This window comes from Hyperolius riggenbachi, chromosome 10 (genome assembly GCF_040937935.1).
Source record: "Hyperolius riggenbachi isolate aHypRig1 chromosome 10, aHypRig1.pri, whole genome shotgun sequence".
Taxonomy (NCBI): Eukaryota; Metazoa; Chordata; class Amphibia; order Anura; family Hyperoliidae; genus Hyperolius; species Hyperolius riggenbachi.
Genome location: NC_090655.1, coordinates 148,630,907 through 148,756,872, shown reverse-complemented (window position 1 = coordinate 148,756,872; position 125,966 = coordinate 148,630,907). Strand labels below are relative to the sequence as shown.

Genomic DNA, 125,966 nt, shown 5'->3' with positions numbered 1-125,966 from the left:
GGCCAGCTTTTACACATCAGTCTGTCTCCTGGGGCTGAGGTGACAGTTGATTACCAGCTCACATTTGAGCAGTATTAGAGGTGAAATATTATTCCGCCTACTAACTTATTGCAGTGTGACTGTGGGTAAATGCTGTATGAAACAGGATCCTGGGTATCATTGTTTTTTATGTTCATTGCATAAATTGTACTTGTATGTATCTTTTTGAATTTTAAATATTAAATTATACTTTTACTCTATATTGGTCTAAACTAGTACCACTAGCGCATCCTATATTCATATTGTATAACTGTTCTATCCTGTTTGCTTTACAGTATGGCAGGTTAGCAGCTTAATTTACTTGGCGGCATGATATCAAATCTTTAGAGGTTCACAGCCCACCAGGGTTACAGCCGAATTCACTTCACAAAATATAGCAGGATTACAGTTCCATTCCTATCACAGCATAACAAGTTAGTGTCAGCAATTCACAGCACCACAAGTGGCACTGCTGAAAGCAATTGTTCCTTACACTTCATCATGCAGCAAGGTGACAGTATAATAAAGGCAATATATCAGAAATGGCATACAGTTCTTGAGTAGCGTTCATCATACCAACTCAGAGGCTCCAATACTTCTATTCTGACCTGTGCATCTCCTGCTTGTATCTCACTTGCATGCTGTTGATTTTTTCCCCTCAACGGCTTTGTCTGGATTTTATCACCTGTTCCAGCGGTCCAGGCCTTGCCACATGGATGGTGAAAGTCCCACCGCCTCTCCTCTCCACTTTGCGGTGTTATAGTATTTCCCTTGTCTGCCCCACTGCCCAGGGAACTCCGGGGATGCTTGCTGATTCATCTTCCCGCTGTGACCTCTCTCTCTGCCGCCGCCTCTGCTCTGCCTGAACACGTGACCAGGTCTTCGCTGCCGCTCGCAGCTAGTCTCCGCCGGTCCTCCACCCGCCACTCTTACTCTGCCCTCCTGCTCAGGACTCCCACACTATGTGCACCTATTCAATCTGGTCACATATTGGGGCACACTGGGACTCTTCTACACGGCGGTTCTCTCCACGCTGAGCTGGGAGCTGAGGATCATGCTCCCTCACTTTCGCATGGCAAGCTCCTCCCCCTTCCCTCTCATCACCCTGAAAAAGTTGTTTTAAATCAAAGGTGAAAAGATAAAATATGATTTCCTAGGAGAACACTCAAGAAAAAAGTTAATTGTGTATGGCCCAATGTGTGCGAAAAATGTTCCAGGCCTAAGAGTAAACTCTGTCTGGGTTGTCTTTCTCCTCCTTGTTCCCTTTACACTAACATGTGAAGAGAGAAGGACAGCTTTTACATCCAACATTCAAGGAGCATCAAATGAGGTGCTAAGACCAGAACTACCATCAGGGGTTACAAGCGGTACTCCAGCACTGGATCTAGCAATATAAGTCCCAGAGCTTCTTGGCCATACACTGCAGTTGAAAGATATTGATTTAAAATGATGATTGATTTAAAATTCACTGATGTCATTGTGATGTACTGAAGTACTGTAAGCAAAGGAAGACAAGAATCCCTATACTCCTCAGTATGGGGTTGATTCACTAAACCATGATAACTGATATCACGGTCGCGCTAGCGTTTTGCGCACTTTATAACACACTCGTTTTCACGCGAAAATTTGCGATGGTGCGCAAAAAAATTACGCGCGTTATAACGACTGTGGTATCAGTTATCATGGTTTAGTGAATCAAGCCCTATGAGTGATATGATTCAACTATGTACACACAATGGTATCGTACATAAATACAATATACATTGAATATATTATGCAATATGTATAGTAACATTGTTTTTGTTAATTAGTACTGTGTGTGATTTCATTCTGGATTAACTTTTTACAAAGGGTCTCATTGTAGGTTCGGCTTTGACACTTTGTAGGGTAGCCGTATTACCGGCTGTATTAACATACGCCACAAGATGTCACTATACCCATTTGTTATTTTGCACTTCAATAATGTACTAATTTCATAGGAAGAAGCATCCTATGCAGGCCAGAAGAAGGAGGTTAGTGAATGGCATCCAGAATTCTCTGGGAGAGGGGAGGTGGAGGAGGGGGACAAATAGGTGTGGGCACTGGCTGCCCAGTAGCTTGGGCTATATACTTTTTTTTTACAAACTATAATACGAAGGCAAACCATGATATGCATAAGTGCAGTGTGATTAATTACTCACAAGTCTTGTGGGTGCAGTTTGTCACACTGCAAATCCACTTTGAGGAAGACAAACTACTTAAAGCAGTAGGATCAGCCATACTATGCCAGGAAAAAAAACACATATATAAGTAGATAAACACTTGATCTACTTACATAACACATGTATTATACTGTCCACGTTTTGATTTCAGTGAATGTTATATAGTAAATGACGAGAATTCTGTTCCTGGTGGGGGCCATGTCTTTTGCCCACAGTTAAGGCTAACTCGTGATGTCATTTCTGCCCTTTACTTTTTTTCTTGTCTCCTCCAATCGCTGAGTTGCCTCAGCCTTGCTTGTAAACACAAGTGAGTAGGGGATTAGGTTTCAGACAAGCAGCTGGCAGGGAAATAGAGGGAAGAGGAGGAATAGATTATAGATAAAAAGAACCCCCAGCATGCAATTCTTTGGCACCGACTACTAAAGGGCCAGTGCTCCTTAAGTATGTGATAACTCCAAAGCATAACAGCAGAAAAAGTTTTGAAAGTTTTGAATGCAGGCTTAGCATCTTTATCACTTAATACACTCAGACTAGTTGCTGTTGAAATTTGATTTTTATGGTGACAATACCGCTTTAAAGGCTGTGAAACTAACAAGAAAGCAGAGCTCTGTAAGTTTACATGGTGTAGGTGTGGTTCTCTAAGAAAAATCCTTATTACGTCATAAACCTCTTTTCTCTCTGCATTGCCTGGTGATCTTCAAACAAGCTGAGGGGATCATACAGGAAAAAATAGATATTGTGGAGCACACACCATTATTGCAGGATATACTGTGCAAAAGTGTTGAAGAACATATTACAAAAGAGAGTGAGTGTGATATGAAAAAGGGAGAGACCCTTATCTTCCCCATCCAAGGTTGTGGCACTTTCTGGCTTAGTGCCAGGGGCATGTTGTTTAATGGCGGCATGTTATTATGAAAAGCATTAACTTTTTTACATGATGTATATGTACTAATAAAGGTCACCGGACCTACAGACAACTATGGCTTGCTGAGAAAATCAACCAGCTGAAGTATCTCTCCCAGGTATTCAAATGGTGCCGGCATAAAAACTTGCATATGCACTAGAGATGGCTGGAACCTCCGATTTTTGGTTCGTGCTAACTTTCGCAAACCACAATAGACTTCAATGGGGAGGCGAACTTTGAAAACTAGAAACATTTATGCTGGCCACAAAAGTGATGGATAAGATGTTTCAAGGGGTCTAACACCTGGAGGTGGGCATGGCGGTATGGGATACACGCCCAAAGTCCCGGGGAAAAATCCGGATTTGACGCACTGCAGTGTTTTAAAGGGACTCCGAGCAGTGCAGAAACTATGGAAAGATGCATATACAGAGCGACTTTTTCCTAAAGTCAGCAGCTCCATTCTGCTGAATGGAGCTGCTGACTTTGAGAAAAAGTCGCCCTGTGTGATACAATGTAACTATGGAAAGATGGATATCATTTTAAAGCTCTCTTTCTCCTCTTTCTGACGACACCTAAATCGTCCGCGGCCGCGGCCATTTCAATCGCGAAAATAGCGAAAACTAAAAGGCGTAGGCAGAGCCGGGACAAGGTCCTCCAGCACCCAAGGCTGAGACACCAAAGTGCGCCCTCCATCCCGTCCACCCCAGCTGTCACACACTGATTGCTATTAGACTAAGATGCGCCACAGGGACAACAACCTCCCCAACACCTTAATATCTAGTTATCTGGCTTGCAGTCACTGCCATATATCCCCTTTTCTTATTTCTTTCTGCTTCAAACACAATTAGGAATGACAGCTGAATGAATTCTGCGCCCCCTCCTACACTGCGCCCTGAGGCTGGAGCCTCTCCAGCCTATGCCTCGGCCCGGCCCTGGGCGTAGGGTGGCGGTTTATATATCATTGGAAAAAGGAGAAAGAGAGCTTTAAAATGATATGCATCTTTCCATCGTTTTTGCCCTGCTCGGAGTCCCTTTAAAGGGAAGGTCCAAGCAAAAAAAAAAAATGAGTTTCACTTACCTGGGGCTTCTACCAGCCCCATGTAGCCATCCTGAGCCCTCGTAGTCACTCACTGCTGCTCCAGTCCCCCGCTGGCAGCTTTCTGACCTCGGAGGTCAGGGCCGCATTGCATACATTTTTACGCATTCCAGCTAGTGCAGGAACACAAATGTATGCGTTGCACCACTAACGCGTAAAAATGTATATGTTAATGTTCCTGCACTAGCGGGAATGCGTAAAAATGTACGCAATGCGGCCCTGACCTCCGAGGTCAGAAAGCTGCCAGCGGGGGACTGGAGCAGCAGTGAGTGACTATGAGGGCACAGGATGGCTACATGGGGCTGGTAGAAGCCCCAGGTAAGTTAAACTCATTTTTTTTTTTTTTGCTTGGACCTTCCCTTTAAAGAGAATCTGTATTGTTAAAATCGCTCAAAAGTAAACATACCAGTGCGTTAGGGGACATCTCCTATTACCCTCTGTCACAATTTCGCCGCTCCTCGCCGCATTAAAAGTGGTTAAAAACAGTTTTAAAAAGTTTGTTTGTAAACAAACAAAATGGCCACCAAAACAGGAAGTAGGTTAATGTACAGTATGTCCACACATAGAAAAATACATCCATACATAAGCAGGCTGTATACAGCATTCCTTTTGAATCTCAAGAGATCATTTGTGTGTTTCTTTCCCCCATGCACTGAAGTTTCAGGCTGCTCTTTTCTTCCTGCAAACAGCTTTTCCCTTGTTTGTAATTCCTCAGTATGTGAAAGCCCAGCCAGCTCAGAGGACGATTTATCCAGCTTGTAAAAGATAAGAGAGAAGAGAGAAGCTGCTCTAATCTAAATAACACACAGGCAGTGTGCAGAGAGGGGCCTGGAAGGTAGAGTTCATAGCAGAACCACAACACTGAAGAACTTGGCAGCCTTCCAGACACAGGCCGACAAGTCTGACAGAAGAAAGATACATTGATTTATTACAGAGACAGTGATAGTATAAAGTGCTGCAGTAAGCCAGAACACATTAGAATAGCTTTTGGAACTTGTAGGATGATAAAAAACAGGATGCAATTTTTGTTACGGAGTCTCTTTAAGGGCAGAAATCACATTTCTAGCTAACATGGAGGCCTAAAGTGCTTTAAAACATCTTGCATGTGTATACATCAATCAGGTAGTGTAATTAGTGTACTGCTTCACACTGACAGACCAAACTCACTGTGTAACACACTGAAAACAGCTGTTTGTGTAGTGACCGCTGTGCTGGACTGGTGCAGGCGATAGCGGTTTTCAAGCCCATATGGTCGCCGGGCTGAGGTAGCTCAATGACTGAACAATAGTGACTGTCCAGCTGATCAAATTTGGTCTGTCCACAATGAAACAACGACCTTATTATTTTAGGTGTGCACCCCCCCCCCCGAGACACTCATATAGCCGGCGGTCATTGCGTCATTGTGATACGCAAGCCCCTTCACCGCGGCAAGGTAACGCTCACGAAGGGGAATTGACACATGTACATGCCTTTTGTTTTGTTGTTGCAGCTGCAGCCAGAAAAATTAGGCAGGCATGTACACACACCAGAAAAAAATGTTATTGGTTTTGCTAGCGTCTTAAAAATTCAGGAATCCGCCTGGAGTCCTGGACCCTGTTGGTAGTGGCGGAGAAGGCAGTCAAGCGGCCTGCAGGCAGAGATGCTGTGTGGGAAGCGACTTAGTTCTGGGGCAGGCAGTCACACGGCGTGCAGGCAGAGATGCTGTGTGTGGGGACTGACTTAGTCTTCAGGCGGCAGTAGCCCTCCGGAATCCATGCCTCATTTATTTTGATAAAGGTGAGGTACTGAACACTTTTGTGACCTAGGCGACTTCTCTTCTCAGTGACAATGCCTCCAGCTGCATTGAAGGTCCTTTCTGACAGGACGCTTGAGGCCGGGCAAGACAGAAGTTGGATGGCAAATTGTGACAGCTCTGGCCACAGGTCAAGCCTGCGCACCCAGTAGTCCAGGGGTTCATCACTGCTCATAGTGTCTACATCCAGACTTAAGGCCAGATAGTCGGCTACCTGCCGGCCCGGGCGTTGGTGGAGGGTGGATCCGGAAGGGCTAAGGCGAGGCGTTGGACTAAAGAATGTCTGCGTGTCCAACATCACCATGAGATCGCTGAGCATCCTGTCCTTGCCTGCGTGGACATGGGAGAAGGATTACTGGCAGTGGTACCTTTATTCCGTTGTGCTGTGACATCACCCTTAAACGCACTGTAAAGCATAGTTGCCAGCTTGTTCTGCAAGTGCTGCATCCTTTCTGCCTTCAGGTGAGTTGGTAACATCTCCGCCACTTTGTGTTTATACCGAGGGTCTAGTAGTGTGGCCACCCAGTACAGCTCATTCCCCTTGAGTTTTTTTGTACGGGGGTCCCTCAACAGGCTGGACAGCATGAAAGACGACATCTGCACAAATTTGGATGCAGACGTACTATCCATCTGCTCTTGCTCTTCCTCAGTGATGTCAGGTAAATTCTCCTCCTCCCCCCAGCCACAAAGAATACCACGGGAACGTTGAGCAGCACAAGCCCCCTGCGACGCCTGCTGCGGTTGTTCTTCTGCCTCCTCCTCCAAAAAAACACCTTCCTCATAATCTGACTCCTCTTCCCCAGATGACTCTTCCTCCTCCCCCTCCCCCCTCTGTGCTGCCACAGGTGTTGAGGAAACATCTGGTTTTGCTGAGAATTGATCCCACAACTCTTCCTCCAGTTTCTGTAACTGTTCCTGCTCACGCTCCTCCACAGCTTGATCCACCACTCTACGCACAGCACGCTCCAGGAAGACAGCATATTGGATCAAGTCGCTGATGGTGCCTTCACTCACTATGTTTGTCACCTCCTCAAACGGCCACATGAGCCTGCAGGCATTTCGCATGAGTGTCCAGTACTTCGGCCAGAACATCCCCATCTCCACAGAGCATGTCCTTTTACTGTAGTTGTAGAGATACTGGTTGATGGCTTTCTCCTGTTGTAGCAGGTGGTTAAACATCAGGAGCATTGAATTCCAGCGAGTCGGGCTATTGCAAATCTAACGCCTCACCGGCAAGTTGTTTCTCCGCTGAATGTCGGCAATGCATGCCATGGCCGTGTAAGACTGCCTGAAATGCCCACACACCTTCCTAGACTGCTTCAGGACGTCCTGTAAGCCTGGATACTTACACACAAATCTCTGAATTATTAGATTTAGCACATGTGCCATGCAGGGTACATGTGTAAACTTTCCCAAATTCAAAGCTAAAATGAGATTGCTGCTGTGGTCACACACCACGTTGCCGATCTCCAGTTGGTGCGGGGTCAGCCACTGATCCACCTGTTTGTTAAGAGCAACCAGGAGAGCTGCTCCAATGTGACTCTCCGCTTTGAGGCAAGACATGTCTAAGATGGTGTGACATCGTCGTACCTGGCATGAAGCATAGGCCCTGGGGAGCTGGGGCTGTGTAGCTGGAGAGGAGATCGCAGCACCAGTAGAGTAGCACTGCCACTCAGCCAAGGAGGAGGACAACAGCGAAGAGAATGTAGCAGGAGGAGTAGGAGGAGGAGAGGAGGAGGCCTGCCTGCAAGCCGTGGAAGTGTCACAACTAGGTCCGCTGCAGAGTCGCTTACTCCCTGCTTGCCAGCGGTCACCAGGTTGACCCAATGGGCTGTGTAAGTAATGTACCTGCCCTGACTGTGCTTGGCAGACCAGGCATCCGTGGTCAGATGGATCCTTGACCCAAAGGTGTGTGCCAGAGATGACACCACTTGACTTTCAACTTCACGGTACAGTTTGGGTATCGCCTTTTTTGAGAAATAATTGCGATTGGTGTCTTCCACTGCGGTGTCCCAATCGTCACAAATTTTCGGAAGGCCTCAGAGTCCACCAGCTGGTATGGTAACAGCTGGTGAGCTAACAGTTCCACCAAGCAAGCTGTCAGATGCCGGGCAAGGGGGTGACTGGCAGACATTGGCTTCTTCAGCTCAAAGACTTCCCTCATGGACACCTGGCTGCTGCTGTGGGCAGAGGAGCAGGAACCGCTCAAAGTGAGAGGCGGAGTGGAGGAGGGTGGCTGTGATTGTGAAGGTGCAGGGGAGAAAGCAGCTGAAGATGATGCACCTGAAGGAGGAAGAGGAGAAGGAGGGTGGCTTTGCTTTTGTGTGCTGCTTTTCCTCAGGTGGTCTTCCCATTGCAGTTTGTGCCTTTTCTCCATGTGGCTTCGTAAGGCAGTTGTCCCTACGCGGGTGTTGGCCTTTCCTTGGCTCAGTTTTTGGTGGCAGAGATTACAGATGGCATTGCTCTGATCTGAGGCAGACACACTAAAAAAATTCCACACCGCTGAGCCCAGGGGTTATGGCACTATGGTGGCGTCAGCAACTGACGTTGAAGGGCATGTTGGCTGACTGTCCATAGGTGGCGATACATGGCGTCCAGAAACTGCCACCAGCTGTTTCTGATGATGAGCCCCCCCTGCTTCTTTCAGGAACTCGTCTCCTCCTACTCCTCTCTGACTCCCCAACTGAACTGTCCCTGAACTGTCCCCCTGTTCATCTCCTCTATTGGGAACCCATGTGAGATCCGTATCATCATAATCCTCATCATCATAATCATCCTCCCCAGCTTTGCTTGCATCAGACACCTCCAAAACTGCACCAACAGCAGGTACTTCATCATCCTTCTCACACCTTACGTCCATAGGGTCACCTAACTCAGACATATAAAGTGGTGTAACTTGCTTAGCGCCTTCATCTTGTTGTAACAATAATGGCTGTGAATCAGTGAATTCCCCACCAAATAACTCCTGCGAAGTGTCAAATGCAGCGGATGTAGTGCTTGTAGTAGTGGTGGCTGCGGAAGATGAGGTGTTCTGTGTTAAATAGTCAACCACGTCCTGACAATCTTGGGAGTTGATAGGATGTGCCTTCTTCTGAGCACTGTACGTTGGTCCAGAGCCGCACGAAATCACATCAGCACGACCTCGAACAGACCTGCCGGGTGGCCTGCCTCTGGGTCTGCCTTTGCCTCTGCCTGTTGTTTTGTCCATATCGGGGGGATGAAGTGAAAGGTATGCACTGACTTGACTAATACAATGTTCAGTCACACAGGTGCAGTGAAAGGTATGCAGTGACTGGTATTTGTAATGAACACTGGAGAGGCAGCTGCGGGGAATAGCGCTACTACCACAGCTGCCTCCAGCCCCCTGTTTAGCAGCATGTCTGGGCCTCAGGCGTCTAGCATGCCGAGGACGGAACTGTCAGTTGCACATAGGGTTGCCTTGTCGCGCACGCGTATAGACGGGACCCTTATGCGGGGAGGAGGCTTGTCAGCTGACCGGCTGGTCGGCTGACGTCAGAGGAGACGCTCGCCGCTCCTCATTGGATGATCGCTGGGGGCGTGCCTGGAGGGTCTCCTCTGCTTCTTAAGCCGTACTGTGTCACTCGCAACTTGTCTGCTGTTGAGAATACTTCGTGTTAGCGCTCAGACCCTTAGATAGTTCCGGTGTGCTTTGATCCGGGAGGAAATCTGGGATTTCACACAAGATAGGAATTGTTTGATAGCCTTAATCATAACCTTACTGTATATTATTTGTGTATGACTGGCTTGTTCTGAGCTCTCTCTTTCTAAGTGATTCTGTACCTCTGCTCATCTGATCCTGTTGCCAAACCCTGCCTGGTTACACTGTATATCTTTCTGACTCTGCCTTCCGATTCTGTACTGCATCTGTCTGTCTGTTGCCGAACCCGATCTGTCTGACTACTCTACTCTCACCAGAGGGCCCTTGTGTCTGGTGAGAGGCATTATACTGATTGTACCCACCAGCCTATCTGGTGAGGTGTTGCTCTTATACCTCCTGAATTTGTTGTCACATCAGCTTCTGATATACCAGTATTATAGGTGATTCTGCAGATCACCTTATAATCAGGTATATATCTGCATTATAGGTGATACTGAAGATCACCTCATAATCAGAATTCTGTCGCTTGCTGACACAAATCGTTACAGAACAGCAGACCAAAATGTCTATGGACGCACTGGGTAAACAGGTTGAGGCCTTGACCGTGTCGGTAAATGACTTAACCATGGTGGTCAATACCCAACAGACTCAGATCACCCAGCTATCTGGAGTGGTTTGCACCCTCCAGACTGCAATTGTACCAGTGCAGTCCCCTTCAGTTGTAGAACCCAGAATGCCCATGCCAGGAAAATTTTCTGGGCATACATCTGATTTTCAGAATTTCAGACATCATTGTTTGTCATACTTTGAGATGAGACCTATTTCTTCAGGGACAAAGTCAGAAGATCACCTTTATTAAAACTTTGTTATTAGGGGATTCACAGACATGGGCTTACAGTCTTCCTAGTGGGCATGAGGCATTATCATCAGTTCAGAATTTTTTCAAATCTATGGCTATCATATATGATGATCCAGATATCGCAATCACTGCGGAATGGAAACTTAAAAATCTCAGGCAAGGGCAGAACACCGCTGAGACCTATGCTGCTGAGTTTAGACGGTGGGCGGTATCAGCTAAGTGGGGTCAATTCGCCTTATTAGACTGTTTCTTATCTGGGCTATCTGATCCCATTGTGGATGTAATGTTAAGCCATCCTGAACCTAAGACGGTAGACGATGCAATCTCACTTGCAGTAAGAATAGATCGCCGTATCCGTTATCAAAAACAAACACGTGGTAAACACTCTGTGAGGTCAGTTCCCGTCACCTCTCCTTCCTCTTCTCCTCCTCAGGATGAGCCGATGCAGATCGGACATTCTGAGTTGTCAGAGGTCGAGAAAAATCGGAGACGGTCAGAGGTGCTCTGTCTATATTGTGCGGAAAAAGGCCATATAGTACAAAACTGTCCTAAAAAGGCGGAAAACTGCCGCCTAGGAGTAGCTAGAGGTACTACTCTAGGCGAGCCAGTGTTACCTCTACTTGATAACCAATTATTGCTCCCTTGTTTTATTTCCTGGGAGAATCAAGTCCAGTCTACCCAGGCATTTATAGACTCGGGTTCAGCCGCCAATTTTATAGATTATGATTTTGTTAAGAAATTGGGGATTCCATTCATTCCCCTAGACAGACAGATTGTTCTCACTGCAGTGGATGATTCTCCACTTCAAGGGAGTCGTCCTCTGTCTCAAACCCCAAATCTGTTGTGTCATGTGGGGGTATTGCACCGAAAACAAATACAATTTTTTGTACTTAAAATGGCAACTTCTACTGTGATTCTGGGGATGCCGAGGTTTCAAAAGCATTCTCCTCAGATAGATTGGAGTTCCGGTCAGTTGCTTAGCTGGTCCTCCTTCTGCCATCATCATTGTATGGAGAAAGTTGCTATTTGCACCACCAAAATTCAAGTAGAAGGGTTACCTGCACAATACGCAGAATTTGCTGATGTCTTTTGTCCCAAGTCGGCTGATAAACTTCCTCCACACAGAAGTTTTGACTGCCCCATTGAGCTACGCTCTGGTTGTATGCCCCCTAGAGGTCACTTGTATAATCTATCTGCTCCTGAAAAACTTGCCATGCAGAATTACATTAAAGAAAACCTTGCCAAAGAGTTTATCCGTCCCTCTAGGTCTCCGGCTGGAGCAGATTTCTTTTTTGTTCAGAAAAAAGATGGTGGGCTTCGCCCCTGCATAGATTATCGAGAACTGAATAAAATTACTGTAAAGAATCGTTACCCACTCCCTCTAATTGATGATTTGTTCTCCCAGGTGACTAATGCTAGTATTTTCTCAAAACTCGATTTGAGAGGGGCATACAACCTGGTACGCATAAGGGAGGGTGATGAATGGAAGACGGCGTTTAACACGCCCGACGGGCACTACGAAAACCTGGTCATGCCCTTCGGGTTGTGTAACGCTCCAGCCGTTTTCCAGGAGTTAGTCAATGAGATCTTTCGAGAGGTTTTGGGACGATTTGTATTGGTATATCTGGACGATATCCTGATTTTTTCACCCAACTTAGCTAAACACAGGGAGCATGTGAAGTTCGTTCTGGAAAAACTGAGACAGAACTCCCTATATGCAAAGATTGAGAAATGTCTTTTTGTAGTGTCGGAGGCTCCTTTCTTGGGGTATATCATTTTGACCTCAGGACTCTCCATGGACCCCAAGAAAGTTATTGCCGTTCTGGAGTGGCCACAGCCCATGGGGCTGAAGGCACTCCGAAGATTTCTTGGCTTTGCCAATTATTATAGAAAATTTATCAAGGGATTTTCTTCAGTAGTGTCACCTGTTACGAATCTCACTAAAAAGGGAGCTGACACCTATAATTGGTCACCAGAAGCACACTCTGCCTTTTCATCTCTGAAAAGTTTGTTTTGCTCCGCCCCTATTTTGCGACATGTTGATGTCATCTGTCCTTTCATAGTCGAGGTGGATGCATCAGAAATTGGGGTCGGGGCTGTACTGTCTCAACACTCAGGGTTCCAGGGCAGATTGCATCCATGTGCCTATTTCTCACGTAAATTCTCCCCCGCAGAGAGAAATTACGATATCGGTAACCGAGAGCTGTTGGCCATTAAACTCGCATTTGAGGAATGGCGTCATTGGCTCGAGGGGGCAGATCACATGGGGCCTGATTCACAAAGCGGTGCTAACAGTTAGCACGCTAGTGAAAAGCCCTTTATCGCGCCTAAACTCTGTTTAGGCATGGTAAGTTTAGGTGTGATAAGTTTAGGTGTGATAAGTTTAGGCATGATAAGTTTAGGTGTGATAAGTTTTTAGGCGTGATAAGTTTAAGCACCAACTGGGTTAGCACCGCAGTGCACAGCTGATCAAAAGTTTTGCGCTAGCAAAGTCTGGTGAACTTTGCATAGAGTTTAATGGCGCTGCTTTGCATGCGGGACTTTGCGCGCGATCTAAACTTATCTAAACTTATCATGCCTAAACTTATCATGCCTAAACTGAGTTTAGGCATGATAAAAATGGTTATCACGCCTAAAGTCTTTAACTGGGTTATCACCGCTTTGTGAATCGAGCCCATGATTACAGTCTATACTGACCACAATAACTTGGAATATATTGAAGAGGCCAAGAGGCTTAGCCCTCGACAGGCCCGCTGGGCTTTATTCTTTTCAAAATTCAGATTTATCATCACGTATAAGCCAGGAAGCAAAAATGTCAAAGCAGATGCCCTGTCTAGATGTTTTGAGCCCGAGACAGTGCCACCACCCACTCCCGAGAACATTCTCCCCAAAAAAGTTATTGTGGCAGCCACCGAGACCTGGGAGGACTGGTCACATACTTTAGGGTCTTACCAACAGGATGTTCCTGAAGGAAAGCCTGATTGAGTTCTTTTTGTGCCACTTCACTTCCGGTTGCAGATTCTACAGTTGTTTCATGCACACAAAAATGTGGGACACCCTGGGGTGGCTAGAATGCAGGATTTACTGTCTATGTGTGTGTGGTGGCCATCTCTGGTCCTTGATTGTAAGGAGTTTGTCAGAAACTGTTCAGTTTGTGCCAGGAATAAGTCATCCAGACAGGCTCCTGTGGGTATCCTTCAGCCTTTGCCAGTGCCTGAGGAACCATGGACGCACTTGTCCATGGACTTTGTGGGTGAACTCCCCAGGTCAGAGGGGAAAACTGTCATATGGGTGGTAGTCGACAGGTTCAACAAAATGGCTCATTTTATTCCACTGGACAGACTCCCCTTGGCCCAGGACCTGGCGGATCTCTTCATTCAACACATTTTTCGTTTACATGGTATACCGGAAAATGTGGTGTCAGATAGGGGAGTCCAGTTTGTGTCCAAATTCTGGAGAGCCTTTTGTCATCATCTTGGAATGAACCTGTCATTTTCCTCCGGCTAACACCGACAGACCAATGGGCAAACTGAGAGGGTGAATCAGTCTTTGGAACAGTTCCTTAGATGTTATGTGGCTGATGCACAGTTTGAATGGGCAAAATTCTTACCATTTGCCAAATTTGCGCATAGCAACCTGAAAAGTTCCTCTTCAGGTTTTTCTCCCTTTCAGGTGGTCACTGGGAGATCACCCAAGTTCTCTCCACTGCCAGTTGTGTCTTCTCCTTTCCCTGCTTTGGAAGAGTGGCAGGGAGCTTTTAAGGAGATTTGGACCATGGTCAAAAGAAACTTGGAGAAGGCCTTCCAGACCCAAAAGAAACAGGCTGATAAAAAGCGGTCTGTAGAGTGGGATTTTGTACCCGGAGATATGGTATGGGTTTCAACACGACACTTGGCGTTGAAACAGCCCTCAGCTAAATTGGGTCCCAGATTTATAGGCCCATACCCGGTGTCCAAAATGATCAATAAAGTCACTTATGTAATTTCACTACCACCCAGTATGAGAGGTGTTAAGTCGTTCCATGTGTCATTATTGAAACCAGCTGTGCATGTGGATTCCTCTCCCCCCCCCCTGAAATAATTGATGGGGAACCTGAGTATGAGGTTGAGAAGATTTTGGACTCGCGGCGGGTGCATAACTCGGTACAGTACCTTTTCATTGGAAGGGGTATGGGCCTGAGGAAAGGTCTTGGGTACCGTCTCATCGCATGCATGCGGAGGAACTTAGAAAAAAGTTTCATGAGTTACATCCTGGAAAACCATGCAGGACGTGTCCGGAGTCCACGCCTCAAGGGGGGGGGGGGGGGGGGTACTGTAATTAACGCTGTAGAGGCAACTGCAGGGAATAGCGCTACTATCACAGCTGCCTCCAGCGCCCTGTTTAGCAGCATGTCTGGGCCTCAGGCGTCTAGCACGCCGAGGACGGAACTGTCAGTTGCACATAGGGTTGCCTTGTCATGCATTCCCCAAAAAAGTTATTGTGGCAGCCACCGAGACCTGGGAGGACTGGTCACATACTTTAGGGTCTTACCAACAGGATGTTCCTGAAGGAAAGCCTGATTGAGTTCTTTTTGTGCCACTTCACTTCCGGTTGCAGATTCTACAGTTGTTTCATGCACACAAAAATGTGGGACACCCTGGGGTGGCTAGAATGCAGGATTTACTGTCTATGTGTGTGTGGTGGCCATCTCTGGTCCTTGATTGTAAGGAGTTTGTCAGAAACTGTTCAGTTTGTGCCAGGAATAAGTCATCCAGACAGGCTCCTGTGGGTATCCTTCAGCCTTTGCCAGTGCCTGAGGAACCATGGACGCACTTGTCCATGGACTTTGTGGGCGAACTCCCCAGGTCAGAGGGGAAAACTGTCATATGGGTGGTAGTCGACAGGTTCAACAAAATGGCTCATTTTATTCCACTGGACAGACTCCCCTTGGCCCAGGACCTGGCGGATCTCTTCATTCAACACATTTTTCGTTTACATGGTATACCGGAAAATGTGGTGTCAGATAGGGGAGTCCAGTTTGTGTCCAAATTCTGGAGAGCCTTTTGTCATCATCTTGGAATGAACCTGTCATTTTCCTCCGGCTAACACCGACAGACCAATGGGCAAACTGAGAGGGTGAATCAGTCTTTGGAACAGTTCCTTAGATGTTATGTGGCTGATGCACAGTTTGAATGGGCAAAATTCTTACCATTTGCCAAATTTGCGCATAGCAACCTGAAAAGTTCCTCTTCAGGTTTTTCTCCCTTTCAGGTGGTCACTGGGAGATCACCCAAGTTCTCTCCACTGCCAGTTGTGTCTTCTCCTTTCCCTGCTTTGGAAGAGTGGCAGGGAGCTTTTAAGGAGATTTGGACCATGGTCAAAAGAAACTTGGAGAAGGCCTTCCAGACCCAAAAGAAACAGGCTGATAAAAAGCGGTCTGTAGAGTGGGATTTTGTACCCGGAGATATGGTATGGGTTTCAACACGACACTTGGCGTTGAAACAGCCCTCAGCTAAATTGGGTCCCAGATTTATAGGCCCATACCCGGTGTCCAAAATGATCAATAAAGTCACTTATGTAATTTCACTACCACCCAGTATGAGAGGTGTTAAGTCGTTCCATGTGTCATTATTGAAACCAGCTGTGCATGTGGATTCCTCTCCCCCCCCCTGAAATAATTGATGGGGAACCTGAGTATGAGGTTGAGAAGATTTTGGACTCGCGGCGGGTGCATAACTCGGTACAGTACCTTTTCATTGGAAGGGGTATGGGCCTGAGGAAAGGTCTTGGGTACCGTCTCATCGCATGCATGCGGAGGAACTTAGAAAAAAGTTTCATGAGTTACATCCTGGAAAACCATGCAGGACGTGTCCGGAGTCCACGCCTCAATTAAGTCCACGCCTGTAATTAACGCTGGAGAGGCAACTGCAGGGAATAGCGCTACTATCACAGCTGCCTCCAGCGCCCTGTTTAGCAGCATGTCTGGGCCTCAGGCGTCTAGCACGCCGAGGACGGAACTGTCAGTTGCACATAGGGTTGCCTTGTCATGCGCGCGCGCGCGCATAGACAGGGCCTTTATGCGGAGAGGAGGCGCGTCGGCTGGTCGGCTGACGTCAGAGGAGACGCTCGCCGCTCCTCATTGGATTATCGCTGGGGGCGTGCCTGGAGGGTCTCCTCTGCTTCATAAGCTGTACTGTGTCACTCGCAACTTGTCTGCTGTTGCGAATACTTCGTGTTAGCGCTCAGACCCTTAGATAGTTCCGGTGTGCTTTGATCCGGGAGGAAACCGGGGATTTCACACAAGATAGGAATTGTTTGATAGCCTTAATCATAACCTTACTGTAAATTATTTGTGTATGACTCTGGCTTGTTCTGACCTCTCTCTTTCTAAGTGATTCTGTACCTCTGCTCATCTGATCCTGTTGCCAAACCCTGCCTGGTTATATCTTTCTGACTCTGCCTTCCGATTCTGTACTGCATCTGTCTGTCTGTTGCCGAACCCGATCTGTCTGACTACTCTACTCTCACCAGAGGGCCCTTGTCTCTGGTGAGAGGCATTATACTGATTGTACCCACCAGCCTATCTGGTGAGGTGTTGCTTTTATCAGTATTAATGTTGCACCAAACACCTCCTGTATTTGTTGTCACATCAGCTTCTGATATACCAGTATTATAGGTGATCCTGCAGATCACCTTATAATCAGGTATATATCTGCATTATAGGTGATACTGCAGATCACCTCATAATTAGAATTCTGTCGCTTGCTGACACAAATCGTTACAGTATTACAATACAATGTGCAGCTGTCACACAGGTGCAGTTAACAGGTATGCATGGACTGGTATATCAAACAGTGTGCGGTCACACAGGTACTGTGAACAATTATGCAATGACTAGTATTACAAATGTGCAGCTGTCTCACACACACAGGTACCGTGAACAGGTGCAGTGACTGGTATATAACACTGCGTGCGATCATGTAGGTAGGCCCACTTAACAGGTATGCAGGGATTGGTATTACAAATGTGCAGCGGTCTCACACACACAGGTACCGTGAACAGGTAGTCACTGCTGGGCCTGGCAGTGGCACAGTAGGATTTACCAAGGGGCCAAGGGCCAGCTGCGACTGACTGACAGGGCTGTATATGCAAGTGTCAGTGGGACACAAAAAAAAAAATAGATCACAAGAACAACATTAGCTCTCAAAAGAGCTGTTGAGGGGTGCTCTTTAGCAATAAGTATCAGCAAGCAGCAAGCGAACAAGCCTAACAAGAGCCTAACTAAGCTTTCCCTAATGTCTCTGCAGCAAGCTCTCCCTTCTCTAATTACTGCAGCCACACAAGTGAGTGAAATGGCCAACGCTGCCTGCCTTTTATAAAGGGGGGGGGGGGGCTCCAGGAGGGAGTGTAGCCTGCTTGGCTACCATGTGTCTGCTGACTGTGATGTAGAGGGTCAAAGTTGACCTTAATGATGTAGTATAGGGGCGGGTCGAACTCGCATATAGTTTGCGGTTCACCGCGAACACAAACCACCAAAGTTTGCTCGAATCGGTTTTGCCGGCGAATTGTTCGAGCCATCTCTAATGAGCACTTCTCCTATCTTATCTCCTCACAGTCTCACAATCCCAAACATGCATTATGCATAGAATAAAAACACAGCATTCTACTGTGTTTTCATCGTACTGTGGGGCTGTGTGGCCAGTGCAGGGACTGGGAATCTTGTCAAATTTGAGGAACACATGGATTCCACTCAGTATCAGCAGATTCTGGAGACCAATGTCCCAGAATCAGTGACAAGCTGAAGCTGCACCGGGGCTGGATCTTTCAAAAAGACAACGACCACAAACACTGCTCAAAATTCACAAAGGCATTTATGCAGAGGAACAAGTATGATGTTCTGGAATGGCCATCTCAGTCCCCAGGCCTGTATATAATTGAAAATCTGTGGTGTGAGTTAAAGAGAGCTGTCCATGCTCGGAAGCCATTAAACCTGAATGAACTAGAGATGTTTTATAAAGAGAAATGGTCCAAAATACCTTCAACCAGAATCCAGACGCTCATTGGAACCTACAGGAAGCATTTAGAGCAGGGGTCTCAAACTCGCGGCCCGCGGGCCATTTGCGGCCCTCGATACAATATTTTGTGGCCCTCGTCAGCAAAAGCTTACTTATAGTTTGCTTCAGTGCTCCCAAGTAATCTGCCGCATCCCCCCCCCCCCGCTAAACGAGGGCTGCAGAGCCCCCAAATCGCCCGGGGGGGCAATCCGTCTGCATTTCCTGGAAGGGGCAGAGCTTTCAGCTTCAGCTCTGCCCCTCCTGACGTCAATCCCGGCGCATCGCCGCCTCTGCCCGCCCCTCTCTGTGAAGGAAGAGTGAGAGGGGTGGGCAGAGGCGGCGATGCCGCTGAATCAGCACGGGAGCTGCTGATTGATTGATTCCCTTATGCGGCCCAGCCTCATCCTGAGTTTGCCTCCTGCAGCCCCCAGGTAAATTGAGTTTGAGACCCCTGATTTAGAGGCTGTAATTTCTGCAAAAGGAGGATCTACTAAATATTGATTTCATTTCTTTATTGTGCTGCTCAAATTTATGCACCTGCCTAATTTAGTTTAAACAATTATTGCACACTTTCTGTAAATCCAATAAACTTCATTTCACTTCTCAACTATCACTGTGTGTGTCTCCTACATGATATATTTAACTGTCATTTTTTTTATCATAGCAATCAACAATTTATACAGGAAAATCATGACGATTAACAAGGTTGCCCACTGTAATTCCACAAGATGAGACATTGGTTGAACCAATGCAGACATCAAACCAACAAATTCCTGTGATACCTTTAATGATTAATTACCATGTACAGTTAGTCATTGAAGGTATTACCGGAATCAATGTTTGTTGGTTAGATGTCTGCATTTCTGCAGACTTGGACCAAGTGACAAGTTGAATCAAGTGGCTGAATGCTCATTGGGAGCTTTTGCCAGACCAGTTGAATGACAGAAGGTGTTTATCTGACCCCCTGGTTCCAGCAATGCTTTTGTACACCAGGACACCCCATCTTCTTTTCCGCTTTCACTCTCAATAAAAAGGTGCATGTCATTTAGCATGAGACAGATCTACGATATTAGTCAGATTGTGCTTTGCAGGACTGAATCCTGCACTGAGAGTCTGTGCACAGCTTTATAGTTACTAACAAATCATTAAATACACTCTTATTTATTCAACAAGCTTGATTCCACTTAGTGTATATGAAGAACAAAGACAAAATGTGCGTAAGCCAATTTTTATTTGTGTTGTATTTGTTTCATCTATACTTCAGAAGTAACACTAGAGATAGGTCTACATCCAACAGGGTTCTTGAGAAGTATTCAATGTTTTCAGCATTGCTGCTTTGACTGCTGCTGGCAAGGTTTAGGACAAGGTTTGCAGGGATCTGAAGAGTGGTAAAAAGACAAAGTTCAGTATAACGGACAGCTAGTGGTGATCACAGTACAATGTGTCCTTGTCCCTAGAGATAACTAACTAGCAGTCTGTATAATTGAGATAACCTCTACATGTTGTTCTGAAATTGAATTATAAAGGTAGAAGCCACAGACATAATAACCCCTTAGCTCCATATGGCTCTTGGGCAATCTGCCATATGATAATTGGAAACACCCAGCATGAGAGCCATACTGGGCTATACGGATGCACATTAGACTGTGGTGTGAAAAGAGAATAGCAAATTATGTGACCCAGGGCTGGAAGCAGGTAATGTGTGGTGTTTCTGTGATACTCTTCTATCTGAACTACAAAAAGATTACTCAATTCTAATGGGAGGGGCGGAGAGGGTGCAGATGCAGGAGAAGATGGCCTGAAAGACAAGCTAATACTAGTGGCTTACTGGGGGAGGGGTGGGGCCTGGCTGTCACACATTATGCTGGGAGGATGATAAGTTCTAGTTATGCTCCTGATGGAAGTAGTTGTCCAAAGAAAGCCTCATGTTGTTTTTTTTTTGTTTTTTACTTTAAAAAAAAAAAAAATACTACTCGCCCTGGTTTCATGTATTACTGATTTTCATCTGCAATGAGAATGAAGATCAGGAATTGTTCTGACTTAATTATTAATTTATTTGAAAAAGATACTCCCCCCCCCCCTTGCTATGGTTTCCTTAAACAAAAATGTGTGGTCCATACATTTAATGAGTAATGTCAGTTAAACAGATTAACCCCAGCCATGATTCCTGAATGATCTGGCCAATCAAATTACTTGTATGTATTGAAATGTTGCATTGTGATATGGGTGGACTAGTTTATTTTTCTTACATTAGGAATCTAACCTAGTAAGACACTTTAGGCCTTAAAGGCAATTGCGCAAGGACATATGATATACCCGACCGGTGGCGTAGCTAAGGAGCTGTGGGCCCCGATGCAAGTTTTATAATGGGGCCCCTAAGCACTCTATACATAACAATTGATACGGCGCACCAAAACCTGCCAATGGCAACTACAGTGTCAGAGGTGCAAGAAGGGGATGGGGAACAGTTTGATAATGATTACCACTATTCAAAGTATCTATAGAAGTGATTGTTATGAGCACAGGACCAATAGTGAGCTAATACTGTAGTTGATGGAGGACCCTCTGGGGCCCCTCTGGCCCAAGGGCCCTGATGCGGTCGCTACCTCTGCAACCCCTATTGCTACGCCCCTGTACCCGACTATAAATCTACAAGATTAGGTCTGACTTGTTAAAGTAAATCATAGGGGCAACTTAAACATGGGTCAGACCTAAATTTCTCACATTTAGCCCTGTAAATGCAAGTTCTAAGGTTCTGCTGTGAGAAATTGCACTACTAAACCCTATCCCCATATAATAGTAAAACTTTTAATAATGCTGGTTTAACAGACCTCATATTTTTTTGATTCACACTTGTGCAACCCTTTCCCCCTTTTTATACATACAGTATTATGAGGCAATGTTTTGCTGCTACTTGCTGTGTTAATGGCTGCACTTGGGGGCCAGTGGGTAATGTGGCTGTATTTGAGGACTTAAGCCCTTAATGACACACTTTACTGACTTAAACTTGAGTCATCAAAAACATTTCAGCTTAAGAGGGTCAAATATTTGGGTCAACTTATATCTAAATATATATGGTATTCACTGACTAAGAACTTGAAGATCTGAATTGAGGCTTTGGCACCACCAGACCACAAAGAACCTAAATGGAAGTATTGCCTGACTGCTTCGGTCTAACATTTAAATCGCACAGTATATTCTTGTTATTGAGCTGAAACAGATTTTCTTTTTACAGGTTGTTGTTTTTTTTTTTTGGGGGGGGGGGGGGGGGGGGGAGAAGGATAAAGGTATGATAAACATCTGTCTTTTTTTCCCCCCTACAGAATTAAGTAAACTTAATTTAAAGACCATTACCACTACTGTCAAACCTGATATTGGAAAAGTGTAATATATGTTAATCTTATTTCATGTTAATTGATACCTTTCTGCTGGCTTGGGCATTTCTGGACAGGCTTGCATTCTAAAAGAAAACAGAGGTACATATATTTTAGAATTTTTATATTTTACTATAGATACATTCCATATGTTACATTTACAGAATTATAGTGCACCCATAGTGAGAAGGATATAGAGGCCGATATGTGTGTATATATATATATATATATATATATATATATATATATATATATATATATATATATATAAAATTTGTGAAAAGCGAAAGAAAAAACTGAAAAAAAAATTTTGCTGTGAAAATGGCATTTCGGTGGCATTTTGACTCGAAAATAGAACTTAACATTTGCAAAAATGAGTGTGAAAAAAATATTAGCATTTTCACTCATCAGTCACTGATATATAACAATTGCTGATGTTTGCTGTCCTTCAGATCCTGAGTCTCTAATATTTTAACCACTTAACTCCACAGGCTATTGTCACCAACCTTGAACAAGACAAGACGCAGAACATTTATATCACGCGGACTCCCCGAGCTGCAGTCGCTAGAGTGTGCTCTATAGTCAGTAGCAGTGTTAGGGAGTCTTTCCCAATGCCTCCTCACTGAATAGGGGCAGGCTTACTTAACAGGAAGAGCTGGGTATTGAACCCTGGTCTCCTGTGTCAGAGCCCTTAACAGAGCCCTAGTACACTATCCAGCCAGTGCCAGTTAAAAATGGCAGCTACTACAACAAGGTCACTTTAAATCTTTATATGTTTGACATCTCTGCCTTTCACACAGCTCCTGTGTTACCCTTACTAGTCTCCTGAGTAAAAGCCAACATTGCTTGGATCAAAGCATTTTTAAAGAACTTCAATACAGTATATTTCACAGTTTCATAACTTTTGATCTATACATTGATCTACATAAAAATTGGCAGAGATAAAATATGAGATAATACAAATTAGAAGAGATAAATCATGAGTTAAGAGAGTGAAGGCTCAGATACACTAAAATCAGTTTTCTGATCGCTTTATAGTCATCAGCTCTTTCTGAGAGCTTTTTAAAAAAAACGCTCCCATTGACCTACATTAAAATTACGATTGCTATAAAATAGTGCAATTTTACCCCAATCAGGATTTTCCTGCGATTTTAATGTAAGTTAATGAGAGCGTTTTTAAAAAGCTCTCAGTGCTGATGGCTAAAAAGCATGCAGAAAAGCGCTTATAGTGTATCTGAGCCCTAAGGAGACATAATCATGATATAAACAGACACAGGCCTTAATTCAATATCCTTTTTCACCTAAGCTTTCTCCTAGGAGATAATGTTTCATTTTCTATTTAAAATAACTTTTCAGCACTCTGCCATTAAAAAATAAAATGCCAAAAAGTAGGTGAAAGTGTACTGTCAAAATTAGTGTTTATTTTCTTGCTTGCTGGTGGAATTTAATTGATAAGGTGTAAAAATATCACCTAGGAGAAAAATGTATTTGAATAGGGACCACACAATTTTGTTAATCAGCCCCAGTGCCATAATTGTATTTAATGAAGCACTGCAGAAAATATTCGGACTATATAAAATTATAATAATAATAATAATAACAACAAAAATGTATTATTATCATGATGATGCAAAATATGATATGGACTGGAATTATTTGTAAACACCTGTGCCAGTTGACCCCATTACCATTGAATATAGATATTAACTCAAAGTTTGGACTGCTGGTTGCCTCTGAGCAATGTAAACTGAATGTGCACTGGTGCAAAATCTGTTTAGAAATTACAAATAATATTTTTAATATTCTGCTTGCTGTAAGAAAATGATAGCAAGCAATCAATCTTCTTCTTCTTCCATTCTCTGGATAAATTAAATTCTGTTTCTGTTTTGGTTCTTTACTCTATGGTTTTTCTTACTGAAAACTGCCATTCATTTATTAGAGAAAAATATAAAAAATGCAAACTGGAAAGTTCAATATAAGTAGTATGAGTTTTTATAATAGTGCAAGAAAAAAAACCAAATGAGCTTGGGTGTTAAATGCATCTTTACAGTCATTGTCAAGGACTAGGATACAAACATGAATATCCATTACAAGAGAACTTTATTTTGATATTTTAAAAAAGTCACAGACAAAATAAACATATAAAAATAGCAACTGTTAAAGTCAGTAAGGGCTTGTTTTCACTATAGCGAATCCGCATGCGGGCACTGCATGCGGATTCGCATAGTCAATGTAAGTGGATGGGGCTGTTTCCACTTGTGCGGCGGCGGGAGCGTTTTTTTGGTGCGGCAGAAATCTGCACGGCAGAGCCGTCAGATTTCGCACGAATCGCCGCTAATGCATTTAATAGGGAAATCGCATGCGGCTTTGTCATGCGGATTTTCCCGCAATTTCGCGTGCGATTTCGCATGGTTTGCAATGGAATTTTACTCCTTGCCATGCGAAATCGCATGCGAAATCGCGGCTAAATCCGCATGTGGAAACGCAGCCGCATGCGATTTCTTCTGTGGTGGAATCCAGGCGATTCCGCACCGCAACAGTGGAAACGAGCCCTAACACCAAAAGTTATGTAAAACGATACCCTAAGGCCTCGTTCACATTGGGTGCAACCTGTAAAAGCACATGATAAAAAAAGCATGTGGTTGTGTGCGCTTTAGTTTGTGTTTCAGTGCATTGCGTGTGCTTTTTTAGGCATGTTTGCTTATTGTAGCTGTATCAGTTGTCAATAAAGCTTTGTTTTCATATGAAAACGTATTGTTTTTTTCAGTTGGGGTAAAAACGCATGCGCTTCTATATGCTTGTATGCGCTTCTATGCGCTAAAAAAAGGGCACCCATTCACTTGCATTGATGTGCGCTTTACAGCTCAATGCACAGAAATGCATGCAGCTCAGCGCAGGGCATTGATGTGAACCAGGAACATTTAACTACATTGGAAAATCAATACCTTGCAGAACAGAACGCACAGTGCATTGCGTTGTGAAAAGCGCACAGAAACGGCCCTGATGTGAACGAGGCCTAAAACGTGGACCATACAGCATTTGTAGTGCCCTTCACCATTCCAATGCAGTGGAGAGTAGAACAATGATATAGCATCCTTATGGAAATATCAGTGGTGGTGTCGATAGCATTCTCGACTGCCAGTGAAAACGAATGTTTAATCAATATAAATGATACAAGACATATAAGTAATGGTAAAGAACCAATATACACTATGAAAATGTAGACATACAGTAGTCATAATGACCTCAAACAGTAACTTACGATCTTGGCAGGGGTTTTGCTTTTGGCATGGGTCTTGGCAGGCGCTCTGCTTCTGGCAGGGGTCCTTGCACTGGGGTTTGCATTGTCCTCCTTTAACTCCAGACATGACTGGTGTGTATGGCTTTTGTCCTTTACTTTGGAATAGGGAAGTTTCAGAATGGTTTGTCGGGATGACTTCCACAGGCTCCTTTTAAATAAAACTGCCAGCCTCTAATTTTTAGGACTTGAGTAACACATTCCAATTTTTTTAACAAGACCAAAAAAACAGGATATTCATGATAAAAAGTTTATTTGACTATAAATTGCTTCCTTTAAGTTGGGAAACTCCCAGAGAACAGCATAAGTCACGTAAATACTAAATATGAATATGCTGTGCTTTTACGGCTAATAATTTTGAAAGAACCTGTCATATAATATCATGAAATAAAGATTATATACAGTTTCAGGTGAGTAACAAACACAAGGAAGAACCTAAATAAATAATACGGTATGAACTCCCTTGTGCTGACACATAAAGGGATCTCCATTCTGAGCTCTTTACAAGAATAAAGTTCATTTAGGGAGGTTTGATAGCTAGCAATTTAGCAATGACATAGTATCTTTCTCTAAATTATACCACAGTTTTCTTGAATGATACTGACTAGTGACTGGAATAGAGTTAAACTGCTCCATTAGTTGTTAGACTTAAGGTGCGTACACACATGCGACTATAGTCGTTTGTAACGATCGTTCCCCGATCTTTACCAACGACGATCGTTACAAAAAACGAACCACCGACTATTAAGGCCAACGACGAACGAGCCAAATCGCTACAAAAGAAAGTTCTGTCTCGGCGGATTTCAACCAACGACGATCGTTTGCAAAAGTAGTACATCGTTGGAAACGGTCGTTCGTACTAGGCTTGACATGCGCATTTCACTATTTCTCTGTGAAACTTCTCATTTTTATGCGCAGGCGCAATAGTTGCTTTACGTGATGTAACGTTCGTTCTAACGATCAGATCGTTACACACCTTTTAAAACTATCTTTACTTAGGTCGTTCTTTCATCAATTAAAAGTTCGTTCGTCGTTCTCAACGAACGATCGTTGTCGCATGTGTGTACGTAGCATAAGATTCTGGATAAAAAAAAAATATTCACTAGAAACTTCGCAGTATTGTTTATACAAATAATATAAAGTAAATCCACCAAATGGAAGAAAGCCCCAGAGCTGTCAGTTGGCTCTTAAGGGGTCCCATTGGGATACTTATTGCAGACTTTTGATATATTATCCCTGTCACATATTCTTAACAGGGGCACTTTATTAAAACGTTTATTTATAAAACAAAGTAGTGAGCCACTTCTGCCCTGTCAAAAACTAGACAGAAAGGTTTGACTAAACGTAATTTACTTTTACAACTCCCTCTGCTCACAAATATTTAACTTGCAAACTAGCATTTATAGCCTTGAGATCAAAGTATATGTCTTGACGTGAATAAAGTGTAGTTCAGGTTATCCAAGGTATGTTACATTTATTGGTAATTTAACCATTTGTGCCACAAGGACATGAGACAGTTGGGCAAGGATATGATCCTCATGACTGTGTACTTTCATGGCCACTATGCACAGTTGTGCAAGTGCTCTTGTGGGCATTCCTGCATGCACTCTTGTATGTGCAATCTATTCTTTACAGCTGCGTTCCCATCCACGTACGAGTATGGCTGTACTGTGCAAGCGCAAGTGTTACCTGCGCCTGTGCAATAGCAAAAAACTGCTCATGCATGGAGGAAAAAGCTGTGCATGACGCAAACTGATGCAAATGCAGCATGGGCAATACTTGCACTTGTGCAGTATGGCCACTCTTGTACACAGATGGGAACACGGCCACCAGAGCATTTTCGACAAGCTTTTTCCCTGCACAGGAACAGCATGGTCGAGGAGGATGGGGGAAGCCTGTGAACTATCCAGATACTTTCCATTACAGGGGTAAGTATCTAATTTTAACTTCCATCTTTAACTTCAGATCTTCAAAAAAACATTTTTTCTTTGTTTGTTCAGGTTTGCTGTAAAGTGCAAACCTTACTCATTAACATTAGTAGCAAAGAAACGTCTCATTGCTTTCCAGTTGAAAAACAAAAAACTATATAACAGAAAATAAAAATACCAGACTTTTCTTTGCTACTCATTAACCTTAGTAGCAAAGAAACGTCTTTGTTTTCCAGTTAAAGGAAAACCTACGGTAAGTGCAAACCTGAGCAAACAAAGAAAAAAAAGATTTTTACTTACCGGGGCTTCCTCCAGCCCTCCATAGTCTAAGTGGCTTCTCAGTATCTTCTTTATCTGACCCAGGTGGGTTGTAGCTACGGTGCTTGCTCTGTTCCATCCAAGCACCTCCTCTTACTTGCTTGCATGGCAGTCATGGCCAGGAGCATTCTACACATGCACGGTTACAATTCCTTACAACCCATGCAAGCACAGAATGCTGCTGGCCTTGGGAGCATAATCAAGGATGTGCACAGGTGGGACAGAGCATGTACCAACACTGCAAAAATGGACCTCGTTGAAGCTTCAAAAAGAGGCAATAGCAGCACAATGGAGGGGATACAAAAGAAACAGGGGCCAGAAGCATTATGAGGGACTGGGAGAAGCTGTAGGTAAGAAAAAAAATGTTTTGTTTAAATGGTTCAGGCTTGCTTTAAAGGACAACTGAAGAGAGAGGGATATGGAGGCTGAGATATTTATTTCTTTTTAACCACCCTGGCGTTCTATTAAGATCGCCAGGGCAGCTGCATGAGGGTTTTTTTTAAATAAAAAAAAAATATTTCATGCAGCCAACTGAAAGTTGGCTGCATGAAAGCCCACTAGATGGCGCTCCGGAGGCGTTCTTCTGATCGCCTCCGGCGCCCGGAATAAACAAGGAAGGCCGCAATGAGCGGCCTTCCTTGTTTTGCTTAGATCGTCGCCATAGCGACGAGCGGAGTGACGTCATGGACGTCAGCCGACGTCCTGACGTCTGCCGCCTCCGATCCAGCCCTTAGCGCTGGCCGGAACTATTTGTTCCGGCTGCGCAGGGCTCAGGCGGCTGGGGGGACCCTCTTTCGCCGCTGCTCGCGGCGGATCGCCGCAGAGCGGCGGCGATCGGGCAGCACACGCGGCTGGCAAAGTGCCGGCTGCGTGTGCTGCTCTTTATTTCATGTAAATCGGCCCAGCAGGGCCTGAGCGGCACCCTCTGGCGGTAATGGACGAGCTGAGCTCGTCCATACCGCTAAGGTGGTTAAGCAATATCAGTTGCTTGGCTGTCCTGCTGATCCTCTGCCTCTTATACTTTTAGCCATAGACCCTGAACAAGCATGCAGCAGATCAGATGTTTCTGACATTATTGTCAGCAGCAATGAAAAAAAAACATGATATAAACAATACCGTTTCAAAAAAGTTACAATACAATAGTTACAGCAAACACATACACATAAAACCAACACATATACAATAATCATAATAAACAATAAATCAAAGTACACAACAGTGTACTGTTATATGCACTTGATTGGCCTTGTAGCCTCCAGTCTGCTCATCCTCAAGGCACAAAAGTGGTAAGCTACATACACACGGGGGACAATTGTCCCCCGTTGCATGCGTGCATGTGAACAGGGAGCGACAGCTCCCTGCCAGAGACAGCTGTCCACACGTCTCGCCAGAAAGGCAGAGACGCAGCGGAAGCTGTTTGTGAATGGAGCATCCCCCGGCCGGATGCTCCATTCACTTGCGTAGGTCTCCTGTCGCTAGCCCGCGCACTCACGCGGGACTAGCGACAGTTCCGGCGAAGTTGCGGTGACAGCTGTAGCCGGCGATTGAACATGTCAATCGCCTGGCGACAGCTCCGACGGGCGATGGTTCGGGGAGCGCGCGTCATACACACGGGCGACCTGTCACTGCAACACGCGCGTGCCACGTGGTTGCGACGACGGCCGTACCCCGTGTGTATGAGCCTATAGAAAAGATGTTTCAAGGGGTCTAACACCTGGAGGGGGGCATGGATGAGTGGGATAGATGCCAAAAGTCCCGGGGCAAAATCTGGATTTGGCGCAAAGCAGCGTTTTAAGAGCAGAAATCAGATTGCTTAATCTAAAGCTTCTTCAAGAATAAACTTCAATGATTCGGGACATCACTATAGTCACTCCACTGTAGTTATACTGTCCAAACACTTTCCTTGACACAGGCTGACTTATTACAATAATAACAACTATATTTCATACATGTCAGCTTTGATGATTCTTTTCCATAACCTCTGTGTCACCAGATACTTTCCATCCATCTTACTGTGTCCTATGCATCTGCCAAAATCTCTCTCCGCTTCCTCCCTTTCTGCCAGCTCTGATTGACTGATGGCTGCATGTGGAGGATTGAAGAATCATTTCTGTGCATCCATTTTTATGGAGTGCTCGCGACAATAGTAACGCGTGCACTCACTCCTTCTCCCCTCCGCAGCCATCAGTCCCTGCCTGCCCACATCCCCTGCCGCATCCTACTACAGCGGCCATCACGAATGTGGGCAACACACCCTTCTCCGCAAACCTGTGTCAGCAGCACCCCACACACCAGCTGCTGACCAGGCCCAGCCCCCGAAACACTCATATAGCCGTCGGTCATTGCTTCATTGTGATACGCAAGCCCCTTCACCGTGGCAAGGTAACGATCATGAAGGGGAATTGACACATGTACATGCTGTAACGATTGGTGTCAGCTAAACTTTTTTCTGATTAATGGTGATCTGCAGTATCACCAACAATACAGACGCTATACCTGATTATGTGGTGATCTGCAGAATCACCAATAATGCTAGTATAGCCAGACACAGGACTACCAATGTGAGATAGTGTTTGGTGCAACAGTAATGAGGAATAGGAAGTCTCCCGAGGAGCGGGTGCTTCAGACAATACTGCAGCCTATGACCACCTGAGGAGCAGGCGAGTCAGGCTGTACTGTAGTTGGTGGCCACCTGTGGAGCAGGTATCACCAACTGAGCTACAGAGAATGATCACCTGAGGAGCGGGTGATTAAGACTATAATGCAGCCAGTGGACACCTGAGGAGCAGGTGTTACAGACAGTGCTGCAAAGGATATTCACCTGAGGAGCAGGTGTTTAAGACTACACTGCAGCCAAAGTACACCTGAGGAACAGGTGATTAAGACTACACTGCAGCCAAAGGACACCTGAGGAGCAGGTGTTACCAACTGTGTTGTAAAGGATATTTACCTGAGGAGCAGGTGAATAAGACTATACTGCAGCCAAGGGACACCTGAGGAGCAGGTGTTACAGACAGTGCTGCAGTTGGGCTTCACCTGAGGAGCAGGTGAAATGCCCCAGATCCCTCGCCAGTGGCTAGACCCACTGGTGAGGTAAGAAAGGTCAGACAAGCAGAGTAGGCAACGTACGGACAGATAAGGTACCAAGACAGAAGACTGATTCAGTGTTAGATACAGGCAGGGTCGACAACATGAATCAGATGGGCAGAGGTACAGAGTCAGTAAGCAGAATAGTCAATGGAAGCAGAAGGTCATAACAGATAATACAATGAATTAGTACTTTAAGCTATCAACAGAATCTGGCTAAGTGTGAATTCCCAGCTCCGGCTGGTTCTAACACACTTTGGGATCTGACTAGGTCTGAGCGCTCACACGTTAGCATTCACAACAGTAGACACGGAGCAACTGACAGACTACCACTATATATACACAGATGCTCCGCAGCGCCGCCCCAGTCACTCAGCCAATCCGAAGTAGTGTCTGGAGTCAGCTGACCAGGCAGATCAGCTGACTCCCCTTCTATTCGCATAAAGGTTCTGTCGCCTGGCGCACGCGCGCGCGTAGACCTCAATCTATGTGCAATAGAAGGACCAGGCAGAGCACCAGCATGTAACTGCGTGGCCGAAGCCGCCGGCTGACACGCCGAGATAGCCGCCATGCCGCTTGTCTCTGCGACAGCATCTCGGCTATCCTTTACACATGCCTTTTGTTTTGTTGTTGCAGCTGGAGTGCAGCCAGAAAAATTAGGCAGGCATGTACACGCACCAGAAAAATTATTAAAGCGGCCGCTGCTAGCAAAATTCAGGAATCCGCCTGGTGTCCTGGACCCTGTTGGTGGTGGCAGAGAAGGCAGTCAAGCAGTCTACAGGCAGAGATGCTGTGTGGGGAGCGACTTAGTCATGGGGCAGGCAGTCACACGGCGTGCAGGCAGAGATGCTGTGTGCGGGGACTGACTTAGTCTTCGGGCGGGCAGTAGCCCTCCGAGATTCATGCCTCATTCATTTTGATAAAGGTGAGGTACTGAACACTTTTGTGACTTAGGCGACTTCTCTTCTCAGTGACAATGCCTCCAGTTGCGCTGAAGGTCCTTTCTGACAGGACGCTTGAGGCAGGGCAAAACAGAAGTTGGATGGCAAATTGTGACAGCTCTGGCCACAGGTCAAGCCTGCGCACCCAGTAGTCCAAGGGTTCATCGCTGCTCACAGTGTCTACATCCACACTTAAGGCCAGGTAGTCGGCAACCTTGCCGGTCCGGGCGTTGGTGGAGGGTGGATCCGGAAGCGCTAAGGTGAGGCATTGGACTAAAGAATGTCCACATGTCTGCCATCACCATGAGATCGCTGGAGCGTCCTGTCCTTGCCTGCGTGGATATGGGAGAAGGATTACTGGCAGTGGTACCTTTATTGCGTTGTGCTGGGACATCACCCTTTAATGCATTGTAAAGCATAGTTACCAGCTTGTTCTGCAAGTGCTGCATCCTTTCTGCCTTCATGTGATTTGGAAACATCTCCACCACTTTGTGCCTACACCGAGGGTCTAGTAATGTGGCCACCCAGTACAGCTCATTCCCCTTGAGGTTTTTTTATACTGGGGTCCCTCAACAGGCTGGACAGCATGAAAGTTACCATCTGCACAAATTTGGATGCAGACGTATTATCCATCTCCTCTTGCTCTTCCTCAGTGACGTCAGGTAAGTTCTCCTCCTCCCCCCAGCCACGAACAATACCACGGTAACGTTGAGCAGCACAAGCCCCCTGTGACGCCTGCTGCGGTTGTTCTCCTGCCTCCTCCTCAAAAAAAACACCTTCCTCATCATCCGTGTCTGACTCCTCTTCCCCACATGACTCTTCCTTCTCCTCCCCCCCCCCCCCCCTCTGTGCTGCCGCAGGTGTTGAGGAAACATCTTGTTCTGATGAGAATTGATCCCACAACTCTTCCTCCTGTTCCTGTTCACACTCCTCCACAGCTTTATCCACCACTCTACGCATGGCACGCTCCAGGAAGAAAGCATACGAAATCAAGTCGCTGATGGTGCCTTCACTGCGACTCACCAGGTTGGTCACCTCCTCAAAAGGCTGCATGAGCCTGCGGGCATTTTGCATGAGTGTCCAGTTCTTGGGCCAGAACATCCCCATCTCCCCAGAGTGTGTCCTTCTACTGTATTTGTAGAGATACTGGGTGATGGCTTTCTCCTGTTGTAGCAGGCGAGAGAACATAAGGAGGGTCGATTTCCAGCGAGTCGGGCTATCGCAAGTCAGGCGTCTCACCAACAAGTTGTTTCTGTGCTGATTATTGGCAAAGCGTGCCATGGCCGTGTAGGACCGCCTGAAATGCCCACACAACTTCCTGGCCTGCTTCAGGATGTCCTGTAAGCCTGGGTACTTACACACAAATCTCTGAATTATGAGATTCAGCACATGTGCCATGCAGAGTACATGTGTCAGCTCTCCCAAATTCAAAGCGGAAATTAGATTGCTGCCATTGTCACACACCACGTTGCCGATCTCCAGTTGGTGCGGGGTCAGCCACTAATCCACCTGTTTGTTAAGCGCAACCAGGAGAGCTGCTCCAGTGTGACTCTCCGCTTTGAGGCAAGACATGTCTAAGATGGCGTGACACCGTCGTACCTGGCATGTAGCATAGGCCCTCGAGATCTGGGGCTGTGTAGCTAGAGAGGAGATCGCAGCACCAGTAGAGTTGAACTGCCACTCAGCCAAGGAGGAGGAGGATGATGACAGCGAAGAGGATGTAGCAGGAGGAGAGGATGTGGCAGGAGGCCTGCCTGCAAGCCGTGGAGGTGTCACAAGTTGGTCCGCTGCACAGCCACGTGCTCCCTGCTTGTCAACGGTCACCAGGTTGACCCAATGGGCTGTGTACAAAATGTACCTGCCCTGACCGTACTTGGCAGACCAGGCATCCATGGTTAGATAGACCCTTGACACAACGCTGTGTGCCAGAGATGACACCACTGCCTCTCAACTTCATGGTACAGTTTGGGTATCGCCTTTTTAGAGAAATAATTGCAGCCTGGCATTTTCCACTGTGGTGTCCCAATGGCCACAAACTTACGGAAGGACTCAGAGTCCACCAGCTGGTATGGTAACAGCTGGCGAGCTAACCATTCCACCAAGCCAGCTGTCAGACGCCGGGCAAGAGGGTGACTGGCAGAAATTGGCTTCTTCCGCTCAAAGATTTCCCTCACGGACACCTGACTGCTGCTGTGGGCAGAGGAGCGGGAACCGCTCAAGGTGACAGGCGGAGTGGATGGTGGCTGTGATTGTGAAGGTGCAGGGAAGAAAGAGGCTGAAGATGATGCACCTGAAGGAGGAAGAGGGGAAGGAGGGTGGCTTTTCTTTTGTGTGCTGCTTTTCCTCTGGTGCTCTTCCCATTGCTGTTTGTGCCTTTTCTCCATGTGCCTTCGTAAGGCAGTTGTCCCTACGTGGCTGTTGGCCTTTCCACAGCTCAATTTTTGGAGGCAGAGAGAACAGATGGCATTGCTTTGAGCTAAGGCAGACACACTAAAAAATTTCCAAATCGCTGAGCCCCCCTGGGGTGATGGCACTATGGTGGCATCAGCAGCTGACGTTGAAGGGCATGTTGGCTGGCTGTACATAGGTGGCGATACATGGCGCCGGACACTGCCACCAGCTGTTTCTTACGACGAGCTCCCCCTGCTTCTTTCAGGAACTCATCTCCCCCTACTCCTCTCTGACTCCCCTTCTGAACTGTCCCCTTGGTCAACTTGTCTCTTAGGATCCCACGTGACATCCGTATCATCGTCATCATCATAATCATCCTGCCCAGCTTTGCTTCCCTCAGACACCTCATAAACTGCACCAACAGCAGGTACTTCATCATCCTCCTACTCACACGTTACGTCCATAGTGTCGCCTAACTCAGACATATGAGATGGTGTAACTTGCTTAGCACCTTCATCTTGTTGTAACAGTAGTGGCTGTGAATCAGTGATTTCCCCACCAAATAACTCCTGCGAAGTGTCAAATGGAACGGATGTGGTGTTAGTAGTAGCGCTGGTGACTGCGGAAGATGAGGTGTTCTGTGTTAAATGGTCAACCACGTCCTGACAATCTTGGAAGTTGATGGGACGTGCCTTCTTCTGAGCACTGTACTTTGGTCCAGGGCTGCACGAAATCACATCAGCACGACCTCGAACAGACCTGCCGGGTGGCCTTCCTCTGGGTCTGCCTCTGCTTCTACCTGTTTTGTCCATATCGGGAGGATGAAGTGAAAGGTATGCACTGACTTGACTAATACAATGTGCAGTCACATAGGTGCAGTTAACAGGTATGCACGGAGTGGTATATCACACTGCGTGTGCTCATGTAGGTTGGTGGGTGCACTGAACAACAGGTAGGTATATGCAGTGATGGGTATTACAAATGTGCACCTGTCACACACACGTACCATGAACAGGTACAGTGACTGGTGGTATTAAATATCACACTGTGTGCGCTCACGTAGGTGGGTGGGTGCACTGAACAACAGGTAGGTATATGCAGTGATGGGTATTACAAATGTGCACCTGTGACACACACGTACCGTGAACAAGTGCAATGACTGGTGGTATTAACAATGCGTACGCTCACGTAGGTAGGTAGGTAGGTAGGTGCACTGAACAGTGAACAGGTGCAGTGAATGGGATGGGATTACAAATGTGCAGCTGCCTGTCACACACACAGGTAGTCACTGAATGTGCTGCGCCTGGCAGTGGCACAGTAGGAATTAAGGGGCCAAAGGCCAGCTGCAACTGACTGACAGGGCTGTATATAATGCAAGTGGGCCACACAAAAAAAATAGATCACAAAAACAAGATTAGCTCTCAAAAGAGCTGCTGGGGGGGTGCTTTTTAAGCAATAAGAATCAGCAAGGAGCAAGCTAACAAGCCTACAAGAGCCTAACGAAGCTTTCCCTATAGCTCTCTGTGCAGCAGCTCTCCCTTCTCTAATTACTGCAGGCACACGAGAGAGTCCAATGCCTGACGCTGCCTGCCTTTTATAAGGGGGGAGGGCCTCCAGGAGGGAGTGTAGCCTGATTGGCTACAATGTGCCTGCTGACTGTGATATACAGGGTCAAAGTTGACCCTAATGATGTAGTATAGGAGGCGGGTCGAACTGCCAAAATGCCAAAAAGTTTACATTAGTTCGCGAACGCGAACCACCGAAGTTCGCGCAAATAAGTTCGTGGTCGAACCGTTCGGGCCATCTCTACTCCTGTGTTCTCTCCTCCACTGTTCTTTTGTTTACTTCCAGCTCTTTACAAGAACCTCTATCTCCTACTCACATGCTGTCTTCATGTGCATGCCTAATGCCTCATTACGTGCCTAGTGCTAACAGCATACATGTGCACACAATTAAGCCTAATGGTAACAGCATACATGCTCTCTGTAAATTTTCAAATTTAAGAAAAGGTGGGGGGAAAGGCTGCGCATCCCTAAACACATGCTGCAATTGAATGGTTAATCGCACAGGCATACACCGCCTCTGTCAGACGCCCTGCATCCAAGACAAGTGCTAACATTTATTAAGCTAGGAGGAACTTTAGCTTCCAATATGGTTTGCAGCTAAGCAAAAAAAAATATGTGTAACTTACATTTTGTTGAACAGACTTTTGTTCTGTCAGACTGAAAAATGCATGCCCTGCATCCAAGACAAGTGCTAACATTTATTAAGCTAGGAGGAACTTTAGCTTCCAATATGGTTTGCATGCAAAGTATATTATACTAGACACTTGCGCCACTTGTGCTATTTCAGATGCAGCCTTAGTGGTATGCGCTGGCGTTCTCCTCGCTATTCAACAAAATGTAAGTTACACATTTTTTTTGCTTAACTGCTCCCAAGGTTTTAAATTTAGGTTAGGTCACTTGCCCGGAGGTTTGCCTCACCGTGGCGCAAGTGTCTAGTATAATATACTTTGCATGCAAACCATATTGGAAGCTAAAGTTCCTCCTAGCTTAATAAATGTTAGCACTTCACTTGGATGCAGGGCATGCATTTTTCAGTCTGACAGAGGCGGTGTATGCCTGTGCGATTAACCATTCAATTGCAGCATGTGTTTAGGGATGCGCAGCCTTTCCCCCACCTTTTCTTAACTTTGTAACTATGTAACTATCAGGTTAGCTGCTCCCAGCCCCTCCTCCTGAGTTTCCTGCTTGCATAATAAGTAGTAGCAGATTTGCATATGATTTGCATCTGAATTGAATGTGAAGTGTGCAGAAAATCTATTTAGGTGCTACACACTGAGCTGGTCACCATTTCAGATGCAGCCTTAGTGGTATGCGCTGGCGTTCTCCTCGCTGTTCAACAAAATTTTCAAATTTGCTTATGAAAAACACATGCAAACCTTAAAATTACCTATCTTCTAGTAGTTTTCAAATATGCCATATTTAACTAATCATGGGAATTGTGAGAAAATATTTTGGGATGATATAAAGCTGAGGCCTGTGTCACATAAACAAAAAGCTAGTTTAAAAATCTAAAATTTAAAAAAATCGCCAAGTTTGGGAAAATGTCAGTATCTTCTGAAGTTCTTAAAAAAAAAAGAATGGTGCTAAAATATCCTGTGCAAAAAAGTGGCTTGTAGAAAGCCACATATACACTTTGAGGTAATGGCCTGCTGTATTCCTAACTAGCTATCAACTGAAATATATGAGGTATAAATTCAAGTAGAAGAATAGATTTTAGGGTGTTTTAGCGTTAACCTCCCTGGCGGTACGCAGTTTCAGATGCTGTGTCCGCGGAAGGATTTTTCTAGATATGCCCCCCAAGTCCTCCGGCACCCCTCTGACCCCTCAATTGCCGCCGGGAATATTTACCGTCCCTGATCCCACGAGAGCCGCAGCTTCACTGTTTAGCTTCAGTCGTCGCTATGGCGACGATCGGACATGACGTCATGCGCAACAAAAGAAAAAAGGGGAAAGTAGTTCCTCATACTATTCTATGTAAAAATATGAGATCACCACTACAACTTCCACATAGAAACATCTTTATTAATACAAAATATATAGGAATGGCACAAAATCAATTAATCAGGGATGTAGCTTCGGCGTAACCTGTAGCAACGGAACTAGACCACCCCAGCCCGCATCTATTACCTATTGGTAAGCCCCAGGCCGTACTTTATTTACTGCTCTCCTTTACAGCTCTTTCTTATGTTACTTTCTTTGTCCGTCTCTTGGTTCTCATCTTTGGTTACAGTCATTCTCATTCACTGTTAATGTACAGGTTTTTATTTTTATTTGCACGGATTTCACCTTGATCTTTGCACTTGGGAGTCTCTTCATTCTCAGGACGACCATATATATTTTTCTTGCTTTAGTGTCACTCTATTTATTGATAATAGGTGCTTATCACCTTCATATTAATTTTGTTGCACGGTCACCTTATTGTTGCTGTATCTCATTTTTGAGCAATTAATGATATTGTAGATTTACATTGTAATGTTAATGTATTTGTATTTATTGCACTGGCACCTTTTGCAGTTGTGATTGTTTGAGTTTATTTATCAAATTGTGACTATTTGTCTGAGCAATGTTCCCCTTTTCCCACTAAATCTTTATTTTTTGATGGGTCATATGTGCTGGAACTTCTGTACATATACTGTATATATATTTTTTGCCTTGACAAATGGCCATGGGACCTGGACTATGAATTGTGGGCATGATGGTCTTTTTGTGTGTTTTTAATTGATTTTATGCCATTCCTATATATTTTGTATTAATAAAGACGTTTCTACGTGGAAGTTGTAGTGGTGATCTCATATTTTTACATTCAAAAGTATGAGAAACTACTTTCCCCTCTTTTCTTTTGTTACTGATATATATTTATGTGGGTCGAGGACCTTAGTTCCTCCTTATCGATTTATTGTTACCTACTTTCTGAGAGGAAGTTTATATCTTTCTGATTATACAAACAGGAGGATGTTTGGGGCTCATTTGTAAATAGCAATATGACGTCATGCGCAGTCCCGATCCTCCCCATAGCGAAGCCTGGAGCTGATTGGGAGGCTGCGCTATCGTGGGATCCCTGGGGGGTACATATAATTGCGGTGATCGGGGGATCGGGGGGAGAGCGGAGGCACTTGGGGGAGAATATTTAGCTAGCGAAGTGCTAGCTTAAACAATTTTAAAAAAAAAATCCTCAGGGGGCCATGCGATCCTCTCCGGCGGTAAGCTCGAACATAGGTCGGGCTTACCGCCAGGGAGGTTAAGGTCCAAGTCATGTGAATTCTTTATTGTGACAGACGTGTACCAAGATAAAATACTTATATAAAAAAAGAGGGCAAAGTGACGAACTTGTTACCTTAGGGACTCAGCTTTTTAAATATGCATGTCATGAGGTTATATTATTTTTGTTTTTGCAAATAAGGGCTTCTATTTATTGATGGAGTACAATGAGAAAACAAAACAAACAAAAAAACCTAAAATATTGTCACCATATAGTAATAGGAACTAGTAATATAATTTACAGTGATTTACTACAGACATAATTTAAAGTTGTTGTGATAACCAACCAGGTCAAATGGGCAAATATAATTTTATCTACAATAATACTGCTTATTTTAAGGCTGTTTTCACAGTGAGACGTTAAAGTCCCACTTCAGAGCAGCCTGTAGCGCAGAGTAACGCACAGCATTAAAAAATCAATGGGCTGTTCACAATGCCCACGTTGCGTTACATTGTAACGCTGCACGTTCTGGGAATGTGCAGCATGCAGTACGTTATATGCGGCTTTAGCTGTGTTTGACTGTGTGCTCATGCTCAGTAATGTTTTTTTTTTAATATATGCTGCCGGAGAGGAGGCGGGGAGAGTCCGCTAATGTAGCCAGGCACATGGCTACTTAATATTCACTGCACTTGCAGTGTTGTCATCCTGGAGCGGCCCCATCACCTGGTCCCGCCAGCCAATCAGCGGCACGGAGACCATGTGATCGGAACAATCACGTGGTCTCCGCAGTCTGTACTGCGCAGTGCGCACAAAGAGCTGCATAACGCGGCTCACTCTGGCGTCCTCCTCCAACACCACCAGGCGTCAGGGCCGGATTTGTACTTTCCAGTGCCCTAGGCCTGCTGTCAACAAACGCCCCCCCCCCCCCCCCCCCCAAGCAAATTCCTGTAATTTGAGCTCCTGCCCAAATGTGCACAGCACCCGATAGTGTTCTGGGCATGCATACTTGAGAAATGACGCTGATGTATGACTGGTACTTGTCAAGAATGCATAACACTGTACTGGCCATGGGCAGGAGCAAGAAATTACAGGGAGTGCGAGTGGACAGAGCATGTGCTGCTTCTTTGTCCTCTGTGCGACTGGCTGCAGTCGGAGCCACCAACAGGTGGCAACTGGCAGGGCAGTGCAATGGAGAGAAGCCCATCCAAAACAGAGAACAGGTAAGTAGCAAACATCCTATCAAGACCCACTTTGGATGTTCTGTTGTAATTACAGTGGACCTGAACTCAGAACTTCCTCTCTGCTCTAAAGGATACGCAACAACATAACCTTTCAATAAAAACATTTCTTTGTTACAGCTGATACAAATCCTGCAATAAATCTGCAGTGTGTCTACTTCCTGCTTTTATGGAAGCAGACATATTGTTAACATCCTGTGCTTTCTAATTAGCTTAGCTGTTGTGGCAGTCAGGTGACACAGTGTAGAGATCAAATTACAACTTGTGACACAGAGGAGGGGGAATTAGACAGGCTCTTGAAATACATACATGGTACATATCTCTGTTTTCCTTCTGTCCTGTGCAAGAGTTCAGCTCCACTTTAAAGCATCTGAATGACATTTATTTATATTTGCTGAAAAATCTATGCATCTCTTTTGAATTTTGAATGTACATGTGGTGGTGTGCTCTAACATATTGACAGTATACAGGAACAAAGTCTGAAGAAGGCTTATTTAAATTGCCTTTAAAACTTTTTTTTAGGGTAAATGAGGCATGTAGCATCATGTTTTTTTTAAGGATGTGGAGACTTAAAATCCCTCTCTCTCTCTCAGATGGGTACAGACTAACCAGCAAGCTCATGGTGACCCAGAACTCATTGGAGTGTGTAAGGGACTACAATAGTCCTAAAAGCCCCCTTACTAAGATGTTAAGAAAAACAAAAGTTTGCTTTCTTAAAACAGAAAGAATTTGCGATAATTCAGGTTGGAGTGAGCTTGAGATATCTCCCAGGGCATCACTGCTGAATATATGCAAATTAACCATTGTACCCTTAGAAGCTAAACACACCTTCAGAACCGCTGGAATGCAATGATGTGTCAGCTTGTTAATTTGTAAAGAGCCATAATAATCCAACATGCATACAGACTGTTTCGGATTGTTTGATCCTCATCAGTGCATGGCATGGATTAATTTGGCTCTTTGCAGTAGGGCTTGTAACACCGAGAGGTACAGACTAACCAGCGAGCTCATGGTGACCCAGAACTCATTGGAGTGTGTAAGGGACTACAATGGTCCTAAAAGCCCCCTTACTAAGATGTTAGATGTTCTCTCAGATGGGAAATCCGAGTTTGCTCGGATAGTGCTATTCAGATTTTAAAAAATATCCGAATTGCTATTCAAAGTTCAGATAGTGGAAAAAGTTCAGATTATCTGGGTAGTTCGGATACCTGAATATTGGATGAGCACCACTGCTCGGGTGTCATTTAAAATGACAGTTTAGCAATGAAAGGGAAGAAAACAGTATTTTTATTCCTGTAGTCTCATAGATGGTAGGAGCTGGAGGACAGAAAATGAGTCAGGAAAGAGTTAACTAAGGAAGAGAAGAGACCACTGCTACTAGGAAAAAAAAAGAAAATCAGTCATAAATTAGGATTAGATAAATTAACAACTGCTGGGGTCAGTGTCAAAGCTGTAAAAGAGGTGAAGAAACTGCAGAGCTCACTGATGTTTGGGAATGCCTGCATTAAAACTCAGCGGAACTTAGTTCTATCTGCTTTGTAATGTAAATCTCTGGTATTTCTCACATTGATCTGTATGTCCATCATACAAAGGAATGGATTATCAGGTGACCGTTATGATTGATCCTGATTGTTTTAACACATCAGGAAGTGAGAGAGAGATGCAGGGATTGGGGAACTCTGGAATTCAGCTATTAGTGCAGAGCAGGGCGCTGAATGGCTGCGCTGCGGGACCAGAAGAGATGATTTACTTTGACATATGACCTCTTCTCTCTCCAAGTCATGCCGCCCTTCTTATCTTATCTAATTTTATCGCCCTAGGTCGTGGCCTTCCTGGCCTTTCCAGAAATCCGGCCCTGCCAGGCGTTGTGTTAGGGGCACGTTATACGACCATAACGTCCCCTAAAACGCAACGTCTTGGTGGGAAAGAGGCCTTAAACTATGAGGGATTAAAATGGAGAAATTGTGCATTTTGTCCATTTTATTCTTTATTTTCCGCTTTAACCACTTGACCATTACAGGTGGTATTCCCCTTATGGACCAGAGCAATTTTCACATTTCAGCTCTCCTCCCATTCATTCGTCAATAATATCACTACCTATCACACCATAATCTATATCTTGCTTTTTTCGTCACTAATTAGGTTTTCTTTGGGTGGTACTTCTTGCTAAGAATGATTTTATGATTTTATTCTATATTCATTTTATCTAGAATAATAAGAAACAATTGGAAAACAATAATTATTTCTTAGTTTTCAGCCATTATAGTTTTAAAATAAACTGTGCTACTGTGGATAAAACCCACACATTTTATTTGCCCATTTCCCCTGGCTATTACAATGATGTCCCTAGTACAATGTTTGGAACAGTACACAGGAAGTGCTGTGTTTTTATTTTCACTTTAATGACTACAGGCACTTTAATTACAGGAAGTTTGGTCAGTGAATGTGTTCTCATTCATCAATCAGTGTGCTAATGGGTGGTGACAAGAACACTTGTGGGAGCACATGCGGCGTGTGATTGCAGTAAGGTACATATATCTACGCCCCTAGAGCTAAGATTGAAATCTCAAACGGTTTAGATATATTGGCGCTGGTCCGTAAACAGGTTAAATTGCATAAAAGATAAATTAATTTTTTGTGGGTGATTTTTGCTGTTTAATTACTGTGTCTCCTCTCCCCCTTCCCCCTCCCCCCAAAATAAATAAATAATTTAGGTGTGATAAGTAGTGTTAAAGCTATTACTGAATTTATGGGAGCAGTGCTGTAATTTGAAAACTGGTCTTTATTCCATAAGTTTACAATAGCCCCTCAGTCAGAAGTGGTTTATATTTCAATAAAATATGAAGGGGCCAGAGACTGCTGGTACACAAGGGGTTAAGAGGCCAGAGCTTATTAGTCCCGAAAGGGTACAGACTGGGCGTGATTGGTTAAAGTGTCACTGAAGGTGGCCACTAATAATCCAATTTTTTTCTTCCAATTTTACCAAATCTATGTAGTAGAAGGGTAAATTGAGTGAGTATATTGAATGGATAATTTAGGCAGTTCCCTTATATGACATAGAAATGGTAAGATTGGATGAAAAGATTGGATCATTAGTAGCCACCTACTAGAAGAAAAAAAAATGTATATAATGAATTGTATGTGTAGTATAAATAATTAATAGTCAAGAAATAGCAGATTAGCGCTCAAACAGTCCAGTCTTGCAATAACCAGTAGGGACACTCCCTATAGTCTCAGCTGATTATACAGTTATAGTTAGATGACATCCAGGGTTAGTAGAGACATGAGTATCTCCCCCCAATGTATAATGACTCACCGGATGATGCGGTCTACAGGGCCCGTCTGCGCAACGGGGGTATCGGCCACCCCTCAGTCTCTCTGGCAAGTCTCCACAGCTGAGTCCTTCGTAGGATGGGTGGACCTGTTTTTTCTCAGAGACAATGTTGTCCTCAGTGTATCTTGTTTCCAGTGAGCCAGGCGCTGCATCCAAAGGTAATGATGTAGAGTGCCACGGCAGAGGTTTGTCCCAGAATGCCAGTCAGTTGAACTTTGCCGTGCGGTAGCACTGGCCGGGTGAGCTAGAGGCACGAGGCATCTACAGCAGGTGAGGTGACCAGACACACGACCTCCGCGAGGACACAGCACGCTCGAGCGAATAACAGCCGGAGGAGGTCTGGTCACCTCACCTGCTGTAGATGCCTCGTGCCTCCAGCTCACCCGGCCAGTGCTACCGCACCGCAAAGTTCAACTGACTGGCATTCTGGGACAAACCTCTGCCGTGGAATCTACATCATTACCTTTGGGTGCAGCGCGTGGCTCACTGGAAACAAGATACACTGAGGACAACATTGTCTCTGAGAAAAAACAGGTCCACCCATCCTACGAAGGACTCAGCTGTGGAGACTTGCCAGAGAGGCTGAGGGGTGGCCGATACCCCTGCTGCGCAGACGGGCCCTGTAGACCGCATCATCCAGTGAGTCGTTATACATTGGGGGGAGATACTCATGTCTCTACTAACCCTGGATGTCATCTAACTATAACTGTATGATCAGCTGAGACTATAGGGGGTGTCCCTACTGGTTATTGCAAGACTGGACTGTTTGAGCGCTAATCTGCTATTTCTTGACTCAACCTTCTCTACTGATAGCGCTCCACCATATTTGCCGATGTATTGTCTGGTCATTTCTTTCTTAAGTTTGTAAAGCGCTTATATACTTGTGTATTTGATTTTCTAGATAATTAATAGAACATTAGTAGCAAAGAAAAGAGTCTCATTTTTATTTTCAGGATTTTTTTTGTATGACATTGCATCGTTCTGTCATAATTGGAGTGTACAAACTACACTCTATATTTTATGAAACAGAGCAGAGCTAATGAAAACCTTATCTGAAGCGGTCTTTCACTGTTTCTTTGATGTAGAAGTGCTTCAAAAATAAAGACTGGCATATTTATTTCCTTTTAAAGGACAACTGTACGGAGAGGGATATGGAGGCTGACAGTTATTTCCTTTTAGGGTAGGAATACACTAGGCAGAATCGCATATGCGGTTTCCACTATGTGCTATGGAAAACGCATATGTGGTTCTGCCTAGTGTGACCCTCAAATAATACCAGTTGCCTGGATGTCCTGCTGATCCTCTGCCTCTAAGGCCAGATCCACACTATAAGCGCTTTTTGTGAGCACATGCGTTTGATTAGCGCATGCTGAACGCTTGTTAAAAAAATCGCTTCCATTCACTTTTATTAAAATCACGGTAAAAGTTGTGTAAAAATTGTCGTGATCGCGTATTTTTTTTTGCATACGCAATCACAGAGATTTTTAAGCAATTGTTACTGTGATTTTAATGAAAGTGAATGGGAGCGATTTTTTAACAAGCGTTCAGCAAGCGCTAATCAAACGCAAGCGCTCACAAAAGTGCTTGTGTGGATCCGGCCTAAGAATAGGAACACACTAGGCAGAATCACATATGCGTTTTCCATAGCACATAGTGGAAAATGCATATGCGATTTTGCCTACTGTGTGCCTACCTTAATACTTGCTACAGTTGTAACAAGCTGGGCCTCTGCCTCTTAATACCTTCAGTCATAGACCATGGACAGGCATGCCAGATCAGACGTTTCTGACTGAAGTCTGACTGGATTACCCACATGCTTGTTACAGGTGTGTGAGTCAGACACCACCAATGCCAGAGATCAGCAGGACTGCTAGGGAGCTGGTATTGTTTAAAAGGAAATAAATATGGCAGCCACCATATTCCTCTCAGTTCAGGTGTACTTTTATTATTTCTTTTATTTCCATGTAAAAAATTTGCTTCTACTTTTCTCGTGTATAATGCAATTATCTTGTGAAAAAAATATATTGTAGACCAGTTTTATGTTTTCTTTGCCTGGTAATTTTTTTTGAAGTTGATAGATAGCAGTAGATAAAAATGAAATCGGTACTGTGGGGCCTCCTCCAGCCCACTGTAGGCTGCGAGGTCCCCCAGCGTCCACCTGGCTCCTCTCTCGGTCCCGCTGGCGACTTCATTACCGGCGACATCCGGGCCGAGTGTCAGACCAACATTTCCTGAACGGTGACGCTTCACATCATCATGCTGGCTGCTATGAGTCATCACGCATGACCAGGGATGCTCATCCGGATTCCGGATATCCACCAATCACCAACCTTTCAGTTAACAGCCAAATGCGCTAACCAATTGCGCCACAGAGACTGCATGCAGTTACTGCTAAATGGCTATCTGAGGTTCTCTTCGAACAACTGTTGAACACAAAAGGCAAGGCCGTCCCTGGGTGGGTTTAAACCACCAACCTTTCGGTTAACAGCCAAATGCGCTAACCAATTGTGCCACAGAGACTGTGCATGCAGTTGCTGCTAAATGATTTTATGGGGATGTATGTGTGTCTTTTGGAGGTAGGAAGTAAGTCTGCTCCAAGAAGTTTAACACCACTTTTTCCTACAGCAAAGCATTCACTGTGTGGCAGTATAGTGGTGAGTATAGCTCAGAATCAGAATCAGAATCATCTTTATTGTCGCCAAGCACACCAATTGGTGGGCCCGGAATTGCTTGTGGTTCACATGGCAAATGGCAGTTCAGGAACATATAACATTTAACAACCGGCAAACATAATCAAGGCAAAGCAAAACATACATGCAACCATATAGAGCAACACATCTAGAGTCTTGGGTTGCCCTGGGGGCTAGAGTGTCCCAGTTGTCCAGGGTTTGATTCCTGGCCAATGTATGTGAGCTTGCTTTTGACATCCTACAAATCCCTGGAAGACAAGATCCATGAACAGGGAGGAGGGGGTGTTTTTAACCTTCCAAAACGGTTTCGAAGCATTTTAAAGGGCACTTCCGTTTTTTTATCCAGATATCCGAATAGGTCGGATATTCGCGGATGATGCGTCCGGATATCCGCGTTCACGCAGATATCTAAAAGGTCAGATTCGGATATCCGAACCTGATCCGGATATCTGGAGATCCAGATCCGGATCAATTCAGATTTTAAAAAGTACTATCTGAGCACCCCTGGGCATGACAGGTCCTGATCATGTGCGGTTCAGAGTTAGAAAACCGCGCATGCCCAGGACTGTCATGCCGGACGCCGTGATGATGCATAGCGGCCGGCATGATGACACGGAGCGTCACCGTTCGGGAAGTGTTGGTCCGACACTTGGCCCGGGTGCCACCAGTAATGAAGTCACCAGTGGGACCGGGAGAGGAGCCAGGAAGACGCCGGGGAATCTTGCGGCCTGCGGTGGGCTGGAGAAAGCCCCAGGTAAGTATCGATTTAATTTTTATCTACTGTTCGGGCTCCCTTTAGCAACAAAAGGAAATTGCCTCAAATCGTAATTATTAGCATCTCGTTGAACCTCTCTAATTTTCATACTTCATCCCTACTTGCCATGCTTCACTTTAGCTTTGAAACACCCAATTAAAGTTTGGACCATACCCTACAATTGTTATACTGTGCACTGTGCACATCACTCTCCCTACAATTCCAGTGCTTACTCTATACATAATTTTCTCTTGATATGCCACTGCTCTCAAAGTGAACCTTAACAGAGTAAAAAAAAGTTTCACCTACCTGAGGCTTTCACCAGCCCCCTGCAGACGTCCTGTGGATGCGCCGGGACAATACAATCCTCCGGTCCCCCGCAGCCAGACAGTTTCATAGGTCAGTGTGCCTGTGCAGCTCTGGCCACGTGCATCTGTTGATAGTGTTCTCGTCGCCGTCCTGCGCATGTGAAACAAAACTGGCTAGTTGCGGGGGACTCGGTGTTTCCTGGCGTGCGTACAGGACGTCTGCAGGGGGTTGGTGGAAGGGAAGTTAAACTTTTCTTTTTAACTCATTAAGGTTAACTTTAATCATAAGATTTCCAAATAAGGGGGAGGCTCTTCTGTAGAGTAACTCCTGGTGCTATGCACTTCAGCTGTTGGTATTGCAGTATATACAATTTAAAGTGGATTAACAAGGCAGGATGGGTGAAATAGGAATGCACATTTTTTAAAATCTAGATTTAAAAAAAAAAAATCCCTGAAATATCTAGAAACATCACACATATAGGAATACATTTACCCAGCAGCATTGCTTGCTGTTTAGTAGGTGATCACTGCCCCTTTTGTTGATGGTCTGGAATCTCTTAGGCCTTTTTTTCCACGGGCAGTTGGTTGGCAGTGAAATGCCTCTCAAACTCTCTCAACTGGTGCTTGCTGCTGCCTGGTAAGTGCTTACTGCTGCCTGGTAACTTCTTACAGCTGCCTGGTAACTACTTGCTAAACACTCATTTTAACTGTCCGTGGAAAAGGGGCCTTAGTGAACACCTGTACAGCATTGTGAGCCACATACACGGAAATATCTAGAAACATCACACATATAGGAATACATTTACCCAGCAGCATTGCTTGCTGTTTAGTAGGTGAGCACTGCCCCTTTTGTTGATGGTCTGGAATCTCTTAGGCCCTTTTTTTCCACGGGCAGTTGGTTGGCAGTGAAATGCCTCTCAAACTCTCTCAACTGGTGCTTGCTGCTGCCTGGTAAGTGCTTACTGCTGCCTGGTAACCGCTTACTGTTGCCTGGTAACTGCTTGCTAAACACTCATTTAACTGTCCGTGGAAAAGGGGCCTTAGTGAACACCTGTACAGCATTGTGAGCCACATACACGGAAATATCTAGAAACATCACACATATAGGAATACATTTACCCAGCAGCATTGCTTGCTGTTTAGTAGGTGAGCACTGCCCCTTTTGTTGATGGTCTGGAATCTCTTAGGCCTTTTTTTTCCACGGGCAGTTGGTTGGCAGTGAAATGCCTCTCAAACTCTCTCAACTGGTACTTGCTGCTGCCTGGTAAGTGCTTACTGCTTCCTGGTAACTGCTTACAGCTGCCTGGTAACTGCTTGCTAAACACTCATTTTAACTGTCCGTGGAAAAGGGGCCTTAGTGAACACCTGTACAGCATTGTGAGCCACATACACGGAAATATCTAGAAACATCACACATATAGGAATACATTTACCCAGCAGCATTGCTTGCTGTTTAGTAGGTGAGCACTGCCCCTTTTGTTGATGGTCTGGAATCTCTTAGGCCCTTTTTTCCACGGGCAGTTGGTTGGCAGTGAAATGCCTCTCAAACTCTCTCAACTGGTGCTTGCTGCTGCCTGGTAAGTGCTTACTGCTGCCTGGTAACCGCTTACTGTTGCCTGGTAACTGCTTGCTAAACACTCATTTAACTGTCCGTGGAAAAGGGGCCTTAGTGAACACCTGTACAGCATTGTGAGCCACATACACGGAAATATCTAGAAACATCACACATATAGAAATACATTTACCCAGCAGCATTGCTTGCTGTTTAGTAGGTGAGCACTTCCCCTTTTGTTGATGGTCTGGAATCTCTTAGGCCCTTTTTTTCCACGGGCAGTTGGTTGGCAGTGAAATGCCTCTCAAACTCTCTCAACTGGTACTTGCTGCTGCCTGGTAAGTGCTTACTGCTGCCTGGTAACTGCTTACAGCTGCCTGGTAACTGCTTACCGCTGCCTGGTAACTGCTTGCTAAACACTCATTTTAACTGTCCGTGGAAAAGGGGCCTTAGTGAACACCTGTACAGCATTGTGAGCCACATACACGGAAATATCTAGAAACATCACACATATAGGAATACATTTACCCAGCAGCATTGCTTGCTGTTTAGTAGGTGATCACTGCCCCTTTTGTTGATGGTCTGGAATCTCTTAGGCCTTTTTTTCCACGGGCAGTTGGTTGGCAGTGAAATGCCTCTCAAACTCTCTCAACTGGTGCTTGCTGCTGCCTGGAAAGTGCTTACTGCTGCCTGGTAACTGCTTACTGCTGCCTGGTAACTGCTTGCTAAACACTCATTTTAACTGTCCGTGGAAAAGGGGCCTTAGTGAACACCTGTACAGCATTGTGAGCCACATACACGGCACTTTTTTTTTTTTTTACTTTTTCATGATAGTGCACACCCCATGCCTACAGCAATCTTAACCTCTATAAATCTTATTTACTATAAAGTAAACACACACACAAATAGTTGGCAAAAGGCCGCGGCCATTTATTGGGGTAATAAAGAAAGCAAAATACCTGATCTCGGGTAACCCAAATAATTTGAAACTTTAGTAATCATCACAGAAAAACAAATCGTTATCATAATAAGATGATAATAATAATAAATAATAAATCAAATTACATTACCCAGATGTTACCCCGAATAATGGCCACGACAAAAAAAAGGGGGGGGAACGCTTCTTGTTTAAATTTCGTAACTTCAGCCGCTGTGCTGACGCAGCTTCAGCCCTTTATAGACCCTCTCCTCTCCTGATTGGGTCTTTCGTCGGGCCCGCAAATCTTAGTTTCCTTAGGGACTGAACTTTTTTAACATGTATGTCAAGAGGGTATATTACTGTTATCTTTTAAATTATAGGCTTGTAAATAGCAATGATAGCAAAACTGAAAAAATGCACATTTATTTCCAAATAAAATATTGGTGCCATACATTGTGATAGGGACATAATTTCAATGGTGTAATAACCAGGACAAATGGGCAAATAAAATATGTGGGTTTTAATTATGGTAGCATGTATTATTTTAAAACTATAATGGCTGAAAACTGAGAAATAATGTTTTTTTGTTTTTTTTTTCTTAATATTGCCATTAAAAAGCATTTAGAAAAAATAATTCTTAGTAAAAGGTACAACCGAAAGAAAGCTAATTGGTGGCAGAAAAAACAAGATACAGATCTTTTTGTTGTGATAAGTAGTGGTAAAGTTATTGGCAAATGAATGAGAGGAGTGCTGAAATGTGAAAATTGCCCTGGTCCATAAGGGGAAAATACACTCAGGGCTGAAGTGGTTAATCATCACAGAGAAACAAATCGTTATCATAATAAAATAATATAATAAATCAAATGTCCGCCCACCGGGAAACATTACCCAAGAAGCCAGTCCAGCTGACTGGACTGGCCCCCCAAAACCGCGGCCTCCTCCATTGCCGAATGCAAATTTGCATTAAATATATCCAAGCCCAAATAAGATAAATGAACCATATCTCTTCTGTACAGGCCCATTTTCGAACCTTCGAGCTCCACATGGTGGACAATGGTACCACCCACCTCCTTCAACACTTTTACCATATAACGATTAATTATTTTTCAAATTTGATCCATGAATTTTGAATCATTCCTGAGCCAAAATCGCCTTGGGGCAATCTCAGAGAAAATTAAAGTAGTATTAGGCAGTTGCTCTGCTAACTGCCTTATATCTGATTTCATCCTAAACAAAAGATCAAGAGTATTCCATTTTCCCACATCATTTCCACTTAGGTGGATAAGCAGGCTGTCCGGAGAAGGCCAGTCATTCAATGTTTTATAAATAACCTCAATGAGGCTATCCCACCTAAGACCACGTATTCCATGCCACGTGACTTGATAGGTATCATTGTCCAGGAAAAGATTTTTTGTGTATGGCCTCTCTCTGGTCCTTTTCTTTGCCCAGAACACAAAGGAATGTCCTATTATCCATATAATTGTTTTCATGCCTATAATATAGATCAACAAACACTCAGATTAGGCCTGACCTATACCCGGTACCTCTGTGATTCCCAGTGTCCAATCCTCAGGATCACTGATTTTAGTAAGCCCAGTCTTGCTGCCTCGGTTGCTGCTCCGATGCGAAACGAATGGGATGTAAACTTAAATTCCTCTAAACCTAAGCGCGACAGACACTTCTTAAAAATGGCTTGGAACTGGAAAGCCGACATCGGCCGCCTCCCATCCCTATAGGCAAGAAATGAAACTGATTGTGGCTTAACCTTACTGAAGTTCCTAGCTAACATGACTGGGCAACACGGGGTTCCGGGTAACTCACCCATGTTGATCCAAACCCCTTTTCCCAACTGATCCGTTTTGGACCTACAAATGAACACTCTCATCGAATTACCAGATAACTCAATATGTTCTGATTTGAGTGAAGCCTCGGACAATTTATTTGCAGATACTATCTCAGATTTTCGCAGGGCCCCGAAAAAGGCTAGTGAAAGCGCTGCCCTGAACAAGGATTGTTCATAACTGTCCCTACACACCTCACCCAGCACTTGTAATAAATTCCCAAGCATTTGAAAGGAAACCGGCCTCCGAGAATCAGCTGGGTGACCTCCCTTAGCTAAATCCTTCAGGAACTGTCTTACCACTGGGTAAGCATTAGGGTTGGGGGACCCCGCTAGACGCCTAAAGAAGGCTATTCCCGACAATGTTTTGTGGATCATACTAACAGTTGAACCTCTTTCCGTCTCCTGACATAAATAATAAACAAAAACCTTGCAAATCTATCAGAGGTGACAAATCATAAAATGCCACGAAACTACACCACCGATTCCAAGAAGCTACATAACCCGACCATGTACTGCTGGATACCGATTTCCTCACCATATCCTGGATTAAGACCAGATGAGGCTCCATAAATGGTTTGGGCAGGGGGCTCCCTCTTGATCCACAGCCGGAGCTAATGACCTGAACGAATCCAGCTTTAGGCGAGATAAAGAATCGGCAATAATATTTCTCTTACCCTGCAGATATGATGCCTTAATCCAGATATTATATCTGAGGCATAACAGAACTAAGTGTCTGAGAAGCTTTACTACCAGCTCTGATTTAGCCGACAGACAATTTACAGCATACATCACCCCCTTCTTATCGGTTTGCAACTGAATTCTTTTTGTTAGAGAACTCCTTTCCCCAAATCACCAGGGATACTACTACTGGGAATAGCTCCAGTAGTAATATATTTTTAGTCATTCCTGCCGCTATCCAGGAAGGGGGCCAGCGTTTCGCTGACCAATGCCCCTTCAAGTATGCACCATAACCTTTTGCTCTAGCCACATTGGTAAAAAATTCTATTTCAAAATCCATTACAAATTCTTGCTGCCACACTGACTTTCCATTAAAGTTTGATAAGAAATTGGCCCAGACTAATGCTGGGGATACACGGTACGTTTGTGTACCGTGTATCGACCAGCTGATCCGGCCAGCTGATAATATTCAGCTGGCCCGATCAAGCCGCTCGACCCGCGCCCGCTCAATTCCCGCCGGCGGACAATGGCAGGGAATCGAGCGGCTGATAAGGACCGCCGGCGGGGACGAGCAGGAATCGGCCGCCGAATCGACCCGTCTATACCTAGCATTATAGATCCTCCTTGACCTCTCTCCCTAATCTGACATGCATCCGCAGGGATTTCAGACCAGCTATCACCTTCGCCGTCCTTCTGGAAAACTCTTCCCACTGGCATTATGCATGAGGCAAATGCCAAGTGCCCTAGCAAGGTTTGAACCTCCTTCACTGTGGCTTTATCCTTTGATAATAGTGTACTGATCAATGACTTAATTAAACTGTTTTTTTCTCTCGGCAAACGGAATTCCATATTTTCCGTGTCTAATACAGTGGTAGGGGGAACTGTCTTTTCCCTCGCTAGAGGAATGCCAAATTCCTTCATGGTAACTGTAAATAAATCCTGAAGTGTCTGACACGCCTTGGATCCGCCAGGCCCAATCAATAAGAAATCATTCAAATAATGTATTAGGGCGCCCTGTGTCATCTTCTGCGATACTACCCATTCTAGAAAAGTGGCAAATGATTCAAAGTAAAAACAAGATAAAGAGCAACCCATAGGTAAACAGCGGTCAAAATAAAACATTTTATTGAAACAAAACCCTAGAGAATTGAACCCATCCGGGTGTATAGGTAGCAAAGCGAAAGGCGGATTGTATGTCCGTCTTTGCTAATAACGCATACCTGCCAAATTTGCGAATGACATTCAGGGTCTGATCGAAAGTCACATACGAAACGGAATTCTTTGTTAATCTCATCATTTAACGAGGCGTCTTTAGGGAAGGACAAATGGTGGATCATCCTAAATTAATTCGGGGTTTTCTTTGGTCCTACCCCCAATGGGGAAATACGAAAATCTTGGAAGGGGGGTGTATCAAACGGTCATGCTATACGTCCCGCCTCCTTTTCTTTACATATTTTCTTAAAAGCAACCGACGGATAACGTTCAATTGATTTCAAATTTGCAACAATCTTACAACCCTAACCTTCAAACTTAGGAATTTCGAAACCATCCCTGAAACCTTTAATGAGAAGCTGGCTGCTCGCCCGATTTGGATAAGCCTTTAACCAAGGCAGGATTTTTTGGGAATATCACCGGAGTCGGAGCTTTTAAGAGAAAGCTCCTTTGTGGTTCCCTGTACTTGCATGACTATCCTTTTAAAGCATCTAGATGCTGAATGTGTACCACCACAAAAGTTACACTCATGTGTAACTCTCGTGTGCCCAGTCACGCCTGCGGCTGCTGTCATCTTCTTCCTCCCGGCTGGAGCTCCTCCCTCTGACAGAGCCCCGAGGGGAGCCCAGCCGACCACCTCCTCCTTCCCCGGACTCCACCTCTGCTGGCTTGGAAGGCCCTGCCATGGCTGCATTCTCGTTGGTGGATGGTGGTGAGATAAGCTCTTGTAGCCACGCTTCTCTGTCATCTTCCCTCATCCTCCTCATAATGGCGGCAGCTAAATCCTCCATCCTGGTAAGCGGGGGGAGAAGGGAACGCTTTTTGTTTAAATTTATTTTCTTCAGCCGCTGCGCTGACACAGCTTCAGCCCTTTATAGACGCTCTCCTCTCCTCTCCTGATTGGGTCTTTCGTCGGGCCCGCGAATTTGCGGGCAAATCAGCTCCTTCCTCCAGCTACTTCTCCTCTGTTCCCAGGGCTCGTAGCTGCGCCTGTAATTGGAGAGCAGAGCGAGCAGCCTGTATGTGCAACCCCAGAGGGGGGTAATTATCGGCAGGTGTGGCTCTCTCAAGTTGGGACAGGTCTAATACCTGTCCCTTCACATTCATTCTTTTTTTTTTTTTCTTTTTTTTTTTTTCTTCCTTTTTCCAACTCAGATGCACACCACATGCAGAAAGCTTGTCAGCTAGAGGCTCATCAACCTTAAGTGGCTGTGTGCCATCGCTGGGTAATGCTATCATCATCGTTCGGTTCCATTTTTTTTGTAGCGCTTATAAATTTCTATATAAACTAAATAGATCGTTTAACTACCCTTTCAGTGCCCAATCCTCCCCTCTGCAGCATGACTGCACTATTTGAATTGTCCCAGCTTGCTAACCTTCAGACGATGGGCAGAGGTTCTAGCTTCCGCATGTACGTATGCACATTCAACCCTCATCCATTCAACTCTTAGTCCACAATCTTCCCACTCAGACTCACAAACACACAAAAACATACCGAAGCACAATATATCCTGTTACCAGTCTCCACCGCAGATTATCCACCCGCCTCAGGCTCTGTCTACCTTTATCCCCAAAATGTGTGTATATTTATATTTTATTTATATACCTTTCTGTAATTTCTTGCCAGGTCTTACTGTACGGACTTGCCCATTCACATCCACCACAAACCATTTTGTCTTCCTTCGTATCTTGAACTACAGAGGTACTGCCACCACATAGCTGGTCCATTCTGCAGACCCATTCATTCAAGCTTGGGGGGATTGATTCTTTCCACTTATCTACTATCATTTTTTTTGGCAACCTTGGTGCCTGCTTCTTTAATTAAAATACTACCTTTACACCCACCCGTGTCAGCAAATCCAAAAATAGCTTCTTCTGCAGATAGATCGAAGGTATCTCCTAGTAATTCTCTACAAAAATGGCTTATTTCATCCCAAAAGATTTTAACTATGGGGCATGTCCACCACATGTGCAGCTCTGTCCCGTCCTCCTGCCCACATCTCCAACAGACTTCTCTATGGCCAGTGAATCTCTGGATGTGTGCTGGGGTAATATACCATTTAGCAGTGGTCTTGTACTGGATAAGTTGTAGTCCTGCATCCTGTATAGACCAGTTACTACGCCAGATCTTAGGCCATTTGCAACTGAGAGTAGGATTGATAGTTGTTTCCCATTTTGTACAGTAAGTTGGGGTAGAATTATCTATCTCTCCTGGGCTATTAAGTCTATTTAGTTTAGATAGAGCCTTTTCCATTTTTTTATTAAGTAGGATGTGTTTTACTAAAATATTCAGGTCTTTCCTAATTTGAGTAGATTTCGAGTGCACTTTTTGCAGGAAACTTCGGGCTTGAGTTAGTCCCCAAGAGTATTCCTGCCCATGATTACATAATAGGCTAGGTATTTTCAAAGTGTGGTCGCCTCTGAGGTTAATAATATACGAGTTTCACTGCTTATTTTGTTCTTTATAAACCAAGACTTCTCCAAACCTGGAATAAAGTCTGGATTGTCTCTCAATGTGGTCAGAGGCGAGAGGCCTGTTTCTTTTTGCCATTTTAGAACAAACCAGTAAAGGGTTTTTAGTGTGGGGCTAATCAGCGGATGGTAGGTGGTAGAATATACTTTATAAATATTACTTGGTATCCATGAAAAAATTAAATTAAGTTTACCTTCCTCCTTTTCCAGTAACGTCCATATTTTACCTGTTTTGTTAGGAGAGGATTCTATCCTCCAGTCCAGAACTCTGGCCAAGTGTATACTTCTGTAGTAATTTTGGATGTTTGGTGCCGCTAGGCCTCCCGCCTCTTTCCCCCTAGAGATTAGTTTGTAGCTTAATCTACGTCTGGACCTACTCCATATGAAGTTTTGAAAAATTTTATGCCAGCTTTGGAACCATGAACCTAGGATAGTCACCGGCAAACTCCGCAATAAAAAGATGAGCTTGGGTAGCACAACCATTTTGATAATACTAATCCTGCCAATGATGTTAAAACAAGGGCGATCCCATGACTGAAGCTTATCCTTATATTCTTTTATAGTTTTGGAGAAATTAGCTCTAAACAGATCCTTAGGGTCCTTAGTGAGGGAGATTCCAAGATAATTAATTACGCACTCGTTCCATTTAAATTTATTTTTTTGTTTAATATTTTGTACAGTAGACAAGACAAGACAAATAACATTTATATTGCGCTTTTCTCCTTGCGGACTCAAAGCGCCAGAGCTGCAGCCACTAGGGCGCGCTCTATTGGCAGTAGCAGTGTAAGGGAGACTTGCCAAAGGTCTCCTACTGAATTAGTGCTGGCTTACTGAACAGGCAGAGCCGAGATTCGAACCCAGGTCTCCTGTGTCAGAGGCAGAACCCTTAACCATTACACTATCAGCCAACTGCCAGTAGCAACTGAACACCCCAAATTCAAGATTGTAGTTTTGTCTTGATTTAGCTTAAAGTTGGAATACAGTGAGAATGTATTAAAAAGTTCCTCACACCTAGCAATAGAATGGATCGGGTCAGTCAGGATTAATAACAGATCATCAGCATAGGCAAGCACTTTGATCTCATCTTCATTTGTTTTAACACCTTTTATCTGATTATCGAACTGAATTAATTGGATAACAGCTTCTAGACTTAGATTGAATAGCCAAGAAGATAGTGGGCAACCCTGCCTGACCCCATTTTTGATGTCAAAATTACTAGATATATGTCCATTAACATTGACTCCGGCACTTTGATTCATATACAGTCTTTTAATTTTATTAATAAAATTGAGGTCAAAGCCAAACCTTTCGAGAATTAAGAATATAAAATCCCTCGAAAGTCTGTCAAACGCTTTTTCTGCGTCTACAGCAATCATTATTGCTTCTACCCCCCTTTTTCTGCATGTATGTATCAAATTTATTGCTGCATAAATATTATCCTGGGTTTGTTTATTTTTAACAAAGCCGGCCTGCTGCTTGCCCAGAATTCTATCAGCAACCCCGCCCAGTCTATTTGCCAAGATTTTTGCATAAATCTTGACATCACAGTTTAGAAGCGATATTGGTCTGAAATTTGCACAATCTAAGTCAGATTTCCCTTCCTTTGGAATTAACGTTATGGTTGCTTGGTTAGTCTCTTTAGAAAAGATAGCAGCTCCTTCCTCATTGTTAACCATATTACAAAAGATAGGGGCCAAGACTGGAGCGAAGTGCTGATAAAACTCTGCGCAATAACCGTCAGGACCAGGGCTCTTACCCTTCTGGAGTTTGGACACAGTATCTATAAATTCACTTTCTTTTATTAATGAGCCAAGCATTTCTTGGTCTATAGTGTCTACTTTAGGCAAGTTGATTTTTTCCAAGTAATCCCTTGTATTCTGGAGTCTTGGAATATCCATGTTGTATAATCTCTCATAAAAAAGAGAGAACACCTTACCTATATTTTCCGTACCTTCGACTAATCTGCCGTCTGTATTTTTGATTTGCTGAATAAATTTGGTTGTGTGCGTTTTCTTTTTTAGTAAATCTGCTAATATTTTACCAGGTTTGTTTTTTCCTTGTATATAATGTTTTTTAAAGTCTTTATACTCCTTTATGCATTTATTATCAAGCAGGACATTTAATTCCGTCTTAATTTTTGATAAATTGAGTAGTGCTTTAGACGTTAGACAGGATTTATGTTCTGTTTCTGCTAAGTGTAAACTATTTATTAGCTCGGTAATCTTTTTTTGTTTATCTTTTTTTTTTCTGCTACTCAGTTTAATTAAAATTCCTCTTACAACACATTTTAGAGTATCCCAAAGGATGGATGGTGTTGTTGCCGTTGGTAAATTAATTTCAATAAATTCCTTTATCGCATTAGTTATCAAAAGTCTAGTGTCTTCTTCCTCTAATATAGTTTTATCTAGTCTCCATAATTTGTTCTGCGGGATTTTTGAACCAAGATTAATCCTTAATATGACAGGGGCATGATCTGAGAAGGTAATGTGTCCAATTGTGGCATCTATAATGGATGTAATAAAGTTTTCTGGGATAAGAAAATAGTCTAGTCTGGAGTAATTTTGGTGTACATTGGAAAAAAAAGGTGTAGTCTCTTTCTTCAAGGTTTTTAATCCTCCATGTGTCTACGAGTTTATAATTTGTAAGTTCATTATTAAATTTTATAATATCACGTTTGCAAATGTGCGAAAAGCCTTGTGAGGTATCTTGTTTTGGGTCAATCGTGAGGTTGAAATCTCCACCAATAAGGACCCTTCCTCTGGCCTTTTCTCTTACTCTCTTAAAAAAATCAATTAGAAAAGCTACTTGGCCTTTGTTTGGCGCGTACACATTTGCTAATGTCAAACGGATGCCATTGACCTGTCCCTTCACATTCTGTGATTTGGAGTAGTGCTTACTTATAACTTGTCTGTAGCTTTATGACTTGTGCAATCCACTCAGGTTGATAGCACGCTATGACTTGGCATATGCTATCTAGTGTGCAATCTCATAAACCTTTTGTGCAGTTATGAAAATTATGTACACAACTGGATATTTTGCATAATGCATGGTACAAGGGCAGCACATGTGTTGCGTACATAGCGAGATGTGTGCAATGCATTTTATGTAGATGGCGTAAATACTGATAAAATTGCACTGTTAATTCATGAAACTTCGGTAAAATTGCCATGTACTAACCCCAGCTGAAGCAATTTAATGCAAACCTATCACAAACCTGAGCAACAGGAAGTGATCCTATAACTGAAAACAAACACAGCTGGTTGTTTCTCTGAAAATTGCTTGTTAGAATCATCACGATCTTGGTCTCCAGGTTCCTGCAGTAACTAAATATTCTTATATACTCACCAGTCGAGTGCTCAAGTTAAAATTTTACAGGAATATCAAGCGCACCTGTATATAGAGACAATCTAATGGCAAGTAGGCCACAGACACTAAAATAATACCTTTTGGAAATGATACCTAACCAAATTACAGAACAGACTCCTCCACCTGTTTATTAATAAACACCATGTAATTATTTTTAGTGCTGCTTTTATGAGCAGAATATATGTTTCAAGAAATCCAGGGAAAAATTAAATAGACCATACACAGATTGTTTAAAGAAATGAACTCTAGAAACAGCTTAGAAGAACCAATTTTACCAAAGGAAATCTTAACTGAACAACTCCCTCCATCCTACCATTATTTATATTTAAAGTATACCTGAGGCAAACTTGACACAGTGGGCCTGATGCAATTGCAAGAGGAAGAAAAGACATTTTAAATGTTTGCCAATCTAAATGTGTGTACAAATTCGGATGATGAATTGCAGTCGAACCTGTAGCCGAATGTATAAGGGCTTTATCTGGGATTAAAAGATTTAAATTTGGGGATTTAGAGGAAAATGTATCATTATATGCGGATGACACGTTAATATTTTTAAATGACACACACGGATCGTTGCTGCATTGTATTCAGGTTTCCGATAAATTTGGTTTCTATTCCGGTTTGACGGTAAATTGGGATAAGTCCTGTCTGATGCCCCTGGATCCCTGGGTAATGCCTTATTTTGTATCGCAACTTAAATTAAATTGTGTATCATCTTTTCGGTATTTGGGTATTATAATATCTTCAGATCCTACTCAGTTTGAAAAATTGAATGTCGGCCCATTAATTGAGCACTGTAGGAATAAAATACCTGCTTGGGCTAAGTTACCATTATCAGTAGGTGCCAGGGTTAACTTGGTAAAAATGGTTCTAATGCCTAAAATATTATATATTATACACAACTCTCCTATTTAACTTCTGTTGAGGATTTTTAAAGTGATTGACAAACTTTTTAGGGAATTGGTTTGGAATACAAAAAAGCCCTAAGATCAAACTAGAATATTTACAATATCCAAAAGATGAAGGCGGGTTGGCTTTCCCTAATCCCTAAGTTTATTTTTTGGCCGCTCAGCTACAACAAATTGCAGGTTGGAGTACTTCAGAATTCCTCAAGGAAACTTTTGATATGGCTAACTGGACACAATACAATTTATGAGGCTCTAGAGACTTCAGATGTTGAGCGTTTTAACCAGTTCGGCCTATCTGGACGAGCTTCCACCCAGCATGGGTATGTGTAAAAATACACCCCAAAACACATTGTACTACTTCTCCTGAGTACGGCGATACCACATGTGTGGCACTTTTTTGCACCCTAACTGCGCTAAGGGGCCCAAAGTCCAATGAGTACCTTTAGGATTTCAAGGGTCATTTTGCGGCATTTGGTTTCCAGACTACTCCTCACGGTTCAGGGCCCCTAAAATGCCAGGGCAGTATAGGAACCCCACAAATGACCCCATTTTAGAAAGAAGACACCCCAAGGTATTCTATTAGGACTATGGTGAGTTCATAGAAGATTTTATTTTTTGTCACAAGTTAGCGGAAAGTGACACTTTGTGAAAAAAACAATACAAATCAATTTCTGCTAACTTGTGACAAAAAATAAAATCTTCTATGAACTTACCATACTCCTAACAGAGTACCTTGGTATGTCTTTTTTCTAAAATGGGGTCATTTGTGGGGTTCCTATACTGCCCTGGCATTTTAGGGGCCCTAAACCGTGAGGAGTAGTCTGGAAACCAAATGCCACAAAATGACCCTTGAAATCCTAAAGGTACTCATTGGACTTTGGACCCCTTAGCGCAGTTAGGGTGCAAAAAAGTGCCACACATGTGGTATCGCCATACTCGGGAGAAGTAGTATAATGTGTTTTGGGGTGTATTTTTACACATACCCATGCTGGGTGGGAGAAATATCTCTGTAAATGGACAATTGTGTGTAAAAAAATCTAAAGATTGTCATTTACAGAGGTATTTCTCCCACCCAGCATGGGTATATGTAGTGTTGGGCGAACACCTAGATGTTCGGGTTCGCGAACGTTCGCCGAACATCGTTGCGATGTTCGGGTGTTCGCGCCGACCTCCGAACATAATGGAAGTCAATGGGGACCCAAACTTTCGTGCTTTGTAAAGCTTCCTTACATGCTACATACCCCAAATTTGCAGGGTATGTGCACCTTGGGAGTGGGTACAAGAGAAAAAAAAATATTTGAAAAAGAGCTTATAGTTTTTGAGAAAATTGATTGTAAAGTTTCAAAGGAAAAACTGTCTTTTAAATGTGGAAAATGTCATGTTTCTTTGCACAGGTAACATGCTTTTTGTCGCCATGCAGTCATAAATGTAATACAGAGAAGAGGTTCCAGGAAAAGGGACCGGTAACGCTAACCCAGCACAAGCAGCAGCACACGTGATGGAAATAAGAGGAGGTGCAGGAGGAGAAGGCCACGCTTTTTGAGACACAACATCCCAGGCCTTGCATGAGGACAAATAGCGTGCGGATATAGCAATGCTTTTTGCCGCCATGCAGTCATAAATGTAATAAATATGAGAGGTTCAATAAACAGGGACCGGCAACGCTAACCCAGCAGCAGCAGCAGCAGCAGCACACGTGATGGAACAGGAGGAGGCGCAGGAGGAGAAGGCCACGCTTTTTGAGACACAACATCCCAGGCCTTGCATGAGGACAAATAGCGTGCGGATTGAGCAATGCTTTTTGCCGCTATGCAGTCATAAATGTAATAAAGATGAGAGGTTCAATAAACAGGGACCGGCAACGCTAACCCAGCAGCAGCAGCAGCACACGTGATGGAACAGGAGGAGGCGCAGGAGGAGAAGGCCACGCTTTTTGAGACACAACATCCCAGTCCTTGCATGAGGACAAATAGCGTGCGGATATAGCAATGCTTTTTCCCGCCATGCAGTCATAAATGTAATAAAGATGAGAGGTTCAATAAACGGGGACCGGCAACGCTAACCCATCACAGATGGTCATTGTTCATGTTACTTGGTTGGGGTCCAGGAATGTTGCATAGTCGTTCCCAATCCAGGATTGATTCATTTTAATTTGAGTCAGACGGTCTGCATTTTCTGTGGAGAGGCGGATACGCCGATCTGTGATGATGCCTCCGGCAGCACTGAAACAGCGTTCCGACATAACGCTGGCTGCCGGGCAAGCCAGCACCTCTATTGCGTACATTGCCAGTTCGTGCCAGGTGTCTAGCTTCGATACCCAATAGTTGAAGGGTGCAGATGGATTGTTTAACACAGCTACGCCATCTGACATGTAGTCCTTGACCATCTTCTCCAGGCGATCGGTGTTGGAGGTGGATCTGCACGCTTGCTGTTCTGTGGGCTGCTGCTGCATGGGTGTCAGAAAATTTTCCCACTCCAAGGACACTGCCGATACCATTCCCTTTTGGGCACTAGCTGCGGCTTGTGTTGTTTGCTGCCCTCCTGGTCGTCCTGGGTTTGCGGAAGTCAGTCTGTCGGCGTACAACTGGCTAGAGGAGGGGGAGGATGTCAATCTCCTCTCTAAAGTCTCCACAAGGGCCTGCTGGTATTCTTCCATTTTGACCTGTCTGACTCTTTCTTCAAGCAGTTTTGGAACATTGTGTTTGTACCGTGGATCCAGAAGGGTATAAACCCAGTAATTGGTGTTGTCCAGAATGCGCACAATGCGTGGGTCGCGTTCAATGCAGTCTAGCATGAATTGAGCCATGTGTGCCAGAGTCCTGCCAGAATCCTCATCATCCTCTTGTGAGCGTTGTGATAGTTGTTGTGATGCATCATAGTCGTCACCTTTCTTCCTGGTCTGCTTCTGCTGACCATTCGCGCTGAATTGTGGAAGTCCAACGTGCACCGCTCTGGCCCTCGTCAGTGGTGGCAGGAAATTCCTGCTCCAACTCCAGCTGTTCCTCCTCCTCTTCTTCATCATAGCTGCTGGGGCCAGCGTTTCCTGAGGCGGATGGCCTGATGTTGGTACCATCACGCTGATCGTTTTCTCCTTCAGATTCCCCCAGTTGCATCATGACAGCTGTTTCCTTGATTTTCAACATTGACCTCTTCAGTAAACACAGCAGTGGTATGGTAATGCTGACTGAAGAGTTGTCACTGCTCACAAGCAACGTGGATTGCTCAAAATTTTGGAGGACTTGGCAGAGTCAATCAGATCCACAGAAGCTTGGCAGCTGTCCGAATGCGCCTCGGTACTGCGCCGTCATGTACTGGACCACTGCACTCTTCTGCTCGCAAAAGCGGGCTAGCATGTGCAGCGTAGAATTCCAGCGCGTAGGGACATCACACAGCAAGCGATGGTGGGGGAGATTGAAGCGCTCCTGCATCTTGGCGAGTGCCTCCGAAGCAGTACTGGAATTTCTACAATGTTTGGCCACTCGTCGCACCTTCAACAGAAGATCGGCCACGCCTGGGTATGTCCTCAGGAACCGCTGAACTACTAGGTTCATCACGTGTGCCAGGCAAGGGATGTGTGTCAGCTTAGCCAACCTTAAAGCGCAAATAAGATTACTCCCATTATCACACACAACCATGCCCGGTTTCAGGTCCAGCGGTGCCAGCCACAAATCCGTCTGTTCCTTTATTCCCCTCCAAATTTCCTCCCCTGTGTGCTGCTTATCCCCAAGGCAGATCAGCTTCAGCAACGCTTGCTGATGCATGCCAACAGCTGTGCTGCACTGCTTCCACGATCCTACTGCTGCTGGGTTAGCATTTCCGGATGAGGTACAGCTTTGAGATGCGTTGGAGGAGAAGGAGTCAGAGAGGTAGGTGCTGCTGTTGTTATCCAGTGGGAGGGACGGCGGTGCAGCTGTTTGCGGCGTGGGCAACACCCGCGCCGTAGCAGGTGAGGAATCGCTGCCAGGCTCCACAAGGTTCACCCAGTGCGCGGTAAGGGAGATGTATCGACCCTGGCCGAACGCACTCGTCCAGGTGTCAGTGGTGAGGTGAACCTTGCAGGCAACGGCATTCTTCAAGCTTCGGGTTATTTTGCTGACCACGTGCTCATGCAACTCAGGCACTGCAGAGCGTGCAAAGTGGTAGCGGCTGGGAACCACGTAAAGTGGGATGGCCACTGACATCATGCCCTTGAAGCTGTTTGTCTCCACCACTCGATATGGCAGCATTTCGCAGGCCAGAAGCTTGGCTATGCTGGCTGTTACTGCCACGGCCCGGGGTTCATTTGCTGGCAATTTCCTCTTGCGCTCAAACATCTCCGAGACAGACAACTGAACCGTAGGGCTGCACACTGAAGGGCTGTTGGTTGTTGTGGGAGACCTCAAGAGCACTACTTCGGAAAGTGACAGTGTCAGCGTCGTCTGATGTTTGTGAATGTTGTGAACCACGCAATGGCTGGGCTACTGCTGCTGCTGAGGCGGGTCTGGTGGTGAGTCTGGTGACCACAAGGGAGGCAGTGTTGCTGGTACCCTGTCCTGCCGCGTTTGCCCACAGAGTGGGATGTTTGGATAGCATGTGGCGGCTCATGCTGGTGGTGGAGAGGTTGTTAATACTTTTCCCCATGCTCAGGCGGGTCTTGCACACCTTGCAAATCGTCATAGTACCATCCTCAGTGCAGTCTTCAAAGAAAGCCCAGACTTTGGAGCACCTGCCTTGCTGGCGATTTCTGTTTGTGCCTCTTTTGCCTCTCACTTGAACTTCCACGCTTGTGGTGCCTGAAATTGCGCGCCGCCTACCTTGTGGCACAAGGCGAACTCGTGCAGCAGTGGGTTCTTCAACAGACTCATCTGTGCTGCTGCTACGACGGCGATGTTCTCGTTCACAAACAAAATCTGGATCTATGTCCACATTGTCCATACCCTCCTCTTCCATCTCCTCAAACTCGTCATATGTCATTGTGGGGGGCCGCCGCCGTGGAGTAGAGCTCCCCAGAACAACCTCTGCGCAGCTCACTCCAACGTCGTCTTCCAGATCTTGTCGGCCGACCTCCTGCAATTGCAACCCCTCCTGCCCAACTTGCTCTGGGATTTGGGTTTCAAAGACCTCGGACTCGCCTTGTATTTGAGTGCGCGGTGCATTTCCCACAGTTAATGGTTGTGAATCCGGGCACAACATTTCTGGCTGTTCCTCCATTGACCTTTCAAAGGTGGAAGTTTGTTGGGCTGGGAATAGCTCCTGCGAATACCCCATTGTGTCCTGAGGTAATTTATCGGACTGGTTATCTGGCAGTTGTGTGCGTGGTGTCACTGCCGGTTGTGTCAGCTTTGTGCCCACTGGCTCCTTGTAACTGGCTGAGGACTCGGACCTCGTGCGTGATGTGCTGGTGCTGCTTAACCCACTGCTGGACGCTTGAGAGGTTTCCAAGTAATTATCTGGTCCTGTTCTTTTGGATTTGTGAGGGTTGTTGTCCTGGACAACATAGGCGGTATTGAGTGGGTTTTCTTGGGTGCTCCCCTGTGGCCTGTACGTGAACCGTCAGGGGAAACACCTCTTCCCTTGCCCCTTCCTCTTTCACCGGATTTCTTCCTCATTTCACTTATCCTTAAAGTACACGCTGACTGGCAGCAGTACAGTGGCAGTACAGAAATGCTATACAGTGGTGGGTGAGCGGTGTACCACTATTCCCAGCAGCGACACAGAGCACAATGCTATACAGTGGTGAGTGAGCGGTGTACCACTATTCCCAGCAGACACAGTGGCAGTAAACACAATGCTATATAGTGTGGCTGAGCGAGGTACACAGAGTGGCAGTAAACACAATGCTATATAGTGTGGCTGAGAGAGCGGTGTATAACTATTCCCAGCAGCGACACAATGACCGGGGGACCCTGGCTAGCGTGGCTGGAGCGCGAACTACCCTGCCTGCCTACCCAAAGCTAAACCCACAGACAAATGGCGGAGATATGAAGTGGTTCGGGTATTTATTTACCCGAACCACGTGACAGTTCGGACAATCAGAGCGCGTTCGGGTCCGAACCACGTGACCCGTTCGGCCAATCACTGCGCTAGCCGAACGTTCGGTGAACGTTCGGCCATGCGCTCTTAGTTCGGCCATGCGGCTGAACGGTTTGGCCGAACACCATCAGGTGTTAGGCCGAACTCAAACATCACCCGAACAGGGTGATGTTTTGCAAAACCCGAACAGTGGCGAACACTGTTCGCCCAACACTAGGTATATGTAAAAATACACCTCAAAATACATTATACCACTTCTCCTGAGTACGGCAATGTGTGGCACTTTTTTCAGCCTAACTGCGCTAAGGGGTCCAAAGTCCAATGAGTACCTTTAGGATTTCAAGGGTCATTTTGCGGCATTTGGTTTCCAGACTACTCCTCACGGTTTAGGGCCCTAAAATGCCAGGGCAGTATAGGAACCCCACAAATGACCCCATTTTAGAAAGAAGACATACCAAGGTACTCTGTTAGGAGTATGGTGAGTTCATAGAAGATTTTATTTTTTGTCACAAGTTAGCGGAAAGTGACACTTTGTGAAAAAAAACAATACAAATCAATTTCCGCTAACTTGTGACAAAAAATAAAATCTTCTATTAACTCGCCATACTCCTAACAGAGTACCTTAGTATGTCTTCTTTCTAAAATCCCACAAATGACCCCATTTTGGAAAGAATACACAACAAGGGGAATGGTGAGGTCATTGAAAATTTTATTTTTTGTCACAAGTTAACGGAAAATGACACTTTGTAAAAAAAAAAAAAAAATTCTGCTAACTTGTGACAAAAACTATGAACTCACCACGCACCTCACAGAATACTTTAGGGTGTCCTCTTTCCAAAATGGGGTCATTTGTGGAGTCTGTCCTGGCATTTTAGGGTCTCTGCAATCATTACATGTATGACCAGTATTAGGGGTTTCTGCTCTACTCCTTATATTGGGTATACTGGTAATGCACTCTGGGCTGAAAGGAAAAATGAACGGCAAACATACCTTGCTCCACATCAATGGCAGATCTTCCTCCACATCAATGGCAGTGATAACCTCAGGAGAGAGACACCCCGTGCCACCCTGCACTCAGGGTGAGCCACCAACTTATGTGACTGGGCCTCAGAACTTTAGTATACAGCATTATGCCTGTAGTATACAGCAATATGCCTGCCAATAGAGATGACTCTGTGTGGCATTAAAGTATCATCATAGGCCCAAAGTAAATCACATATAAACCGGGGGTGTCTACACTCAAGGGAAATTCAAACATGCCGTCATATATCGCCAACCCAGGCAGATCAGCAACATCAAGCATGGAAACCGATCCTTCTTCCGACTTTTATGCTTACCTGTTTGTTTGGTTTTCAAGCTTACCTCTCCTCCCCCTGGGACAATGTGCGAAAGACCACTGAGTGTGTGCCTACTCCTGTGTCTGGAGTTCCCTAGGTTCTAATAGTGTACCTGCTCGTGGTACCTCTCAAAACACTCCCCTATGCATAGGCCAGGCTGGTCAGGACATTTGGGACAATAATAAACGGTGTCAGTCCTTCTTCTAGCACTGCTGCAGACACGACAACGTTTTCTTCGGATGCGTTGACCTGGGGCACACGGAAGCTGATAGGCGTAATGCCTTCCATGCAGTCAGCTAGTCACATCTGGGGGGGGGGGGGGGTCTGGCACCTCCTGGATACAGGAGGTCCAGAATGATCTGTTCCTGAAATTGAAGGAAAGATCCAGTTCTCCCAGCCTTACTGTAGAGAACAAAGCTGTTGTAAACTGCCAATTGAATCAGATAAAAAGACACTTTCTTATACCAGCGTCTTGTTTTCCGGGAAATTAAATAGGGCGCTAACCTCTGGTCATTGAAGTCCACCCCTCCTATGTTGACATTATATTCGTGGACGACAAGGGGCTTTTCAATGACCTCAGTTGCCTGTTGAATTTGGACTGTCGTGTCTGTGTGAATGGTGGACAGAAAGTAAACGACCCTCTTGTCCCTCCATTTCACCGCGAGCAGGTCGTCAGTACGCATGGCGGCCCTCTGCCCCCGTTAAAGTCTGGAGGTAACGAGCCGTTGGGGGAAGCCCTGGCGACTAGGCCACGCAGTGCCACAGCATCGGATTCCTTCTAACTTTAAGTGCTGATAGAGGGCCACACTTGTGTAATAGTTGTCCACATAAAGATGGTACCCCTTCTGGAACAAGGGTGACACCAAGTCCCACACAACCTTTCCACTGCTCGCCAGGTAGTCAGGGCATCCGACCGGCTCCAATTTGGAGTCTTTTCCCTCCATAGACCCTAAAACGACATGTATAGCCTGTGGCCCTTTCACAGAGCTTATACAGTTTCACCCCATACCGGGCGCGCTTGCTTGGGATGTACTGTTTGATGCCAAGGCGCCCAGTAAAGCGTAAGAGGGACTCGTCTACACAGATGTTCTGTTCAGGGGTATAAGCATCTGCAAATGTTGATGACAGGTGGTCTATGAGGGGCCGAATTTTATGGAGCCGGTCATAAGCAGGGTGGCCCTTTTCATGACAGGTTTTGTCGTCGTTGAAGTGCAGGAAGCGCAGGATGGACTCAAATCGTGTCCTGGACATGGCAGCAGGGAACAAGGGAACATGATATACTGGGTTCGTAGACCAATACGACCGCAATACATTCTGTTTCATTAGTCCCAAGTGAAGGATAAGGGCCAAAAAGATTTTAATGTCGGAAACTTGGACTGGTTTCCACCGGAAAGGCTGGGCATAGCTGCTCTCCGGGTGCTCGGTGATGAATTGTGTGGCTTTACGGTTGGTCTCAACCACAATTAAGTCCAAGAGAATCTGGGTGATGAACAGCTGCAAAAAGTCTAGGGCCGTTCTTAGATGAGCTGTCGCCATCTGGACTCCAGACTGGGCGGTGAAAGGGGGCACTACGGGTGCGGCGGAATCAGGGGATTGCCAATCTGGATGTGCCAGCACCTCTGGGAGTCTATGGGTACTACGGGCCAGTCTTATTCTTGGTGGCTGCGACGGGGGTACTACTGCACGTGCCACCGTACCAGTTTCAACTTCCATGCTGGCGCTCACCACTTCACCAGGGTCTACGGAAGTACTGGTACTAAGTCCAGGAGATGCTGCGCTGCTGGTGCCTGCCTCACCAAGAAAACTTTCATCAGCGGTAGCACCACGCTGCTGCCCTTGAGGCGGATCCTGCGCCACCTGCGGTCTAACGACATGGGGTCTGGTACGCCTGGCTCTAGCCGGGACCAAAACCTCATCATCACTTTCGGTCAAAGAACCACTGCTTTCCACAGGTTCAAATTCGGACCCGCATGATTCGTCGGATGAGTCTACCCAAAAGCTCTCATCCGACTGGTCCATGTACCTGTATACCTCCTCATCGGAAAGCCCCCTTCTTGCCATTGTGGACTGCTAAATTTATGGGGGTTTCCTCCGAGACTACCCAGAAAAAAAGAGCACCTACCTAGCAAAAGGGAGTATTTGAGAGGTATTGGGGGTGGTGGCGAGTGGGGTCTCAGAGGCAATCAAACAATCACGGGACAATCAAATACAATTACAGCACAATCGAATCCAATCACAGCACAATCAAATCTGATGCACTCGGAAGGTGATGGGGGGTGGTGGGGGGTTGGTGGGAAGTGGGGTCTCAGAGGCAATTAAACAATCACGGGACAATCAAAGCCGATCATGGGACAATCAAATACAATTACAGCACAATCGAATCCAATCACAGCACAAGCAAATCTGATGCACTCGGAAGGTGGGGGGGGGGGGGGTTGGGGGTGGCGGAAAGTGGGGTCTCAGAGGCAATCAAACAATCACAGGACAATCGAAGCAGATCACGGGACAATCAAATACAAATACAGCACAATCGAATCCAATCACAGCACAAGCAAATCTGATGCACTCGGAAGGTGGTGGTGGGGGGGGGGGGGGTGGGGTTGGGTTGGGTGTGGCGGGAAGTGGGGTCTCAGAGGCAATCAAACAATCACGGGACAATCGAAGCAGATCACGGGACTATCAAATACAATTACAGCACAATCGAATCCAATCACAGCACAAGTAAATCTGATGCACTCGGAAGATGGTGGTTGGAGGTGGTGGGGGGGGGGAGGGTGGGGTTGGGTGTGGCGGGAAGTGGGGTCTCAGAGGCAATCAAACAATCATGGGACAATTGAAGCAGATCACGGGACAATCAAATACAATTACAGCACAATCGAATCCAATCACAGCACAAGCAAATCTGATGCACTCGGAAGGTGGTGGTTGGAGGTGGTGGGGGGAGGGTGGGGTTGGGTGTGGCGGGAAGTGGGGTCTCAGAGGCAATCAAACAATCACGGGACAATCGAAGCCGATCACGGGACAATCAAATACAATTACAGCACAATCGAATCCAATCACAGCACAAGCAAATCTGATGCACTCGGAAGGTGGTGGTTGGAGGTGGGGGGGTGTGGGGCGGTTGGGTGTGGCGGGAAGTGGGGTCTCAGAGGCAATCAAACAATCACGGGACAATCGAAGCAGATCACGGGACAATCAAATACAATCGCAGCACAATCGAATACAATCACAGCACAGTCAAATACAATGCACTCGGACGGTGATTAGGGGGGGTCTGGGGGGGGGGGGGGGTGTGGGGCGGTTGAGTGTGGCGGGAAGTGGGGTCTCAGAGGCAATCAAACAATCACGGGACAATCGAAGCAGATCACGGGACAATCAAATACAATCGCAGCACAATCGAATACAATCACAGCACAGTCAAATACAATGCACTCGGACGGTGATTAGGGGGGGTCTGAGGGCGATTTGAGGGGGTGGGGGGTTGATCAGGAGCCCGCACGGGGCAGACTGAGTCCTGATCTGATGAGAGGCAGACACAGGGGGTTACTGATCGAAGATCAGTTAGTGATTGCTGGGGAGGACAGATGTAAACAATGCGCAGGGGATGTAATCAGGAGGGGGGTATGAGGGCAATCGAGGGTCTGGGCAGGTGATCGGTTGCCCCCGCGGGGCAGTTAGGGTCTGCTCTGATGGGTGGGGGTGCTGAGGGGAGATGGACAGGTGATAGACGGGGGATCAGAGGGGGATCAGGGGGTAAGGTAGCTGTATACAGATGTATACAGTATACAGGGGGGTAGTCTGGGACGGGGTGGGGATCAGGGGTGATTAGGAGGCAGTTAGGGACCTAATCTAAGGGATAGCGTCGATAGTTAGTGGCAGGTGGGGGGGGTGGGGATTTTAGAGGGGTGCAAGGGTGCTGGGCAGGGGTCTGCTGGGGTGATCAGGGGGGGTCTGAAGGCTGGGGTGGGAGATCAGGGGGGGCTGTGGTAAAAAAAGCAGTGTGCAGTGTTACTTACAATGGCTTCCTCCTCGCTGGTGGTCTCTGGAACAATGAGACCACGAGGCGAGGAGGAAGCCTGTATAAGGCACTTTGTTTACCTAACAAAGTGCCTTATACTCATTGATTGGCTGTTTTTCTATATTCCTCCGCTCGCCGGCGCTAGTATTATTTGGGACCTGTTATCCCTACCAGGGCGTAGATTTCAATTACTGTGCCGCACGAACCCGCTGCTACTGCCGATCACACTGTTTTTAATGTTTGTTTTTGATTTAATGTTTGTTTTTGCCCTGCTTACATATACACTGCGTTTTCACAGATCATATAAGAACAGTTGAGGGATTTTTTTAGATACAGAAAAGGATCTGAAGAGAAGGACCTGTACTTTTGCCTTACTTGGATGCCCCACCCCCTTCAGAATGAGCTGTTTCTGGCTGTAAACTGTTTACTTTAGACTGCGAGGCAGACTAATGAGCTATTTAGCTGATGAGCTATTTACACACATTTAAAGCTATATTTATGCTTTCTGTCATTCTAAACAGATTCCAGTCACAATATTACAGCCAGTGAAGATTGCTTCTGTATGCTGGATGTGCTGGTCACAGTCCTCCATGGTAATACCCACATTTCTTTACATAAAAAAATGAAAAGATGAAACAAAAAACCTTTTGTATTGCTATTTGCTAGCACTACATTACTGGAAATATATGTGTCATTTAGAATTTTTGTTAACTTTGATAGTTGTCTTTTAATAATTGATTCTGCATTTCTACCTAAAGACTCATAAACATGCTAGACTGTTATTGGGCGAGGCAGCTGGACCAGGCTCTCTGGGCCAAGGATCTACAATGTATATAGGTGATCCCTGAAATCTGCCGAGTTTATTTAAATACCTGGCCAGGTAGATCTTTAAAAGGCCATAGGCCTTTGTTTCCCTACCCCCCCCCCCCCCACCTGCCAAAGCCGCTCCATCATTCTTGGCACCATTGTCCCTCTTCTCCACTTCATGGCCACAGAATACATCTATAAAATGTTAGGCATATGAAGAAGCACATCCAAGAATTATTTTTATTGTTATCTTGCAAATAAGCCAAAATTTCGGAACCACACAGGGCCCCTTTAGCAAGGCACACGTTGCTCTTGGCAATAATCTGTCTGCCGCTTCAGGTTAAACCTAAAAAGTTAAGTGAGGAGTCTCTGCTCCTCTTCACACTCACAGATGTGATGTGCATCCAGCAGGCGGCTACAGCAACAATGTACAATGTTAGGGTCAAGTTTGATCTTGGCATATGACAGAAATTGTAGGCAAATTGTCTGACTTGGAGTGTTCCTATCATGTTTGTTATGGTAATTTATTGCTGTGATAATTACGGAATGTTCTCCCTAAATTGTTACCCCAGGGCAGACAGAAGGAGGAGCCAAAAAAGACACCATCCAAGGAGGATTAAGAGATACAGAAGGTAAAAGAGCAGATTAAGCTCCCCTGGCCATTCTGCATACAGTTGCTCCACTAGCTCTTTCCAGCTTCTAGAGATGGATACTCTAGGGTAGAGAGCAGGTGAAAATAACCCAGAGTGTGTGAGCTTATATATGTTTCAGGCAGCTGCAAGCCATAATTGAATTTTTAGAAACACTTATTGAAGGATCAGAAAATCAGCAACCAGCAGGCACACCCACAACATAATTGCAGAAACAAGCTATGATCTGTACCCAAGTAATGCTAGTCTATAGCAACACTTTTTCTGTAACAACACTGCAGTCAACACTCAGAACATTTAAAAAAAAATCACTGCTGTAGTTTTTGAAGAGGTGTCTACTTTTTTCATGTTATATATTATACACCATCATGTTTGAAACATATTTTTAATGGGTCAAACATTTACATATATTAAGAAAAGTACATGTGTGTGATAGTAGCAGCATTTGTAAATTAAGCCAACACATTTCCTTTATCAATCACATGGGGTAAATGGTTTAATCCTGAAAGAAATTAAGGTTTCGATTATAAATAACAATGATTTCTCCCCTGGTGAAGCAGTTGAAAACGTATCTTGAAACGTATCTACCGGTTCTAGACTTTTTGCCGCCTGAGGCAAACTTGTGACAAACCTCCACCAACCACCCCCCCCCCCAGCCATGGGGGCCACCGAGCTGAAGGGGGTAGCAGGCAGGAAGGGGGTATTGGGCACAGTGGCAGGGAGGGGGGTTGGACCCCCTCTCCCTCACCTGGGAACCGATCTGTGCTCACCCTCTAGCTTTTAAGTGCAGCAGCAGTGGCGTATTAATACCAGGCAGCAGGCGGGGGTGACTTATAAAGATCTCCCGAACGGTTCACACGCGAACTTATTCACGTGCACTTTGGTGATTCGCATTCACGGTGAACCACGAACTATATGCAAGTTCGACCCGCCCCCTATACTACATCATTAGGGTCAACTTTGACCCTCTACATCACAGTCAGCAGACACAGGGTAGCCAATCAGGCTACACTCCCTCCTAAAGCCCCCCCCCCCTTATAAAAGGCAGGCAGCATCAGCCTTTTTACTCACTCGAGTGGCTGCAGTAATTAGAGAAGGGAGAGAACCTGCTGTAGACATAGGGAAAGCTTAGTTAAGCTCTTGTATTAGGCTTGTTAGCTTGCTCCTTGCTTATACTTATTGCTAAAAAAGCACCCCTCAACAGCTCTTTTGAGAGCTAATGTTGTTCTTGTGATCTATTTTTTTTTGTGTGCATCCCACTGACACTTGCATATACAGCCCTGTCAGTCAGTCACAGCTGGCCCTTGGCCCCTTGGTAATTCCTACTGTGCCACTGCCAGGCCCAGTACATTCAGTGACTACCTGTGTGTGTGACAGCTGCACATTTGTAATACCAATCACTGCATACCTACCTGTTCAATGCATCTACCTACGTGAGCACACGCAGTGTTATATTATATACCAGTCACTGCACCTGTTCACGGTACCTGGCTGTGTGTGTGACTGCTGCACATCTGTAAAACCAGTCACTGCATACCTACCTGTTCAGTGCACCCACCTACGTGACCACACGCAGTGTTATATACCACCAGGCACTGCACCTGTTCACGATACCTGTGTGTATGACAGCTGCACATTTGTAATACCAATCACTGCATACCTACCTGTTCAGTGCACCTACCTACGTGAGCACACGCAGTGTTATATTATATACCAGAGCTGTCAGAATTTGCCATCCAACTTCTGTCTTGCCCTGCTTTAAGCATCCTGTCAGAAAGGACCTTCAGCGCAGCTGGAGGCATTGTCACTGAGAAGAAATGTCGCCTAGGTCACAAAAGTGTTCAGTACCTCACCTTTATCAAAATGAATGAGGCATGGATCCTGGAGGGCTATTGCCCGCCCGAAGACTAAGTCAGTCCCCACACACACAGCATCTCTGCCTGCACGCCGTGTGACTGCCTGTCCTAAGACTAAGTCGCTCCCCACACAGCATCTCTGCCTGCAAGCCGCTTGACTGCCTTCTCCGCCACCACCAACAGGGTCCAGGACTCCAGACGGATTCCTAAATTTTTAAGACCGCTGCTACCAGCGGCCGCTATAATAATTTTTCTGGTGTGTGTACATGCCTGCCTAATTTTTCTGGCTGCACGGCAGCTGCAACAAAAAACCAAAAGGCATGTACATGTGTCAATTCCCCTTCATGATCGTTACTTTGCCACGGTGAAGGGGGCTTGCGTATCACAATGAAGCAATGACCACCGGCTATATGAGTGTCTCGGGGGTGGGGCACACCCAAGATAATAAGATCGTTGCTTCATTGTGGACAGACCAAATTCGATCAGCTGGACAGTCACTGTTGTTCTGTCATTGAGCTACCTCAGCCCGGTGACCATATGGGCTTAAAAACCGCTATCGCCTGCACTCTGGTCATGGTGCGCACCAGTCCAGCACGGCCGTCACTACACAAACAGCTGTTTGCGGTGCGTTACACAGTGAGTTTGGTCTGTCAGTGAGAAGAAGTACACTAATTACACTACCTGATTGATGTATACACATGCAAGAGGTTTTAAAGCACTTTAGGCCTCTAATTTAGCATGCAATGTGATTTCTGCCCTTAAAATGCTGCTGTGGGTCAAATCCAGATTTTTCCCCGGGACTTTTGGCGTGTAATCCCACTCCGCCATGCAAAAACTCAGGTGTTAGACACCTTGAAACATCTTTTCCATCACTTTTGTGGCCAGCATAAATGTTTGTAGTTTTCAAAGTTCGCCTCCCCTTTGAAGCCTATTGCCATTCGCGAAAGTTTGCGCGAACCACACTTTTTTGCGGAAGTTTGCGTTTGAGGTCCGCAAACTGAAAGTTGGAAGTTCGAGCCATCTCTAGTGACTTACCTCATCTGCGTTCCAGCGTGCAATGCTGCTCACTGTAATGTAAGTGGATGGCATTGCAGGAAGTGATGAGGTGGAACGCACGTTGGAACGCGGAAGAGGTGAGTCATCCCTGCCTGCTGCCTAGTATTAATGCGCCGCAGCTGCTGCACTTAAAAGCTAGCGGGGAAGCGCAGATCGGGGACCCAGGTGAGGGAGGAGGGTTTCCGACCACCCTCACCGCCGCTGTGCCCAATACCCCTTTCCTGCCTGCTACTCCCTCCAGCTCGGTGGCCCCCACACGCACGGCCAGGCGGGTGCCGCCCCCCGGACCATGCTGCCTGAGGAACCCGCCTCACCCCGCCTCATGGGCGAACCGGCCCTGGTGGGTGATATTGACGTGAAACATGTCTCCCAGTGTGATGTTTTAACCATGGCTGTGATGGTTAATTTGTTTTTTTGGTTGATAAACGACATAATTCCATCAAATTCAATTATTAAATAAGGTACGACATTAGGCTGCACCCTCAAATATCTCATTTGATCCAGAGGAAGTTTGTGCAGTTCACTTTTTTTTGATGTGTCAGCCAGTGACATAGCTACAAACCTCGGGGGCCCCCATGCGGACTTTGGACCGACCCCCCCGCCCTACATTAAATAGCCAGGAACAGGACCGGATTTACAGTTTAGTAGCCTGTAGACGCAGAATTTCTGGTGTCCTAAACCCCACCCCTCAGCATAGGCCACACCCCCAGGTCAACCCCTACTCCCCTTAAAGTGTACCTCTTAAGGCCTACCACCCTCCCCCTTTTTTTTTTTTAAATCAGCCTTTATTAAAACATTCAAGGAACAAATAACAGATTAAACCGTAAAAGTATCACAAACTATTATACAGCAGCAAAAGTACCCCAGTCGTGGGGAAAAAACAAAGTAATTAGTAGCCGTACCACCTTGCAAATTTTTTTTTTTTCATATCCAACAGACAATCATTGATAAATATACAGTGGGAGGAAATACACATATAACCTTTAAGCATTTACCCCGAGAGAGGGACCTTACTGACCCCGACTATAGCTATAAGGCTCTCCCCTCCACTTGTACCTATCTAACCCACTGCTCCAAATAATCTGTCTTGTATCATAGAAAATTCAGCTAAACCCGGAGTATCTAGCCAGCCTGCCCAAATCTTTTCAAATTTACTTGAGGCCCCTCTATGTGTGTATATTAGTTTTTCTAACTTTATGTATAAGTTTACTTGTTTTATCCGCGTCCAGTTAAAAATGGCGCCAGCCAAATAATGGTGCCTGGTTACGCACGATATTTGTTTAAAAACGCTATTTATCGTTTTTACGAAAAATGGTATTTATCGTTTACGAAAAACGATATTTATCGTTTTTATGAAAAACAATACTTTTCGTTTTTGAGAGTTTAAAGGTGTGTGTGTGTGTGTGTGTGTGTGTGTGTGTGTGTGTGTGTGTGTATATATATATATATATATATATATATATGTGTGTATATACAGTGTGTGTTTGTGTATATACAGTGTGTGTATATATGTGTGAGTGTGTTTGTGTGTGTGTATGCTTGTGTGTCTGTGTGTGTATATACATGCGTGTGTGTGTGTGTGTGTATGTATGTATGTATGTATGTATATATATATACACACACACACACATATACAGGGTCTTCTCAAAAAATTAGCATATTGTGATAAAGTTCATTATTTTCTGTAATGTATTGATAAACATTAGACTTTCATATATTTTAGATTCAAATACACACAACTGAAGTAGTTCAAGCCTTTTATTGTTTTAATATTGATGATTTGGGCATACAGCTCATGAAAACCCAAATTTCCTATCTCAAAAAATTAGCATATTTGATCCAACCAATAAAAGAAAAGTGTTTTTAAAACAAAAAAAGTCAACCTTCAAATAATTATGTTCAGTTATGCACTCAATACTTGGTCGGGAATCCTTTTGCAGAAATGACTGCTTCAATGCGGCGTGGCATGGAGGCAATCAGCCTGTGGCACTGCTCAGGTGTTATGGAGGCCCAGGATGCTTCGATAGCGGCCTTAAGTTCATCCAGAGTGTTGGGTCTTGCGTCTCTCAACTTTCTCTTCACAATATCCCACAGATTCTCTATGGGGTTCAGGTCAGGAGAGTTGGCAGGCCAATTGAGCACAGTAATACCATGGTCAGTAAACCATTTACCAGTGGTTTTGGCACTGTGAGCAGGTGCCAGGTCATGCTGAAAAATGAAATCTTCATCTCCATAAAGCTTTCCAGCAGATGGAAGCATGAACTCACTTTTGAACCAGAAACAGCGGCAGAAGCGCCTGACCTGGGCTACAGAGAAGCAGCACTGGACTGTTGATCAGTGGTCCAAAGTACTTTTTTCATATAAAAGCAACTTTTACATGTCATTCGAAAATCAAGGTGCCAGAGTCTGAAGGAAGACTGGGGAGAGGGAAATGCCAAAATGCCTGAAGTCCACTGTCAAGTACCCACAGTCAGTGATGGCCTGGGGTGCCATGTCAGCTGCTGGTGTTGGTCCACTGTGTTTTATCAAGGGCAGGGTCAATGCAGCTAGCTATCAGGAGATTTTGGAGCACTTCATGCTTCCATCTGCTGAAAAGCTTTGTGGAGGTGTAGATTTCATTTTTCAGCACGACCTGGCACCTGCTCACAGTGCCAAAACCACTGGTAAATGGTTTACTGACCATGGTATTAGTGTGCTCAATTGGCCTGCCAACTCTCCTGACCTGAACCCCATAGAGAATCTGTGGGATATTGTGAAGAGAAAGTTGAGAGACGCAAGACCCAACACTCTGGATGAGCTTAAGGCCGCCATCGAAGCATCCTGGGCCTCCATAACACCTGAGCAGTGCCACAGGCTGATTGCCTCCATGCCACGCCGCATTGAAGCAGTCATTTCTGCAAAAGGATTCCCGACCAAGTATTGAGTGCATAACTGAACATAATTATTTGAAGGTTGACTTTTTTTTGTTTTAAAAACACTTTTCTTTTATTGCTCGGATGAAATATGCTAATTTTTTGAGATAGGAAATTTGGGTTTTCATGAGCTGTATGCCCAAATCATCAATATTAAAACAATAAAAGGCTTGAACTATAGAGTTGGGCCGAACGGTTCGCCTGCGAACGGTTCCATGCGAACTTCAGTTGTTCGCGTTCGCGTCCCGCAGGCGAACCTTTGCGGAAGTTTGGTTCACCCCATAATGCACATGGAGGGTCAACTTTGACCCTCTACATCACAGTCAGCAGGCCCAGTGTAGCCAATTAGGCTACACTAGCCCCTGGAGCCCCACCCCCCCTTATATAAGGCAGGCAGCGGCGGCCATTACGGTCACTCGTGTGCTGCCTGCGTTAGTGAGAGTAGGGCGAGCTGCTGCAGACTGTCTCTCAGGGAAAGATTAGTTAGGCTTAACTTGTTCCTGTCTGGCTGCATACCTGTTCTGTGAACCCACCACTGCATACCTGTGCTGTGAACCCACCACTGCATACCTGTGCTGTGAACCCACCACTGCATACCTGTGCTGTGAACCCACCACTGCATACCTGTGCTGTGAACCCACCACTGCATACCTGTTCAGTGAACCCACCACTGCATACCTGTGCTGTGAACCCACCACTGCATATCTGTTCAGTGAACCTGCCACTGCATATCTGTTCTGTTCAGTGGACCCGCCACTGTATACCTGTTCATTGAACCCACCACTGCATACCTGTGCTGTGAACCCACCACTGCATACCTGTTCTGTGAACCCACCACTGCATACCTGTTCTGTGAACCCACCACTGCATACCTGTGCTGTGAACCCACCACTGCATACCTGTTCAGTGAACCTGCCACTGCATACCTGTTCTGTTCAGTGGACCCGCCACTGTATACCTGTTCATTGAACCCACCACTGCATACCTGTGCTGTGAACCCACCACTGCATACCTGTTCTGTGAACCCACCACTGCATACCTGTGCTGTGAACCCACCACTGCATACCTGTTCAGTGAACCCGCCACTGCATACCTGTTCTGTTCAGTGGACCCGCCACTGTATACCTGTTCATTGAACCCACCACTGCATACCTGTGCTGTGAACCCACCACTGCATACCTGTGCTCTGAACCCACCACTGCATACCTGTGCTGTGAACCCACCACTGCATACCTGTTCAGTGAACCCGCCACTGCATACCTGTTCTGTTCAGTGGACCCGCCACTGTATACCTGTTCAGTGAACCCGCCACTGCATACCTGTTCTGTTCAGTGGACCCGCCACTGTATACCTGTTCAGTGAACCCGCCACTGCATACCTGTTGTGTTCAGTGAACCTGCCACTGCATACCTGTTCTGTGAACCCGCCACTGTATACCTGTTCTGTTTAGTGAACCCGCCACTGTATACCTGTTCTGTTTAGTGAACCCGCCACTGCATACCTGTTCTGTTCAGTGGACCCGCCACTGTATACCTGTTCAGTGAACCCGCCACTGCATACCTGTTGTGTTCAGTGAACCCGCCACTGCATACCTGTTGTGTTCAGTGAACCTGCCACTGCATACCTGTTCTGTGAACCCGCCACTGTATACCTGTTCTGTTTAGTGAACCCGCCACTGTATACCTGTTCTGTTTAGTGAACCCGCCACTGCATACCTGTTCTGTTCAGTGGACCCGCCACTGTATACCTGTTCAGTGGACCCGCCACTGTATACCTGTTCAGTGAACCCGCCACTGCATACCTGTTCTGTTCAGTGGACCCGCCAATGTATACCTGTTCAGTGAACCCGCCACAGCATACCTGTTGTGTTCAGTGAACCTGCCACTGCATACCTGTTCTGTGAACCCGCCACTGTATACCTGTTCTGTTTAGTAAACCCGCCACTATATACCTGTTCTGTTTAGTGAACCCGCCACTGCATACCTGTTCTGTTCAGTGGACCCGCCACTGCATACCTGTTCTGTTCAGTGGACCCTGCCACTGTATACCTGTTCTGTTTAGTGAACCCGCCACTGCATACCTGTTCTGTTCAGTGGACCCGCCACTGTATACCTGTTCAGTGAACCCGCCACTGCATACCTGTTCTGTTCAGTGGACCCGCCACTGTATACCTGTTCAGTGAACCCGCCACTGCATACCTGTTCTGTTCAGTGAACCCGCCACTGCATACCTGTTGTGTTCAGTGAACCTGCCACTGCATACCTGTTCTGTGAACCCGCCACTGTATACCTGTTCTGTTTAGTGAACCCGCCACTGTATACCTGTTCTGTTTAGTGAACACGCCACTGCATACCTGTTCTGTTCAGTGGACCCGCCACTGTATACCTGTTCAGTGAACCCGCCACTGCATACCTGTTGTGTTCAGTGAACCTGCCACTGCATACCTGTTCTGTGAACCCGCCACTGTATACCTGTTCTGTTTAGTAAACCCGCCACTGTATACCTGTTCTGTTCAGTGGACCCGCCACTGTATACCTGTTCAGTGAACCCGCCACTGCATACCTGTTCTGTTCAGTGGACCCGCCACTGTATACCTGTTCTGTTTAGTGAACCCGCCACTGCATACCTGTTCTGTTCAGTGGACCCGCCACTGTATACCTGTTCAGTGAACCCGCCACTGCATACCTGTTCTGTTCAGTGGACCCGCCACTGTATACCTGTTCAGTGAACCCGCCACTGCATACTGTAAAGCTGTAAAGCCACCAAAACCTGCACTCTCGCCATGGTGCGCACCAGTCCAGCACGGCCGTCACTACACAAACAGCTGTTTGCGGTGCGTTACACGGTGAGTTTGGTGTGTCAGTGTGAAGCAGTACCTTAATTACACTAACTGATTGATGTATACACATGCAAGATGTTTGAAAGCACTTTAGGCCTGTCATTTAGCATTCAATGTGATTTCTGCCCTTAAAACGCTGCTTTGCGTCAAATCCAGATTTTTCCCCGGGACTTTTGGCATGTATCCCACTCCGCCATGTCCCCCTCCAGGTGTTAGACCCCTTGAAACATCTTTTCCATCACTTTTGTGGCCAGCATAATATTTTTTTTTCAAAGTTCGCATCCCCATTGAAGTCTATTGCGGTTCGCGAACTTTAACGCGAACCGAACCTTCCGCGGAAGTTCGCGAACCAGGTTCGCGAACCTAAAATCGGAGGTTCGGCCCAACTGTATTGAACTACTGCGGTTGTGTGTATTTGAATCTAAGACATACGAAAGGCTAATGTTTATCAGTACATTACAGAAAATAATGAACTTTATAACAATATGCTAATTTTTTGAGAAGATCCTGTAAAAACATACATACACATATATACATATATATATATATATATATATATATATATATATATATATATATATATATATACACACACACACACACACTGGGAGCAAACCCCATATTCAACACATTTCAAAACGATATTTATCGTTTTATGACTTACATTTCAAAACGATATTTATAGTTTTATGGAAGTCATAAAACGATAAATATCGTTTTTAGTGTGGCGCCATTTTTTAACTCATAAAACGATAAATATCGTTTTATAATGCAAATTAATGCGGCGCCATTTTTACACTGTAGGCTCTGGCGCCATTTTTAACGGATCCCGTTTTATCCACATGTTAACTGTAGGTGGGTTAGGATCTTTCCACAAAGTCAAAATAAGCTTTCTTGCTTGAAACAGTAACCGTTGTACCATTATTTGCAATGGTTCTTGATTACCTATTCCTACAATCAAACCCAGTATACAAGCTTGAAAAAGTCTCGTAACTTTTTGTTTTAACACAGTATCAACTATATCCAGTACCTCGCTCCAGTACCTTTGTAATTTAGGGCAAGTCCAAAGCATATGTATTAAATCCCCGTGGTCTCTCTTACATCTAGGACATATTGGATTTTCACGACATCCCATTGTGTACACATCCTCCCCTTTAAGGGTGCTTCTCCCAAGGAGCCCCTGGCCTGGGTAATAACCTCTCCCCAAAACATCTCCCCCTTCCCCAGAAAGCATGCCTTTTGGTGTGTCGTATCAATTATTATGTATAGAGTGCTTGGGGGGCCCCAATGTAAAACTTGTATGGGGACCCACAGCTCCTTAGCTACACCACTGGTCAGCAACAAGTAATCAGGTACAGAAACAGGATAAAGCAACAGTTTCAAGGAATCAGATTTGTCCAAAAACTCAGCGCTAAGTGCAAACAACATTCTGGTTAAGGTTGATACTTGCAGGGCTCTTATATAAGGAGGCCACACCTGCTGCAAGATTAAGTCACATAACGAGCACAAAACCATATTTGCATGTACTTAGCTTTCCTTAGACTACAGCCACCTGCTGGTGGAACAGAAGAAGTCTAAGAATACTTAACCAACTTAGCAGTAATCCCGAGTCAGGCTCGGGACAGAAATCCACAGCTCAGAGCGGTAATCGAATGCCAGAGTAGTGATAATAAAATAATAATAATTAAATCAGGGAGGTTAAAGTCTATAGAGCAATCTGCACATGGAACAATGACATTTCATGTCTAGATCAAAAACCAAATAAAGGTGGATTATAATGTGCATGTCTGTATGTATGGAAAATTTTATATATGAAAGCATAAATTTCAGTGTCATGGGTGTAGCAATAGGGTGTGCAGAGGTAGCGACCGCATCGGGCCCCTTGGGTTAGAGGGGCCCCGAGGGGCCCTCCCTCAAGCACAATAGTAGCTCTCTATTGGCCCTGTGCTGGTAATAATCATTTCTATAGATGCTTTAACCACTTGACCTCCAAGGGTTTTTAAAAATAATGAAAATGTATTTCATTTTCCTATGGAAAGGTGTATAATAGGGTATTTGGATGTTGTTTTACGTTTTGGCCACAAGATGGAGATACATAGTTAGTGTGTTCTAAAAATAGAAGCAGAACCAAGTGTTTATTATTTGTTTATATTTGTGTAAACACAGGGGTGTAGATACTCTATCTGGTGGTGGTAAATACTAGTAGTAATCAGTAGTAAACAAACTGTTTCCCATCCCCTGCTCTGACACTGGGGAAATCCTTAGCAAGTTTTGGTGCGCTGTATCAATTGTTATGTACAGTATAAAGTGATTGGGGTGCCCCATGTAAAACTTGCATCGGGGCCCACAGCTCTTTAGCTAAGCCACTGTTCAGTGTGTATACTTTTTTTTTCATTATGTAATGCTAAATCAAACCTTTGACTCAGTGACCATGTTGTTAACAAGCTGTATTTTCAGAGTGATTAAGCAGAGACGAGATGATGAGAATGCACTTGAATGTGAATGGAAGCATACAATTCTAATTTGTTAAAATATTGTTCACATTTTTTCAAAGGAGCACTGAAAGCTGGCTATGTGAATGTTTAGGCGTGTGGAAAGGCTTTTGTAATAGGCATGTCATGTTTGATTTTTCAATCATAAACAACTTAAGAAGCTTCTGTTTAAATATATTTTAATTATTTAATCATTGGTGATGCTTTAGGAGTCAGCTGGTGATTACGTAATTGGAAGCCTGCTTGTTAATTAAATAGAGACCACACGATGACTTAGCATTTTGCAATTTAATCCTACTATGGTACATCAAAGGGGTTTTCCTTAATTTTTTTTTTATGGGATTTTTATGATGAGAAAAAGGGAAATTAGTTGGTGTAAGAAAGAAATAATAATCCTCCTCTGTTCTCTTGCTGGTCAGTTTGGAACTATTAGGAAAGGTAATTATAGTTGTAAGCCTTGTCAGCAGTGGAGCTAGTGACCATGCTTTGCAGTATATACTAGAGATGAGACACTAGTAAAATGCCAAACGTGTTTAACAAAAAAAAGTACAAATATATAATTGTAAAAAAACAATAATGCTACCACCAGCAAATCCTGTATAATAAAATACGCATCCTGCTTCCTCTTGTGTCCCTGTGTCCTTGTGTCTGTTGTGCCTGCCTGGTGCACATACACAGCACGGGGATGGGCTTTGGGCAGCGGTCGGAACGGGCATGGTGTGGGCCCTGATGGGTGAGCGGGGTCTCTGGCGTGCGCGGCTGTGCACAGCACACACCAGTCCCTTATTAAACGGGCTTTGTGACTAATTAATCCATAATAGGAATTGTAATGGCATTGCCATGCAAAGATGAATTCAACTGAATATAACTTAAATACAATTGCTTATTTGTACCCAATTACATAATATATTCTTTAGTCAGTGTTTGCCAGTGTGAGCAGAAACACCTGGTATTCCAGAGTTCTCTGGGAAAAGAAGGCTTCATTAAATCATAGCCTAGGCTAAACATCAGTGGGGTTACACACCAATACTGTATACAGCAATATATAGACATAGTGTCAGGAAACACGGAAAAGCCGCCGCAAGTGCTCAGAGTGAGGCGGCTGTTTCCGCGTCCAACATGGCGGCACAACGCGAAGAAACCGCCGCATGCCGCATGGGCAGAGCGGTGGAGTCCGCGTTGGATGCGGCGGATTGCGCGCATAGCACTACTACTGACATTGTGGTTGGACGCGGGGAAGCCGCCGCTTGCTTGGAGAGCGGGGCGGCGGCTCCCGCGCCCGAATCAGCGGATGCATTGCAAAACATGTCTGGTGTGGCTGGGACTGCTAGTCCACACAGGTTCAGAAGTACGCGCACGCGCGCTGAGAGGCAGAGCTTATATGACAGCCAGAGAAGAGTCAGCTGACCAAGCTGGTCAGCTGACATTTTCACCACCTTCCATTGGTCCAGCACTTAGGGGTGGCGCTGGAGAGCGCTATAGTATATATACTGGGTGCTGGTCATTTCTCTGGTGTCTGGCGTTGCGATCACTACGTGGTAGCACTCAGACCTTGTCTGTTTCTGTGTTCTAGCATAGTTTCCAAAGGTGTTGATGATCAAGGAGCTCACACCTTAGCATTAGGAATATTGAACTGTATTATTTGTTATGACCTTTTGCCTGCCTGACTATTCCTCTGAACTCTGATTCTGTACCTTGCTATTTCTGATACTCCGTTGCCAAACCCTGCCTGTTCATTGGATTCCGTATCTGTCTCCTGAATCTGTACCTTATCTGTCTGTGTGTTAATGACCTGGCTTGAACAACCTCGAGAACTGGCCTTACTGTTAGAGGCAGTTCCCAGACCTGTTAGTGACACCCTCTCACTGGTGTCACTCACGCTCTGTCCTTCCTACTTTCAGCCTAGCCCCTCCTCCGGGAGAGTCTAGGCCAACGGAAGGAACATACTTCTGTGCAATACTCCTTACTGCTTCTGTACCTTCTCCTGAGGTGCAGTACTCTAAGTATTACTGTTGCACCAACACTTGCATATCTCAGGTGTCCAGAGGTTAGTAGATATATCTGATTATCGGTGATACTGCAGATCATCAATAATCGGGGTATATTCTGTATTCTCGGTGATACTGCAGTTCACCGGTAATCAGACCCTCTCTGTGTTACACCGATTGTTACACATAGGAAGCATTTCTGATTCTGAAACCAGGATCAATGATGTAAAATTGGGTATCCTGAAAAAAATTATATTCTACTATTATTATTTATTTAATGTACCAACATCTTCCGTAGCATTGTACATAGTACTATGTGTGCCTCTTCAATTTGGCGCTATAGACTATAAGCAAAAAAATGTGCCCACACTTTGCTGAAAATTGTCAATTATCAATCCCTGCCATGTACTGATGAAAACCAAAAGTCCAAAACAGGCTGTCTACATGTGGGTTTGATATGGCTGTGTAAAATTTAAAGCTATAGGCTTGCTATACAGCGGTTCTGGATGCTTGCCTGGCTTAACAGGGGCGAAAAGGGATCATTTGCATATTCAGTAGTAGGGCAAATGTTCGCTTATAGCTGAATTTTTGCAAATTTCCTTCTGTTTTAAGAAGGCAAATTACACCAAGCTTTGCTTTTTAGTAGGATGGCTTTTTGGTCTCTTTTATCCCCCTTAGTAGTGTGGGTCACCCTAAGCTGCTTGGTTACTCTGAAAATTGTGGATAGTGTAGGGATAATTACTTACTATGATGGTATGACCTGAATGTTCCATTGGAATTCAAATCACCAGCAATTGAGAGAAATACTGTTCACAAATCTATCAGCGTGAGATACAAACATAATATACAGACAGTTGCTGTCTGTGCTGGTGTTAACACAATTTTAAGAATTATTTTTGAAAATTAATTGCACCAATCGTGAGATGTTGCATAAGATAGAGACAGCTTATTTGCATTACTCAATTGGAGTGGATTGAAAAACGGAAAAAATGTTTGATGCACCATTTGGTAGAAATAATTGCACACTTATGCATCTCTTAGTGTTATTCTTTGTAAAAAGTTTTGAATCCGGATGATACCATTTATTGGCTAACTTAGAGATAAATAAAAGTAAGCTTTCAGTTTTTGAGCCTTCGTCAGACTGAATCCTGTATGCTTACAAGACAGCTATATACAAGCGACATCAAAGGGGATACATGGATATTTTTAGGAAATATCCAGGTTAGTAGAATCACAGGAAAAGGTGCCTTTTACACTGTATTCCTGTTGTGTACCTGGTATTGCTATCCTGTCGGTAGAGTAGATGTGTCTGCAGGTCTCAAACCCTTTTTTGTTGGCAGGGCAATGTTCCATTCTGTTGAGGCCTATTCAAATAATTCCTGACAATCATCTGTTTTAGATTGGGTGGCTGTCGATATGCCAGGAGGTGGAGGTTCAATGAATATCTTTCTCAGTCTGTAATCCTTGTGTAAAATGGGATGAAGTTCCTTTGCTATCCTTCTTAAAATTTCCAGGTGTGGGTTGTAGATGACAACGGGTGGGACTCAACCCTCTTCCTGGTTTTGTTTTTATTTCAGTAGCCAAGCCCTAGGGATGATGTTAGTTTTCCTGATTTGGGTCTCGATCAAAAGAGGGCTGTAACCTTGTTTAATGAAAATTTTCTTATTCTTATCCATATATAAACTCCATTATTATTGTTATTATTTAGTATGTATATAGTGGCAACATCTTATGCACTGTACAGAGTATATTGTCTTGTCACTAACTGTCCCTCAGACAAGCTCACTATATAATCCCTACCATAGTCATATGTCTATGTGTGTATCATGTAGTGTATGTATCATGTAGAATGTAGTAGAACCAATTAAGGGCTAAGCCAATGAACTTATCTGTATGTTTTTGGGATGTGGCAGAAAAAAGGAGTGCCTGGAGGAAACCTACACAGACACGGGAAAATATACAAACTCCATACAGATAGGGGCAGGGATTCGAACCGAGACCCAGCACCACAAGGCGAGTGCTAACCACTACCCCAACATGCTGCCTTGATCCATTCACACTTTCTGGTCTGCAATTGATCTGTTGGATACATTGCAGTAAGCAGAACACATATTTGTAACCTGCACGATAATTACTGGAGAGCGAATGCTTATCCCATAGAAGCCTATTGTGGAAACACATCTGCTCTGGACTTATGCTGGACCGCAACAGACCATTGGAGCAGATACTACACTGTATGCAGCTCTAGTGAGAACCGAGTCTCAACAAAATAAAAAAAAAGTCACATTGCAGTCAGTCACATAATTGCAACATTTGTTTGAAAATCCTCACTATTGACTGATACACTGATTTCTTTTACACGGGTCCTGTAACAAGCTGGGATTAGGAGCATTCCCTTTCAAAGGGTGCATCTAATCTCAGCTCATTACCTGCATACAGTGAAGACACCTGGGAGCCTAAATATACAAAAACATAAAGCCACACATTATAATACAATGCCATGGAATAACAATTGACTGCTGAATGTTAAAGAAAGACATCCACCTGGCATGGAAGAAAATTCCAAATATCCAAACTCCATGCTTACTAGGAGTGTCCCAGTCCCTGCGTTGCTGTCCCTGCTGTCCCTCACATGTTTAGCCTAAAATCTTGCTGGTTGATAAGGGATCAAATACTTATTTCACTCATCACAATGCACATCAAGCTGCAACTTTGGTCTTCTGTTATTACTCTGTCTCTCTACAATAAACCTATCATTACAATTATAAACTAGTCATTTCATAGTCAGAGGGCAAACAAGCAAAATCAACAGGGGATTAAATACTTCTTTCTTTCAATGTATATCACTTTGGTATTTATATTTCTAAATAACAAACGTTGATTAACCACTTCCCAACTGAGGGGTTTTACCCCTTGAGCACCAGAGCAATTTTACCTTTCAGTTCTCCTTCCATTCATTCATCTATAACTTTATCATTACTTATCACAATGAAATGAACTATATCTTGTTTTTTTTCGCCACCAATTAGGCTTTCTTTAGGTGGGACATTGTTTTAATGGGAAAATAGGAAAAAATGTTGGGAAAATGTATTATTTTTCAGTTTTCTGCCTTTATAGTTTTTAAATAATGCATGCTACTGTAATTAAAACCCATGAAATGTATTTGCCCATTTGTCCCGGTTATAAAACCGTTTAAATTATGTCCCTATCACAATGTTTGGCGCCAATATTTTATTTGGAAATAAAGGTGCATTTTTTTCAGTTTTGCGTTCATCCCTAATTACAAGCCCGCAGTTTATAAAGTAACAGTGTTATACACTCTTGACATAAATATTTAAAAGGTTCAGTCCCTAAGGTAACTATTTATGTTTTTTTTATTGTATTATTGTAATATTTTTTTTTTAATTACAAAAAAAAAATTGGAGAGTGTGAGAGGTAATGAGTTAATTTTGAGTGCATAACTAATGTATTTGTATATGAAAAATGCTTTAGGGTGTAGTTTTACTATTTGGCCACAAGATGGCCACAGTAATTTTTTGTTTATGCGTCCGGAAGGACACTTGCAGGAAGTGTTATGAGGCTGGGAAAGTTTTTTTTTTCACAATTATCACGCTGCTTCTCGTAGAAGCAGCTGATCATTGCGGGGGCTTGGATCAACAAACAGGAACGGTTTTTCCCGTTCATTGATCTCTGGGCGAGCGGGCGGCGGCGTGCACGAGCGCGGGGGCATGCGGACAGCGGCGGGAGCGGCGTCAGGTGCGGATTTCTCCGTCCCTGATGTTAACAGGGTGAAAAAAGGGACGGAGAAATCCGCACCGTTGGGGGTAAAGTAGTTAAGGTAGTATTTTAAATGTATATGTATACAGTTTCTTTGAACTTTTCTTTTTAGGGAGGGCACGATACGGAACAAGTTAAGAATTATCATAAGTAGTAATAAAGTTACTGCATCAATAGAGTTAAAGTTAATATTTCAAAACAGCTCTGGTACATACGGTGTAATCAACCTGTAGATGGGAAGTGGTTAAAAAGCAGCATTGCAAGCTTTTAGCTAGCTTGCAATATATATATAAGTGTTAGGGATTTTTTTTCAATCATGTATTGTTTGTACTGTGACAATAGTAAACTATAAGCAATATATATCCTCTCGTCTTCTTATCTCCTAGGAACAAAAACGTATTTAACTTCCCTGGCGGTTTGATTATTTTAGTATTTCTAAATGTAAAGGGGTACACTGTGTCAAAATAATAAGGTAGCCAGAGAGTATATGTAAAGTATGTATAAAAAAGGCACCCCCCAAAATAAATGCTTTCCAGTCAGTAATAAGTCCGTTTCATAAATGTATATAATCATAAAAGATCCATATTTGAAACCCTGGGATTTCTATAGAGAGGACACACAAGTTCTCCCCAGCATAGCTGTAGCACTTCCTGTGTTAGGGGGAACCACTTGTGCATTCTAGGTTGGTGGGGAGATTTTATGTAGTTACACTGACCCTGCCCTAAAGGAAGAATGTCCTCCATCTCATTCCAGGTATAATGATTCTTTTTCTGAGTGATAGTTTTGCTAAACTCTACTTGTTAGACAGTTTATGATCTCTCATATGCTAGGGAAAGAGGTGAGAGCAGTATAGACTCAGGACAGCTTCCCTGATACTCAGTTCAGTGATTTTAGGACATTGCATGTGGCAGACATAGCGAGCACATGTTATGCAGATTGCTGTTATATGTGATATGCTGCACTGTATTTGCACTGATGTTATTTCTGAGCAATATGATGTTGTGTTATGTATGATTTTATGTAGTTACACTGACCCTGCCCTAATGGAAGAATGTCCTCCATCTCATTCCAGATTGTTGTTTGATCCTCAATAAACACCCAGCCTCTACTCACCCCTATCGCACTGTGGAGTTAATTCATCATATGTGTAACAATTTTGGCGCCCAACGTGGGGCTGGGTGAAGATAAAAAGTTAGCAGTGACAAGAAGAGACAGTCTGTTTGCACAGGGATCAGAGGAATGAACATGGAGTGTGTACAGGAAGATATTAGCAGATCTCTAACTCAGATGACAACTGATGATTTGATGAAGATCTGCCAGTTTGTGAAAGCACCAGAACAGAGTATGGCAAGAGGCAAAACGCACCGCCATTTTAGGAGAGTAATTGAAGATGTGCTGGATGAATTGGTAGAGACTGAGGAGGAAGACTCTGCTATGCTCTTTCTGCAGGAAACCAAGCAGTTCATCTCAGAATTACTGAAGAATGTAACATGTAATAGTAAGGAACAATCTGAGAGTGAATCACAGCAGCAAATAGAGAATTTAAAGGGACAGTACCGCATTATGCAGGAAAAGTTTCAAGAGACTACTAGATTGATGGAAGAGCGTATAAAGGAACTCAGCATGAAAAATAAAGAATCTACAGATAGTTCTGCACAAGAAGGACCAGTGACAGTTACTAAAACACCTCACTTCAGCAAACTGCCAGAAGTTGCAATACGGAAAGACTTTAAGATCTCAGGTCAGATTGGTGAAAGGGGACAGAAAGACAAACTATCTTACACTAACCTCATGCACCAGATTGACACAGGACTGCAAAGAGGATATACTGAATCAGAGATTGTAGAAGCAGTAGTCAAAGCTATCAGTCCTGGACTGAGTCTTAGAGGCATGCTAGAAATGAAGAGTGAACTGACCTTAATGCAACTGAGAATTATCTTAAAAAGTCACTACAAGGAGGAGAACGCTTCTGACTTGTACCAGCAGCTAATTAACATCTCACAAGATAACAAAGAATCGCCTCAGAACTTCCTATTCAGGGCGATTGAATTGAAAGACCGACTTTTGTTTGTATCTGAGGGAGCAGACAGGGATGAGCAGTTTGGAGCTGAACTTGTACAAAAGAAATTCTTGAGATCAGTAAGCACTGGACTGATAAGTGATTATATAAAGTTCCAGCTAAAACAATATTTAGAGGATGTTTCTGTGACTGATGAGCTATTAATAGAAAAAATGAATGAGGCAGCTAATATGGAGATGGAAAGAGAACAAAAGCAGAAGAGATGTCAACTCAGCAAGCCTGTGAAACTAACTGAGTGTCAAGCTAATACTCTATGCCAGCCTCCAAAGCCAGTCTCTGTGGCCAATACTACCTCAGTAGGGCCAATGGCACAGCCAACCATCTGTACCCCAACAGATCAGCTGCTCCAAAACAGAAAACCTGATCTAGAAAAAGCAATTTTACAGATGCAAAAAGAGATAGAAGAAATGAAAGCACTTTTCCTACATGGCACAGAACGACAGAAACCTGCATATAAAAGACTGACAGTCACACAAGGTACTAGAAGGAAGCTCTGTGAATATTGTGAAAGTTCTGATCAAGAAACTGCATGTAATCACTGCTTCAAATGTGGTCAGTTGGGACATTTAGCAAAGGGATGCAGAGTGAATAAACAGGACCAGGGAAAAGGCAGAGGGTTGCTGTCAAGGGACAGACAGTAACCTGCAACTCAACAGAGTCCCAAGAAGCCAGTGAAAGAAAATCATCTATAGCAACAAGCTCTGTAAAGGACAGTCTATGTTTAGATCATTCACCAGAGGTACAAGGCTATAATCCACAGAACCAACCTAGTAAAGCTGGTAGACCGCAACTAAAAGTAAAGAATTTGACATCAAGACATCAACGAAAGTTACTGGATCTTATTGGAAGGAGATGCCATGTGAATTGCAAGATTGACAATATTCCAGTCATTGCCTTATGGGACACAGGATCACAGGTTAGTTTGGTCAACGAAGCCTGGAGGCAGAAAGTTCTCCCACATACAGTACTCAGATCACTAGAAGAATTACTAGGCCCTGGAGTTTTATGTGTAAAAGCAGCAAACAAAACAGACATTCCTTTCCATGGATGGATTGAAGTAACCTTCCAGTTAACTTCTAACAGCAACCGCATCAAAGAGCTACTGGTGCCAGTAATCGTATCAGAAGATCCCAGAGTTGCTGAGCAACCAATCATTGGCTATAATGTGATCCAGGAATTATTTAAAGAAGCATCAGAAGAAGGAAAGCATTCTACCTCTGATATTGCAGCAATGTTAGCAACAGCTATGCCAGTGTCATCAAACCAGTGGCGTCCCTACCATGGGGCGGCCAGGAGCGCTCCGCTCCGGGTGTCAGCTCCAGGGGGGGTGTCATCAAGGCCTCCCCAGAAGCCTTGATGACACAGGAGGGGAAGCAGCGCTGAAGGAGGGGTGGCAGCGTCGGCGGGGAGGGGGGAAATACCCCCCACATCTCCCTCACCTGGGTCCCCTCCTTCGGCGCTTCCCCTCCACGGGCGCCGGCAACGGGCACTGACAGGGCGGCTGATAGCCGCCCTCAGTTTACCCGAGCAGGGCTACGGGAAGATGGCCGCCGAAGCCCGCACTGGAGACAAAAATAGACGGCAAGATGGCCGCCGACGCCATCTTGCCGTCTATTTTTGTCTCCAGTGTGGGCTTCGGCGGCCATCTTCCCGTAGCCCTGCACTGATGACGCAGCAGGAGACGGCGCGGGACATTCAAGAGGAGCTGCTGAGGCTGCCTGGGACTCGGAAGACATCTGCAGGTAAGGTTTTTTTCTTTTACAGGTGCACCGGCCCGGCCACCCACCGCTGCTGCCCACCTACCCACCACTGCTGCCCACCACCTACCCACCACTGCTGCCCACCTACCCACCAGGCTACCCACCACTACTGCCCACCTACCCACCACTGCTGCCCACCTACCCACCGCTGCTGCCCACCTACCACCACTGCTGCCCACCTACCACCACTGCTGCCCACCTACCCACCACTGCTGCCCACCTACCCACCAGGCTACCCACCACTGCTGCCCACCTACCCACCGCTGCTGCCCACCTACCCACCAGGCTACCCAGCAGGCTACCCACCGCTGCTGCCCACCTGCCCACCGCTGCTGCCCACCTGCCCACCGCTGCTGCCCACCTACCCACCACTGCTAGCAGGCTACCCACCACTGCTGCCCACCTACCCACCACTGCTGCCCACCTACCCACCGCTGCTGCCCACCTACCCACCAGGCTACCCAGCAGGCTACCCACCACTGCTGCCCACCTACCCACCGCTGCTGCCCACCTACCCACCACTGCTGCCCACCTACCACCACTGCTGCCCACCTACCCACCACTGCTGCCCACCTACCCACCAGGCTACCCACCACTGCTGCCCACCTACCCACCACTGCTGCCCACCTACCCACCAGGCTACCCACCGCTGCTGCCCACCTACCCACCACTGCTAGCAGGCTACCCACCACTGCTGCCCACCTACCCACCACTGCTGCCCACCTACCCACCGCTGCTGCCCACCTACCCACCAGGCTACCCAGCAGGCTACCCACCGCTGCTGCCCACCGCTGCTGCCCACCTGCCCACCGCTGCTGCCCACCTACCCACCACTGCTAGCAGGCTACCCACCACTGCTGCCCATCTACCCACCGCTGCTGCCCATCTACCCACCGCTGCTGCCCACCTACCCACCGCTGCTGCCCACCTACCCACCACTGCTGCCCACCTACCCAGCAGGCTACCCACCACTGCTGCCCACCTACCCACCACTGCTGCCCACCTACCCACCAGGCTACCCAGCAGGCTGCCCACCTACCCACCACTGCTGCCTACCTACCCACCAGGCTACCCAGCAGGCTACCCACCACTGCTGCCCACCTACCCACCGCTGCTGCCCACCTACCCACTGCTGCTGCCCACCTACCCACTGCTGCTGCCCACCTACCCACCGCTGCTGCCCACCTACCCACCAGGCTACCCACCACTGCTGCCCACCTACCCACCACTGCTGCCCACCTACCCACCAGGCTACCCAGCAGGCTGCCCACCTACCCACCAGGCTACCCACCACTGCTGCCCACCTACCCACCACTGCTGCCCACCTACCCACCACTGCTACCCAGCAGGCTGCCCACCTACCCACCAGGCTACCCAGCAGGCTGCCCACCTACCCACCACTGCTGCCCACCTACCCACCACTGCTACCCAGCAGGCTGCCCACCTACCCACCAGGCTACCCAGCAGGCTGGCCACCTACCCACCACTGCTGCCCCCCTACCCACCATGCTACCCACCTACCCACCACTGCTGCCCACCTACCCACCAGGCTACCCAGCAGGCTACCCACCACTGCTGCCCCCCTACCCACCACTGCTACCCAGCAGGCTGCCCACCTACCCACTAGGCAATCAGGCTGCTCACCCTTCACCACCTACCCACCAGGCTATCAGCTTGCCAACACTCAAATCTGCTACCGATATTGTGTATTTTGTGGTCAGATCTGCTACCGACATTGTGTATTTTGTGGTCAGTTTAACTACCGTCATTATGTATTTTGTGGTCAGTTTAACTACCGTTGTGTATTTTGTGGTCAGTTTAACTACCGTCATTGTGTATTTTGTGGTCAGTTTAACTACTGATATTGTGTATTTTGTGGTGAAATCTGGTGCTGACATTGTGTATGTTCTGGTCAAATCTACCGCAAGATTGAATGATTTTTTTCTGGTCAAATCTGCCGACATGATTGAATGTATTTTCTTGTGAAATCTGCTTACATAACGTGTAATGTCTGGTGAAATGTTCTCGCATTACGTGTATTTTATGTTGAAAGCTTCTGACATTTTGTGTATTTTCTGGAGAAAAGCTGCGCAATGATGTGAATTTTCTGGAGAAAGGTTGACTAAAACTTGGGTGCACTTTTAAATTAGCTCCGCCCCATCCGGTCATAGCCACGCCCATTTTTTCGCCGCGGCGCGCTTCGCGCGCCGCAGGTGGTGGACCGTGGGTGGGGGGGTGTCTTTCAATACCTAGCACCGGGTGTCAAATGCCCTAGGTACGCCACTGCATCAAACACAGCAGAGCTCCTGGTTAAACTACTGCAGTCTGATTGTATGGAGACCAGCAATCCAGTAGTTAGGACTACAGCAAAGAGCCAAAGAATCCCTGCAAACACAGTTACCAGTATCAGGTGTCATGTTCATACACAACCTGTCATGCAAAAGCAGGAAGTACTCTTTACCCCAGACAATGCTTGTCAGTGGCCTAATGGACTGTGTATCAATGAAGTTTTAGTAACAACACAAAAAGGACAATTCTCCAAGTTAAAGATACCAGTATGGAACTCAACTAAGAGAGACATAATTTTATCCGGCAAAACCAAGCTTGGATATATTGAGCAGATAAAGACAACTTACCCTGCACCACTGAAGATGAAACAAGTACAGCAGGTACCGATACATTCCATAAGCCAGGAATATCATCCCTCTCAACTGGAACTAGAAAGTATGATCGACAGCCAAAGTTACTCCACCAGAGAACCGACTAATCAAGAATCATGGGATCCACCAGTATCTCTAGAGCACTTGACCAATGAGCAACAACAAACAGTGAAGCAAATGTTGAGAGAAGAATGCAATGCCTTTGCAAAAGATGGCTTAGATGTTGGATGTATTCCTTCGTTACAGTTACAGGTTCGTCTAAAAGACAATACACCAGTCAAGAGGACTTATATGTCAGTTCCTAAGCCTCTTCATGCAGAAGTAAAAGAGTACCTGCAAGATCTGCTGAACCGTGGTTGGATTACAAAGTCAAAATCATCATATTCCTCACCTATTGTTTGTGTAAGAAAGAAGGATGGTAGCTTGAGGCTATGCTGTGACTACAGAGAGCTGAACCAAAAATCCATCCCTGATCGCCATCCAATTCCAAGAATTCAAGACATGCTTGATAGTCTAGGGGGAAGTTCATGGTTCTCTGTACTAGATCAAGGTAAAGCTTATCACCAAGGTTTTGTGGAAGAATCCAGTAGATCCTTAACAGCCTTTATCACACCTTGGGGTTTGTATGAATGGATCCGCATTCCTTTTGGCCTTAGTTCTGCACCTGCGGAATTCCAAAGAAGTATGGAGTCTTGTTTAACTGGATTGAGAGATGAAATTTGCCAGCCTTATCTAGATGACAACCTTGTGCATAGTAAATCATTTCTTGAACATGTAGCACATGTACGACTAGTCCTCCAGCGCTACCAACAGCATGGAGTCAAGCTAATAGCCAAAAAGTGTGAATTGTTCAAAGATCAAGTCAGGTTCTTGGGCAGAGTTGTGTCAAAAGATGGACATTCCATGGATCCAGCAGAAATTGCCCCTGTTCTTGCACTGAAAGATAAAAGACCAAAGACTGTCGGAGAACTCAGGAAAATATTGGGATTTATCTCTTATTACCGCCCATACATTCAAAATTTCTCCAGAATAGCGAAACCTTTGTATGACTTGTTGTCAGCACCTTCAGAACCTGCTGAAGCTACACCTTCTAAGACATCCAGAAAGCAACCAAAAGCTATACAAAAATGGAAAGGTCAACTCCCTTCTCAATGCTTAATAGAATGGACTGATCACCATCAAGCAACTTTAAGCCAGCTAATTGAAACCTTGACACGTCCACCAGTGATGGGTTATCCAGACTTCTCTAGACCCTTTGTACTTCATTGTGATGCTTCTCAAGAAGGCCTAGGTGCGGTGTTATATCAGGAAAATGATGGAAAGCTCAAAGTTATTGCTTATGGATCTAGAACTCTTACACCAGCTGAAAAGAACTACCACATGCACTCAGGAAAACTGGAGTTTCTAGCAATGAAGTGGGCTATTTGTGACAGATTTCGAGATTATTTGTACTATTGTCCATCATTTGAGGTGTATACTGATAACAACCCACTTACTTATGTACTCACAACAGCAAGATTAAATGCAACAGGTCACAGATGGGTTGCTGAATTAGCCGACTTTAACTTTACTATCAAGTACCGCCCAGGAAAAAGAAATATGGATGCAGATGTACTTTCAAGGTTGCCTTTGAGTCCAGAACAACATATGCAACAGTGTACTCAGGAAGTAGATCCCAAAGTCATCAGTACTATCATTCAATCAATGCACGTTCAGCAGGAAGACAAAATGCCTTGGTTATGCCCTCTAACAATAGCTGATACAACTTCTGAAACAGATACAGTACAAAGAGATATCCAGATTTCAAAAGAAACAATCAGAAAAGCGCAGAAGGAAGATCCAGTGATTGGGAAAATTTGGCAGTACAAGAGTCAGAACCATTTCCCGGCAAAACAAGAGAGACAAGGTGAGTCTCTTGACCTGTCTCTACTCATGAGACAATGGCCTAAGTTGTACCTAGACACTGATGGGATTTTGAGAAGAAGAACATCTTCAGGATCTCAATTAGTGTTGCCTAAGAAGTATCATCACTTAGTATTCAAAGAGCTACATGAAGAAATGGGACATCTTGGAGTTGAAAGAACTGTAAATCTCATCAGAGAAAGATTCTTTTGGCCACATATGCAAAGTGATACCGAACATTACATTACTCGTCAGTGTAAATGTCTAAAGGCAAAACGTCCAAACAAGCCAACCCGAGCTCCTTTGAATAACATTGAAACAACATATCCTTTTGAGATGGTTTCTATTGATTTCCTTCATCTGGAAACCTGCAAAGGTGGATATGAGTACATCCTAGTTGTAATAGATCATTTCACCAGATTTGCTCAAGCATATGCCACAAAGAACAAATCAGCAAAGACTGTTGCAGATAAAATATTCAATGACTATGTTCTGAAATTTGGATTTCCTACAAAAATTCACCATGACATGGGCAGAGAATTTGAGAATCAACTATTTGCAGCCTTAAGCAAGTATGGTCACATCCAAAATTCCCATACAACTCCATACCATCCTCAAGGCAATGGACAAGTTGAAAGATTCAATCGCACCCTGCTTTCCATGCTCCGTACTCTATCACCAGAGTCAAGGAAAGATTGGAAAAACTCTCTAGCTAAAGTTGTTCATGCCTATAATTGTACTAGAAGTGAAGCTACAGGACATTCTCCATTCTACCTACTTTATGGACGATCGCCCAGACTACCAATTGACAACATGTTTGATACTCCTGTAACTGAAAAATACAAGACTTACCCAGAATATGTGAAAGCTTGGACAAAGAGAATGAATGAAGCCTATGAAATTGCTTCAAAGACTGCCAAGACAGCAGCAGGAAGAGGTAAAGAATATTATGACAAGAAAACCCATGGATCTGATCTTTTACCAGGTAGCAGAGTACTTGTAAGGAATCTTACTGAAAAAGGAGGTCCAGGAAAATTGAGATCTTACTGGGAAGATTCTGTATATGTAGTTCTTAAAAGACAGAATGAAGATAGTCCAGTTTATGAAGTCAAGCCAGAGACTGGCAAAGGTCGCTCAAGAATTCTACACAGAAATCTGCTATTGCCATGTGACTTTCTACCAGCAGACCTGAGTAAAGTCATGCCAAGAAAAGTTGTCACAGCAAAATTAGACAAGAACCAAAGGAACACACATCAGTCTGAGCAAAACTCAGATGTGGAGTCAGAAAGTGATTCAGACAATGAACAAGAACAATGGAAAACTTTCATTCCTTTATCCGATGACCTTATAAGGGAAGATAGCACACAACTAAATCCAGAAGCAGAAGAATTTTATCCTCATGAGTTGGATATGAACGAACTTCCTACAGAGGATATTTCAAGAGATGATCTTCATGAAGATCAGACTCCAACACCAGAATGCTTATCAGGAAATAATGCAGAAGAGATTCCAGCATCTGAAAATTCCAGAGACAATGTTGAAAGTGAGCACAGTGACAATGAGGATGATGCTGACACGGAGCATCTATGCAGAAAACCACCCACCAGAAACAGAAGACAGCCAAAGACTTTAACCTATGATTCTTTGGGTGAACCAAGACTTGTACCAAGAACCACAACAGCACATGCTATGGACTGTGGTAATATTTCATCTGTTTACCCTCAATGGTATTTGAGTCCAGAATACTTTGTTGGAGATTGCAGAGACTGGTAAACACAGAATAATATGTTTGAGTTTTAATGCCTTGAATTTTAGGACTTTCATGGACCTATGCAGTTAATGTTATTTTATGATGTTTTGATAAATGTATACTGATGTATATTTCATGGTTTATGAAGCACAAGTAATATTCCAATGGATGATGAAATTAGGAAGTGGAAAATAGTTGGCCGAAAGTGAAATTAGGATAACAGGTACAAGGACAAAGTGTTGTTCTAAGATTAAAGTAAGGGACAAGGAAACCCATATAGTGTCCCCTAGTTCACCATCATCCTTGAGTCTGATAAAAGTTTCTTTGCACACAAAGTTGTGATTAAAAAAAAAAGGGATTTGCAGACAAAACTTGCTGTATTAGCAAGTAGACCTTATTAGGAACTATGGCGCGCAATAGACCTGGTGAGAACCTGTGATTAAAGTAACATGGGAATAATTTATCACAGAGAGAGGATAATTCCTTTGGTAAACCCTTAATTCCCAAACAACTGTCAGACTCTAACAGAACAGTGTTCATGCATTTTGGAATATCAGATTTGCTTATGTTGGGGACAACATAAACTTTTGTGGGGGAGAGTGTAAAGTATGTATAAAAAAGGCACCCCCCAAAATAAATGCTTTCCAGTCAGTAATAAGTCCGTTTCATAAATGTATATAATCATAAAAGATCCATATTTGAAACCCTGGGATTTCTATAGAGAGGACACACAAGTTCTCCCCAGCATAGCTGTAGCACTTCCTGTGTTAGGGGGAACCACTTGTGCATTCTAGGTTGGTGGGGAGATTTTATGTAGTTACACTGACCCTGCCCTAATGGAAGAATGTCCTCCATCTCATTCCAAGTATAATGATTCTTTTTCTGAGTGATAGTTTTGCTAAACTCTACTTGTTAGACAGTTTATGATCTCTCATATGCTAGGGAAAGAGGTGAGAGCAGTATAGACTCAGGACAGCTTCCCTGATACTCAGTTCAGTGATTTTAGGACATTGCATGTGGCAGACATAGCGAGCACATGTTATGCAGATTGCTGTTATATGTGATATGCTGCACTGTATTTGCACTGATGTTATTTCTGAGCAATATGATGTTGTGTTATGTATGATTTTATGTAGTTACACTGACCCTGCCCTAATGGAAGAATGTCCTCCATCTCATTCCAGATTGTTGTTTGATCCTCAATAAACACCCAGCCTCTACTCACCCCTATCGCACTGTGGAGTTAATTCATCATATGTGTAACATATAGATAGCCAGAAAGTGCTCCTGCCTAGTATAGGTAGGTAGAGAGTGCACCCCCTTTTATGGGTAGCCAGAGTACCCCCCAGTTTAGGTAGCCAGAGAGGGCACCCCAATCCTCATGCAGAATTTGCTGCGGAGGGGTGTGCAACCATCTTTCCAGGATCTGGCAGGTACACATGCAACACATCTGTATTTCATGTGACAGCACCATAGAGGCAGAGCACCTAGAAGGAGAGGATGAAGATGGGCCACAAGTGCCTACTGGATACTGAAAAGGTGAATTGTACACACTTTTGCTACACTCTCTGCATATAGGCCATGCCACACATTCTCAAAGTGTGGCTTGGTGTTAGCACTTTTGACACTTTTAAATAACCCAGAAAGCCACACTCAGGACTACTGCAGGGGAGGTTAATTCAAGTAAAGTATTGTTATCCTTTCAATTGATAATGTCTGTTTTTATAACGTCTGTCTCGATAAATATTAAAGTGAAAGACCACCCCATCCTGGAAAAATGTATGTTTTGATTTACTAGGTAACTTGTATACTTTTGGATTTGCTCACTAATTTTTACAACAGTGAAATGTTTCCCAGCAAGCCATGTCTCGTCCTGGCATAGATCGTTGCACTCTAAAGGCCTCAGGCAAATGCCCTTGCATGGCCCTTGGTACTCTTGACTCTAGACATTTCCAGCTTCGTATTGTGTTTGACTTAGAAAACTTGTAGTCTTGAGGAAGAGACTGCTTGATCATAACTGAATTGCATAAGGGAGTTTTCTATAAATACTCTGTATGCAGTGGGAATGGGGACACAATCTTCTATAAACCAGTGAGTACAGTTTCTACACACATATAGCTGCCAAATGTTTGTTATTTATTAATGGGTGTTGCTAAATCAGCACTTTGCAATTTACTGCTCTGTGCTTTATGGTTTAACTACGGTAGTTTTTATATTGAGGTGTATGTTTAATTGGCATTCTGTTTGAAATAAGTGTAGATTAAAAAAATGTTTCAGGAAAGTAGCATATCTGGAGCTTATAAAAGCTTATTACACATGTCTTTTGCAAAGCAGGATTTTTTTCTTATATGTTTATTCTGCCTAAATAGAAGGGGCTGATAATATACATTTCTTTGTTTTCTTTCCTATATGAAAAGATTATTCAGTGCATGTTACAAAAACAGAACATGTTTACCTATTGCCCATCACTGTGCTGTAGTGATTTATTGAATAAGTTTCCAACCTTTGGAACCCCTGCTTCACATTTTTTTTTAAAGTCCTCTTTTAACTAACTTGGACACACTGGCCCTTATCAAATTCACTATTTCTCCAAAGGTTTCCCCAGGAGATAATTTTTCGCCTTCTGCTTAAAATGCATTTTCAGCACTCTGCAATTGAAAAATACAAACAAATACTGGTAGGTGACAATGTACTGTCAAAATAATTCTTGTTTTCTTACTTGCTGGTGGCTAAATAGGCACTTTAACAATAAGATGTGAAAATATCACCTAGGAAAACTTAGGAGGAAAAGTGAATTGCATCATGCCCACAGTGTTTTATATGGAATTAGCAAATTTTGGTTGATTGGGCAAAGTACATTTCAGAAAACGTGGCACTTCAACCTTATGGGTATGGCCCACTGAACCTTCCCTATATGGGAAATGTATTTGTGGCTGGATAGGGTAATGGTTAAGGGCTCTGCCTCTGACGTAGGAGACCTGGGTTTAAATCTTGGCTCTTCCTGTTCAGTAAGCCAGCACCTATTTGGCAGGTGACCTTGGGCAAGACTCCCTAACACTGCTACTGCCTACTGAGTGTGCTCTAGTGGCTGCCTCACAAGCACTTTGAGTCAGACAGAAGAAAAGCGCTATACAAAAAAAGGAATTATTAATACAAAAAGGAATTATATAAATACGTGAAAGCTTATGGGATCTCTTAAAAAGGTACCTGACAAAGGAATAGATGTTAACCACACCCGGTGCTTCGTTTGTTCCCCCATAAGCTCCATAGCTCCTCAGCTTGGCTAGCTTCCCCTCCATCTTGGTGCTTTCCCCCGCTTCAAAGCTTTTTACTAAACTTAGTCAAAGCAAAGATACATGCTCTGTCTCTCTCCACATTCACTATTTCTTGAGTGTGTTGACTCACCACTAGAAAATTGAGCAAAAACGATCAGTTACCTAGAGTAGTCAATCAGGTTGCAGCTGGTAACACAGTTGGGATTGGCTTAACTATTTGATAGCTGTTTTGCATGTACAGTTCTTGTAATTTTTCTTTAACTTTTTGGGGATTGCTGCTATGAGATTCTACGGCGCACTTGTGGCTGTTCTAGCCTGATGCTGCGTAGGATCTACGCAGCCTGCAGTTTCCACTCCTGACACGGTCGTGCGCACCGGAGAGGGGAGATTAAGCTGTTGTATGACAGCTGGCATCTCCCCTCAGTGATCAGCAGACATCGCGTATGGCTGCTGATCATGTGATCACTACGATCGATGGCAGATCGTAGTGATCAATTTGACAGCTGCGGCGGTAAGGGGGAAAGAAGAGGATACACTCACTTCCCTGCCGTTCCCGCGACGATCGGCGCTTGCCACCGCTCTTGCTGGCATCTCTGCTCGTTGTGACGTAAGTCCCGGGCTGCGGCTTGCTGACGGCGTCAATCCGCGACCCGGGACTTAGCATCAGTACAGGTCTGGATATCTGAGAGAGCGGTGGTGTCTGCAGCGGCTCATCACTGGAGCCTGGAAGGTGAGTGAAAACTGCTGACACCTGGCCACACAGGGGGGACACAGCCCAGCAACAAGATCCGGCTGCTTGATCAGCCAAACACGCACCCCCTCTCCCATGCAAAATTGCCTGGTCGTTAAGGGGGTTAGGTGGCCGGTCCTGAAAGGGTTAAGGTGCACAGTTAATTTATGTAATGAGATGTTGCATTGTTTATTCATCAGTTTCCTCAATACAATCCTTGGCAACTGCTCCTAATTTACTCTGGTATGACTAATACAAATATGAGATGGGTCACGCTTTATGATTATTTGGATTCACGGGATGCACTGACGCTATGGCATTTATGGATGGATTGTCTTTTTTAAAGGGAACCTGAAGTGAGAGGAATATGGAAGCTGTCATCCTTATTCTCTAATAAAACCATGCCAGTTGCCTGAATTCTGTTGATGCGTTGCTTCTAATTCTTTAAGTCACTGGCCCAGAATGGGCATGCGGATCAGATGCTTTGATTCTGGTCTGATTGCACTGGCTGCATGCTTGTTACAGGTGTGGGACTCACAAACAAAAGCAAAAGCTCAGCATGACAGCCAGGTAAACTGCATTATTTATAAAGGAATGAAGATTGCAGCCTCCATAGGTTTCTCACTTCAGGTTTCCTTTATGTTTTACATTTTATTAGATTTGTACATCAGTGTTCACTTTGGATGCATACCCTGATAATGGTAACATTACAGTGTTTAGGACATTTAGGAAATGAAAATAACAATCTAGTGAGTGTAATGTCTTTTATTTAAATGCAGTATCCTTTAGCAAGCTGTAGAGTTATGGAATTCACAAGCATTGGTCAGTGATAGGAAAGAGCAAATGCATGAACAAGATGAAAGGGATTTCGGCAGTAGAGTGTTTCCGATGCTTTCATTTATAGCATAGACTTCCTGTTTTATGCGGTGTCTTCACTTATTACAGCAGCAAACTCCTACACACTGGCAGGGTTTGGGGCAACAAGGGTTGCACGGATCTACAAAAAGGAAGAAAATCTATTAGAATCTGTTAACATTACATGTACATATGCTTATTGTAATTATATTAAGTCAGGCTTGTGTATGGGCCTTAAAAGATGGGAAGGAAAAGTGGAAGATACCCCATTGTGGGCACAAATATAACATCAGCTAAATAGTTTATGGTTTGGCTTATCACAGGAGCAGAGGCCACTGATGTCAGGGGTCATTTCTAAACGCTGTTGATTTTCTATCTAAAATGATCACATCAATCAGAGACAGGTAATTTACCCTTTTTTATTTATATGCTAAGCAGCAAAACTCTGCCAAGCTTCTTTGGGCAAATGTAGAATGTTAAACAATGCTTAACAAATGTTTCTTAAAGTAACCCTTTCACTGTCTCACTTACCTGTTGGTATATTAAAAACTTTCAGTGGTACTTTGTATACAACTCACTGGGCCTGATAAAAGCATGGTGGCAACTAGTGCCTGAGTGATTATTATCACTTCATTAACCACTTCCCCTCTGCCGGGACGAGTAACTACGCCCCTGCAAAATGCCACAACTCTGTGCAGGGGCGTAGGTACTACATCCCTCCCGCTGCATCCCCCCGTTTGTGTCCCCCCCCCCCCGCGCTTGGTACCATCGCTCATAACCGCCGATTGTCAGCCGCTAGATCAATGAATGGGGAAAAGGATCCCATTCATTGATCTAATTCCCCGTGTGAATGGTTGCAGCCGTCTATTCAAACGGCTCTGCCATTCACAAATCCCAGCCATGTTGTCTTTCCATTTCCGTCCCAATAGTACGGAGACTGATTACACCATGGAGGACATCTTGTGGCCAAATTGTAAAATTACATCCCCCTTTGATTTCATCAAATAACCCCTAGTTACCTTGTTTTTTCTATTTAAATGAACTCCTGACCTCCCACACTCCCCATTGCTGGCAAACATTTTTTTTTTAAGAAAAAAAAATAAAATTACATAAATAGTTACCTTAGGGACTGAACTTTGTTAATATGTACATCAATTGGGTATACTACTATAACTTTTTAAAGTGTAACTGTCTGGCCTAAAATCAAAAATCAATTCTTTATTTTTATCTGGTAAACCAGGAATAAGAATGCTAACCAGGTAATCCAAAAGTTAAAAATTACTATTACTTTTCTTGTTTATAAATGATCATTCCCCAGTTTACCTGACTCTTATTTGGTACGTTGCCGCACAGAGGAAGTTGCAGGGCATGCTGGTTGTCTTTTTTTTGTTTGTTTCTTTATTTCCCCTCAGACTTAACTAATGTACAGAAGCTAAAAAGGACAACCCAGCATGCCCTGCAACTTCCTTTTTGCGGCAACGTACCAAATAAGAGTCAGGTAAACTGGGTAATGATCATTTATCAACCAAAAAAGTAAGAGAGATTTTAACTCTTGGATTGCCTGATTAGCATCCTTATTACTTGTTTACCAGATAAAAATAAAGAATTGATTTTATGCCCGACAGTTACTCTTTAAATTATGGGCTTGTAATCAGGGATGGACGCAAAACTGAAAAAAATGCACCTTTATTTCCAAATGAAATATTGGCGCCATACATTGCACTAGGGAAAAAATGTAAATGTTGTAATAACCGGGACAAATGGGCAAATAAAATATGTCAGTTTTAATTCCGTTAGCATGTATTATTTTAAGACTATAATGACCACAAACTGAGAAATATTAAATCTTTTCAATTTTTTTTCTTATTTTCCTGATAAAACCTTTTTTAGAATAAAATAATTCTTAGCAAAAAGTACCCCCCAAAGAAAGCCTAATTGGTGGCAAAAAAAAACAAGATATAGATTGTTTCGTTATGATATGTAGCAATAAAGTTATAGGCGAATGAATAGAAGGAGCGCTGACAGGTGAAAATTGCTCTGGTTTTTTAAAGGGGAAAAACCCTTCGAGGTGAAGTGGTTAAAGATGAACTGTAGTGAAAATAACGTAATTATTTTTTTGCAATATTCATTTTTAAATTAATTACTTAGTGTTTGCCTATTGTAAAATATTTCCTCATCCTGATTTACATTCTGAAACTTATCACAGGTAGCGACATCATTAGTCTTGTCAAGTGATCTCTTTTTTTTGTGAGAGTTCTAAAGCCAGTAGAAAATATACCTGTTCTACAACAATGCTCGGGGCAGGGGGGGTCTAATCATCCTAGGCTAAACATCACTGGGAGGCAAGGGCTAAATTTAATATACAGCAGTATATAAATATAGGAAGTGTTTCTTGTGCTGAAATCAGAAACGTTACAGTGAAAGTGGGTATCCTGAATAACTTACTACATTCTACTATATTTCACTATAGTGCCTCTTTAATTATTTAAATATTTTAAATACAATTATAGTTTTCTAACAATCTTTGTTAATGCTTTAGCAATCTTGCATATCATTACCTCTTTGGATGTAGTAGTGGCCTTGGTTATGGTGATGATGGTGCTGTTGACGAGGTGGACATGCTGAAAATAAACAGAGAGGAGGCATAAAAAAGGGGACAGCTTGAGCCCAAATTAGTGAAGTATGTACTGTTAATGGGTATGATAAAGTAATTATATATTTGTATACTGACAATCCAAGGTTACCCTCCAGGCAACCACCGTAAGGACAGGTGGAGAGACAAGACCTGTCCCCACTCAGGATTAAGAAGTCGCTTTCTGTGGATCGGAAGAAAGGGGCAACGTCCCTCCACCAAGGAGGAGGAATCAGACAAAGGTGCCAAAAGGATAAAAACTGCTAAAATCGTTAAAAACAGAGGTGGCAGTGGTGGACTTGCCCCCTCCAAGCTTATAGCCACTTATAGCCTGATGAAGTGGGATATGCCTGCAAAACGTGCTGCACAGCACTTTTGGAATGTGTAAATAAAATACTGTTGATAATATTCAACAAACATTATTTGCGTCTACTTGGAGGAGGTACGTCTACCATTCCCTTCTCTGTTTTTAGTGATTTTAGCAATTTTTAGCCTACTGGAGCCTCTGTCTGCTCACGCGTAGAGAGGAGGCATGTTTAGAGTTTCTAGGACACCTATTGTCAGTGCAAACTTCTTGGCTCAAATTTGATTTGATAAACCTTTGCAGTGGTACATTGTATCGGTTTTGCTAAGCCCTACGAAAGCTTGTAGCAACCATGACTAGTACTTGAGGAAAGGTTTGTAAATCATTGCTCTAATTATTTAGAGTGTTATGGTGCAAATGACCAGCAAATACGTAAAAATAAATTACAGGATGAAAAAAATAAGAGAAACAGTAAAATGGCCCGTTTCCACTAGAGCGAATCTGCATGCGTTTCCTGCTTGCAGATTCACATAGACAATACAAGTGGATGGGACGGTTTCCACTTGTCAGGATTTCTGAGCATTTTTCTGTGCAGAAAAAATCTGCACGGCAGAGTCCTCAGAGCCCTCGCATACAATGTATTTAATAGGAAATTCGCATGCGTTTTCATATGCAAATTTTACCGCAAATTCGCTGGCGTTTTCGCTTAAAATCAATGTAAAAGCACACAGGCACTGACATGGTTAAATTCTCATACTCTATTAACATATGCGAAAACGCCCGTGAATTTGCATTAAAATTCGCGGTAAAACTCACATCCGCCTGCGAATTCATTTTTGCGCTTTCCGCGACTAATTCGCAACCACACAAGTGGAAACGGACCCTAAGTAAGGCTTTGTTCACATCTAAAATCAAAATCGCTGACGGCCGCAATTTGCAATTATGAGAATTTCCCCCCCCCCCCGGCGCTATATGCCCCCACAGTATAGGTTAAATCATTATATGCCCCCAGTATAGATTAGATTGGTTTATGCCCCCACTATAGATTAGATCGGTATATGCCCCCAGTATAGGTTAGATCAATATATTCCCCCCGTATAGCTTAGATAGGTATATGCCTCCAGTATAGCTTAGATCGGTATATGCCCCCAGTATAGGTTAGATCGTATATGCCCCCAGTATAGGTTAGATTGGTATATGCCCCCACTATAGATTAGATAGGTGTATGCCCCCAGTATAGGTTAGATCGGTATATGCCCCCAGTATAGGTTAGATCGGTATATGCCCCCAGTATAGGTTAGATCGGTATCTGCCCCCAGTATAGGTTAGATCGGTATAAGCCCCCAGTAAAGGTTAGATCGGTATATGACCCCACTATAGTTTAGATAGGTATATGCCCCCAGTAGAGGGTGGGCGCAGCGGCGGGGGGAAGTGAGGAGAAATAAGTTTCCACTTACCTGCCTCGATCTTGCACACAGCTTCTATCTTCAGCCTCTGTCAGCACGCGTCACATCGGTAAGAGCTCCCCCTGTGATGACATGCGGTTACATCATCACAGGGGGTGCTGTTACCATTGCGACAGACGCCGGGACAGGAAGTAGATAGAAGCTGTCAGGATCAAGGAAGGTAAGTGGGAACTTCTCTCTCCCCACCGCTCCGCCTGGTGCCCGCATGCCAGCCGCCCAGTGTGAAGCCCCAAGCGGGGGCTTGCCTTGCTTGTATGCTGGTGGCGCCCCTGATGCTCCATGCAGAATCACTTCTGGACTCTGGGCTCGATGGCTCTACTGCATCTGTAATTTTGAATGGCCTACAGAAAGTTAAATAAAAAAATGTCCCTAAGATAAAAAGGTGTGATTGCAAGAAATGAACACATACCAAGATCCTCTAACTTCACTAGGAATCTAGAAACAAAAGGGAGGGTGGGCAGGAGCTGCTGCTGCATGGCTGCCCTACTCCCTTGGAAAACTAGTTTGTAGACTATAGATTCATGCTATAGATTGATAAAAACTCTTTCATCCATTGGGAGGTAGCCACCTAACAGTTGATAGGCAAACTAATAGTATTCCACATAATGACTGTGCCTGGGAGCTTCAATCTGCCAACCTCAGAACCAACCAGTTTGAACAAGTTTTATTCTAGAGGGAAAAATAAGATTTCATTCTTAATGCATAAAGAATACTAAATTTGTAATATCTAATACACTACCTAGAAGGAATGAAGGATAAGGGTATGGCGTTTTTTTGTGCACAGACATTCCAGAGACACAGTCCTTAAGCTCTGTTTCGTGCAGTGGGTGTCATTCTGAGTGGCTGCTGTGACAACAAGTAGTATACTGCTGCCTGATTGGGCTATTATACCCTCAAACAAAAGCAAAAAATGAAAATTGTTTAAAGCAAACCTGAAGCGAAAATAAACATCTGAAATAATGAATTGTATGTGTAGTACAGCTAAGAAATAGAACATGCAAAGGTGCTTCTCTGTTCTCTTCAACCCAATTTAGGTCGAAGACAGTCCTGTTTTCTGGAGCACAACCAATAAAACGTGAGAGACAGGTTGAGATAAGGTTTTACTGCAGGAAAGTTTAAAGGGTCATTCATTCTGCTCTGTTTTATAGCTTAAAATACAGTGTGGTTTGTAAACTGCATATACAGTATGAGTGAAGCAATGTAATACAAAAAAAGCTATATAACTGAAAATAACAATAAGAGGCTCTTTTCTTTGCTACTAATGTTTTCTTAATTATCCTCACTACATGTACAATTCATTCTATCATGAGTATTTATTTTGCTTCACTTTTCCATTAAGAAGGTATAATAATACGTATAGATACTTACGGTCTTGGCAAGGAACCACACAGATAGATTGCCTTGGGCAGGGGTCTTTGCATGGATCCTGACACTGGATCTTCTGGCCACATGGTCCTCCCTTAACTCCAGACATGACTGAGTTAGTTTAGATGCTGTCTTTCGAGACACAAAAGAAGCTGAACAGATGTTCCATACCTCAAAATCGGAGCTTTTTATATGGTGGAGCTGGAACTGAAGCACATTCTTCAACTCGCTAATCACCATAAATATTATACACTATATTTACTTGCCTATTAATAAATTAATATTTTATCATGAAGCAATTTGTTTTATTGATTTAGATGATTAAGCAGAAATGATTGCTAATTACCTTTTGCATATGTAGAGCAGTACAGATAATGTAGCACATGTATGCTATTAAATATCATATATACTTTTTATTGGCACATGTGAAGGCAGTGTTTAGGTCACGTTTGGGGACCCTACTTTGCATAATCGTTTCTTGCTTAGATAACCATATCCACATTAAACTGAGTTTTCACAATCCTGGTGTATGCTAGTGCTACTCTAGTGGAACCCAAACATAATATGATAGCCTTATGACTATCGATGCACATACCTGAATACTTGATACCTAAACTGCACTGTTCAGGGGTTTTACTAACTCTGTGTATTTCTTTTAATGTCTCACATACATGCATTTGTGGGACAAATCCTTACCCATGTGACTTATTTAACAGTTATTAAAACCAGGGAGTCAGCACTGCAACTCAAAACTAGTGACTAAATATTCAGCAATAGCACCACACCATAGTAGTCTAATAGTAATAATAGTCTCATAGTAGTCTAAGGCTGGTTTCACAGTGGGACGTTAAAGTCCCACATTACAGCAGCCAGTAACGCAGCCTAACTCACAGCACTGTAAAATCAATGTTGCTGTTCACAGTAACACGTTGCGTTACATTGTAACGCAGCACGTTACAAACAAAGTGCTGCATGCTGTACATTATACTGGGCTAAGCCACGTTAGACTGTTTGCACATGCTCAGTAATGTTGGAGGAGGAGGTCTCCCCTCCTCCTCTGCGGCCAGCCACATGGCTAATTAATATTCACTGCACTGCAGAGACTCGTGGTGGGACTGTAGTGTTGTCCGGATCATGAATGAATCGTTCATTTGATCCGGATCTTTTTTATGAGTCGATTCATCCGGATCATCACAATGAAAGATTCGGTTCACAGTGGATGTCTGTCTGGAAGAAACAGGAACATACAGAATGTACAGTGCAGGGAAAGTCCTGTCCTGCTAATCATTTCACCCAGTCTGCTTCCCTAGTAAAATGATTCAAATGATTCGGTTCAAAGATCCGGATCTTTTCAATTATCCGATTCAAATGATCCGAATCCTTAAAAAGATCCGGACTTCCTATCACTAACCTGGAGCGGCTGCTTTGAGAGCTGCATAACGCAGCTCAATCTGACGTCCAACTTCAACACCACCATACGTTGCGTTAGGGGCACGTTATGCGACCATAACGTCCCCTAAAACGCGACGTCTTGGTGTGTAAGTAGCCTAAAGCTACGCACACATATTAGATAAATATCAGTCTGAACCATACTTTTGATTAACAAGCTTTTGACCAATTTTCGGTAAGCAACTGAGCACGACTGACCCAACCATCACAAATACCAAAAAATGACCGATATCAGTAGTCTGTGATCCATTCTGTTGGATTTTTCCGACCAAAAAAACAATCATTCATCAAAGGGAGTGTGTACAGTTAATTAAACAATGCATAATGATCTTGTTGTATATAGGGCACGCACCACAGTCAATCGTTCATAATTGCTTGTGTTTGTACAGATATCAATCGTTTCAGTTAATTGCACCTCCGGCGTCACTTCTGCATTATATGTGTGTATACAGGTCAGTCGTTTAAAATCATTAACCTCCACTTATCAATTGTTGGTCAACGTTCATTTAGACCAATTTTCGTCTAAGGTGTGTATGTACCTTAACAGGTGCACTTTAAGTACAGATGCAGGTAATTTTACTACATTTTTTCTTTTTTTTGCTTAATTTCAGATTTTCACTGTGATACCCAATTGAGTATTGCGGAAATAGTGTGAACCAATAGAAGTTGCTGCACTGGGTTTTCTCTGCCGGGTCTGGAATGTGAAAGTCTACATAATCAACATGTTTTTGTTTATTAAAGGCAAATACACACACATTCACACTCATACACACACTCATACACACACACTCATACACACACTCATACACACTCATAAACACACTCATACACACACTCAAACACACACACACACACACACACACACACACAAACACACACACACACACACACACACACACACACACACACACACACACACACACACACACACACACACACACACACACACACACACACACACACACAAACACTACAAACACCCTCTTTAAAGAGGATCTATACTCTAAAATTCTTACAATAAAAAGCATACCATTCTATTCCTTATGTTCTCCTGTGCCCCTCTGTGCTGTTTCTGCCACTCCCTGCTGCAATCCTGGTTTGTAATTAACAGTTCTAGGCAGTGTTTACAAACAAAAGACTGGCTTCTAACCAGAGTATCATAGGCTGAGAACTAGCTTACTGTGTGACTCATGCAGAGCTTGGAGGGGGGGGGGGGGTGTAAAGCTTCTGCCAATGACAAGCAGTGCTGCACATTCCACACATTCCAGCCTCAGCCCAACAGACACGACAGAGGAAAGGAGATATGATTTATTACAGAGACAGTGCAATTAGGAAACCCCACTAATGACCTCATTTTAGAAAGAAGACACCCCAAGGTATTCCGTTAGGAGTATGGTGAGTTCATAGAAGTTTTTATTTTTTTGTCACAAGTTAGCGGAAATTGATTTTAATTGTTTTTTTCACAAAGTGTCATTTTCCGCTAACTTGTGACAAAAAATAAAATCTTCTATAAACTCACCATACTCCTAACGGAATACGTTTGGGTGTCTTCTTTCTAGAATGGGGTCATTTGTGGGGTTCCTATACTGCCCTGGCATTTTAGGGGCCCTAAACCGTGAGGAGTAGTCTTGAAACCAAATGTCGCAAAACGACCTGTGAAATCCTAAAGGTACTCATTGGACTTTGGGCCCCTTAGCGTACTTAGGGTGTAAAAAAGTGCCACATATGTGGTACCGCTGTACTCAGGAGAAGTAGTATAATGTGTTTTGGGGTGTATTTTTTTACATACCCATGCTGGGTGGGAGAAATATCTCTGTAAATGACAATTTTTTCACACACAATTGTCCATTTACAGAGAGATTTCTCCCACCCAGCATGGGTATGTGTAAAAATACACCCCAAAACACATTATACTACTTCTCCTGAGTACGGCGATACCACATGTGTGACACTTTTTTGCAGCCTAGGTGCGCTAAGGGGCCCAACGTCCTAATCACAGGTCATTTTGAGGCATTTGTTTTCTAGACTACTCCTCACGGTTTAGGGCCCCTAAAATGCCAGGGCAGTATAGGAAGCCCACAAGTGACCCCATTTTAGAAAGAAGACACCCCAAGGTATTCCATTAGGTGTATGGCAAGTTCATAGAAGATTTTATTTTTTGTCACAAGTTAGTGAAAAATGACACTTTGTGAAAAAAAAAAAAAATCAATTTCCGCTAACTTTTGACAAAAAATAAAATCTTCTATGAACTCGTCATACACCTAACAGAATACATTGGGGTGTCTTTTTTCTAAAATGGGGTCATTTTGTGGGGTTCCTATACCGCCCTGGCATTTTACGGGCCCAAAACCGTGAGTAGTCTGGAAACCAAATGTCTCAAAATGACTGTTCAGGGGTATAAGCATCTGAAAATTTTGATCACAGGTGGTCTATGAGGGGGTGAATTTTGTGGAACTGGTCATAAGCAGGGTGGCCTTTTAGATGACAGATTGTATTGGGCCTGATCTGATGGATAGGAGTGCTAGGGGGTGACAGGAGGTGATTGATGGGTGTCTCAGGGGGTGGTTAGAGGGGAAAATAGATGCAATCAATGCACTGGGGAGGTGATCGGAAGGGGGTCTGAGGGGGATCTGAGGGTTTGGCCGAGTGATCAGGAGCCCACACGGGGCAAATTAGGGCCTGATCTGATGGGTAGGTGTGCTAGGGTGTGACAGGAGGTGATTGATGGGTGTTGCAAGGTGTGATTAGAGGGGGGAATAGATGCAAGCAATGCACTGGCGAGGTGATCAGGGCTGGGGTCTGAGGGCGTTCTGAGGGTATGGGCGGGTGATTGAGTGCCCTAGGGGCAGATAGGGGTCTAATCTGATGGGTAGCAGTGACAGGGGGTGATTGATGGGTAATTAGTGGGTGTTTGGAGGAGAGAACAGATGTAAACACTGCACTTGGGAGGTGATCTGATGTCGGATCTGCGGGCAATCTATTGGTGTGGGTGGGTGATCAGATTGCCCGCAAGGGGCAGGTTAGGGGCTGGTTGATGGGTGGCAGTGACAGGGGGTGATTGATGGGTGGCAGTGACAGGGGGTGATTGATGGGTGATCAGTGGGTTATTACAGGGAAGGACAGATGTAAATAATGCCCTGGCGAATTGATAAGGGGGGGTCTGAGGGCAATATGAGCGTGTAGGCGGGTGATTGGGTGCCCGCAAGGGGCAGATTAGGGTCTGATCTGATGGGTAACAGTGACAGGTGGTGATAGGGGGTGATTGATGGGTAATTAGTGGGTGTTTAGAGGAGAGAATAGATGTAAACACTGCGCTTGGGTGGTGATCTGATGTCGGATCTGCGGGCGATCTATTGGTGTGGGTGGGTGATCAGATTGCCCGCAAGGGGCAGGTTAGGGGCTGATTGATGGGTGGCAGTGACAAAGGGTGATTGATGGGTGATTGACAGGTGATTGACAGGTGATTGACAGGTGATCAGGGGGGATAGATGCATACAGTACACATGGGGGGGGGTCTGGGGAGAATCTGAGGGGTTGGGGGGTGATCAGGAGGGGACAGGAGGCAGGGGGGGGGTAAAAAAAATAGCGTTGACAGATAGTGACAGGGAGTGATTGATGGGTGATTAGGGGGGTGATTGGGTGCAAACAGGGGTCTGGGGGGTGGGCAGGGGGGGGTCTGAGGGGTGCTGTGGGCGATCTGGGGCAGGGGGGGGAGAAATCAGTGTGCTTGGGTGCGACATAGGGTGGCTGCAGCCTGCCCTGGTGGTCCCTCGGACACTGGGACCACCAGGGCAGGAGGCAGCCTGTATAATACACTTTGTAAACATTACAAAGTGTATTATACACTTTGTATGCGGTGATCGTCGAGTTAACATCCCGCCGGCGCTTCCGTATGGCCGGCGGGATGTTGCGGCGGGTGAGCGGAGACAGGCGCCGGCGGAGGATCGCGTCACGGATGACGCGATCGCTCCGCCCATGCCCCTACAAGGACCGCCGCCATTTGTCAATACGGCGGTCCTTGCGGGGTCCACTTCCCGGCCGCCATTTGTCAATACGGCGGTCGGGAAGTGGTTAAGCACAACAGAGACAAGCACGCCTAACTAACCACCGACAGACAAACATGAAACATAGGACGCGAGCGCTTGCTTAACGGTTACCTCACCGAGCCTCAAGCAAGCGTTCGTATCAGACAAGACAGACACACCAAAACAGGAATAAGTGAGAGATACGATCCACTGCTCTTTCCGCCAGAGCGAGTGCGATCCAAGTAAGGCAACAGAGCTTGCAGCAGGGGCGTAGCAATAGGGGGTGCAGAGGTAGCGACCGCATCGGGGCCCTTGGGCCAGAGGGGCCCCGAAGGGTCCACCCTTCATCACAGTATTAGCTCTCTGTTGGTCCTGTGCTGGTAATAATCACTTTTATAGATGCTTTGAATAGTAGTAATCCTTAAAACACTGTTACATATATAGTTACATAGTTACATAGTTATTTTGGTTGAAAAAAGACATACGTCCATCGAGTTCAACCAGTATAAAGTACAACACCAGCCTGCTCCCTCACATATCCCTGTTGATCCAGAGGAAGGCGAAAAAACCCTTACAAGGCATGGTCCAATTAGCCCCTAAAGGGAAAAATTCCTTCCCGACTCCAGATGGCAATCAGATAAAATCCCTGGATCAACATCATTAGGCATTACCTAGTAATTGTAGCCATGGATGTCTTTCAACGCAAGGAAAGCATCTAAGCCCCCTTTAAATGCAGGTATAGAGTTTGCCATAACGACTTCCTGTGGCAATGCATTCCACATCTTAATCACTCTTACTGTAAAGAACCCTTTCCTAAATAAATGGCTAAAACATTTTTCCTCCATGCGCAGATCATGTCCTCTAGTCCTTTGAGAAGGCCTAGGGACAAAAAGCTCATCCACCAAGGTATTATATTGCCCTCTGATGTATTTATACATGTTAATTAGATCCCCTCTAAGGCGTCTTTTCTCTAGACTAAATAAACCCAGTTTATCTAACCTTTCTCGATAAGTGAGACCTTCCATCCCACGGATCAATTTTGTTGCTCGTCTCTGCACCTGCTCTAAAACTGCAATATCTTTTTTGTAATGTGGTGCCCAGAACTGAATTCCATATTCCAGATGTGGCCTTACTAGAGCGTTAAACAGGGGCAATATTATGCTAGCATCTCGAGTTTTTATTTCCCTTTTAATGCATCCCAAAATTTTGTTAGCTTTAGCTGCAGCTGCTTGGCATTGAGTACGATTATTTAACTTGTTGTCAATGAGTACTCCTAAGTCCTTCTCCAAGTTTGATGTCCCCAACTGTATCCCATTTATTTTGTATGGTGCTAGACCATTAGTACGTCCAAAATGCATGACCTTACATTTGTCAACATTGAATTTCATCTGCCATGTATGTGCCCATATAGCCATCCTATCCAGATCCTGTTGCAATATGACACTATCTTCCTGAGAGTTAATGATTCTGCACAATTTTGTATCATCTGCAAAAATAGCAACATTGCTCACTACTGCATCTACTAGGTCATTAATAAATAAATTGAAGAGCACTGGACCCAGAACAGACCCCTGTGGGACCCCACTGCTAACAGTCTCCCATTTTGAGTATGATCCATTGACCACAACTCTTTGTTTTCTGTCCATTAGCCAGTTCCCTATCCATGAACACAGACTCTTCCCCAGTCCTTGCATCCTCAACTTTTGCACCAGACTTTTGTGGGGAACAGTGTCGAAGGCCTTTGCAAAGTCCAAGTATATCACATCTACAGCATTCCCAATATCCATATTAGCATTCACTACCTCATAAAAGCTGAGCATGTTAGTCAAACAGGACCTGTCTTTAGTAAACCCATGTTGATGCTGAGAAATAAGATTATTTTCTACTATGAAGTCATGTATAGTATCTCTTAGTAACCCCTCAAATAGTTTGCATACAACTGATGTTAAACTTACAGGTCTATAATTTCCTGGATCAGATTTTTTGCCCTTCTTAAATAATGGGAAAACGTGGGCTGTACGCCAATCCACTGGGACTCTGCCAGTTGCAAGAGAGTCACAAAAGATAAGATAAAGGGGTTTATCTATAACTGAACTTAATTCCCTTAGGACCCGAGGATGCATGCCATCCGGGCCAGGTGCCTTGTCTATTTTTAATTTATTTAGTCTTGCCTTCACTTCTTCCTGCGTTAAGTATTTAATATTACAGTTAGAAGATTGAGACTCTTCCGCCTCTGTAGTTTGCAACAGTGCTGTTTCTTTTGTGAAGACAGAAGCAAAGAAAGCATTTAATAACTCTGCCTTACCTTGGTCATCCACCATTGAGTTCCCATCCTCATCCTTTAGGAGTCCTATACAGTCAACCTTTCTTTTTTTAGAGTTAATGTACTTGTAAAACTTTTTTGGGTTAGATTTGATATCCTTAGCGATTTGTTTTTCAGCTTCAATCTTTGCCTGCCTAATTTCTTTTTTACAATTTTTATTGCACTCCTTATAATTGCTTAGTGCAGCCTCTGTCCCCTCCTGTTTTAAGACCTTATAGGCATTCTTTTTCCTCTTCATTTTATCTTTAACCTTTCTATTCATCCATAGAGGCCTTTTTTTATTCCTAGACATTTTGTTTCCATATGGGATATACATACTACAGTATTGATTGAGTATAAGTTTAAAAGCTTGCCATTTCCCTTCAGTGTCTTCCCCTTGTAGTACATTATCCCAGTTCACCAAACTTAGTGCCTGCCTAATTTGAGTGAACTTTGCTTTTCTAAAGTTCATAGTTTTAGTGGTCCCGCTGCCCCGTGGCCTATCAGTCACCAGCTCAAACGTTATCATGTTGTGATCGCTATTTCCCAAATGTTCTTGAACCTGCACATTTGATACATTATCTGGTCTATTAGAAATGATCAGATCCAGTAACGCATTCCCCCTAGTTGGTTCAGTTACCATTTGAGTCAAGTAATTGTCCTGTAGTGCTGCCAGAAATCTGCTGCTTTTACCAGAATGGGTAGCCTCAATACTCCAGTCAATGTCTGGAAAGTTGAAGTCGCCCATAATTATGACCTCATTTTTACCTGCAGCTTTTTCAATCTGCTGTAGTAATCGCAGTTCTGCAGCTTCATTAATAAGAGGTGGCCTGTAGCATACCCCAATAAGCAATTGGCAACTTTTATTTCCACCATGAATATTTACCCAAACGGACTCCACATCTTCGCAATCTTCCTCCATCTCATCGTTGAGGACAGCTGTAAGAGAATTCTTAACAAAGAGACAAACCCCTCCACCTTTTTTCCCTGTTCTATCCCTCCTAAACACATTGTATCCTTTTAAATTAGCTATCCAGTCATGGCTTTCATCCATCCATGTCTCGGTTATTCCCACAATGTCATAGCCTTTGTCATTCAGAATGAACTCTAGTTCGTCTATTTTATTTGCAAGGCTCCGAGCATTGGTTACCATGCACTTTATATTTTTACCACCACATTTACCAATTTTGTTTACATGAAATTGGCTACTTGAATTTTTACCAACCTCCTTAATCTTTACACTGTCCCCACCCCCCTCTCCACCCTCCATAATGATAGGTTCCCACTGTCTTTTTACCTCATCCCCCTCACCATCCCCTTCTTGCAACTCTGACTCTGTGGTTGTCTTTGGCAGGTTTTGGTGCGCCAAATCAATTGTTATGTATAGAGGGCTTGGGGGGGCCCCATGTAAAACTTGCACCGGGGCCCACAGCTCCTTAGCTACGCCACTGGCTTGCAGGATCCCCTGCTCTTTCCACCAGAGCAAGTGCGATCCAAGTATAGAAACAGAGCAAGCTGAATCCACTGCTCTTTCCGCCAGAGCAAGTGTGATCCAAGTACAGCAAGAGAGACAGAACAGGCAATACAAATAATACAATCTTGAATGCTCTAGCAAGGATGCCTAGCGCAGTCCCAGGAATTACTCTAAGCTAATCTTCAAACAATAAGCATGGCTGACACTCCAGGAGTGTTTCACAGGACAAACCCTTATGACCAGCGACGTACTGTGGAATCACATGGTATATATAGAGCAAGCCTACAAAGGATGTGGCTAGGCAATTTGCATGACAAATGTATGCAAATCCCTCAGCAGCAGCAAGCTGCAAAACTGACAAAAGGTCTCTTTTCCAGAGAACTGCAGAATGCAGACCTGAACAGTGGTCAAAAAGCTGCCTGCCTGTGCAGGCAGCTGAGCGGATCATTACAGTACCCCCCCCCCCCCTAGTGTCGGATTCCAGACAAGCCTCTAACCTGATATTTGCAAAAGACTCTAACTGAAGACTCATGAAGGTCGGGACAGCCCGACAGGGCCCAATTCCAGAGTCAGCCCACCCGAAACCGACCTCATCGGAAGGAGAAGCCACCGAAACATGCCCATCAGTACCACAAGTCTCAGTGTAACACCCATCAGGACTGTGAATGCCAGAGAAGAAGCCATCGACACCCACCGAGCCATGCCCACCACCTTCCAGGGATCGTCCAAAAATACCAAACCTGCCACAATACCCATTCGAAGTGTCCCTTTCCACAAAGCACCCATTGCTGATCTCATTCAAGGTACCAGGAAATATTTCTCCCAGGATCTCCCAGAACACTTTGAAGCTCCGCAGAGATCCCAGGGGGGCAGAACGATCACCAGGCTCACACGGAGAACTATCAAGAACCCCTATGGAACCAATGACAATTCTGGATTCAGAATTACCAGGACAAGCATCAAGACCAGGGCCTTCAGGGACCACCTCTGGGCATGCAGGCAGGCAGGCAACATCAGAACAGGTTTCCACCGAGGAAGCATCTAAGCAGGCTGGCAACCGAGACACACTTGGGCTTTCTGGGTCACAGAACACATCGGGGTACACTAGCCCAAGGGGAACCTCAGGACACGTCGAGGAACTGCCAAACTCATAGTCCGTCACGACAAGACCAAAACCAGAACTGGGCAAATAATCATCACGAGCAGTGGTCACAAGCATTGGACTTTCAAAAGAAGGCTTGGACTCAAACCTAGAAATCTCTGTGACCGTACTGGTATCTACCCCATATTCATCATTGACTACACAAGACTGAAGCTCCTCCAGAGCTGCAACAGTAGTCAGCACAACAGCAATGCCCACTGAAGTGGGCAAAACCTCAGACGGATCTGGGGAGCAGGAGGTATCTCCTAGAAGTTCTGCACCCTTTAGGAGGGACTTGGAAACCTCCAAAACATCAACTAAGACCTCAGAAATGTAATTTTCCAAGTTTTCTATGAAGGGTTCTGAACTATCCATGTTACAGGGCTGAACTTTAAATACCTCCTGCAGGCAGGGTAGATGTCCCAGGAATGGTTCCACCATAAGCTGAGACTGAATTTCATCATCATGAGCGGAATGTACAAGAATATTTACTGGAACACACACTGACTCCCTAACTTCAATCTCACTGCACACAGAATTCTGTGTAGCAGTCAAATTAACTTGTAACTCCAAAACTGCAGAAAAACAGGTGGGAATAGTAGCAATACCTAGACGAGCCTCTAGGGACACTGCAGGGGTTTCTAAGCAAGGCCATATTGACTCATCCAGAGTACAGGGTGCAGAATCAGCATTTTCCTCAGAGCAAGAAAGGGACTCACAACTGTCAGTGCGAGTGGAAATCATATCTTCATTCATGGTACAGGGCAGGTTCAGAGAAAGCTTCTCTGGACAAGGCAAAGAAGCTTCAGCAACAGATTCACAAAACCGAAGCGCTGTCTCACTCTTAGATTTGGCTAACAATGTCGAATCCGAGGAGTCAGAACGCAAAACTTGCGAATCCAAAATCGCTTTAGGTTGTGAAACTGACGTTTCCATAGCGCAAATCTCCGCGATCTGTGAAGCAGACTGTAAGGCGTTCAGGACAGAAACACTGGAGCAACTGTCACTAGGCAACGGGCCCTTACAGGTGTGAACAGGGTGACACAAAGACTCATTTGCAGAAGAAATAGCGACAACAACAGGAGAAAGATAGATGGAAGATCTTAAAGATCTGTTTTAAATTCAAACTGCACACAGTCAGGAGAGAATCTTTCAGGATTCGCATAGGAGTCAACCACAGTGGTACACCCATTCATTTCGGATCGCACAATGTCTAAACGCACATGCTTTACCCCAGAAAAGCAGGAACAATCATCTGATAACGATGTCTCTTTATTGGAATCAATTGATTGGTGTGTGTGCAATTCATCCAAAATAGTCTGCCACACACACATCACTGGATCCACAAAACATTTGTCACACTCATCAGAATCTATCAAAGTGTACACGGAATTTATACAAGCGTTTAGCGTCTCTGCGCTTTCTGCGATATAGAAGTCGCAAAACGCCTTCCAATCCATCCGGAATTCCTCAACCAAAGCTCCAATATCCCAGGAAGCAAATGGGGGCTCAAACAACCCGGTATCTAAGTAGCTCTCATACGGGTTGGGGTCAGGTACATGCATAGACTTTCTTACTCTTTTAATATAAAAAATAATTCTGCCTATTAAAGGGTCCACAAAAGCTTTGGATAAGAGTAAAAAACCCGCAGACTGAGCAACATCATTGTAAACATCAATAGGGAGTGTTTTATTCAGATGCTTGCGATTTTTAGTTTTTCCCTTTTTAGCAACTTTGCATATCTCAGACTTGACAGAAATAATCTCTTTATTTGTAGTTGCTATGGGCAACGAATCTTTTGGCTGACAAGCCGAATCAGCAGATTGGCCCGCAAGCACCAACTCATTAACATATGGTAATGACAGAGAGATGTTGCATAAACTAATCTGATCAGCATTTTGCACAGCAGGAAAAAACTCATAGAAATAGCCTGACAGGGGAATTCTAAGCTTACGAGAAAATACATGAGCCAGAAACCTGCGAGGGTTATGTCTCAGATTCTTGTGTCTGGCATACTCATCAGCCCACACTAGTGTTGGGCCGAACCTCCGATTTTCGGTTCGCGAACCGGGTTCGCGAACTTTCGCGAAAGGTTCGGTTCGCGTTAAAGTTCGCGAACCGCAATAGACTTCAATGGGGATGCGAACTTTGAAAAAAAAAAATAATTATGCTGGCCACAAAAGTGATGGAAAAGATGTTTCAAGGGGTCTAACACCTGGAGGGGGGGATGGCGGAGTGGGATACATGCCAAAAGTCCCCGGGAAAAATCTGGATTTGACGCAAAGCAGCGTTTTAAGGGCAGAAATCACATTGAATGCTAAATGACAGGCCTAAAGTGCTTTCAAACATCTTGCATGTGTATACATCAATCAGGTAGTGTAATTAAGGTACTGCTTCACACTGACACACCAAACTCATCGTGTAACGCACCGCAAACAGCTGTTTGTGTAGTGACGGCCGTGCTTTACCGGTGCGCACCATGGCGAGAGTGCAGGTTTTGGTGGCTTTACAGCCCATATGGTCACCTGGCTGATGTAGCTGAATGACAGAACAGTGCGGTGGGTCCACTGAACAGAACAGGTATGCAGTGGCGGGTTCACTAAACAGAACAGGTATACAGTGGCGGTTCACTAAACAGAACAGGTATGCAGTGGCGGGTCCACTGAACAGAACAGGTATGCAGTGGCGGGTTCACTAAACAGAACAGGTATACAGTGGCGCTATTAAAAAATCACACTGGACAGGTGGAGTATAGTTTGATTTTTAAAGTGTATTACCAAAAATTTGCATATAAACACATCATTAACTTCCCCACACTATCCACTATTATTGCACACGCCCTATTTCACCCCTATGACAGGAACTAACATGAATTACCATGGTTGCCTCTGCAAAAAGTTCATATTTGCTTAGGTCGCTCAGTTTAAATATAGTATTACACTGTCCCTTTAAGCGGCCTTATAGCTGAATGTACTTCAATCACTTGTTAGCTATTGCCCATAATTCCTGTTAATTTTTGTATAGTTCCGATTGATTTCTTTAGGGTTGTGATGATAGTGTCCATAAATTCACCTGTGGTATAAAATTCACAACGGCCCGCAGCGAGGCACTGGTGGATAATTGACAATTGTTTGTTATTTCTCATTCAACAACTTGCTTGCCACGGAAATTTAGAACAGTCTTACCAAGCCTTTTGAGTTTTCTAGGGCGAGGATAGGTACGTGGGCGTCCCCACTACCTCCGTGTAACCTCCAGCCCCTCAATGGTTTCCTCTCCGTGGCGTCTGCAGATCGCGCTACACCGCTATTAACTTCGGCTGGCGGTATTGCGCAGCTTCTGCGGCTATGGATGCCGCTTCCTCAACTCTACCTCTGCCCCCTACGGTAGCCTCTGCAGTCCAACTGTAGCCAACGCGTTTCACTCGTTTCCACGAGTTTTTTCAAGGCATGGACTCAATATCCGGTTTTTCAGCGCCCTCTAGTGGGCTTAAATAGGAACAGTTCATGAATAAACATTTTATCATGCTCTTCAGCACCATCTTGTGGATTTTTCAGTAACTGCTAACTTTTTCAAGGGTACATATAGATTTCTCCAATGCAATTTGCACTTTTATTTTCCTTGCTGTTTATTTCAATCATTTACCAACAATGTTACTCTAACATCTTTCCTTATATCTGTGCATTATCCTATTTTCTTATTATCTAGCTTTTCTATCGGCTTTTAACCAACACTTCATGGACTTTTCTATCTGCATCGAGAGAGGACCCAGGAAACACCTCCCCCATCATAGATTAACGGGGAATGGGGTCACCCATAAGGGAAATATCACCAGAATTTCCAATCTAATCTTATTTCATCCATCCGAAAAGAGGGGAAGAGATTCATCCCTTAAATGGACTCTACAGGAAAAACCCCAAATTGAAATCTGCATTTATTCCATATGGGATCATCGTTTTACATTTATAGATCCACATACACTCCTTTTGGAGTAATAACCTATCAAAATCTCCCCTTCTGGGGCTTATTTTAAGATGGTAGATCCCTCTAAATTTAAAGCCTTTTGTATTTCCACCCTGGCATTCATTAAAATGAACTGCCACTGCACTTTCAGCTTTTTTATTTTTTATATTGTTAAAGAGAATCTGTATTGTTAAAATCGCACAAAAGTAAACATACCAGTGCGTTAGGGGACATCTCCTATTACCCTCTGTCACAATTTTGCCGCTCCTCGCCGCATTAAAAGTGGTTAAAACAGTTTTAAAAAGTTTGTTTATAAACAAACAAAATGGCCACCAAAACAGGAAGTAGATTGATGTACAGTATGTCCACACATAGAAAATACATCTATGCACAAGCAGGCTGTATACAGCCTTCCTTTTGAATCTCAAGAGATCATTTGTGTGTTTCTTTCCCCCTGCAGCTATCTTCCACTGAAGTGTCAGGCTGTTTCTTCCTGCAGAGTGCAGACAGCTCTGCCTGTATGTAATGCCTCTGTATGTGAAAGCCCAGCCAGCTCAGAGGAGGATTTATCCAGCTTGTAAAAGATAAGAGAGAAGCTGCTCTAATCTAAATAATACACAGGCAGTGTGCAGAGAGGGGCCTGGATGGGGGAGATGCATCACAGAACCACAACACTGAAGAACTTGGCAGCCTTCCAGACACAGGCCTGACAAGTCTGACAAGAGAGAGATAAGTTGATTTATTACAGAGATGGTGATAGCAGAAAGTGCTGCAGTAAGCCAGAACAGATTAGAATAGCTTTTGGAACTTGTAGGATGATAAAAAACAGGATGCAATTTTTGTTACGGAGTCTCTTTAAGGTGTTCTCCTATCCTGGTACCTAAATCTCTTCCCGTCTTTCCAACATAGATCTTGCCACATGGGCATATAATCTGGTAAATTACCTTGGTTGTAGCACATGTTATATAATCTCTTATCCAGAATTCTCTGCTACCTGTACTATCAGAGAATCTCTCACCTTCCATTACATATCTACAATGTGAACAATTCAGGCATTTAAACATGCCTTTACGTCTTATATTTGTTTTCTTCTCTTTCCTCAATTCGCTTGACACCAACATATCTTTCAAATTGCTGCTACGTTTAGCAGTCACATGGGGTCTTTCGCCTACTATTGAGGCTATTTCTTTATCCA

The 125,966-nt window shown here is 44.5% G+C and overlaps 1 protein-coding gene and 1 long non-coding RNA gene across 2 annotated transcripts; both read right to left on the bottom strand.

The window, feature by feature from the left end:
- Window positions 1–19,751: 19,751 nt before the first annotated feature.
- On the bottom strand, window positions 19,752–110,645 carry PRR9 (proline rich 9). The gene is made up of 6 exons (XM_068258957.1): window positions 110,424–110,645; window positions 103,609–103,791; window positions 26,974–27,050; window positions 25,159–25,345; window positions 21,944–21,982; window positions 19,752–19,900 (listed from the first exon to the last, which is right to left on the bottom strand). The coding sequence occupies exons 1-6, from the start codon at window positions 110,527–110,529 to the stop codon at window positions 19,845–19,847; spliced, it is 648 nt and encodes a 215-aa protein (XP_068115058.1). The 5' UTR covers window positions 110,530–110,645; the 3' UTR covers window positions 19,752–19,844.
- LOC137536502 (uncharacterized) lies at window positions 104,549–109,929 on the bottom strand. Its single transcript, XR_011024571.1, has 3 exons — window positions 109,795–109,929; window positions 107,212–107,274; window positions 104,549–104,795 (listed from the first exon to the last, which is right to left on the bottom strand). It is a non-coding gene; the product is annotated as an uncharacterized lncRNA (long non-coding RNA).
- Window positions 110,646–125,966: the final 15,321 nt, after the last annotated feature.

What these genes read in the sequence shown, in the direction of transcription:
- PRR9 (XM_068258957.1), bottom strand. Translation starts at nt 110,529, where the DNA reads ATGTCTGGAGTTAAGGGAGGACCATGTGGCCAGAAGATCCAGTGTCAG. An exon ending in TGTGGTTCCTTGCCAAGACC is followed by an intron (nt 103,792 to 110,423) that starts GTAAGTATCTAT and finishes CTCACCTTCCAG; the next exon opens with GCTCCAGTGATGAGCCGCTG. An exon ending in GCAAAACCCCTGCCAAGATC is followed by an intron (nt 21,983 to 25,158) that starts GTAAGTTACTGT and finishes GTTTTCTTTTAG; the next exon opens with AATGCAAGCCTGTCCAGAAA.